Here is a 121896-nt window from a genome sequence, read left to right as displayed (position 1 = left end):
AGTCTCAGGTGGCAAGAATTAATTGGGGCTCTCATGGAGGTTAGCTGCCACGTAACCATGAGCAGAGAAAAGAATTCTATCACGTTATGGATTAAAATATTTTGGTGTACTTACAGTATGAATATTATGTTGCACTTAAAAAAAAAAAAACTGTTAGGATTTCTGGGTTAAGATAACGAATTGAACATACATAATTAACTTCACTGCTTCTTCTAGCCCCAGTAAAACTAAAAGGAATTTCTCCTTAAAAACAAACAAACAAACAAACAAAAAACCATAAAGATAGGAGAAGCAGAAGAGAGAACAACAAAAAGATTTTTATAAACTAGAAAGCAGATGAATGAGAAGCAACCATTCTGGTAAACAAGAAAAAGCCAAATTTAAGCCAGCGGTGAGATAGCAGAAAATCAACCTGATTTACACAGGACAATACCCAAAAGGCTCAGTGAGAGGGGACAGAGAAGATACACCTCATCTAGAATGGGAGACAGGCTGGCTAGAAGGAAGACTGAGTGAAATTTGAGTGGGAAAATCCTTCAATCCCCTCTTCCACATTGGCGTAATTCCAGAGGATATTTCCTGGAGAGAGAAAAAAAGAGTCTTTACATTGGACAATGACTTGCCCACCTGAAGGCATGGGAACTTTCATCAAAAAATAGGCCTGGGGGCACATGATCATACACATGTTGAATGATGAGTATTAAAACCTCATAGAGGCTGGCAGCTATACCTTTACCTTCCAGGCAAGAAAGTGGTCGATATTCTCTGGGAAATCTGATAAGCCCAAGAGAAGGTAACTCTAGAAACACCAACATTGGAAATTTCCTACAAACAGCCCAATGAGGTCACTCTTCAGTGATTTTCAGATTTGATAGGTGTGGCCAACATGGCAGAGTAGGAAGAACTTGAGCTCAGCTCCTCCCACAAACACACAAAAAACTAAGACTATTTACAAGCAACTATTGATGAGAACGATCTGAAGACTAGTGGAAAAGACCTTCCACCACTAAAAGTATAAAGACAGACCCACAATGAGACCTTGTAGAGGGGGCAGTGTTGCTTCAGTCAAGACCCACCTTCCTGGAGTAGGCAACAACACAAATGGAAGGATCATCACAACTGGAGAGGTTCTCCCCTAGGAGTGAGGGGTGCAAGCCCCATGCCGGGCTTCCCAGCCTGGAGGTCCTACACTGGAAGACAGGTACTCAGAACATCTGGCTACAAAGGCCAATGGGGCTTGCGTACAGGAGCCATAGGGCTGTGGGAAACACAGACCCTCCTTAAAGGGCACATGCAAGTTCTCACATGCTCCAAGTCCCAGCACACAGGTAATGATCTGAAAGGAGGCTTAGACATTCCTCCTGATCTTGGAGGACCAACTGGTACTCCACCTGAGAACACAGATACTGGCAGTAGCCATTCCGGGGAGCTCGTTTCTACCATGGGGGCACTGATTTGGAATCCTCCCTCTAGCCTACCAACACCAGGGGCTTAACCCACCCAGGAGTAGGTCAACACCAGTCCTAAGCAGTCAGCCCCACTGGGGCACAGCCCTACCCATCAACAGGCTGGCGGCCTTCATATGAGGCAGGACCTGATAGCCAGCTCGATTGGGTGCATAGCATACAGTTTTTGTCAATTATACCTGAAGAAACCTGGAAAAACATTTTTCTTTTAAGTTTGACAGAGCTTCCAATCAGCTTCAGTTCCCACTGCTAATCTTAAGACACCCAAAAATTAACAAGTATCTGAGGAAAGCAGCTAACACACGAGAGATAAAAACAGAAAATTAATTTTGAGGAAACAGAAACAAGGGGGAAAAAAGAAACTTTAAAAGACTATCACTAATATTCTCAGAGAGATACAGGAAGGCATTGCATCTGTGAAACAAGCAGCAGCTACTTAAATCCAATTAGAAAATGAGGGTAAACTCAGAGTAGAACAAAATAACAGATGCAAAATAAGAAAATTAAACATCATCAGTCGAGAACATCCAATATCCAAATAATGAGTCTTCCAGAAAGAGAAGAAAGAATATAGAAGGGAGAAAATCATGAGTGAAATAACTCAAGAAAATGCCCAGAACTGAAATTTCGTGTTTCCAGATTGAAAGCACTCACACAGGATGAAAACAGATGCATACTACAGAAATCTGTATGAGATTTAGAACACTGAAGGAAAAAAATGACATCTTACATTCTGGAAAGGGGTAGGGGTGAAGGGAAAATGCATATACAAAAGATCTGAAAGCAGAATGGCTTTGGAATTCTCAACAGCAACACTGCAAGGTTAAAGACAAGGAAGCAATGTCTTCAGAATTCTAGAGAAAATGATATCCAACATATGACCAATTAAATTATCAAGGATGAAGGCAAAATAAAGTCTCAAAAGTAAGTTTCTATGCAACATTGTGAAGAACTGTATATCTACCCAAATGAAGGAATAAATCAAGAAAGAGGAAAATGTGGGTTATAGAGAATAGGAAGCCAGGGGGAGAAGCAAAGGGAATCTTTAGGATCCTCTGTACAACAGGCAAATAAAGAACCAGTCCAGACCAGAGCAGTCTGACTCGAGAGGTGGACATCGTGAGAGCTGTTTTCAGGATACTTTCTGCCGTATCTTCTTTTTAACCAAGGAAACTACTGGAGAACATACTAGTCCAACACAAGGGAATAAATCAAGAAGGAAGAAAGCAAGAAACCCAGGATATAGGGAATGGATCCCAAGATAAAGGTACAGGCAATTCCAAAGTTCGGGGCAAATCCAGAGATACAACATGCTCAGAGAGCATCAGTTCAGAGAAAACCGAAATCCTCAGGAGAGCAAGCCCTAGGGAAAGCAATTGGAATGGTTGAATTACTTGATCCGAGTGGTCTTGTGGGAAATGTACTGTAGGAAGACATGGAAAAAACTGGCAATAGATTAAAAAAAAAAAAAAAAAGCACCAGCCAAATGAAAAAAAAAAAAAAAAAAAATCAAGGTATGTTCTACCTCAAGAAAAACAACAAAACACCCCAGTAAAGTCACTGAAGAAAAGGAAAGTCCAAGAAACCGTTACAACCAAGAGTAACAGAAGGAGACATGACAACTAAATGTAATGTGGTATCTTGCATGAAATCTTAGAAAAAGGACATTAGGCAAAAACAATGGCAATCTGAATAAACTATGGTCTCCAATTAACGGGCCTCTCAGGTGGCTCAGGGGTAAAGAATCTGCCTGCCAATGCAAGAGATGCAGGGGACGGGTTCTATCCCTGGGTTGGGAAGACTCCCTGGAGGAAATGTAACCCACTCCAGTATTCTTGTCTGAAAAATCAAATGGACTGAGGAGACTGGCGGCATACAGGCCATGGGGTCTCAGAGTTGGACATGACAGCATGCATACACGCTAGTTAATAGTAATATAACTATACTGGTTCATTAACTGTAACAGATGTACTACACTAACATGTTAATAATGAGAGAAGCAAGGTATACAGCATAGAACTCTAAGTGTACTACCCTCAGTTTTTATGTAATTCTAGTATTGTTCTAAAAAGTTTTTTTTTTAAGACAATCACAATTAAATATACCAAAACTTTCAGCAGTGAACAATATTTGTAAGGCGTTAAGAATGAAAATACTGAATACTGATTTAACCAAAAACTTTACACTGGAAGTGGGAGATGAGTGTTATAAAGCAGATGGATGGTAGCATAAAAGAAAAACTCTCATTTGCCATAAAAAAGATGTGGCTGATGTCTAAAAGTGATGATTCAAACGACAGCAGGATATGCAATCTACTTAGAAATGTGAAAGTATTTAAATGGCAGAAGAAACAGCATAGAACGAGGTTATCTTTGAGGAAAAGGACCAGGGAAATCGTGGTTTGTGGGGCAGGGAACCACTGTGTTTTATGTGTTTCCGATGCTAGTTTGGTTTTCAGACTATGTACATGGAGTGATTTGATGAGATAGACATTAACTTAAAAATAAAGACTAAAGTCAATTTTTATCTGCTGACATGCAAAAAGCTTTCAATACTTTAGCAAACCAAAAAGTAAATTTGAAGAACCCACAGAAATAACCTTTGCCGCACTATGAGCTCTATGCTTTGCAGTAAGAGCTCTATGCAGCTGTCATATTGAAGTTATCCTTTTAAAAAGGTGGCAATACACCACTTAATGTTGTTTCTTAAACGCAGGTTTCCTTTGACTGCTTTCTTGACTCGTTTCATCTTACCAAACTATTCTTTCACCTTATCATAGCTACATTCCCCAATCTGTGCCTGTCACCTCACTTACGTTCATCTTTTTGGTCTTTTAAATCATTCAAAATCCTCCCCCGCCCTTTGCTTTCTTACATACACCAACAATCCCTAATCTTGAATAAATCAGACTTTGTCTTGCTTTCTCATGGCTTAATAGATATTTTGTTTGACTCCATTTTAAATTCATGATTTCCAAACTTATTTGAAAGTGGGTACTCATCCATAGCTCTGACTCTTCTCGGTTTCTGTTTTCTAGCCACCTACCACTTTCCTGTGGGCCCCCACCCCCACCACAGCCCTTTTCTTTGGCTCTTCTGCTGGTATTCCCTGATGATGGTTTAATTTTCTATTTCACTGAGAAAATAAAAGCATTCAGGCATTATTTCCCAATAATGGAAATGCCTTCTTTCCCTTCCTTTTTGTTCAGAGGAAGAAACTCCCCCTTTTTTCTGAGGCTCTTTGCACTTACCTGACTTACTCACCTCCATTCTTCCCTTAGATGTTACTTGTATGTGATAATTTGTCCTCAGCAAAGGCATTCATTAATAATCATGGTTTTAAGGAACAGAGCATGTTCACATTCTAACTTGATGACACAACATCTAGCCCTGACTTATGTTTTCATATATTTTCATCTTGGATGCCCAAAGGTACATCAAAAACGTGGTGGGTGGGACAGGGATGGATTGGGAGCCTGAGGTTGGCAGATGCAAACTATTACATGCAGAATGGATACACACAGTCCTACTGCATGTACAGCACAGTGAACTCTATCACTATCCTGTGATAAACTACGATGGAAACAATATAACATGCCCAGAACTCTCCCATACTATCTCCGTTATTCAAAGCAGAAGTATCCTAAGTCATCAAAGCCAGAAATCAAGGCATCATTCTAGACAACCTTCTTGTTCTTCCCAGATAATCAATCCATTACTTCCGTGCCTGACACAGCAGAGACTGAACAAATACTACATGAGTGAATGAGTGATGCTGGCCCCTTACCATCCCCCTATCTCCCTTACGGCTACCACTGCAGTGTCATGCCCTCACCAGTTGTCTGTATGACTACCGTTCGAACAATTGCTGTCAAGATCTTTTTATTCTCCCCTTTTTTCTCCATTGATTACTACTTCCCTTAATCTACGACATATTCAAGTTTCTTCTATGTGTTTCTGTGTGGAAACAAACTCTCCCTAAGCAACTGCCCCACTTCTCTCTCACCCTTCATTTGTCCCCAAGCTGCTTTAGAAGTCTCTAGTTTTCTGACAAGATTCATTTAACTACAGCATCTTTGTAGTGGGAGTAGATCTAAGCTTTTGCTGGCTGAAAAAAGAAAAAAACGGATTTTGTCTGCAAGCCTTCTTCCCCTCCATCCCTGATCCTTAGCCTCAGGGCTCTAAGAGCAGATTTTAGGGACAGATTATTCCGAGAAGGACCCTGTTGGGTAAGCCCATTTAGATCCTAGTCAAGCGTACACCCATTGTTTTAAAGCAGCAGTAAAGACTGGTAAAATAGTCAAAATGCAGGTCATTTTGTTCAGACTGAGATTAAATATTCAGTAAACATTTATTGGATGCATAAGAGCTAATATTTATTAAGTGCATGCTATTGCTGAGAAAGTCACACAAATTATCTTAATCCCCTGAGGGAGCACCTGAACAGGTACTATTATTACTTTCCATTTTACAAATAAGGAAACTTTAAGTTTTAGAGAAAAATAACTTTCTCTAAGTCAATGATGTAGATTCTTGAACCAGGGTTCAAACAGGCAGACTGGATGCATAATTGTATTTTTCATCACCCCATTACACTCCCTTGATTGTACCATACTAGGTTCTAGAAGAAATAACAAGCACATAGTCGTTCTTCAAGAAGCACACAGGCTACTCAAAGTAGAAAGACTGCTATAATGCAAGGTAAACATCAGTAAACACAATCTGAAAGGTGCAGAATGTTACCAGAGTCCTACTAAGAGATCCAGAAGTTCTCTGCTTCCTTCTAGCTAGAAGACTAAAAAGGATATATGGAGGATGTGGACTTCATAAAACACTGAATAGGATTTAATGAGTTGCTGGTAAAGGGGAAAAAGTTAACTTAGACAAGGCAACATCAACAGCACTGACCCATAAAAGGATAGCGCGTTCTCACAAGACGATGCTTCTCACAATCATCATTTGATTAAAGCGAAAGGTGGGTGAAAGCACGGAGTAAGATCAAGACAGGAAGAGTGGTTTGAAACCAGGTTCTGGGTAATTTGGACTTTATCAAGGTCACAAGAGCTTGTGAGGAGAAAGAGAAGAAATGAGAAGGGAACAGATTTTAGAACTAGAATCAACTCAAACTGGTCTTAGCAAAAAAAATCTCTGCTATGTAAATGAAAACATAAGCATTTTGTGTCTCGGTTGCAAGAAGATAAGAAGCACTTTTAACTGAAATTTAGCAGCAAGTGTTGGTTAAAAAGCCTCCTGTCATGCACACACATGCACATTCATGCACACACACAAGTCCACACACACACACACATATACTGAGAAGCACCTGAAATAAAGATCTAGGAAATGAGTATAGGTTAAAATCAAGATAACTCAAGACTTGATTATGGAAGCAACAAGAAGGCAATTTATTGTTGTTTTGTTAGATTCTGTCTGACTTTAGTTTTATTAAACAGTTACATATATGAATTTAAAATAGTTTTTCCCTCAAAGCAGTCCCTTAAATCAGTTTAATCCCATTAACTGATGTTAATAAAAAAAAAAAAAATTCTGTGCATTAACAAGCGGGCAGCTTCACCTTGTCTTTAATTACAAAGTTTCCATTTGACTCAGTTTATTAAGAAAAATACTTAAAATTATTCAATTTCTTGAGAATTAAAGTATGTGACAAGAGGAAGGAAGATGAGCTTTTTAATTTCTTCATGTGCATTAAAAGATCAGATAGCAAGCCACAATCTTCCTGTTTTGTGCATTAAAAGATCAGATAGCAAGCCACAATCTTCCTGTTTTGTACCATCTTCTATTCTTAGCCACTTCTGAAGTAACAGTTTGAAGAAATAAATTCTCCGTCTACAAAAGGACTATCTAGAATTCTATGTTTATGATTAGAAGAATCGCTAATGTATCTCTTTCCATACATTTTCAAGGAAGAATGTTTACCTTCAATAGATTTAAGAAAAATCAGTTCAATATAATGATTTAGATTCTGGGTTTGCTTATCTGTAAAATAAGGAAGTTGTACTAGAGTCTCTAATTTTCCATCAGGAAATAAAGTGCTACCCTTGTTGAATGGTACGAGTGCTCACTACTTGCAAAGCACTGTGCCACAAAGTCTTATACCTGAATTGTATTTGCTTTTGAGAGCAACACCAACAAGTCCCTTTTATTTAGCTTTTAACACTTCACTGGATTTGGAGCGGTAAACAAAAAAATCGCTGTTGGACATAACTCTCCTTTTCCAATTCCATGCAATTATCTAAATCTGAACTGTCCACTAGCCACTAGCTACTAAACAGCCACTAGCCACATGTGACAACCGATGACTTAACATGTGGCTAGTCTGAATGCATATACAATCAAAGTGTGAAATACACAGGGGATATCGAACACTTAGCACAAAAAACAGAATGTAAAACATCATAGTAATTTTTAATATACTGGATTGCATGCTAAAATATTTCAGAGCTACTCAATTAAAAATTAACTTTACCTGTTTCATTTACTCTTTAAAATATGAGTAGAGAAAACTGAAAATTATGTATGTGGCTCACATTGTATTTCTATTGGTCTGTAACACTAAGGACCTCATCCACAGATCACCGTGACCTCTCCTCATGGCCTTGATTACAAAGGTGGAGTAATCAACAATTTTGATAACACTCCTGTTGTAATTTCTTCCCTCTTCTTGCTATTTCTTTGTCTGGCCAATCATTCATCTTCATTATTACTTGAAACCATATCCTTCACTGTGAGGATTAGAAATGAAACCTGTTTGATTCTGGATTTTATTCTTTTTTTCAATACTTTGAAACAGATTATATCACAGATATGATAACATATACACTTCCTGCTGGTGGATATGGAAATGTGTCCAAAGATCTCAAGTCAGTGACTGCACTTCCTTTTCACAGCTGTTGTCTTCCCTCCTACCAGTGACCCTCCTTCCTCTAAAACAGGATGACGTTTGCTCCTTCTATCTATAGTCCTGAGTCTTGTTAGTCACATGACTGCCCATGCAGGGAGCCATAACAAGAAAGTGAAGTAGACTCTTGGCTTCATTAACTAGTCTCATGCTATAGGACAGAAAAACGAAAATCTCTGTAACTTCCTTAGACATCAAGAAGTATTTTTTTTTAAAGGATTATAATCTTCTGTTTTTACTCATCTGATTTCCCTCCTTTAAAGAAACCTGATTTGTTAAGAGACTTATTTTATATTTAAAAGCCACTTATGAAACAATCTACACAAGAAACTGGTAAAACTTTGCTATATCTGAATAATAAAAAGGTTAAAGAGCAGCCAACAATGAAACAAGGGTATGAGATTAATATAAATATATATATGTATAAAAAAGATGGATAGTTGAAGTTATTCACCAAAAATACAATAAAAAACTTATGTTTTAGAAATTATATTTTTATACACATTTATTTTGCTTTAGCCTTGCTTTTACATTATTAATAGAAGGTGATTTTGATTAGAATTTGACTCTCTAATAGAATACTATTTATGCTAAAGCTTGGTAAACAACATATTTTAAAGTATAAAGGCACTTTAGGCATCAGTTTTATACCCTTGTTTTATAGATGGGTCACACAGCTACTGAGTGATGAAAGACTGAACACAAGTACGTTGACTCCAAGTTCGGTTTGTTCCGCTGTATTATGCTGCTTTAGTCCTTCTTTATCTTTTATCTGGTTAAAGAAGAAAAAAATTAAACTCATATGTTTATAACTAAAAGATTATATTAATGTTCTTGCTGTTCTATTTACTTGGAATCAAAGTATTTTAGTAAGAGGAATAAGAGATGTGAAGACTGATGGCTAAAGATGACTGTAGAGCTGAAGAAATTAAATCCTGTGTCAGAGGCTCACATAATTTATTTGAAATTTCCAATACTCTCTTTATGTTTTAATAAAAAGACTGTTAAGGGGAATGAAATCTGGAATGGATTCAGGTCTGTTACTCTCTTCAGCTTAAGTCTGAAAATATTTATTATTTTATTTGGTGGTCCTGAAGGTTGTTATAAATATATCACAGCAGAATTGAAGATTTCTGCTTGAATAACTAAGTTACTATCCTATGTGTAAACTGAATCTTTGGAAGTAACAAAACTATATACCTAATACTAAAACATCATTATAGTGGAACTGTTCCAAGTAAGCCTATATTTTGCTCAATATTAACAAGACAACAAGATAGGATCTGATATATATTAATATGAATTACTCATTTCTTAAAAGTTATCTAAGTCACCTCCAAGAGAAGCAACAACAGAAGACTGTACTATTTCCGATTCAGTTTCTCCTCATTCTTAAGACGGCAAACATTATTTTGCATTGTCCGGGACTTTTTTTTTTTTTCTGTTCAATTCATCAAGTCTTTATTATTAACCTATAAGTGTCAGGTATTCTTCTAGGTTCTAGGATTATAAATATGAACAATACCTACAAGAGGCTAAAAATGTCAACTAAAATAAGTGGAAGCAAACATTGCCTGAGGAGACTCTGCTACGTTAACTGTGTTCAGTAAGCTGTTAGAAAAGACTCAGTTACATATACATCTTGCCCTTCCAGAAGGGAGATACAACTGTTAAGCCTGAGAAGACAAGCATCTTTAAGAAAAGTCTGATGCTAGTCACAACTTAAATTTTCATCAAGGATTATATAACTGCCATGTAAACATGAATACAGAAATCGGTGAGATGGTTGCCAAAGACAAATTTCACTTTACTTCAAATTTGCTTTGTACCATCATTGGTTATTCATCAAATCACTGGGTGTTTTAGCACAGCACTTTTCTCTGTCAATGATGACCACAGATGATCTTTTAGCTTAAAACAACAAAAAAAAGCAAGGTAAGGAATAAATTAAATATATGCAAAGTCTTAGACTTTGAAGGTAATAGAAGATGAGCAAAATCCATAGGACCTGTAACAGAAACAGATAAATATTTTTTTACTTGTTAAACTGGGCACTTATAATAGGAAAGGATAAAAAACAAGACAACTATTTACTCCTTTACTCAAGACAAAAAGCATCCCCCAAAGATGAACCAAGAGATAAATGTTCTTTGGTTTATGATGATTTTGCAAAAACAAAACTTAATTAACCTTCATTTAGTGACTTAGTAATGAAAGAGTTCAGCTTTTTTGATCAATTAAAAAATTAATGATCATAGCATCACCTAAATACATCTAAAAGAAAAAGTTTCTTTGTATTAAAATGCTTTCAAAAGACCTCAAATATGTTTACATACCCAAATAATTTGTTACTAATACTTCACAAGGAATATAATTTTATTACTGTAATCACAAAATCATAATTTCTGTACAGGAATGTATAAGTGAACATTAATCAATGCATTGATAATTCACTTCATAAAGAGGGTGAACACACTACAGAACATACTGTAAAGAAAAAATATTGTAAAATTTTCTGGCCTCGCAGTGCACTTTTTAGTGCAAGTATTTAAGACACAATAGTGTTCAATTCAGCAAAGTATTGCAGAATGTCATGCCACAGTCCACTTAATTCAAAGAGGGTCAGGACATGCAGCTTGTAATAAAATGTCAGAATATATATTTATAAAAAACCACATGTAATTCATAAAATATATAGTGGTTTATTTAGACGGTTTTTAATGATTTCACTATGGAATTCTGCATAACTGGAACAAGCATCCAAGATCTTCTTAACATGAATAATCTTCTTGCTAGGCAATGGCTTTGGCCTCAGGTAGGAATGCCTCCCAGTATTTTATCAGCTGTGGATGATAATAAAAGATATTCTTATAACCTGTCATATATATAATATATTTCATGAAGCATTAAAAAAATCTAGCTAATAATAAATAACATTTACTAAAGTCTGATTCTTAAAGGGACCATCTAAATTCCCTTATACAGCTTGTCAATATAGTTTATAAATTACTTAAAAATATTAACTATTCATGGCTAATTTCAATTTTTGTAATAAAAAAAAATTTTAAAAATACCTAAAAAGTTACGATTAATTTATGCAAAACTGTATATATAAAAAGTTTTGCTAGTGTAAACTATATAAGATTACCTTAAATAATAAAACTGCAATGAGCTTTTCCAATATAAAGTGATAACATCTCCTAATTCAGAGAATATTCACATTTTATGTTATTGCCAGCCAAAAAGAGTGATAAAGAAGGAAGAAAAGAAAACATCCAAGCAAGAAAGGGAAAAAGACTGGGAAGAATTAGCTGTCGGTCTTCCCTGGATAGTCCAGAAAATAGTACAGATTGATATAAAAAGTAACATTAAGTTTAAAACAATTCTTTTAAAGACAAGCTTATATAACCTAATTTTTCCATTTAAAAAATATGATTTTATGAATTAAGTACTTAAAATATATAAAAAAAATTGAAGATACAATGTTATCACCTAATTTAAAAATTTAATCTATTATATAGTTTTAAAAGAACTGGGGGAAGAGATCCTTCTGTTCAAGATATTAAATAATCTGACATATTACTCAAAGTTACATTAAAATACGCAGGGGGAAACAAATCTCTATTATCTTGTTACAGACTTTTCTTTACTATAAGGAAAACCCATGGTTTTCTCTATTTAAGGAGACAAATGCCACTTGTGGTATACAATCAACATGAAACCCAAACTAAAGCAAAAACAATATTCTTTACAAAACCTTCAAAACTTAGTGTTTAGTTTAAGTTCTAGCTGGTATGAAAGAGAACTTACTATAAGAATGTATTTAAACATCTGTGATCAATACAGAAATAAAACTGGGAAGACAGAAAAAATGAAAAATAGTACAGCATGTTTCTCAAAAGTCTAAAATTGAGAAACCTCTCTCTCTCCTAGGGGTTAGGAGTAGAGGCAAAAAGAACTTCAAAGTGAAAGTGTTAAAAGTTGCTCAGTCATGTCCCACTCTCTGTGACCACATGGTCTGTCCATGGAACTCTCCAGGCAACAATACTGGAGTGGATTGCCATTTCCTTCTCCAGGGGATCTTCCTGACTCAGGAATCGAACCTGGATCTCCTGCATTGCAGACTGTTTAGCACCTGAGCTACCAGGGAAGCCCCAAGAAGGACTTGAGGATTTCCAGTTACTTTTACTATACCATTTTATTTTCCCTTTGCTAGCTTTGGTTTTTTCTACTCCATTTATTACTTCTCAAGTTTAAAAGCTCATTTCATTGGTTATCATCTTTAAAATAAAAAAGTATATCAAAAACAAGTTCTAGAAGTCTGTAAGTTATAAAAAAAAAATTACCTTACCTGTTGTTGTGTTTGTACTAATGATTCTAAGTACTTGATAATAACAGTTTTAAAATCTTTCACTCGTTCTTTCTGTTGAAATATAATAAATGGGGGAAAAAGCTCCATTAGTACAAAACTAAATTTGATTTTACCACAGTATCACAGCAAAATGTGACCATGTTTTTAAGAAAAGTGTAAAATTATTATACTTGCCTCAAATCTTCCCACTTCTTTTCGAATTGTTTTAGAGATCTGTTCAAAATCTCTTTCTCCTTGTTGTACTTTTGCCTCCCACTGACAAAAACAAAAGATAAGATTTTTAAATCTTGCCTGGGAAGAATCATTAGAACTAGCTGTCATGACCACTCATTTAATTTATGCCTAAAAATCCTGAAAGCTCACCACTGGCAAGACCCAGTTTGGTATCACTCAAACTTGTGTCTAACTTTCCAGTAGTGGAAGTGCATTATCAGCTTAATTTCCATTAATATTTTACTATCAGATATACTCAAGATCAGGATATTACAGTGCTTAATGAATTACAATCTCCACATCTTAATTTAGATGAAAAGATTTTGAATATAAAGTTCACCATCAAATAATTCAGCAGTGCTAAGAGTATAATCCTCTCATTTCTTTATACAACTTTAAATTATTTCAAAATGTATCAATAATATTTGCCTAATTTCAAGAATACATGTTCATCACAATTTATATGCCCATGGAAATAATTAGAAAAATTATATGACATACATTTAGAAAACATTTTTGTAATGGTGTAATGTCCAGATTAAAAAAAAAAAAATAATGCAATTATGGTCTACTGAAGAGCTATTAGTAAACATTAAACTCACTACAGAAACAATGAACGTTGTGATTAGTGACCAATGGAACAGCTAAAAATAAAATAAATAAAGATTTAAGCAATGGAATGATATTTTCCCACTATGTAACCGAAACATTGGTACATACTCTTCAAAGAGCAGGTACATTTACTTTAAGTAATATAAAGGTTGTCCTACCTCTTCAATTTCCTTATTGAAGCATGGCAAAAGAAGTGTATAAATTATAATAAACTTATACAAATTTACTAAAATACCATATATAATACATATATATGGGGGATAATATATAAGTAATTATCTGAAATCAAATTATCTCAAACGAAAGGTTAATTTAAATGTTTTCCTTGTATGCTTCTTTATCCATTCCATAATTATGTGAAAGTAACAAAGGCTGCTGGAGATTTTTATGATGATCAAAATGTTAAAGTAATTCTAAAACAGTTTACAAATTATGAAAAAAACTGCTGTTGAATGGTTCAGAAAAAAATTCATGAAAAATTATGCATATATGAATGACTTATGGAAAACTTGGGTAAAAGAGATAAGTAAAAGCATTTTGTATTAATCACCTCTCTTATTTCATTTTTAGCTTGTTGTATTTTATCTGGTTTGTTAGCAACCATCATTTTTGCTTCAGTTTCACGTTTTTTGAGCAAAGTAATTTGGGCATCTTCCCATTTCTGCCAGCATTTCACTCGATGGTCAAATACACCCTATAAGTGAATGACATAATAATTATTAACTGGGAGCTAACACTGAAATTCTTTCAAAATACCAGAAGTGCTACATACTGAAAACAATAAAACCAAGTATTTACATGCTATTCTTTATACTAAGATACTGAAAATAAACATGCTAATATCAAAAGAAGTAGATTTCCATACTCATTTACATAAAAATAAAAACCCACCCATAACTGGATGAAATATACAAAATCCATTTCACTAGCCTTTAGGGTTTAAAATCTGGCCTATAACAAGGTTTCTAACAGTTTTATGCTTTAAAGAAAGACTTTTTAGTAGGAAAATGCTGGTATCCATATCTACAATTGAAAGTTTTCCTACTAAAATATCAAAAGCAGATTTAAGTTTTGGAAATATGTCAGAAAATTGAAAATAGGAAACTGGAAAAGCTGTAAGATAACAAAGTAAAGTAAAAATGTGGTGGAAGAGATTATCAATAGCAAATAAAAGAAAAGCCAAACAATTTAGAGGTATAATACAATGGGGAATGGGGGAAAGAGAGAGTCTTATACAAGATGAAAAGGGCAAATGGATGTGCGTATCTAGTATGCAGAACCTAATGAAAAAATAGACAAAAAAAAAAAAAGAACAGAAAAATCCAACCAACTCCATGACTTCTTTCAAGGGGTTTGGCAGAGCAAGAATAAATTAATAGAAGTAAGACAGTAATTAGAAATTTCTTTAAAAAAAAAACAAAAAACTGATGGACAGGATCCCTTTTCTAACTTGATGTTGAGGATATATTCATATTTTTTTAGTATTTATTAATTGAATAAATGAATCAAGCATTAATAGGTGAAACAGTTATTTTCATTTATTCCAAGTAAAGTGTTCTGGATCAAGAAACAGTTAAATTAATAAATGTTCTTATAAGAACTTGATGAAGAAGAAAGCACCTAGATTGTGTATTTTCAAAATGTAGGCTTTGGAAAAAATCAAATTTGGATTCGAACACTAGTTTTGTCGCTTAAAACTTTGAGTAAATTCCCAAAATACTCAAAAAATTGGGTAAATTCATTTAATTTCTATAATTCACAGTTCTCTCACATATAAAAGAGGAAAATAAGATCTAGATTTATGCACTGGAAATAAAATGAAAAAAGTATATAGCATGCACAGTGACTTAACCTACCAGATGTTTAATAATTAGAAGATACTATTACAGCTTACATATAAGTAACATACACACATAAATGTAGTTGATTAACTAGATTTCTACTAGAAGTGTACATAATAATAATTTAGTAGGGAAAAAATAATTGGACTGTATTCAGAAAAATACTAGTTCTGTATTTGTATATTATAAAAATGTGGGCAATAATATTAAAAATTCCAAGTTAACAGATAGTTCTTAAAGACCATACACATTTTAATTAACCAGGACAAGAGACATCCTAGACAAGTAAGTTAAAAACACTCTATCTATAGGCTTTGAAATCCGTTTTACTAGATTTGTCATCTCATATCATTTCTCTTCTCTCAGTCGTGAGTCTTAGCGTCCTCTTTGCTTTTCCTGTTTAAAAGACCATATTCGCCTTAAAACATTTCTCATTATGAATTAATTTTGCTTCAGCCAAATTAAAGTGGGCCAAAATCACAAAAGTAACAAATCTAACACAAATACATTCCAAAAGTCACTATCCTTTAAAAGAAGCAATCCCTGTGCCTTACCATATACACAAATTTTAAACGTAATTTAAGATTTTTAGGCCTAGTTTTCCTTTAAACGGACAGAGACATATCAGCTCTTTATTTATAAATTCCTCTGTTCAATAACTAAATTTATTATTTAAAATATTTACCAATACAGAGCAGAAACGAACTAAAATGCCCTTTAATTTTAATATTTGCTTAAGTTCTTAACATGTATCAATGGGCCTTTTCAGTGACATACTACCTGAAACTAATTTGGTCTCTGCCCAGTTTATTTCATAATATTCCAGAACCATCATATGTATACTGTGGTACAGATACAGGAACCATGATAAAGGCAAAATGATTAAAGTCTGGTTGTGTTAGAAAAAAAAAAATTAATCTTAACTCCATAAAAATTAACTTTTTCTTCGTCTTTCTACCCTTGTAACATTAGAATATAAAGAGAAAATCAGAACCACACTTAATCTTCTAAAAATGTGATCTTAAAAATCAAATTATTGTTGAGGTTTGACAGAAACCAACAAAATTCTGTAAAGCAATTATCCTTCAATAAAAAAATATATTAAAAAAAATCAAATTATAATGTAATGTAAGCCTCTGCATGGCAAGATACTAATCTACTCTGGTATAAACAGTTTCATCTGTAAGAGGGAAACATTTAGACTGGTGATTCACTTTAGACTCCACACCCCTTGTGATTTTGTGGTACCTATCTGTATGCAAGCTAGTCTAAATTAGATAAGGTTGCAGTTGTAGAGCAGTTTTCCTAGCCAACCAGGAAATTTGAGGCTGTAATTTTAATTTTTTCCCATTGTAATTTAATTAATACCATATTCTAATTCAGTGAATCTGAAAGTATGTGGCCCAGATTCCTGGAGTCCTGAAAGAATGCTGATTATACAGAAAGACTGAAGATGCTAAACTCCTTGGGGAATCCATCTATTGATTTTTTTTTTAAATTACATTTTATATATTTTATACATTTACTTTCAGAGTAAGAATTCCTTATAAAGAATTCTAGTGCTGAAAACACTGAAAACTACTACCTCAATTCCTGACCCTACTCTAGAGGTTCACAGGAGGCCAACACATGAGAATGTTTGTAACGAGTTTACCATTTAATATACGTCAGTTAACAGTACTACCCAAAAATGTGGAGTCCCAGATGGCAGAGGCTGTACAAAAGAGGAAAACAGAAATTTTCTGGCTTCAAAGCCAGAACTGGGGAGTATCTTGAGCAGGTGAACTTTTATCTTTTTCTTTAAGACCCCAATTTCTCCTGTTCTCAGCACCCTTACTTTAAGCTAGTTCTTAAAGTACTTTAGCTTCAAAATTACCATCATTTTGAAAAATACTCTCCATATAGATAGAACAAAGGGCTAAATAGTATTAAACAGCTATTAGAAATCAGTAAGACAAAAAAATTAAAGAAAACTGGGCAAAGGACATAAACAGTTCATAGAAAAATGCAAAAGGCTTACCGTTTGTAAAAATGCTTACATTCACAATAACTAAAGAAATGAAAACTTATACCTCTTCAGAGAGTAACATGGCAGTGTTCATGGATAGTTAAAATTCATATATCCACTGGTCAAGTAATTCTACTTCTAGGGATTTTATGCCCAAAGAGTTATTATCAAAATACTTAATATTTAATATTAGACTGATCAAATAATTCAAGGTCTATCTATATGCTAAATGATAGAATATGATTAACCATTTAAAAGATTACAACATATCTTTACATAAACTGATAAACAGATCTCTTAGAAATGGAGTGGGTAAAAAAGCAGGCAAAGAACTGTGCATATAGTATGCTCCTTTTTGAAGAAGGAAGAGATGAATGGAGAGAAAAAGGTGGTTAAGAAAAAGAGAAAGAAAGAAGGAAAAAAAAGAAAATTAGTTTCATACACATGCATGGCTAATTCTGTAAAGACACCTCACAGTATCTGACTGAAGGAAGAGAGATTAGAGGTCTTAGGTAGAAAAGAAATTTACCTTTTAGGGCAGCTAGAATTATTCTATGCATGTATTACTTATTCAAATACAAACAGTTTAAATTTAAAAACAAAAAATAAAGACCATAAAAATTACTGAAAAAATTATGTCACTCATAATTTCTCAATTCCTTTATGAAATTGAGTTGGGCTAGGTTTCAGTAGAAAATCAATCTGAAACAGCTTAATGCATCTTAACGTATAACTTGACCACAGACCATACTGATTTAGTATTTCCCAAAGGGTGTTCCATATATGTGCAAGGACATTAAGTGGAAAAGAATTCCTGTTCATATGAATTTGGAAGCCTCCGGATTAAACAAAGTTAAATGTCTATTTCATTTTTTTTTTACTACTGGACAGTCCTGAGCTTTTTAAATGTACACTGAATCCACAAGACAGGGATCACAAACATTATCTCAAAGACTTAGTTGACTGTGGTGCATTTTTCAGTGTTGAGTGTTCTGTAAGAAACATTCTGGGATATGAATATAACTGTAACTTCATGAGATGCAAAAATACAGTAAGAAGGTAAAGGCAGTATGAGAAAAGCTGTTTTTGAAGGATGAGCATCCATCACACAGGAAGATTAACACTGAGAGGGAGTCTTCTCCCAGGTTAGCTCTTCTCAGCATGTACTACCTCTCACACAGTGCCAAGTGTCCCTTTTTGAACCCACAGGTTTTTTCTGGAGGTGTTATTCTTTTTAACAACAGCTCTCATGTTAGTAGGAGTTCTGGAATGAGGTGAGAGCAGGTGGCAGAGAAACAGGAACCATTATCTATAAACTGGACTTCTGTGTATCACTAGTTGCCTATTTAAAATGAAGTATAAGATCATGGCATCTGGTCCCATCACTTCATGGGAAATAGATGGGGAAACTGTGGAAACAGTGTCAGATTTTATGTTTTTGGGCTCCAAAATCACGGCAGGTGGTGACTGCAGCCATGAAATTAAAAGACGCTTACTCCTTGGTAGGAAAGTTATGACCAACCTAGATAGCATATTCAAAAGCAGAGACATTACTTTGCCAACAAAGGCCCGTCTAGTCAAGGCTATGGTTTTTCCTGTGGTCATGTATGGATGTGAGAGTTGGACTGTGAAGAAAGCTGAGTGCCAAAGAATTGATGCTTTTGAACTGTGATGTTGGAGAAGACTCTTGAGAGTCCATTGGACTGCAAGGAGATGCAACCAGTCCATTCTGAAGGAGATCAGCCCTGGGATTTCTTTGGAAGGAATGATGCTAAAGCTGAAACTCCAGTACTTTGGCCACCTCATGTGAAGAGCTGACTCATTGGAAAAGACTCTGATGCTGGGAGGGATTGAGGGCAGGAGAAGGGGACGAAAGAGGATGAGATGGCTGGATGGCATCACTGACTCAATGGATGTGAGTCTGAGTGAACTCCGCGAGTTGGTGATGGACAGGGAGGCCCGGTGTGCTGCGATTCATGGGGTTGCAAAGAGTTGGACACGACTGAGCAACTGAACTGAACTGAATACTCTAACAACTATCTATATTAACATCTTTAAATAGCTGAAAAGAAAAATTAACCACTAGGAATATAAAGAGTGACATCTAAGAGTAAATACAAACAAAATTGATAATTTAGCCTAAACTTAAGGAGCCTCTGGAGAAGGCAATGGCACCCCACTGCAGTACTCTTGCCTGGAGAATCCCATGGACGGAGGACCCTGGTGGACCGCAGTCCATGGGATCGCTAAGAGTTGGACACTACTGAGCGACTTCCCTTTCACTTTTCACTTTCATGCATTGGAGAAGGAAATGGCAACCCACTCCAGTGTTCTTGCCTGGAGAATCCCAGGGATGGGGCAGCCTGGTGGGCTGCCGTCTATGGGGTCACACAGAGTCGGACACGACTGATGCGACTTAGCAGCAGCAGCAGCAAGGAGCCTCTATGAAGTGCTAAGAACCCTCCAGCAATAAACTGTCACTAGCCTGAGAACAGAATCATCTAAAAGATGCAATGCATCAATGTTCTGATTACAGATGAATCAATTTGATCGGACTTAAGCTGAAAAAATTTTGTGTAAGAAAGCAAGGAACAAGGTTGCATTAACTTTCTAGATGTATGAATTCAAAGTAAACTTCCAGTTCCCTTATTCCATAAACTAATGTTCATAACAATACTTCAAAGACACAAGATCTTAAAAAGTATATTCCAAAACATGTAACAGACAAAATAACAGTTCAATTATCTGAATATTAGAGATATCTGTAAAAGACTAATTTTTATTAGTTAACAGGTTTACTTTATCAATTATTCAGAAACTTAAGACTGCTCATCCTCAACCATTACAACTTGAAAACACAGTTCTTTATCTAATCTAGTCCCATGTCATCTATAAATACATGATGACCACACAAAATGTTTTCTTATCTAAATTCAGGCTAAAGTCACCGTTAAATATATTCATGCAATAGTCAGTCAGTTCTGGTTTTGTCTGATTTATTATAACTTTACTAATGAGAACAGAGTCCAGTGGTAGTGTCAGCTCAGGCTAGAAAGAGTAAACTAATGCTATCAGTTAGTTGCAAACTTCTATATGCAAATATGTAAGTAAGTATGTATTGGTTTTACCGTATTTGGCATCCTTGGATCCCTTAAAAAAAAAATCAATTCTGTCTATGGTATTAAGTCATGGGGAAGAGAATATTAAGTTATGAATAATCATCTTGAAATCCTTTTATACATACTAGTATGTAATTTACATACTTAAATGCATGCCTAATAGGAAACCATATTCTTCTTATAAGCAAAACAGTGAAGTATGAAAAATTCAAGGAAGATTACAAAATAAGGCTTACTTTCACTGCAGCAATAAGACGAATGTAGTCACTAAGTAGTTCTGAAAACATATAAAAGTCAGCAAAAGCTTGTTCTTGATGTAACTGGTCTATCTTCTCCTCAACCTCTGCAAGCTGAGACAAAGCTCTAGATAGAGCAGTATGATCTTCAGAATTACCTAACATGGCAGCACTTTTAGCAAAGGCAGCTGTGTTGGCTGAAAGTTCTGAAATAGAAAAGCATTCATTTTTAGTGTTCACTAGTGAAGTTCTTAAATATTGCATTGATATTTTACATTCTCTTTAAATTTTATCTATTTACAAGCTGCTCAAATATTTTAAAATAACACTGTAAAACAATATGCTCCAATTAAAAAATAAAAAAATATTTAAAAATAATAACATGAAAAAAAGTCATTAAAATGCCTTGGGCATATAAATGTCAACTGTTCAGAGCTCTACTGAAAATTTAGAAGTACAATGCCTATATGCCTAGGGTATAAACTATGTTTAAAATTTGATATAATAATCTCCCTTCCCATTCTCCTCCTAAGTGCTTCTCTGTCTAGTCCTAAAAAAGACAAAAAATTAATATTTTTATATGAAAAGCACTGGGAACACTCACAATTGATTTGTATTACATTATCTGGCCTTTAAACATGTATTTATCATTGAAAATAACAATTTTTATGAGATTATTATTTAGCACACAGGAAGAAAACAAGACAAAACTGTATATATAATTCACATAAATCTTATTCTTTTTTTCTTTGTGTGCAACACCAAAGCTTAGTGAAATATTAAGAATTTTTGAATGTGATCATTTTAAACACATCAAACAGAAAAACAGATGTCAAGAACTAATGATTACTTTGCCTGGATTTGCTCTGTTGCTCTGCATTTCATAAAGTTCTCTTAAAGAACCATAAAATGTTCCCTAAGAGAGAATATAAATAGGAAAAACTGTTTTCAATAAGAAATATATTAGTAGGTTTTTGTAATTACTTTTTTTTGCAATGTATTACTGATAATGGCACTTACAAGTAATAAATTATTTACTAAGTGGTTTAGAAAGTGTTCTAGAAAGATAATTACTTACTAAGTGTTTCAGAAAGGTAGTTCTAGAAGTCATGTATTCTTTAAAAATAAAACCAAAAACACCTCACAATGGAATAAAAAATTAGAACTCAATTTTTTAATGAATTTTAAATACTCCCCTTTCTGGGTTTTTAAATACTGTGCTTGAAAAATGAAGCAAATGCTTCACAGTTCTTTAGGAAATATAGGCACAAAACTACATTTAAAGACAAATTTCAAGTATCAATTTTTGAATTTCATTCTTTAATTATTAAGAGTTACCAATAAGACATCTTCATTCATTCAGTATATGCTTAACAGAGTTAATTATCAAGCAGTTTTAATCTAAAATTCAAAATATACTTTTACAAACCTAAGATTTTTCTTCTAAACTAGAAGATTAAAATACAACAACAAATATTAAGTAACAAAGTTGAAACAGAAAACATCCTCTTAAAACTATTCATTTCACAACTTTAATATTATATTGCAAAATAAAATATCTGAATTAACTTACAGTGTTAAACATATAAATAACAAGACAAACAAACCTTTTCTATGACAGACCAAGGCTTCAACACTGGCATGAAGTTTCCTAAGTTGCTGATCCAGATTTTCAAATTGCTGCTGCTTTTCTTCAAACCACTAAGAGAAAAATGAAAAATGGAGCTAATTTAGCCACAACAAACCAGTGTAAATTAGGTTACCAATAGCAAGCTACATTCCTTGTTTTAAAGCAACGAATTAACCATGTATAACCATGGTGGTCAACTGATGTGCTGGGAACTACACTCAATAAGCAAATTAATATCCTATTTTCTACTTGTACAGCTTTAAAATGCAATTGTTGGGCTCATTAATTCATCTCATTATTCAAGTCGAAAAATCAGCTCTTACTGCATCCGATTCATTCATCTTGATTGTCATTTTGTTGACAGCGTCGGCAGCCTTGTTCACCATCCTCAATATTCCTGCTCCACTCAGAGCCTGTGTATTAACTGCTCTAGGCAGCTGGAATTGAATGACAAATAAGGGCAAACAAACCGGTTAAAAGCCTAGAGGCTTAACTGGCCACAAAAGGGACTGCCCCCACATAACACCCCCGAAAAAAAAAGAAAAGAAAAAAAGGAGGTTGTATTTTCTTCACTCTCATACATTTCAATAGTGAGATCTAATTTCTCAAATACACTACTTGTACATTCTCAAAGGAAAACTTAAAAAATAGACTTTCCATTTGTTTTTCTTCTGCACGTTTACATTTAGATAGAACAACACTCTGTTTGTCAAAATATATTAAGAAATTGCCAAGCACCTTAACACTGGCCACCTGTTTGCTAGCAGATATAAACTGTTTAAAAGGAAAAAAGGAGAAAGTCTTGAGAAAAATCTCCTTATACTTAGTCAGGGCTGTGAGATTTGGAATTTTTTTTTAAACAACTCTGGAGTTCAAGTAGATTAAAAAAAAAATCTCATATGGTAACAATTAGAGGATAAAATGTGCCAAATATAAAGATCAGCATGTTTATAATTAAAGTTCTTTCAAATCACACATTTCCATTTCAAAAACCTTAATAACACTATTAGAATGTAGACATACAAACTCACATTCAACTATCTCTAAAATGAGGTCTGAATAAACTTATTTCAACATAATGCCTAAGCAATGACTTAGGGTATTCAGAATTAGACTATTTGTAAGCTATTCTTTTAATTCTGGTTTTAATATATTTCAAGAAAGGGAATAATCATCCTACAATTATTGATATGAAGAAGATATTTTGCTATGAATTTAGTTAAGTAATTAAAGCTAATTAAAGCACTAAGCAAAAAAAAAAAAAAAACACACACAACACATTGTTTTATTCCATTTATTAATACAGCTGTTTACTGAACACCTATACTTATATAAATTACTACACTGATAATCATAAATGAGAACATTTACATATAAAAATTTAAAGGAGAAATAGTACCTCCGAACTTTCTAAGAACTGCCTTAAATCAGGATCCTGTAGTAAAGTTGGATGCTTTACTGTTCTTTGGAGATACCTAGATTTAAGAATAAAATGCTCCTTTATTTATCAGTAGCATCTTATTTTAAATCTTATTTCAACAAAAGAATATTTAAAAATTAAAAAAGATGCCTTCTGTTTGCTTCCTATCAGTTTGCTTTCACTCTAATTATGTAGAATTTTACAGTAATTTAATAATTAAAAAGCTTTTCATTCATCTTTTGAAAATTCATAATTACGTAAAAAAAAATTCATAATTATGTAAAAAGAGGCACGGTAGGGGGGTAGGGGTAGGAATGGAGAGAGGTTAAAGTACTTACCAAACTTCTCACTGCAAAATATTAGAGTTAGGGTACATATCTAAGTTTGTCAAACAACTCTATCTTTTGGCAGGTCAGTATGTCCCCAGTCATTATTATATATATTCTAGTAATATATATATTACTAACTAGTCCAAACTATTTTTTTTTTTAATTGCCATCAATACCAAAATGGAGAACAGCCTACCAATTTTTCCCCCCTTGGCAGTAGATTTAAATTATCAAATCAGTTTTGATCCTCATTTGACAAGGGCTAAATTTTTTTCAACATTTCTATTTCCAAGGTTTTGCTATTTTTGATGTTTTCCTTATAAGACATCACATAAAATAAAAAGTAAAGAGAAACATCACTATTAAATCACTATCAGCTTATTACTTTAGTAATTTTTCTTTATGAGAAAAGATCAAACCCTGACAGTCACAATAAATTACCAGTCCTTCGTTCATAAGAAAAAAAATTCCACTATTTGAATCACTGCTACTTATCTAATCCCATTTTTTAAAAATTTCTCTTTCCCCAGATTAATAATTACATGCAGTGATGTTTCTATTATAATAATTAATATGCTTTTATTCTATTTATACAGAACAGATTATAGAATATGCCTAAGAGTTTCTGGGGAAAAAAAAAAGCTCAAGCATTAACTTCTGTTTTTATATATTTAAATAAAATATTTACCGCATTAAACTTCATTTTAAGTCATCAGCTCACGTAAGAGGTCATTATAATAGAAGTGGTATTTAACAGATACGTACAATACAATCTACCCTGTGGTTTTAAAAATTATTTATTTGCTGCTTAGTTTATGAAACTAAAAAAAAGTACAGTAGGAACACTAATCCTGTAAGTTTGAGAAATGCTGATATTTTTCCACTGGAATTTTACTTAAACAATTTTAACACTAAAGTTCTCCAGTACTACTCTAGCTGAATTATTAAGTCCAGTACTCTTGCCTGGAAAATCACATGGACGGAGGAGCCTGGTAGGCTGCAATCCATGGGGTCGCTAAGAGTCGGGCACGACTGAGCGACTTCACTTTCACTTTTCACTTTCATGCACTGGAGAAGGAAATGGCAACCCACTCCAGTGTTCTTGCCTGGAGAATCCCAGGGACAGGGGAGCCTGGTGGGCTGCCGTCTATGGGGTCACACAGAGTCAGACACGACTGAAGCGACTTAGCAGCAGCAGCAGCAGCAGGACTGTGTACTGTTTAAGAGCAGTTTGCATAAGTTGTTCATCTGAGTGCACATAACAGCAGATAAATAGCAAGCACTTAAGACATTCATAAAATGAACAAGCAAGGAAGATAAAACATCTAGTACACAACCTTTAAGAAAAACTGCAGTACTTCAAACGTAAATGGAAATAGCTAATACTACTTATATTTTAAAATAACTTTTTAAAGTGAGTTCTAGTGAGAATTTTTGAGTGAGTTCTATTAAGTGAGAATACTAGTCTCATGCAATATTCCAAGAAAAAGAGTGTTTCTATGACCAAGAAAGTTTGAAATATATTACATACATATTCCTTTAAGATTCACAGTGAAGAGCAGCATATTAAATGCTGTGAGAAGTACTGCAGGAAAAAGATCTGGTTTAACTTTGTTAAAGCTTACAATAAACCTCAACTGAAAGTAGATTTCTTTTTTTCACCTTAAAACATACTAGCATTTTGAGGAATTAATGTTGAAAAATTATGTTCTAGAAAAAGACAATAAAACTTTCTTAAGAGTTACATGAAAATAAAGAGTAACCAACCACTTTAAAAAGGTATTAAACTTACATAATGTTAAAATTAAGAAAAGAAACATAAAACGGATTTTTAATGAACTATTTGTAACTATACACCAATTCAGAATTAAGGTCAGAGAAGGTTATAGATATGTAGAAGAAAGATAAAGAACAAAAACAAATGTAGGAAGAATACACTGAAAATACAATGGAAAGAGGTATTGGGGGGAAGAACAAACACTGAAGGAAGACATAAATGAAAGACGCTAGGAACTGATGAAAAGTATCAGACTCTGCAAGAAGTGGTCAGCAGTTAGTTCTTAAGATTTGTGCTAAGGAAAGGTTATCAGTATATTTACAATCACTAAGGGCTTTCAACTGCTTCCCTGGTGGCTGAGATGGTAAAGAATCTGCCTGCAATGCAGGAGACCTGGGTTTGATGCCTGGATCTGGGAGATCCCCTGGCAACCCACTCCAGCATTCTTGCCTGGAGCATTCCATGGACAGAGAAGCCTGGAGGGCTATATTCCATGGGGTCGCTTTCAAATTTCTACTTACTTACTAAAGCAAAATAAAGCAGGTTATACAAAATGCTTGAGAGAAACAGAGTTAGAGATATTTCTCTTGCTTTAGACTCAAAGATATGTGCTAACAAAGAGAGACCAAGAAGGCAAAAAGAACCTGGGTCTCTGATGACATTCATTTGATGATGATGAATATCTGATGATATTCAACGTATCTTGAGCATTTACTACACGTCAGTTACTGTTCTGAGTACTCAGAATGTATCAATGAACAAAAGAGAACAAGATTCCTTTCCTACTGAAGCTTATATTAGAAAAAGAAGACAGACAACAAATCATAAAAATTATGTAGTATGAGATAAGATGGCAAATGCTGTGGAGAAATGAAAGGACAAGTAGAGAAAGGACAAGTAAATGGGATCAGTGAAAGTGAAAGTCGCCCAGTCGTGTCCGACTCTTTGCAACCCCATAGACTATATGGTCCATGGAATTCTCCAGGCCAGAATACTGGAGTGGGTATCCTACCCCTTCTCCAGGGGATCTCCCCCACCCAGGAATCAAACTGGGGTCTCCTGCACTGCAGGCAGATTCTTTACCAACTGAGCTTACAAGGGAAGCCCAATGGGATCAGCGGTTGATGGCAATTTAAATAGAATAGGTCAGAAAAGGTGATACCTGAATGCCTGAATTTTAAACAGGTAATGGAATTAGCCATGCGGATACCCCAGGAGCAAAAGCTTTATAGGCAGTGCCACAGTGGGTAGGGGAGTGAAAACCCAGGTGAGAAAATGCCAGGGACCTTTGAGGAGCAGCAAAAAGGTGAGTGTGGCCTAGAGCAAAGTGATCAAGGAAGATATGATATCAAGTACGTAATAGAGTGAGCAGCGCATGTCATGGAAGATTTTATAGGTCATTATAAGGATTACGGCCTTTATTGAGTGAAATTAGATGCGTGTATGAGCGGGGATGATGCATAACCACCAGATGACACTGGCGGTTATATTAAAAAAAGAGTAGAGGTATGAGGATGGAAACAGGGAGATCAACGTGGAGTCTACTGGAGTTAATTCCGAGGTTTCAACTAGTAGTGAACGGATGAAACAACTGTTGTCCAGATATCAAAAGGAAACAACAGGATTTCCTGATGAACTTGATAACATTAAACATCTGCCTACCTCCAAACCTTCTGATATGAGTGGGTTAATCAATCTACACTAACTGTTGAGGCTTTGCCAGCTGGGTTTGCAGGTACTTATTATGATACACTTACATTTTTAGAGAAAAGGAACAATGAATTTAGGTTAAATAACTGGTCCAAGACCTCACAGGTAGTGGGCAGTGCATAATGGAGTGCAGGTTTCAACAGAGAAAGGATTCTAAAACCCTATACACTACTTCATGCTACTTTACATTTCTCAGTTTATATTTACAGAAGTGTATCCTTACTATAAAACAAACTCAATATGCTCGTAAGGTAACACATGAAGCACTCATAAGAAAATCAAGTGAGCTATCTTTAGGATACTTAGAAGATGTAGTTTCTGCTTATTGAGTGTGGCACAGGAGGAATGTTTGGGTTCTTAACCACCCCCTTTCTCTTCTCATATTTTAATACTAGATATTAATACTTTTGCTCAAGACAGTCATCTGGATTCTCAAAGTTCAACAAATAAATAACTATGTAAATGACTACTAGACCATATATGAAGAAATACATCCTTGACCTGCCAGATCCAATTAGGTCATGTATCCCACAGAAATGCCTAAATATTTAAATTTTAAGAAATGCCACAGAAAACTCACAATAAAAATCATTCCAGTTCCTCTGCTTCTGTACCTTTACACCTGTATTTTCTTTAGTTATCTTTTCTAATGTAGAATGAACTCATAATACGCTTTATCACACTGCAAATTCTGCTAAGGTACTGACACTATTTAACAAGTAATATTTACTAGTCAAGAAACTATCTTCACGAATATACTAGGTCAAGCTTCAATACTTCTGTAAAACTCTCCTCAGTGTTACATAGTGAATGAAGGTACGGTTTAAGTACTATGCAATGCATTCCAGTTAAAAGAAAAGGTGAGTGGAGAATCAAATATGTCCTTGGTACAATAAATCTTCATTATGTTTCTTATCAAAGATGTCATCCAAAATATTTCAAATTTACTCACAGAAAAACAGGACTGGAAAGGCTTCTCAAAAGGTCATGGTTATACTTTCAGGAAGAACTAAGTGAAATCAAGGCAGTACATTATCTATCTTTATTCTTAAACATACTCAGTCTATGACTTCTTTCACCACAGAATCAATTCTAATGCCTAAATTAAACTTCTATTGATGCAATTTAAATCTTTTTCCAGAGTGACTGCTAGTCTCACAGACATAATCTCATCTTTTAAGTCTTCTCTAACGTAAGATTTTAAGTTGCACACTAGCTTTTCTTATTATGAATTGTTCAAACCTGACTTTACTGTGGCATTTTTTAAAAACTGAAATAATTTATTACTAAAATCCAGAAATATGTTGTCTCAGAAAGAGTTTTAAAAACTAATTTATACCCAGTAGATATATATGCTATTTCCTAAAAACTGTCCTTATCTACTCTAACCACTAATTTTAAGCCAAAAGAGAAAATAAAACAAATAAGCAAATTTGATTAAAATTAAAAACAAAAAAAAATCTATGAAAGTAGCAAGTATTTTAAATCTAGGTAATTATCAACTATAAGGTGAACTTTAAGATAGTTTTGAACTTGTTTTCTCACATTTTCAGCACAGAAAGGAAGAAATGTTAAGATTCTGGGAGTAGATTCCTCCCATCCATTTCTCTTTGAGTTGGCCACAATGAACACGTCTTCAAAGCTATAGGAAATGTGTCAGGTCAAGAAGTATAAAAGAAGGTATAGCATATATATCTATCAGCCTTTATTTAACTATACAGTCAGTTCAAGCACTGACTAACCCTTTTGTACTCTCAAGTCACAATCAACTATAAAGAACTGAAGGAGGGAGCACAAACCTAATTTTTCATTGCATTTAATAATATTTCAATATCACTAACTATTCAAAAGAAAAATTAATGTAGATGAAAACAAGTATCACTTTGTTATGAGAACAGAAATGGAACAAGGATACAGTACCATATTTTTTAATGAACCAATTTTCTTTAAAAAAGCTTATAGCACTCTTAAGAGTAATCGAGTGGTACTTCAGAATTTTCATACTTAATAATATACTTGTGCTACTTAGTGGAATCAGACTTATATTCCTGAAATAAAAACATAAAAGTAATAAACATAGCTGATGAGAATTACCTTTCAAGAGCTGCTCTCCGTTTTTCTACAAATTCTGTGGATGATGAATCTTCTTTACCCACCTTGACCTTGGTCATGCCTTTGAAAAAATTGAATGAGATTCATGATTTTCTACTACTGAGAAACATTCTTTTAAAATAATTAATGCATAATTTGGCTTCCCTGGTGGCTCAGAGATGGTAAAGAATCTACCTGCAATGCAGGAGACCCAAGTTCAATCCCTAGGTTGGGAAGGTCCCCTGGAGAAGGGAATGGCTACCCATGCCAGTATTCTTGTCTGGAGAATTCCACAGACAGAGGAGTCTGGCAGGCTACACAGCTCATGGGGTCACAGAGTCAGACGCAACTGAGTAATTAACACTTTCACTTTCTGAATAATTTAAAATATATTTGAACGTGACAAAAAAGTGTCAAAAATTATAACTAGTATCCTATATTTAACAGATTAATATATATACTTGGCAAGTACTTTTAATGTAAACTATAAAAGAGTACAGCTAAAGCAGAAATTGAGCTATGTCTGTAGCTTTCCAGTTTGGAATCCTTATTTTACTTGATATATATTATACTCCTGGTAAATTAAAATGTGTTTGATTGCAATATGCATAATGGAGTTCAAATTCATGAGTTTAAGCTCACTTGATATTTTTACCTCTTATGAGCAAAAATTAAGTCTTTACTTTTGGTACTAGAAAAATAAGTGTAATCTGTGATTATGCTAAGTATTTCCTCTGCCACAGATTTTAAGAACATGTTCTTGTTTGTTTATCATATCTGGTTTTATAACAGCTGAAATAATGAGCTCTTTCACAGAACCTCTCTGAATTTAAAAAATAAAGTCATGTGCAAATTTTTTCTTAGTTAATGTATTCATTTTTAAAAACTGATGAACATGAAATTTTAAAAATGACTACTTCTCTACTTGATTTTCTGCCAAGAACTTCACAGAACAACTTGTTATCCACCTTTAATAATTGCTCCGACTTTATGCACACATTTAGAGGAAACTAACTTGACTTTATCTTTTATTTAACTACATTTATTTTTCCTGCTAATCTCTTTACTTATATCTTTTTTAAAGATATAAGTAAAGGCATTTTATATGGTTGCCTCAAATTCTTCCAATCTTTTCAATCCTTTTAATCTAATAATTGGTGGAAGGTTGAAGATTATTAGAGGGAAATATTAGTTTGAAACAATAAACTTGGCATGAAAATTGAGTTTTAAATTTTTTTTTCCTCCTGGCTCAATGTTTAAAGACTAGTGTATCTAGTCACCAAAATGAGAAAAATTATTTTGTTTTTCCTCTTTTGATATATTAAAAACAGTTGTACAACTTAAAGCTAAAGAAAAAAGGATATTAATAATTAATTTATGATAAATGAAACAAGTTCACTACACAAATAATGGGAGGCCAAAGGATACCACTGCAACAGTTTAGAGAAATAAAATTATTAACTAGACTAGCAGTTCACAAAGCATGGTTAGAATATCTGGAAGCATTCTGAGACCTTTCTGAGGAGTGGCAGGGGATGTGTACAAAATCTGTCTTCATAATACACCACACTGTAATTTTTCTATTTTTTACTCTCATTCTTTCATGAGAACTCAGTGGAGCTTTCCTAAAGTTATATGATGTGTTGTATTACAAAAGATACAGTGCAGAAGCAGATGTGAAAATAAAGCTATTTTCTATGAAGTCACAGATTAAAGATTTTGCAAAACTGTAAAAAACAAAAAAGGGAAGCCATTCTTATCATTATATTTTTGCCTTACAAAAATAATTTTTCACAAAAACCTTATTTGTTAATAACAGGTTATGAGTTTATTATTTTTGAGTCGATTAATAAATACAATTTAAAAATTCTCACATGTAAGTATCAAGAGGTATAGCTCCAAAAGCAAAAGCTCTTTAAGGCCCTTCAATATATCTGAATACACAAGGGGTCTTGAGACCAAAAAGCTGAAGAACTATACTAGATCTTTGAATTTTAAAAATGAGGAAGAATATAAAAATGCTTTTGAATATATCAAGGTTTCAAAATCATAAAAGATACAGATAAAACTGCTTTTCAAATCAAATGTTTAAAGAGGAAAAAACAGTAACTTAGAATAAAACTTATTTCAAATATATTTCAGAATAACAATCTTATATGTATAAAAAACTGATTAAATAAAAACCTATGACTGGGAAATTGGTTCAAGATGGTGGAGAAGGAGGATGTGCACTCAACTTCTCCTGAGAGAACACCAAAAATCTACGACTGAAAAGAAAGAGTGGAAAAAATACTACAAAATTTTAATGGTGGGACAATAGAGGTTTTCCTCTTTTGTAATAGTCTGCATATTCTTAACTAAGTAAGGCTTTATTACCTGTAAAAGTGAAATGTTTTTAAATGTTAAATTGAGGTATGTAATCAAATAAGATGAGTTTAAATAGCTCCTGTGTGAACAAGGCTAAATCAAATCTTTTTGTACGATGTATAGCTGAGCATGGAACATCTCCAAGTCCTCAGAAAAATGTTAATATGCTAATAATATTAAATATTCTCTAAATGTTACTCAGTGATACGGTTCTAATAACCGTAAAAGGGTTTTTAATTGCTTCCATCTTGCTAAATTCCAACTTAATATTTAACATCATCACATTGTATAAATCAAAATCCTTAGGTATTAGAAAATAGAATTTTTAGCTATACACTCTTCAGTTGATAAATGACTATCACAAATAGAATATTTAAATTCAGTATCTCTTAAGACATTGATATGTCATGAGAGTGAGTGATTATGGAATACACAAATCCATACAATTAAAATTGAACTAGTACCAGTAACAAAAATCCATTTTTAAAGATTCATACTTACCTACTATACTCTTTTCTGGAGCTGGTGGCACAATATAACCAACATGTAAATACTTGCTTGCTAATTTGCTATGCAAACCAAGAAAGTCACTAAATCTTCTTTTAACTGAAAATTCACTTTTGCTGAACATGGAAAGAGAAGTCTACAAGTGAAGAAGAGGTATTTCAAATTTTGAATACTGAACAATTATTTAAAAATTAATGTAATACATAATTGTGAATATGCATACACACACACACAGAGGTCTACACTGCAAAAAAAATAGCTAACTAATGTGAAACAAAGATTTCTAACTGAAAAAACCCCAAATCACAGCTGTTGCTGGTTTGTTTGTTTGTTTACAGAAAACACCTGCTTTATTCTACACTTAACTCATCTCACCAACTCTACCTGTATTTACGCTAATGATTCTTAACCTCTGATCTTTACCTCTAGCCTAGATCTCCACAGGGCTTCAGTCTGATGCATAGTCCAAGGGAAAACCTCCATTTAAATTGCACTGCCACCTCAATTTCACCGTATTTTCCCCTGCTGGAAAAGTGAAGGGAACTTCTCTGTATTGTTTACTATTCTAGCTTTTGGAAGACAGCCTGACTCCAAGGTACATAAATAAGTATCTGTTTAATGAATTAACAGATTTCACTCCATACTGTGTTCCTCTCTTTGTATTGCCTTTTCTCCAGGATCATTCCAACAACCACAGAGTTTCTCTAGACAAAGACTCAGGTTTCCCTCCTTCCTCACTTCTTACATCCAAGCTCTACTGATCACAGCTCCTATATAACTCAAGAAACCATTTTCTTCACTCATCCCCAGAACCAATTCCTTAGTATTAACTATCACTTCTCACAGTAGGACTGCTGCAGACCCCCTGTCTTTAAGATTTGAAGGTCTACAATCCCTTTAAGAATTGCAACTGCCTCACACTGCCTCAACTAGAGATCCTGACCTTTCTTTTTATTTTGGCCACACTGTGCAGCACGTGGTATCTTAGTTCCCTGACCAGGGACTGAACTCACACACTCCCCAGCAGTGGAAGCACAGAGTCTTAACTGGTGTTCCACCAGGGAAGTTCCCTGACACTTTTATCCTCCCAATCCAAACTGAGTCAGAGAGAGCTTTCTAGAACAAAAATCTCATTGTGCCACACTCTTGTTTGAACTTCAATGGTTTTCCATCATACAATTCCTAATGTGGCTGTTCATAATAAAGGCAGGCTTACTGCCAAACTATTTAATCTGGCACTACTTCCTGCAGGTCCTAGAAAGCACAAGGTTTTCTTATTTCTGGCTTTTACACAAGCAAATCCCTTTGCCCCCTCTCCCACCCGCAACACTTCTACTTTGCCTAGATTAGATCTTTTACTGCATAGCCTCCCAGAACTCTCTCTCTACCAAACCACTCACGACTCACTGTGACTATTTATATGCAACTTTTTTACTGGATGATAACCCTGTAAAGACAGTGATCACGTACACTTTAATCACTGTACTATCCTCATACTACACAGTGAGGGCTCATGATTTTTTTAGAGGAGCAAAAGGCTTACCTTTGTCGTTACTCTATAAGCCATGTAAGCATTCATGCCATCACCTATAAGAAAAGCCAAGCTATTAAAAATCATAAGCTTAACACACAAGGTAACTATGTGAGGTAATATATTAACTTGATTGTGGCAATCATTTCGTAAAATATTAAGCTATCACATTGTGATAATTGTGATGTGTGTAACATCCTAAATACACACAATTTTTTTTTGTCAATTATTTCTCAACAAAGCTGGGAGACAATACAAACCACCAAGCTGCCACAAGTTTAAAAATTAGAAGCACCAATTTTAATATTGTAACAATGCATGTAGTTAGGAAAAACAGCACATTAACAACCAAGTTAATTATCAAAAAGTAGCAAGCACAAAATATAATAAATGTTGACTCACCAACTTTCTCTGGATCTGATACACCAATTTCTATATCAAAAACATCTCCATTTGCTTCTTCTTCAATCTAGGAAAATTTTTTTGGTATTAAAGATTCCAATTTGTATTATCATCATAACAGTAATAAGTATAACTTTTACCATCTATCTTTTATTAGGATCACTGCCACATGAAACAATTTGAGAGTCACTCAGCACTCCATTTCTGAAAATCAATGAAAGCTTTTACATTTCCTGTCTATGTGAAAAATACACACACACAAAAAGACAATAGGAAAAGGATAACTGGGAGAAGCAACAGAAAATCTTGTGTTCCTCCGACTCCTCAGATGTAAAGAAAACTTCTGGAGGAATACTGTGGAATATTTTTGTTCAATCTTCAGATGCAGATTATGAAAATAATTCCTTAATTATTTTTAGTATTACTATTTTTAAAAGCTGTATCTCTCCTCTTTAAAAACCAGGAGTAGCCATTACTTTTGCCAGTAGAATCCTACATACTTGCAGAAATTATGATAAGCAACTTGAGCATCATGATTTCTCTAATTACCTAGTAAACACATGTTCTTCTTGAAGCCAATAAAAGCACTACAAAGCTCACTGAGGAAAGAAGCAGGAAAAATGATAAACCTATGAGACTCCACAGAAGCACTTCTTATGCCATTGTAAGTAAGCAATCCCTGTTAACAGTAGTTCTGAGGGAAAGGTTTGTTATTTTCAAGAAGAAAACACAGGAACTATTCAATCTTTCAAAATTTAAAAGCAACATTCATATTCTAAGACTTCAGAAAAGTATGTTTTTCTAAGGATAATTTTTTTCAAGTTGCCCTACTGCACAGATTTTTGAAAAGTAAGCCTTATCTGAACTGTAACATATATAAAGCATATAAATCCTAGGTATACAGCTCAATAACTTTAACAAAGTAAACACATCTCTGTAACCAGAACCGAGATCAAGAAAAAACACCATCATTACACCCTAGAAGGCCCTCATGCTTCCTCTGCACTCAGAACACATCCCCTGCTCTGCCAACACAGTGTCAGTCACTCAGTCCTGTCCGACTCTGCGACCACATGAACTGCAGCAGCCAGGTGCCTAAGCCCATGGGACTATTACTGTAAGATCACAAATGACAAACTGCCTGACTTGAGAAGGAAAGTGATGTATTCAAGTTATTGGATTAAAAAGTGTGGGGATAAATTTAGAAACCAAATCACCCAACCTCTTTAGTGTTCTTTTTGGAAATGTCTAAAAGGCTTTGATTACAAATGACGGACAGAAGAGAAACACTGGGTGAGGAACAAAAAAAAAGTTATTATTTACATATTAATTTAGAATATAAACATTTTTCCATACCTCGTCCCTGGATCTATCAAAGATAACAGGAGCAGACATACTCTTTGATTCAATTCTGGGAGCAATGAGTGTTGTGGGGGTCACAGGTGTGACTGCAGGAGAAGGTTCTGAGGAGAGTATAGGTTCCCTTTCTGGACTGTCCAGAGAAACTTCCTCTGTAGCTTCTAGATACAAATTAAACAAGTTAGTTGAGGATACTGGTAACAAGTAGAGCAGGCAATGAATTATGAAACATTTTTATATAACCCATAATATCAAAATATTATTTTAAAATAATTGTTATAAATAATTTATGAATCTATCCTTAGTGGTTTATTTAAAACTTTAAAACCAACAGTGATTTTGTTGATTTTAGGAAGAATTCCAGTAAGTCAACATAGTTATCTATACTAGTGGTATAAAGCTAGTAGGAAAGCAATGATGTGAATAATTCCACATTCGTGTTTGGATCTATAATATATCTAATACTTGTGGTAACTTACCTTCCAAAATCTTGTATTCAGGCTAACATTATGATTCTTTTATACACACAAACACAAACTTTATAGCAGAAAGCTGCTCAGAACTATCCCAACTGGGATTAAAAATCTGTTATGGGAAGTCCACAAAGTTAGTAATCTAAAGCAATTAACTGCTAAAGATTACTGGATATTAGCTGAATACACAAATATACACAAAGAAATAGGTGTTTAGGTTTGCATTTAAAGTGCTTGTTCACTTGAAAAATCTAAAACTAAATATATTTATAAACAAAACAAATCAATAAACTGAGTGTCTAAAAGCTATGTAACATTGTGCTAAATGCAATGAAGAAACACAAAAAGATGTAAAGTACCATGCCTGCCCTCAGGGAGTTTATAATCTAGTCAGGAAAATAAGACACAAACATGTGGAATGTTAAATAATAAAAAACAAATAACAGCCAAGAGAACAATATAAAGAGCATAACAAAATGTTTACCTGCCATATGAACTATAGAACAAACTATAATTTGAGTTGAGATGGGAGAGAATAAGCTAGGCTGGGGAAAATAGGGAATATTTTATGAAACTGAACTGAAAAGATCTGAATGGATTTAGAGAAAAAAATGAGGGAAGCATTCCACAAAAATGAAACACAGTTGACCCTTGAACAACATGGGGGTTAGGGCCACCAACCCTCTACACAGTCAAAACTCTGAGTATAACTTATATCTGGGCTTTCCATATACATGGCTCCTCTGTTTTAGAGGTTCCACATTCTTGGATTCAATCAACCTCCGATCAAGGTGTACTGTAGTATTTACTAATTTTTAAAAATGCGTATTAGTGGACCTGAGCATTTCAAATCCATATTGTTCAGGAATCAATCATAACTGAGTAAGTTAAAAGCAAAGCCAGAAAAGTAAAATTTATAATCAGTGGCCAAAATAATAACCACAGTTCTGCTGGTTTATAGAACTGATACCAAGAAAAGGCAAGCAGGACTGTAAATGAAACAGGACTAGATCAGTGATTTCTAACCTGAGGTTCTTAGATTCTACAAAGTTTGAGAAAGTAGTAACAACAGACAGTAAGCCATTTTAATACCTCAAAGAGTATATCAGTAATAACATGTTATTTACTTGAAGCAATAAGATACCTCTTGAATTTTTGAGGTATTAAAAATGTCTACTTTGAATTAAAGAGGTACAAACTACTATGCATAAAATAAATAATCTACAAGGATATATTGTACATCACAGGGATTTCAGCCAACATTTTAAAACTATAAGTGGAGTATAAACTTGAAAAACTGTAAATCACTATATTGTACACCTGAAACTTATGATACTGTGTATCAACTATACCTCAATAAAAAAATAAGTCAAAGTTTTTCTTTTTATACAGAAAAAAGTCCCATATATACTAAGTATAAAGATTAACATTTCCTTGAGAGAGACACTTTGAAGGTAAGTGTAAATTGATTATGTCAATGTCAGCTAAGTAACAGTTCACTCATACCACAGACACCAGAGAATTTTTCAAACAAAGGAATACTTGTTAAACTTTGGATTTGGTATAATCTGCTGAAAAGAGTAAGTGAAATACACTAACTACCCTGGCAGAACCAAGTTCTAAAAGTCTAGGACAATTTCAACACTGGCAACTTGTTCACCCTCACTTACTCCTCCAGGACAGTTTCCTACAATGTGTTCAGTGAACCTTAGTGGAGGATGGTACTGACGGTGGAAAGGGGCTCTCTAGTAACCCATGTTTGGTGAACATCCTGTAAGTAAGCTAGTAACAGTAACAAAGTCATGCCTGAACTTTTTCTGACGCCACTTCTGACATAATAATAGTATTTGAAGTGCTACCCAAAGTATATTGGCATACATACCAATTACAATCTAATCTCATAATGGTTTTAAAATCAGAATAGCTAAGTCACTAGACCAATACCTATAGTTTCTTCTCTTATACAGGCCTTAGGAAACCTAATGATGTCATTATGAAATATAGCTGAGTTTAAGATAAAAGATAAAGCATAAAAAGTGTCTGCAGATAACAAAAGAAACAGAAGAATATTTTTATTGCTTCATCTCTGTTTCTCCTTAAAAACAAAAACACTGACATTGACCACGGATCAATCACTATGTTTAGTATACTCTGCACTAGGTACACTAACACAAAAAAGATTTTTCTAGTTGAGCTTTGTGGGCAAATATCACTGCACAGCCCTGACGTGGCAAACTGTTTGATCAGCAGGGCACACTGTAAACAAGAAAACCATCTTCCTAGGCAGAGACACAGAGTTCTGCTTTAGAGCTTCAGCACACTCATTAACATAGAATTCTGAGACTTAGAGACTCTTTAATACAATGGATAATCCAAGTGTTCTATTTATGACCCTCTACTATTAGAGGAATAACCACAATTTTAGATTAGCAGCTACTTCTGTCATCTTTCAGATTAAAACATAAATGCCATGAAGAAACTTCTAAGGATCTCCTAGGAAAAAGTCAATGAAAGAAAAGAAAAAGGAGTATTACAATTTTGGTTAACTGTCATTATACTCTAAGTTGTTAGGTAGCTACAGAAAAGGGGAGGGGGTGGCTGGGCAAATGACTGTCTTCACATTTTAATTTTCTGACATGAATTCACAAAATACATGAATTCATCTGTAGTGAAAACTTTTCACACATTAAACAGGAAATTATTATGGACCTCTGTCATAGAGGACTGTATTCTTAAATATACTTATATTAAAAAAAATACAGGATGGTTTCAATATTCAACCACTATAAAAGCTGAGGGAGGATACATTATCAAGTTTTAACTCAAAGAAAGCCAGTTTAGGTAAACTAAGCTCTCAAACACACAAAGATTTACTATTGCAATTATTTGTGCCATTAATTCTAAGGAAGATGCTGCTTTTTAATAGCCAAACATTAATTTGTATTTAAATTTTAATCTTAAAGCAGGTAATTGTTTTGAAGAGGGTCCAATTTTTTAAAGGTAGAAAGAGACTACACCAAATCCTGCCCCCATATCAAAAATAAATTCCTGAAGCATCAATTTATTCACTTAAAATTGAATCAAAATGGAACTCATGGTAAATACTGAAACATTTTTAAAACAGATTTCAAATATATATAGAATATGAATAAAGTAATTCTTAAGTTCAGAGTTTAATTTTGCTTTGTGAAAAACTGTAAGTAAGAAAGAATATAATCATTGCTATTTCTCAAAGTCTGAATGCCACAACCATTAGTTTGTGTCCAAGTACTGCTCAAAACAATCAAATTATTCGTGTGACTTATTTCCAAACACTTAAAACTAGAAAGGATCACATTCGTGCTTCTCACAACAATTTTATTTTTCACAAAGCAAAGTAACTAAAATTTCCTATCCTCCTAAGTCGTTAACAAGAAAAGCCATCAATAGCACTTCACAGAAAATGTTAGTTTCAAGAGAATATTTTCTGATAGGATATATGCTACAATTGACAATTACTTAAAAAAAAAAAAAGCTATTTACAATTACCTGCAAAAAGATCTTCTCTGTCATCATCTAGCACAACTTCTGCAGGTTTTGGACCATTGGAGTTTGTACTAATATCTTCTGCAAGAAAGCTAGCTGGATCCGGAGATGATGGACTTGACTGTTAAAAAAAAAATTGATAATGGATTGCCATGTTTGTCTGTTATAATTATGTCTCCAGATATTACAGAAATAGAACATTCTCCTGATAAGCAGAGAAGAAAGAATAAGAACATCTATTTACAGTTCCTCCTCTGAGGGTAAGAAATAACCAAAAACACACTTTCACTCACCTTCTTTGTTAACAAGAAGTCACTTAAGATTTAAAACAGAAAATCTTTTCCAGTCACCCAGTTAGATATACTAATCTGTCAAGTTTAGTTATAATTAACAAAAACAAATTTTAATGTTTTATACAGTATATATCATATAATAGTAAAAATCAGACCTTGCAAATATGTTGAATAAGAAGTTCAAATTAATACTTTAAGAAAAAGGTTTAGCAGTAGTTGACTTAAGACTACAATTATTCTAAAATTTCTGTATTTTCAAACTAAAAAATTCCCGATTATTTACATGTCAACTAAGCTAAAGGAATATTTTTATATTTCTGAAAGTACAAAAATCAGCAAAATTGAATCAACACTGTAAAGCTTTTAGATTTATCACAGTTTTCTTATAATGTTAAAACCAGTACTTAAAAAAAATACATAACACAAAAAGGAAGTTGTATATACCGAAAGTGCACAGCTATATATTTTCAAAACCCAACACACCTGTGTAGTCAGCACCCAGATCAAGAAAGAGAACATTATCAAATCGAAAAGCTCCACTCATGCTCCCCACCATTCTTTACCCTCTCCCAACCTAGGCTTCCACCAACAAGGATTCGTTTTTCCTGTTTTTGCTCTTCACAGAACTAGAATCATCCAAAACACATTTTTTTTTCTGTTGTGTTTTTTGACCTTAATGCTATGTATACAAGACTCTTATATTGTTGCATGTAATAACAGAACACTCATCTTTGTTGATGTAAATATTCCACTGTGTAAATACACCACAACTGATCCATTTTGCTGTTGATGAGCACCTAGGTTTTCAAATTTCATTACCAGTTTTTTACCACTACCAACAGTGCTGTATGAACTGTCCAGCACATATATCTTTTAGCAAACAGTGAACAAATTTCTGTTTGTTATGTACCTAGGAGTGGAATACCTGAGTCACAGGATAGGTAAATGTTCTGCTTTAGAAGATATCACTAAAAATCTTCTAAAGCAGTTATATAATTTACACTCCCCCCAGTAATATAGGACTTCCCTGTAGCTCAACGGTAAAGGATCTGCCTGCAATGCAAGAGACCAGGGTTCGATCCCTGGGTCAGAAGATCCTCTGGAGAAGGGAATGGCAATGCACTCCAGTATTCCTGCCTGTAGAATCCAATGGACAGAGAAACCCGGAGGGCTACAGTCCGTGGGGTTAGAGTTGGACACGACTGTGTGAATCACACACACACACACCAGTAATATATAGAGCTTCCAGCTGCTTTATATCCTTGTCAACACTTAAATATATTTCATGTTTTCACTTAAGCTATTATGGAGAGTATAAAGTGCACATTACTGTGATGTATATTGGCATTTTCCTGATGAGTAATGATGGTGAGCAGTTTTTCATATATTTAACAGACATTTGGATATCTTCTTTTGTGAAGGGTCTCTTTAAGTATTTTCCCTATTTTTCTATTGTTGTTACTGATTTGTAGGAGTTCTTTGCATAGTATAGATAGAAGTTCTAGATATGTATCACGTATGTATGGAGAATAAAATTTTCTCCCAGTTTGTACTGTTGCCTTTCCACTTACTTAATGGTACATATTAATGAATAAAGTTATTAATTCAGTTCAGTTCAGTCACTCAGTCATGTCTGACTCTTTGAAATCCCATGAATCGCAGCATGCCAGGCCTCCCTGTCCATCACCAACTCCTGGAGTCCACCCAACCCATGTCCATTGAGTCAGTGATGCCATCCAGCCATCTCATCCTCTGTCGTCCCCTTCTCCGCCCGCCTTCAATCTTTTCCAGCATCAAGGTCTTTTCAAATGAGTCAGCTCTTCACATCAGGTGGCCAAAGCACTGGAGTTTCAGCTTCAACATCAGTCCTTCTGATGAACACCCAGGACTAATCTCCTTTAGGATGGACTGGTTGGATCTCCTTGCAGTCCAAGGGACTCTCAAGAGTCTTCTCCAACACCACAGTTCAAAAGCATCAATTCTTCGGTGCTCAGCTTTCTTTATAGTCCAACTCTCACATCCATACATGACCACTGGAAAAACCATAGCCTTGACTAGATGGACCTTTGTTGACAAAGTAATGTCTCTGCTTTTTAACATGCTATCTAGGTTGGTCGTAACTTTCCTTCCAAGGAGTAAGTGCCTTTTAATTTCATGGCTGCAATCACCACCTGCAGTGATTTTGGAGCCCAAAATGAAGTCTGCCACTGTTTCCACTGTTTCCCCATCTATTTGCCATGAAGTGATGGGACCAGATGCCATGATCTTAAGTTTTATGAATGTTGAGCTTTAAGCCAACTTTTTCACTCTCCTCTTTCACTTTCATCAAGAGGCTCTTTAGTTCTTTTTCACTTTCTGGCATAAGTTATTAAGTAGTAAGGGTAAATTATCAATTTTACTTTAAGGCCATTTCTAATTAATAACATTTGTCTGATCAGTTTTTTGAGTAACGATCCCCTATGGCATAAGGACATTTCTTTACAGCTTTCAAAACAGTTTAAATTCCTTATGGGAAAATTTTAAAAAGCAGTTTTCTTTTCTCTCAGGAGCTCATTACTACATCTCCAAATTCTCACAAAGGTAGGCGTCAACTCACCTTAGCATGTTTTTCTTGAAGGAACTTAAAAACAAATAAGCTTTTCCTATAAGCTTTTTCCAGAAGATGTTCCTGACAACCCTCTAATTGAATATGGTTAGGTGAGTGGTATATATGCTTCCAATGCATATCTGTTTCTTTTGTCATAATTTCTCTATTACCATTATTATCTATTTATAGACTAACAACTCTGTATGGAAAGAAGAATGTCTTATTTTATTTCTTTTTACCAGGTTCCTGGCAGTGAACACTCAATGACTATCTGTTAACTCAACTCTAAGAAAATAACTATGAATATGTGTAAGAAATGGCAGTAAGTCTGTCAACCAGACTGTCTACAATAAAGTTTGAAATACCGTTAAGTATATATACATAAAAATAGCAGAGTGGCTCCAACACCCATTCACGGAAGAGGAATTGCTGCAATTTGAGGAATAGCTAAAAAAAACATCTACCCCGAACATTACATTTAAAGAAAAACTAAGGGCTTTCTCACTAAGAGCAAGAACAAGGCAAGGATGCCTGCTGTCATTACTGCTTGTCAACATCACGCTGCAAGTCCAAGCTAATGCAGTAAAGGTAAAAAAGGAAATAAAATCCAGAAGAATTGACAAAGGCTTCCAGAACTAATAAACAATTATAGCAAGGTTGCAGTATACAACATTAACCTACAGAAGCTAATTACTTCTATATACCATCAACAAATAGAATTTGAAATTTAAAAAGAAAAAAATACCATTTATATCAGCACCCAAAACAACTAAACACTTAGGAAGAAATCTAACAAAATATGCACAAAATCCCTATGAGGAAAACTAAACAATTCTAATGAACAAAATTAAAGAACTAAATAAATGGAGAGATATTCCATATTCATGAATAGGAAGACTCAATACTGATGTCCATTCTTCCTGACTTTGAACCACAGGTTCAATGCAATACCAATCAAAATTCCAGCAAGCTATTTTGTGGGTATCGATAGAATGATGACAAAGTTTACACGGAGAAGCACAAAACCCAGAAGAGACAGTACATTACTGAACCAGAAGAACACAGTGGGAGGACTGCAGCTCCTGACCTCAAGACTCACCATGAGGCCACAGTAACTGACACAGCCTGGTACAGGTAAAAGACCAAACAGACTAGGGGGACAGATAGAGAGCCTAGAGATAGACTCACTCACTATCAGCAAGTCCTTCACGGATGGCAGTCTTGTGGCCAAGGGGCTTGTGGAACTCAATGAAGCCAGGAGGGAATGGCAAACCATTCCATTATTCCTGCCTTGAGAACTCTGTGGACATTATGAAAAGTCAAAAAGGTATGACACTGGAAGATGAGCCCTTCAGGTCAGAGGGTGTCATATCCTACTGGGGAAGAGTGGAAAAATAGCTCCAAAAAGAAGGAAGAGGCTGGGCCAAAGTGGAAACAACACTCAGTTGTGAGTGTATCTGGTGTTGAGAGGTAAGTCTGATGCTGTAAAGAAGAATAAAGTATAGGACCTGAAATGTTAGGTACATGAATTAAGGTGAACTAGACATGGTCAAGCACGAGATGGTAAAAGTAAACACTGACAAATTAGAAACCAGTGAACTAAAATGGATGGGAATGGCTGAATTTAATTCAGATGACCATCAGGTTTACTTCGGTGGGCAAGAATTCCTTAGAAGACATGGAGTAGCCCTCATTATCAACAAGAGTCTGAAACGCAGTTGGGTACAATCTCAACGACAGAATGATCTCAGTTTGTTTCCAAGGGAAACCACTGAACATCAAAGTAATTCAAGTCTATGTCCCAACCACTAATGCTGAAGAAGCTGAAGTTGAACAGTTCTATAAAGACCTACAAGACCTTTTAGAATTAACACCAAAAAGAGATACTTTTTTCATCATATGGGGATTGGAATGCAAAAGTAGGAAGTCAAGAGATACCTGGAGTTAAGAGGCAAGTTTGGCCTTGAAAATGAAGCTGGGCAAAGGCTAACAGAGTTTTGTCAAGAGAGCACACCTGTCATAGCAAACGCCCTCTTCCAAAAACAGAAGTGACAACTCTAGACAAGGACATCACCAGAGGGTCAATACTGAAATCAGTCTGATTATATTCTTTGCAGCTGAAGATGGAGACGCTCTCTACAGTCAGCAAAAACAAGACCTGGAGCTGACTGTGACTCAGATCATGAGCTCCATATTGCAAAATTCAGACTTATTAAGAAAGTAGGGAAAACCATTAAGCAGTTTAGGTATAATCTTAACCACTTCTGACTGTACAGTGGAGGTAACAAATAATTCAAGGGATTAGATATGATACACAGAGTGCCTGAAAAACTATGGATGGAGGTCAGTAACTACAGAGAAAGTGGTGACCAAAAACCAGCCTAAAGAAAAAGAAATGCAAGAAGGCAAAATGGTTGTCTAAGGAGACCTTACAAATAGCAAAGGAAAGAAGAAAAGTGAAAGAAAGGCAAGGGAGAAAGGGAAAGATAAAACCAACTGAATGCAGAGTTCCACAGAACAGCAAGGAGAGATAAGAAAGCCTTTTTAAGAGAACAATGCAAAGTAATAGAGGAAAACAACAGAATGGAATAGTTTAGAGATCTCTTCAAGAAAATTGGAGATATCAAGTGAACATTTCATGCAAGGATGGGTAGGATAAAGGACAGAAATGGTAAGGACCTAACAGAAGCAGAAGAGATTAAGAAGACATGGCAAGAATACACAGAAGAACTACACAAAAAAAGTCTTAATGACCCAGATAACCACAATGGTGTGGTCACTCACGGAGAGCCAGACCTCCTGGAGTATGAAGTCAAGTAGGCCTTAGGAAGCCTTCAGTTCAGTTCAGTTGCTTAGTCGTGTATGACTTTTTTGCATCCACATGGACTGCAGCACGTCAGGCTTCCTTATCTATTACCAACTCCCAGAGCTTACTTAAACTCATCTCCATTGAGTTGGTGATGCCATCCAACCATCTCATCCTCTGTCATTCCTTCTCCTCCTGCCATCAATCTTTCCCACCATCAGGGTCTTTTCAAATGAGTCAGCTCTTCACATCAGGTGGCCAAAGTATTGGAATTTCAGCTTCAGCATCAGTCCTTCCTATGAACATTCAGGACTGATTTCCTCTAGCATGAACTGGTTGGATCTCCTTGTAGTCCAAGGGACTCTCAAGAGTCTTCTCCAACACCACAATTCAAAAGCATCAATTCTTTGGTGCTCAGCTTTCTTCACAGTCCAACTCTCACATCCATACATGACTACTGGAAAAAACAGAGCTGACTAGATAGACCTTTGTTGGCAAAGGAATGTCTCTGTTTTTTAATATGCTATCTAGGTTGGTCATAACTGTTCTTCCAAGGAGCAAGCGTCTTTAATTTCATGGCTGCAATCACCATCTGCAGTGATTTTGGAGCCCCCCAAAATAAAGTCTGTCACTATTTCCATTATTTTCCCATCTATTTGCCATGAAGTGATGGGACCAGAGGTCATGATCTTAGTTTTCTGAATGTTGAGTTTTAAGCCAACTTTTTCACTCTCCTCTTTCACTTTCATCAAGAGGCTCTTTGGTTCTTTGCTTTCTGCCATACATGAGGCTATTGATATTTCTCCTGGCAATCTTTATTTCAGCTTGTGATTGAACCACCAGCATTTCTCATGATGTACTCTGCATATAAGTTGAATAAGCAGGGTAACAATATATAGCCTTGACGTACTCCTTTCCTCATTTGGAATCAGTCTGTTATTCCATGTCCAGTTCTAACTGTTGCTTCTTGACCTGCATACAGATTTCTCAGAAAGCAGGTCAGGTGGTCTGGTATTCCCATCTCTTCAAGAATTTTCAGTTTATTGTGATCCACACAGTCAAAGGCTTTGGCGAAGTCAATAAAGCAAAAATAGAAGTTTTTCTTCAACTCTCTTGCTTTTTCGATGATCCAACAGATGTTGGCAAGTTGATCTCTGGTTCCTCTGCCTTTTCTAAAACCAGCTTGAACATCTGAAGTTCACAGTTCACGTATTGTTGAAGCCTGGCTTGGAGAATTTTGAGCATTACTTTGCTAGTGTGTGAGATGAGTACAATTGTGTGGTAGTTTGAGCATTCTTTGGCACTGCCTTTCTTTGGGGTGGGAATGAAAACTGACTTTTTCCAGTCCTGTGGCCACTAGTGAGTTTTCCAGATTTGCTGGCATATTGAGTGCAGCACTTTCACAGCATCATCTTTTAGGATTTGAAATAGTTCAACTGGAATTCCATCACCTCCACTAGCTTTGTTCGTAGTGATGCTTCTTAAGGCCCACTTGACTTCACATTCCAGGATGTCTGGCTTAGGTGAGTGATCACACCATCATGGTTATCTGGGTCCTGAAGATCTTTTTTTGTACAGTTTTCCTGTGTATTCTTGCCACCTCTTCTTAATATCTTCTGCTTCTGTTAGGTCCATACCATTTCTGTCCTTTGTTGTGCCCATCTTTGCATGAAACGTTCCCTTCATATCTCTAATTTTCTTGAAGAGATCTCTAGTCTTTCCCATTCTGTTGTTTTCCTCTATTTCTTTGCACTGATCACCGAAGAAGGCTTTCTTATCTCTCCTTGATATTCTTTGGAACTCTACATTCAAATGGGAATATCTTTCCTTTCCTCCTTTGTCCTTAGCTTCTCTTCTTTTCTCAAGAAGAAAAGCTGTTGTCTGAAGCCCTCCTCAGACAACAATTTTGCCATTTTGCATTTCTTTTTCTTGGGGATGGTCTTGATCACTGCCTTCTGTACAATGTCACAAACCTCTGTCCATAGTTCTTCAGGCACTCTATCGATCAGATCTAAGCCCCAGAATCTGTTTGTCACCTCCACTGTATAATTGTAAGGGATTTGATTTAAGTCATACCTGAATGGTCTAGTGGTTTTCCCTACTTTCTTCAATTTCAGTCTGAATTTGGCAATAAGGAGTTCATGATATGAGCCACAGTCAGCTCCCAGTCTTGTTTTTTGCTGACTGTTTAGAGCTTTTCCATCTTTGGCTGCAAAGAATATAATCAATTTGATTCCAGTATCGACCATCTGTGATGTCCATGTGTGGAATCTTCTCTTGTGTTGTTGGAAGAGGGTGTTTGCTATGACCAGTGTGTTCTCTTGGCAAAATTATATTAGTCTTTGCCCTGCTTCATTCTGTACTCCAAGGCCAAATCTGCCTGTGACTCCAGGAACCTCTTGGCTTCCTACTTTTGCATTCCAGTCCCCTATAATGAAAAGGACATCTTTTTTGGGTGTTAGTTCTAGAAGGTCTTATAGGTCTTCATAGAACTGTTCAATTTTAGCTTCTTCAGCATACTGGTTGGGGCACAGATTTGGATTACTGTGATATTGAATGCAAGCATTACTACCAAAGTTAGTGGAGGTGATGGAATTCCAACTGAGCTACTTAAAATCCTGAAGGATAATGCCATTAAAGTGCTACACTCCATATGCCAGTAAATTTGGAAAAGAAAGCAGTGGCCACAGGACTGGAAAAAGTCAGTTTTCATTTCAATCTCAAAGAAGATCAATGTCAAAGAATGTTCAAATTATCACCCAATTGGGCTCATTTTTCACTTGCTAGCAAGGTAATGCTCATAATCCTTCAAGCTAGGCTTCAGCATTACGTGAACCAAGAAATTCCAGATGTACAAGCTGGATTTAGAAAGGCAGAGGAACCAGATATCAAATTACCAACATTCGCTGTATCATAGAGAAAGCATGGGAATTCCAGAAGAACATCTACTTCCACTTCATTGACTATGCCAAAGCGTTTGACTGTGTGGATCACAACAAACTGTGGAAAATTCTTCAAGAAACAGGAATACCAGACCACCCTAACTGTCACCTGAGAAGCCTGTATTCGAGTCAAGGAGCAACAGTTAGAACTAGACATGGGACAACATTGACACTGACACTGAAGCCGCTCAGTCATGTCCGACTCTCTGCAATCCCATGGGCTGTAGCCTACCAGGCTTCTCCGTCCAAGGAATTTTCCAGGCAAGAGTACTAGAATGGGTTGCCATTTCCTTCTCCAGGAGATCTTCCCGACCGAGGGATCGAACCAGGTCTCAGACGCTTTACTGTCTGAGCCACCGATTAGTTCAAAATTGGAAAAGGACTGCATCAAGACTGTATATTGTCACCCCGCTAATTTAACTTATATGCAGAGTACATTATGTGAAATGCTGGGCTGGGTGAATCACAAGCTGGAATCAAGATTGATAGGAGAAATATCAACAACCATCACTTTTGGCAGAGAGCGAAAAGAAGCTAAAGAGCCTCTGGAAGAGGGTTAAAGAGAAGAGTGAAACGGCTGGCTTAAAACTCAACATGTAAAAAACTAAGATCATGGTGTTTGGTCCCATCACTTCATGGCAAATAGAAAGGGAAAAAGTGGAAACAGTGACAGAGTTCACTTTCTCAGGCTCCAAAATCACGGCAGATGGTGACTGCAGCCAAGAAGTTAAAAGACACTTGCTCTGTGGAAGGAAAGCTATGACACATATAGACAGCATATTAAAAAGCAGAGACATCACTTTGCTGACAAAGGTCCTCATAGTCAACGCGATGGTTTTTCCAGTAGTAATGTACAGATGTGAGAGCTGGACAATAAATAATGCTGCGTGTCAAACAATTGATATTTCTGAGTTATGATGCTGAAGAAGACTCTTGAGAGTCCTTTGGATTGCAAGGAGATCAAATCAATCAATTCTAAAGGAAATCAACCCTGATCATATGCTGAAAGGACTAATGGTGATTCGACTCATTAGAAAAGACCCTGATGCTGGGAAAGACTGAGGGTAGGCGGAGAAGGGGGCAAGAGAGCATGAGATGGTTGGATGGCATCGCCAACTCAATGGACGGGAGTTTGAACAAACTCTGGAAGATAGTGAAGAACACAGAAGCGTGGCATGTTGCAGTCCATGGGACTGCAGAGTCAGGCATGACTTAGTGACTGAAAAACAACAGAACAGCCAAATGATTCTCAACAAATGAGCAAAGGCAACATAATGTGGAAAAATTAGTCTTTTCAACAAACTGCTGCAACAACTGAAAATCTACATGTAAGAAAAGCATCTAGAAATAGAACTTACAGCCTTCACAAAAATCAACTCAAAATGGATCATTGACCTAAAGATAGAGCACTAAAGTATAAAGTGTCTAGAAGATAACTCAAGAGGAAATCTAGATGTAACCTCATGTTTCATAGTAAGTTTTTAGATACAACAGAGGCACAGTCCATGAAAAAAACATTTCATAAGGCAGACTTCACTAAAATTAAAATAAAAACTACTCTGCAAAGGACAATGTCAAGAAAATGGAAAAACAAGCTGCAGACTGAGAGAAAATATTTTCAAGACACAGCTGATAAAGCTTTATTATGCAAAGTATACAAACAACTCTTAAAACTCAACAATTAGAAAATGAACAACCCAATTTAATAAAAGGCCAAAGACCGTAACAGATACTTCACCAAAGATAAACATATGGCAGATAACCGTATGAAAAGATGTCCCACATCATATGTTATCAGAGAAATGCAAACTGAAACAACAGTGAGACACACTACACCTCACAGTGGAGTCACTCCAGACGCCTATTAAAGTGATCAAAATTTCGAACACTGATACCACCAAATGCTGATGAGGATGTGAAGCAAGAGGAACTCTCATTCACTGCTGGTGGGAATGCAAAGTGGTACAACCACTATGGAAGACCATTTTGGCAGTACATTTATAAGATAAGCATACTCTTATGTGTTCCAGCAACTGTGATCTTTAGTAGTCATCCAGGGGAGCTGAAAACATACCCACACAAAAACATCCACATAATGCTAACAGTAGCTTTAATTATAATTGCTAAAATTTGGAAGCAATGAAGATGTTCTTCAGTAGGTGCCTGGCTAAGCAAACTACAGTACATCCAGACAATACAGTTTGCATTGTATTATTCAGACCAAAAGGAAATGAAGCAGCTAACCATGAAAAGACATAGAGGAAACTTAAATGTGAAAGAAGCCAGCCTGAAAGACCTACATATTATATATTTACAACTATACTGCGCTGTTGAAAAGGCAGAACTATGGAGACAGTAAAGACTAGTGGATTGGGGGAAGGGTGGGATGAACAAGCAGAGCAGAGAGGAATTTCAGGACAGTGAAACTACTCTGTAATATATTGTAACAGTACACATGTCATTATACATTTGCCCAAACCCAGAGAACATACAACACCAAGGGTGAACCCTAATGTAAACTACGGATCTTGGGTGATTGTGATTTGTCAGTGTAGTTTTACCAATTGTAGCAAAGGTACCACTATGGTGGAGGATATTGATAATGCAGAAAAATGCATGTGTAGGCACATTATATGGGAAACCTCTACACTTTCCACTCAATTTTGCTATGAACTTAAAACTGCTCTAAAAGGTAAAGTCTATTTTTCAAAAGACATAGCAGCAGAGTGGCATTTGGTTTCACAGAAAAATGCTTTGAATATGCCACTATATAAAAGAAATAGTTACCTATGAGTACGACCCAGTTTCCTGACACTACTCATTAAAAATAAATGCTGCTGGGCTTCCCTGGAGGCTCAGTGGTAAAGAATCTATCTGCCAATGCAGGAGACATGGGTTCAGTCCCCGATCCAGGAAGATTCCACATGCCACCAGCAACTAAACCTGTGCACCTGAACTATTGAGCCTATGCTCTAGAGCCTGGGAGCCACAGTTACTGAGCCCACGTGCCACAACCAATGAAGCCTGCATGCCCTACAGCCCATGCTCCCCAACAAGAGAGCCACCACGATGAGAAGCCTGTGTATCACAACCAAAGAGTAGTCCCTGCTTGCAACAATTAGAGAAAAGCCCTGCAGCAATGAATGCCCAGCGCAGTCATAAAAAAAATTATAAAAAAAAGAATTAATACATACTCTTTAAAAACCAACCAATCAATACACAAATAAGTATTGTTTTTTGCAGCTGGTCCTCTCTTTGTGGGGGTCCAACAGATTCAATCAACTGCAGACTGAAAATATTTTTTAAAATTCCAGAGAGATTCAATAAAGTGGATTTTGCCACACACCAGCTTGTGGCTCAGCTGGTCTTTACGTGCCTGCAATGTGGGAGACCTGGGTTTGATCCCTGGGTTGGGAAGATCCCCGGGAGAAGAGAAAGGCTACCCACTCCAGTATTCTGCCCTGGAGAATTCCATGGACTATATAGTCCATGGGGTCTCAAAGAGTCAGACATGACTGAGCGACCTTCAGGGCTTCCCTGATAGCTCAGTTGGTAAAGAATCTGCCTGCAATGCAGGAGACCCTGGTTTGTTCCATGGGTCGGGAAGATCTGCTGGAGAAGGGATAGGCTACCTACTCCAGTATTCTTGGGCTTCCCTGGTGGCTCAGCTGGTAAAGAATCTGCCTGCAACGGGGGAGACCTGAATTCGATCTCTGGGTTGGGAAAATCCCCTGGAGAAGAGAAGGGTTACCCACTCCAGTATTCTGGCCTTGAGAATTCCACGGACTGTATAGTCCATGGGGTCACAAAAAGTAGGACACTACTGAGCAACTTTCACTTTTACTTCAGCAACCAATTGCACAGCTGCTGCCACTAAGTCACATCAGTCATGTCCGACTCTGTGCGACCCCACAGACAGCAGCCCACCAGGCTCCCGTCCTGGGTTTCTCAAGGCAAGAACACTGGAGTGGGTTGCCATTTCCTTCTCCAGTGGATGAAAGTGAAAAGTGAAAGTGAAGTCACCCAGTCATGTCCATGACTCTTCACAACCCCATGGACTGTAGCTTACCAGGCTCCTCCGTCCATGGGATTTCCTAGACAAGAGTACTGGAGTGGGTTGCTGTTGCATTTACATTGTATTTACTATTTATAAGCATTTACACTGATGTAAGTATTATAAGAAAATCTGAGATGATTTTAAAGTACATGGGAGGATGTGTATAGGTTATATGGAACACTATGCCATTTTAAATAAGAGACTTCCCAAAAGGGATTCTGGTGTCTGTAGTGTGTCCTAAAACCAACGCCGTATGGATACTGAGGGAGATTATACTTGATTTGAGTAAGAAACAGGCATTAAGGGCCTATATAATAGACCTGGGTACTCAACTTGATTATTAATAAGAGATTTTTATTTTTAAAATGTCAAAATTTCCTGGGGATCAAAAGTTCTGGATTTTAGTTTTGCCTGCACACTAACTTGTCTATGGTTACATAAATTTCCTTGCTGTTGTTGTTCAGTCACTAAGTCGTGTCCAACTCTTTGCAACCCCACGAACTACAGCACACCAGGCTACCCTGTCTTTCACTATCTCCCAAAATTTGTTCAAACTTATAAGAAGTACATCAGAATTGCTATAATGGTGCTCCCCCCCCTTTTTTTGACTACCCATGTCACTATTTTACAATTTCTAAATCTAGAGTCATCTAACTTGATTTCTTTTTGCATTTCTTAACTTTGCTTGATAATAACTCTGAAAAACACCAAAATTTGTAAAAGTTACATGCAATCTTAAAAATAGTCAATCTCAACTCAAGGCTATTATTTAGTGCTTGTGTAATGAACCTGTGATCAAATCTCAAGAGAAAAAGACAATCAACAGATCCTAACCCCCAAACAGATACTGCAATATTAGCCAAGAAAACTTTTCCAAGGTTTTCGAACTATGCTCCATGAGATAACGGTAAATATATCTTAAGTGAATAAAAAAATGAATGTTTGCAGCAAATAAATAGAACCTACTAAAACAAACAAAACAGAGAGAGAAAAGAAAGAAAAAAGGAAAACTCCAGAACTAAAGTCAAAGTATCTAAAAAAGTTACAGACTGGGTTCAATAAAAGAATGAAGATGACACAGAAAAGTGTCAGTAAACTTGAAAATAAATCCATATGAAGTATCCAATATGAATAATCATGAAAAAAAGTTGAATAAAATGAACAAGACCTCAGAGATCTGTGGGATATTAGAAGGTCTAACATTTATGTCACTGAAGTCACTGGAGAGATGAAAAATTTCTGCAGAAATATATACAGAAAAAAACTGTTGAAAATTCTTGAAGCTGAAGGATATAAATGTATAGGAGCAAACTTCAAGGAAGATAAAACCAGAAAAAACTATGACTACAACATATTATCACATTGCTAAAAATAAAACTATTAGGGGAAAAAAATGAAAGCAATGAGAGAAAAAACCCACCATTTTCACAGGGACATATCAATTTTAACGACTGTAGATTTCCCATCAGAAATCATAAGACTAAAACAGTCTAAGAATAGTTTCTGAGTGATGGAAAAAAAAACTACCCAAAAATCTATAAACAGCAAAAATATCCTTCAGGAATAATGGTAAAATAGTTTTCAGATGAAGTACAAATAAGATAATTCATCATCAATAGACCTGGTCTTAAAAAAAAATGCTAAAAGAAATTCTTTAAGCTTAAGAAAAATTTATACAAAAGGAAACAATGAAAGAAGGAAACATAACAGGAATGCTAAATATCTGAATAACAAAAACTACTTTTTCCATCTTCAATTCGTTAAAATAGATACGACAATTCAAAGTAAAAACTGTAATACAGGATATAATTATAACACACGCAGACTATTAATAACCTAGGATGTATCCTTATCATAAATAAACGTTCACACTATGCTAATATATTGGATATTCATAGTTCTTTGACATCAAAGTCACAGAGAAAGAAAAACTAGAATGTTTATGTAACAGAAAGGACTCTTTCCTACCATTGGTTAGTGCCTGGGAGTGGAGAACAAGATGGGAATGGTGTGGACCGTGAACAACTCCAGTAATGGCTGGGTGGCAGCAGGCACCCCTCTGTGGGCAGACTATGAGGTGTGCACTTTGTATCAGTGCCCATCCATCAGCAACACAGTGCCCTGCTGCTCTGCTCACTGAGCAGTCACTTGGTAAACGCTCTCAGGACTCACTTGCCTCTGCCTCCACCTCCCCATGTCTCTTTCAGTTTCCAAGTGGGTGCAGGAAGAGCTGTTCTCAGCTGGACAGAAAGGAGTATGGAGAGAGTGGCCACTGAATGAGGAAGTGATGGTAGAAGAGTAGTGTAACAGCTTCTGGGTGATCAGAATTATCCAAGACAGGTTATTCAACACAGGTATTGAGGAAACATATTTAACCTCTTTCCCCCCAAAAGATTAGGTCTGTTTAATATCCAGTATAATAAAGACTAGACTTCCCTGGTGGCTCGATGGGAAAGAATCCATCTGCAATGCGGGAGATGCAGATTTGACCCCTTGGTTGGGAAGATCCCTCGGAGAAGGAAATGGCAACCCACTGCAGTATTCTTGCTTTGGAAACCTATGGACAAAGGAGCCTGGCAGGCTACAGTCCGTTGGGGTCATAGAAGAGTCAGACATGGTTTGGCAATTAAACAACAACAATAAAGATACTGTATTTTCTAGAGCAAAGAACAGGGAGACATTGTCCATTATAAATGATTTAGGTTCTGTAAACTCAAGTTTCTCAGCTATGACACAAACCAAAGGCTGGTGCAACGCTGGTCTGGGCCCCTCTGTCTTACCATGCTGGCAAGAGAGGGGCAAGGGAAAGAGTCACAAAGACACTTCTGCTATTTGCTATGCGCTGAGTATAAAATCCTTTATTATGTCAACTTCTAGCAACCATAAAAGAAATTAATCTGTCAGCTTACCAGGGAAGTAAAATTTACCCTTTACAGTTCTTAAAAGAAAAAGTCAGTGATCTTGAAGATAAGTCTTAGGAAATATTCAATCTGAGTAATAGAGAGGGAAAAAGAAATGAAGAAAATGAACAAAATCCTAAGGATCTGGGAAACAATATAAAATGTTCAACAATCACATTTACTGAAGCCCCCAAAAAGAGCAGCACAAAAAATTTTTTCAAGAAGTTATGGCTAATTCTCCAAATCTGGTGCAAGACATTACTTTACAGATCCAGCAACGTGAGAACTCCAAACAGGACTACTTCAGAGAAAACTAGATGCAGTCTCATCATTAAAAATGGCTGAAACCTAAACATTAAAACTAAAAACTTGAAGCAGCTAAGGAAAAACAAACAAAAATTACACTTAAAGAAACAGAAGAACTGAATATTTCTCATCAGAAATCAGAGACCAGAAACAGTAGCACAAAATCTTTAAAGTGCTGAAAGAAATGCCAATGCAGAATTCTATATCCAGCAAAAACACCCTTCAGGAATGACAGTGCAATAAAGTTATTCTCAGATTAAAGAAAACTATAGGAATCTGCCATCGCTAGATCAGCTTTTTTAATAAAAAAGTGCTAAGTTTTTTGGCCTGAAGATACATAATACAAAAAATGTAAATACACTAGTTATAATATAGAGGTGGCCAGATTGTGTATAAAAGTAACAATTCACAACAATACACTGCCTACAAAGCCCTACTTTAAAGATATAAGTTAAAACTGAAAGAATGGAAAAAACATGCTATGCTACCAAAGAAGAGCTGGAGTGTTACATTAACAGTAGATAAACTTAAGAATATCATCGGCAGTAAAGAGGGGTTTGTTGCTGTTGTTTAGTCGCTAAATTGTGTCTGACTCTGAGACACCATGGTCTATAGCCCGCCAGGCTCCTCTGTCCATGATATTTCCTGGAGCAAGAATACTAGAGTGGGTTGCCATTTCCTTCTCCAGGGGATCTTCCCAACCCAGTGACTGAATCAGTGTCTCCTGCTTGGCAGGTGTATTCTTTACCACTGAGCCACCTGGGAAGCCCAATAAAGGAGCAGTATCATATGATAAAAGGATCAATGTGCCAAAAAATTGCAATAATACTAAATTGTAGTAATTAATACAATAAATACAGATAATAAGAGAAGATAGAGAACACCAGGAAAATACTATCAGTCAACTTGACTTTTAGAGAATATTTCAACAATAACATCAGGGCTTCCCTGGTGGCTCAGACGGTAAAGCGTCTGTCGACAATGTGGGAGACCTGGGTTTGATCCCTGGGTCAGGAAGATTCCCTGGAGAAGGAAACGGCAACCCACTCCAGTACTCTTGCTTAGAAAATCCCATGGACAGAGGAGCTTGGTGCAGGCTACTGTCCATGGGGTCGCAACGAGTCAGGCACGACTGAGCGACTTCACTTCACTTCACTTCATACATGTTTTTCAAGTATGCACAGACTATTCACTATAAGAGGTCACATTCTAGGCCATCAGACAAACCTTAACAAATGTAAAAGAACTGAAATCATAAAACATTCTCTGACAATAATCAACAGCTATCAGTAACAGAAAGCTATCTAGAAAATCCTCAAATTTTGGAAATTAACACTTCTAAATAACCTGTAAGTTAAAAAGGATGTCACAAGGGAAACTAGAAAACAGTTCAAACTGAATGAAGACAAAAACAATATTAAAGCTTGTGAGAGACAGCTAAAGCAATGCTTCAGAGAAATACATAACTAAATACTGGTTCTCAAAAAAAGCCTTTTATCAATAATCAAAGCTTTTATTTGACAAAACAGAAAAGCAAACCAAAGAGCAAGCAGAAGAAATTAATAAAATTAAAAAGAAAATAAAAAACAGAAATCAAGAAACCAAAAACTTACTCTTTGAAAAAGAAAAAAATCCCAATAAAATGACAAAGCTTTTGCAAGATTAAAACAAAACAATAAAAAGCAAACAAAGAGATGACATAAATTACCAATATAAGGAATAGAAAGGAAGGGGCATCACCCATAGACTCCATGGATACAGTAGTAAGTATGGAGTATTATGAAAAACTTCTGCCCATAAATTTCACAACTTACACGGAAAGGACAAATTCCTTTAAAGTCATATACCACCAAAGTTCACCAAGAAGAAATACTTTCGTAACTATCAGAGACACTGAATTTGTAGTTAAAAATCTTCTAACAAAACAAACTACATGTTCAAATGATTTCACTAGCAAGTTCTGCCAACAATTAAGGCAAACATTAAGACTAATTTCACACAAACTCCTCAAGAATACAGAAGAGGAGAAAACACTCTCCAGTTCATTAATGAGGTAAGCATTTCTGATACCCAAAATCAGACATTACAAGTAAAATAAAACAACATCCAAGTATCTGTTACAAACACGGACACAACAGCAGCAAAACACTAGAAAACTGAGTGCAGCAAAACACTAGAAAACTGAGTGCAGCAATAAATAAAAAAAAGATAAACACATTATGACTGTGTGAGAATTCAAGGAATTCAAGGTTTACTCAACATTTGAATATTGATCAATACCTCTGTATCAATAAACTAGAGAATCACATGAATATATTAGATGCAGGAAAAGCATTTGCCAAAATCAATATCCATTCATAGATACAAAATTCAGAAAACTAGGAATAGAAGGGAAATTCTTTAACCCAATAAAAGCCATCTAAAACAATACTCTAGAAAGAAAGAAAAAATGAGCATTTTCCTCCTATGAGCATGAAGGGGGAAAAGATACCCACCATCACCACTTCTATTCAATATTACACTGGTGGATTCAGCTAGTGCATTAAGGCAAGAAAAAGACATAAAGATTAGAAAGAAATAAAACTCACATCACAGACAACATGACTGTCTACATAGAACATTTCAGACTCTAAAACTCTACTAGAACTAGTGTCTAGCAACAGTTGCAGAAAACAGAGAAAATGTGCTATTAATGAGTGAATGTAAAAGATATAAAAGCACCAAAAAGCCATAAAATAGGTATAAACTAATGAAATGTGCACTAGATCTGTATGCTGAAAAGTAGAAACACGAATGAAAAAAAACAAGTAAGACCTAAAAGAAAAAAAAGAGGGAGAGAGAGAAATAGTATACTTATGGCTTGAAGGCTCTCAATAGTATTAAGATGCTAAATCTCCCCCAAACTAATCAACAGGTTCATTGTTATCTCAATTAAAATCTCAGCAGGAATTTTTGATAGAAAGCAATAAATAGGTTCTAAAGTTATATGGGCAGGCAAAAGAACAAGAATAGTCAAAAAACAATTTTGAAAAGAACCAAGTCACCGGATTCACACTACTTGATTTCAAGACTCAGTTAATTAAGACAACATACAACTGGCAGAAAGACAGTCAAAAGACCAACTACACACAATCCAGAAATAGACCCACACATAAATGTTCTATGGATTTTTCGATAAACATTCAAAGAAAACCCAAGGAAGAATTTTTTTTTTAAGTTCGGCTTCTTTATCTTAATACAAATCTTAAATCTACTTATGTTGTTTCATGTACTGAAAAACACAGTCAACTAACTTAGGGTTTATAGAGCATTCTGCTCAATATCAAACTAAATATATTCTTTTCAAGTACACACATACTGTTTTACCACAAAAGACCATATTCTGAGCCATAAACCAAACTGTAACATGACTATCTTTCAATAATTGAAATGAGATTTTATATGCAAAAAAATGAACCTCAACTCAAATGAAAATTAACTCAAAATCAATCAAGTCTAAATATAAATAAGCTAAAACTTTAAAACTTATAGAAAAAAACATAGGAAAAACTTTTGTGACCTTGGGCAATGGTACCCGAGGATTTCATATGCAACATATAAGGCATTATCAATCAAAAATGGATAAAACAAGCCAGACTGGGAAAAAAATACCTACAAAACATACCTGATGAAGGATTTATATTCAGAATACATGAAAAAATTCTCAAACTCAATAAGGAAACCTATTTTAAATGGGAAAAAGATATGAAAGAACACTAAAGACAACTTTCAGATGGTGAATATGTAAGCAAAAAAGTACTCACTGTCATTAATTATTAGGGAATGTATACTGAAATCACAATGAGATAACACTACATATCTCTTAGAATAATTAAAAAGCAGTGGTATGCTGGTATATATTTAGCAATCAGGTCTTTGGGAAAGAAGACCCTGAATTTTACCTTTCGCTGATTTCTGTGGCATAAACAATTCCCTCCGTGGCCGATTACTCCTTACTGAAAATGGAGCTAGTAAGATATTTTACACCACACAGATACAATAGACACATTAATTCAGGAGCTCAAAAATTAGTAAAACACAGTAAAGAAGTAAACAAGTGACAAGTTGTAAATATTTACTGCCTTTTAAAATATAATTTATGTCTACGTAACTTTTAACAATGGCTGTTTACTAACCAGCTTACAAAACTCCTGAAAATTTAAAGATCAGTTGTTCAAGCCAGCATAAGTTAGATGTGTGGATCACAACAAACTGTGGAAAACTCTTAAAAAGATGGGAATACCAGACCACCTGACCTGCCTCCTGAGAAATCTGTATGCAAGTCAAGAGGCAACAGTAGAACTGGACATGGAAAAACAGACTGGTTCCAAATTGGGAAAGGAGTACATCAAGTCTGTATACTACCACCCTGCTTATTTAACTTACATGCAGAGTACATCATGTGAAATGCCGAGCTGGATGACTCATAAGCTGTAATCAAGATTGCTGGGAGAAATAGCAACAATCTCATATGCAGATGATACCATTTTAATAGCAGAAAGCGAAGAGGAACTAAAGAGCCTCTTGATGAAGGTGAAACAGGAGACTGAAAGAGCTGGCTTAAAACTCAACATTCAAAAAACAAAAATAATGGGATCAGTACCATCAGTTGATGGCAAATAGATGGGGAAAAAGTGGAAAACAGTGACAGAATTTATTTTCTTGGGCTCCAAAATCACTACAGATGGTGGCTACACCCATTAAATTAAAAGACGCCTGCATGTTCCTTGGAAGAAAAGCTATGACAAACCTAGACAGTATATTAAAAAGCAGAGACATCACTTTGCCAACAAAGGTCCATACAGTCAAAGCTATGGTTTTTCCAGTAGTCGTGTACAGATGTGACAGTTGGACCATAAAGAAGGCTGAGTGCCAAAGAACTGATACTTTCGAATTGTGCTGGAGAAGACTCTTGAGAGTCCCTTGGGCTGCAAGGAGATCAAACCAGTCAATACTAAAGGAAATAAATCAGTACTGAATATTCATTGGAAGGACGGATGCCGAAGCTAAAGCTCCAATACTTTGGCCACCTTATGTGAAGAACTGACTCACTGGAAAAGACTCTGATGTTGGGAAAGATTGAAGGCAGGAGGAGAAGAGGTGACAGGGGATGAGATGGTTGGATGGCATCAATGACTCAATGGACATGACTCTGGGCAAACTCTGTGAAATAGTGAAGGACAGGGAAGCCTGGTGTGCTGCAGTCCATGGGGTTTTAAAGAGTTGGACAAGACTTAGCGACTGAACAACAAAGCATGCCACTGCCTGAAACAGAACTGATACTAACAAATAGTGACAAGGATGTGGAACAACTGAATTCTCAGCCATTGAAGGGACTTCATTGAAGTCCACATTGAAGGTGGACCAGAGTGGCTAAGATTCAAGCTGCCAATGCAGGGGACCCATGTTTGATCCCCAATCCGGGAACCAGATACCATATGCTGCAACTAATGGTTCACATGTCATATTAAAGATCCCGCATGCTACAACAAAGATCGAAGAGCCCAAGCACCTCAACTGAGACCCACTGCAGTCAAATAAATAAATAAATAAATAAATAAATATATTTTTAATGGCTCAAAACACTATTGAAACCTGTCTCTTTTTCTTCTTTCTCAGAATGTTTTATAATGTTATTAGATTTCAGAGATAAAATGAAAACCTGAACAGATACTAAAACAGGCAAAACCAGCTGCACCTAAGGTTCCTTCAGGCAATCCTTCAGGATTCAAACACTCAATAAATATATACAAAGCTCTCTAAGTAGGAATAAGCTTTCAATATTAAGGCAACTTTTATGATGGGAGGAACATACCATAACATGCTTTTGTCTTGAAGAATCACGCTTTTGTTTATCAGTTTTTTAAAGAGTAATTTTATTTGTTTCTTTTTGGCTGGGTTGAGTCTTCCCTGCCATGCAGGCTCTTCTCCCGTTGCTATGCTTGTGCTTCTCACGTGGTGGCTTCGCTCATTGCAGGGCACAGGTTCTAGGGCACCTGCGCTTCAGCGGCTGGGGCATATGGGCTAAATACGGGATTCGTTGCTCCAGAGCATATCATGATTTTGTTTTAGTGAAACCATATATTATTAGTTCTCAGGCTTGGAGAACTCTGTCTTAATGGGCATGGTCTTGAGTTATATTGAGCTGGCCAAAAAGTTCACTCACTTTTTTCAAACGAACTTTTTGGCCAACCCAATATTATTACTACAGATACCTATTATAATTCGAGTTATATTATTAAAGAGCCATCAACCTGTAAGACTAAAAATAAATAACTTCATCTCCCTTTGCCTTATCCCCCCACCCCAAACCTTTCTAGCAGAAAGTTCGGCAGTTTCTTAGAAAGTTAAACACGTATTTACCACAAAACCAGCCATCCTACTTTTAAGTATTTTCCCAAAGGAGATGAAAACTGTATTCATACAAAAATCTGTACATATATGTTTATGTCATCTCTATTCATTAATGTCTCCAAACTGTAAACAACAGAAATGTTCAACAAAAAACTGTGATGCGTAATACAATGCAATACTAAATTCAGCAATAAAAATGAATGACTCTTGATACATGCAACATCCATAAATATCAGATACTTTAGGTTAAGTTAAAGAAGGCTTATTCAGAAAGTTTCACACAGTTTTGTTTGTACAAAATATAATTCCATTTATATGATTCTATTTATATGAAATTCTGGAAAAGACAAAACTACAGGCAAATACAGATCAGTGGGTGCCAGAGGCTGGGAATGGGTGGAATTAACTACATGAGAGAATTTTTAGAAGGTGATAGAAATGTCATGCATCTTCAATGAGGTGGTAGTGAACTTTACTGAGGTAAATTTTATTACAACTAAAAACTATCATCACAGGGAAAAAACACAAGAGTTCAATTTTATAGGAAAGTGCACATTCAAAAATCAACATTAAAGACAGATTTTAGGAGTTCCCTGGTCATCCAGTAGTTAGGACTCCATGTTTTCACGCCAAGGGCCTGGGTTCAATCCCTGGTTGGGAAATTAAGATCCTACAAGCCATGTAGCATGGCAAAGGAAAAAAAAGAAAAAAAAATTTATTCTACTTCAGGAAAAAAATGAAAAAAAGTGAGCACCTCTGCCTCAAGCAACTACAGAGTAACATTTTTATTTTATAGGCACTAGAAGTAGTTCAGTCCTTATATTTAATAGTTTCCAGGTCAAGTGGTCAACTGGTTATACCTTGTCATAAATCTCTTTCTAGTATTTCCCATGCAGTGGTCTTTAAATACCTGGTCACAAAATGTCTCTCCTCTGAAACAGGTAATTCATAATGAAATTAAAAAAAAAAAACTTTTTAAAGATGGATGCTAACCTAAAGATTAGAAGACAGAATTAGGAAAACAAGATATATGCTTTTACTACCTGTTGTGTTGAAACAATAAATACTAAACTTCAGTTCTTTATCAAAAGACTCTTTAGTTTTTCTCTACTTGCTCTCTGTTGATGCCATCTACTTTTCAAGGTTTCAAAGATCACTTCTACACAATTAAGTCACTCCAGGTTTCTATACTATTTCTGCTGCTGTTGTTTGCTATGCCGTGTCTTACTCTTTGTGACCCCATGGACTGAAGGACGCCAGTGACAGTCCTTCACTATCTTCTGGAGTTTGCTCAAATTCATGTGCACAGAGTCAGTACTGCTATCCAATCATCTCATCCTCACAGTACCTGGTACTGTTTGTGTGCCACGCACATATTTCAGTTACACACATTATCACCTGGTATTGCAGGTGTTTTTTCACAAAGCTGTGTTTATCATGCTGACTCCTGTTGACTCATATACTCCATGAGGACAAGGACTAGATTTCCACAGTTCAATTTAGTGTCACCAGTCAATAAATTGTATTGAATCTGTATCTCTACTCCATCTGGGATTTCTAGCTGTCTGATAGTCTCTTCATTGATGTAACTTATTCCCAAATGAAATAAATTTATAACTCCTTCCCCGAGACATTCAAAGCGTTAAGATTGGCCATCTTTTAATCTTGTTATTGTATCAACTTCCTTCTCTCCTTTATTAATCGCGCTATTCCTCTTGAGGTCTTTAACCTTAGACTTAAAATAACCTCCAGCTCATCAACCTACCAATGATACCTCCTACAAATTTATCCCCCAAACTGCCAGAACATTAAGCTTCCAAAGCGATCATATTAGTGCCCTGAAGGTCTTGTAGGGCTCTAATGCACCTATGTAACAAATTTCAAAGCTCTGCACAGTCTCACCACATAAACCTGTAACATCCTATATAGAGCCACTCAAAATTATTTATGGTTCCTTACAATACGGACTGAACCATAAGTGACATTTGCTATTTTCCCACATTGAAAATTTCATTCCACCCTTTAAAGTCTCTCTTAAATATTACCATCTCAGTGGCTGTTCCTAGCCAGTAGAAACATTTATGTTCATCTACCATGTGTCAGGAACGCTGATAGGAGTTAGCAATCTCCCCCAGTCCACCAGGACTTTCAGTGAAAATAGGTGTGTTTTCAGAACATAGTCACAATCTCTTTGGATCTGAGTTTTCTGTACTTCTCTTTCTTCTTCACCAGAGATTTTCTTTCCTCAAAGATCTGCTGATATCTAGTTGATCTTTGTACTCCCACTATCATCTAAAAAATACAGCAGAGAGTAAATAGTCAAGTATTTACTGAAATCAACCAAGTACAGCATCTACGGAGCAGGCTTGGGGTTACATGGTGGGGAAGGAATTCTAAGACCTGTGAACCTCCCATCTGGAAATTTCATTTGAAATATTCTATAAACTCTATCATGCGACAGTGTTAGGGAAACTGTGGTACTCAGCTTAACTTCAGTTGACCTTAAGATGAGAGGCTAGTACAAGAACCAACTGTAAACATCTATAGTCAACCAATTTTCAGAAAGAGTGTCAAGATCATTCAATGGACAGTTTTTCAACAAATGATGCTGTGACAGCTGGATTTCCACAAGCAAAAAAAAAAAAGAGTTTATCTCATATCATATACAAATACTCAAAACAAATCAAGCCGAAACTATAAAACTCTTAGAGGAAACCTTCATGATCTTGGATTGGGCAGGAGATTCTTATATATGATGCTGAAAGCATGAGCAACAAAATAAAAAGTAGATGAACTGAACTTCATCAAATTTTTAAAAAACTTTGTGCTTCAGAGGACACCATTAAGAAATGAAAAGACAATTCATGGAATGGGAGAACATTTGCAAATCATGTATCTGACAAGGAACTTGCATCTAGAATACACAAAAAAATTCTTATAAATAACAAGACAACCCAACTGAAAAGTGAGCAAAGGCTCTGAATAGACATTTCTTCATAATGTACAAATGGCCAACAAGAACATGAAAAGAAAATATAATCTTTAAGAACATCTAATATAGTCTTAGGTCTTAAGAAAGACTTAATTTAGTCTTTAAGAAAATATAATCAATCTTACTGTTGATATATGTATGTTCTGGTATACAGATGTCATTTTTGTTATCACAGCACTACAGTGAAATACACAAATAAAAACTTAAATTCATAAAAAAAGAAAATATAATCAAAACCACACTAAGATACCATTTCTCAAGCATTATGATGGATAGAATAAAAAAGTCAAACTACAACAAATATTGGTGAGGAGGTGGAAAAATTGGTTCCCTCATACATGGCTGGTGGGTATGTAAAATGGTGTGGCCATTCTGAGAAACTACTCCAGCAATTCCTCAATAGATTAAAAGCAGAGTCATCATATGTTCTAGCAATAATAATGATACGCAAAATGTGGAAACAATGCAAATGTCCAACAAATGACAAAATGGATAAACCAAATAAGGTATAGCCACACAATGGAATGTTATTCAGGGATAGAAAGGAATACATACACAGATTCTGAAAACATCAGGTTAAGTGAAAAAAGTCAGTCACAAAAGACCACATATTACATGATTTTATTCATATGAGGTCCAGAATAGGGAATATATAGATAGAAAGTGAATTAGTAGTTGCCTAAGGTTGAGGGCAGAGGGGTTTAGGGAATGGGGATGGGGGTGATAGTTAAAGGGTACAGGGTTTCTTTCTGAGGTGATAAAAATGTTGCAATATCTGTGAATATACCAAAGCCCACAAAATTGTACATATTACATGGGTGAACTGCATGGTCTATGAACTAAAAAATGAACAACATTGCAAATCAACTATTAATTTACTCCAACAAAAATTAAAAAAAAAAAGGAACAGGGCTTCCCTGGTGGCTCAGTGGATACGAATCACCTGCCAATGCAGGAGACATGGGTTCAATCCCTGATCCAGGAAGATTCCACGTGCTGCGGAGCAACTAAGCCTGTGTGCCATAACCACTAGACCTGTGCTTTAGAGCCTGGGAGCCGCAAATACTGAAGCCCGCATCTAGAGATTACTACCTGGAGAGGAGCCCCCGCTCCTCACAACTAGGGAATGCCCTCGCATAGCAACAAAGACCCAGGGCAACCGAAAATAAAGAAAAGAACAGGCATGTAATACATTAATTTCCTGTCTTACTACTTCATGCTACTTTAGGGCAAGCACCTATTAACCTTAGAGCTATATCATCTTTTCTTTTCTTTTTTTTTTTTTTTTAAGGCAGCATTGCAAAACCATCTAAAGCCTCTCAGTTACCAACCAAACAAACAAGCTTTTGCCAGATTTTTTTCCCTTCTCATTTCTTTCCATGTCCCCTATGCCAGCCCATCACCACTTTGTTTCACAGTCACAACAGAAACACACTAGATGTTTCAAATATGCTTTAACGACTGAACATGGCTTTATGTGACTGTTCTTCATTTTGAAAAGAAAGGATTTTAATACTTGGATTAAAATATACTCACAGCATACATATACACTAAGTTGTACAATCATTACAAGGTTAACAATTATGATATTGAAGCTGTGTATAATTTAATTTTTACTTATATGGATTTCAATTGACTTTTTTACTCCCAATGCCCTCAAAGGAGAAAGTTCCTACATGAACATTTTTAAAACTCTTTTTTTAAAATAGAAAGATGTTAATTTTTATGTCTATTATACTTTATAGCTTAGGTAATAACTATTCAAAGCAGATGACCTGCATCAGAATCACCTGGAGCTTTGCAACTCATCCCTGTCTATGGACTAGGAACAATGTCACAATGAGAGTTTGTTAAAAATGCAGAACACTGGCTTATCTCAGCCCTACAGAATCAAAATTTGCACTTTAACAAGATCTCCAGGTAACTGACATATGAAGTTTGAAAAGCAATGATAGAGAACACTCAGGAAACATGCAGATTCTAGTGAGGCAAAGGTATCTGCATTTTAAACAAGAATCCTATAGTTTCTCCTTCACACTGAAGTTTGAGAAGCACTATTCTATTCAAAAGAAAAGTGACATACTGAAAAAATATTCCTTTAGAGCAGCTTTGGTATACTAATAAGTACTGCTATGTACCCTTCCCAAAAATAGCTTGAAAAGCAAAAAATAATTCTGAATTTATAAGCTTCACAGTTATACTACTTGAAAATATCTGGAGTTTCATGAAATAAAGGGTTTAGATGACTAATCAAAACCAACTTTTTAAAAAGCTTTCATAATGCACTAACCACAATACATTTATTCATACTCAGAACTCTACAGACTTTAACTGGGGGGAAAACACACACACACACACAACCTTATTAAACAGTCCCATCCAAATGGGAAATAGAAACTGTAGTTCCTTTTACTCAACTTTAAAAAGATCTCAATTAAACACAATGCTTAGTGTTCACAATATTCTAGTTTACACTATGTTAAGTTTATTCTGATCCTTGTTGGTGGAAAATCTTTGTAGCCCCACAGGGAATCCAGGTCTTACAATCCTGCATAGACATTACCTTTCAAAACATGTTAAGTAGCTGTAAAGTATAAAGGACTACAAGGATACTACCCCCAAAAGGTAGTTTGCCGTGCACGACAATTTTTATTAAATCTTAGGAGATGCTGGTTTTGACAATTCATTCAACAAATATTTGCAAAATGCAAATGTTCGAGATTTTGTGAGGAACACAAAGATGATAAAGGTACTACCCCTAGCCCCAAAAAGCCTATAATCTTGAGGAGAGGTGAGGTTTGGCCAGGAACACGCATATACAATTAGCAGAATATGGTCAGTACTGAAAACGGTCAGGGAAGTTACCAGTTCCACGTAACTGAAAGCTAAATAAAGGATATGCTACAATAATTTTCAATTAATTTGGTGCAGAGTGGATCAAGCTAAGGAAGCTTATTAAAAAAGCACTTTATAAGGAAGTACAGTCTAAGGTCAGACGGTTAAGCGTCTGTCTACAATGTGGGAGACCCGGGTTCGATCCCTGGGTCGGGAAGATCCCCTGGAGAAGGAAATGGCAATCCACTCCAGTACTACTGCCTGGAAAATCCCATGGACAGAGGAGGCTGGTAGGCTACAGTCCATGGGGTCGCAGAGTCGGACACGACTGAGCGACTTCACTTTCACAATCTAAGGTAAACAACTCTTTGGGAAATTTGCTTGTATTTTAATACACATACACACACTTAAAGTTCAGCTATCAGGTGTGTGTGCTCTCATCAAAGGCAAAGCAACTGAAACATGAACTAGATTCAGGAGGCCCAATACAGTTAAGTTCATAGAGGGCGTTTCCTTTGACAAAAACAGGAACACGTAGCTTCAGAGATCGCTGATCATGAGAGAAAAGAGGAAAAAGGAGTGAGGATCTGTTATTTCTCCCCTGGTAACTTAAAAAAACTTCCCCCACTGCCTAGCAGTTTCCTGGACTACTCCCTGCCTTCAACTTTGTATTTTATCAACACTATGATCGTTAAAAGGCTTAGAAACTAAAGACAAGCAAAACCGGCCAAATTTATTTCCCTATTTAACAGTCTAAAACAGAAGTACCTCCCTCAAGGGGAACTAGCAGTCCTTGAAGGTCCAGGACCGGGAAAAGTGCATCCACACGGTCCCTCCAGCGCCCCGGCCACTCAGCGCGCTCTCTGCACTGCTCTCCCTGTTCAGAGGCACACCCTCCCTTGGGAAGGGAAAAGCAATCACCTCTTGAAAGAGGCTGCGGGGGTTGCCCGGCAGCGCCAGGAGGTGTGCTGAGACCTAAGGCAAGACCTTCAGAGCTCTGGAAGGAGAGGCGCAAGTGACACCGCGGAGGGCCAGCTGAGCGGGGAAAGGACACTCGATGCTCTGTCCGGTCCTGGCCCTCAGGGGATCAGGTCGGCCCCCGGCCCCGCAGTTCCCTCTCCTAAGCAGGCCTGGCCGCCCAGGCCAACTCCAGCCCAATGACAGGTACGCGAGGTGGGGCCCGCGTCACAGGTGTCGCCCCAACCAGGTCCTTGCAAACCTGGGGGTTGGGGGGTGACGCGGAGGGTCGAGGCAGGGCAAGCACCAAAAGGTGAGACGCGCGGCAGCAACGGAGCGAAGCACCCACGGCGACGCGGTCTCACCTCCAGGGTGGAGACAGTGCTGGTGAACAGGTCCTCTCCGTCCTCCAGCTCTTCAAAGTCGGTGGGTTTCCCGTCCCCTAGCGGAGGAGGCTCCCTCTCGGCCGCCATCTTCGCTCGCCCAGACGACTGCGCGAGCGGGACCTCGCGGACCTGTCACGTGAGCACGCACGGCTAGGCTAGCGCGCCGGCCGCCGGGCTCCCCCTCCTCCCTGGCCCGCCGCGCGCGGCCCCGCCCAGCAGCGCGCGGCCCCGCCCCCGGCCTCGTGCAGGCGTCAGTCCGAGCGCGCGGCGCTCATCCCCGCCCCTTTGCCTCTTCTTCCACCCCCACGTCTGGTCCCGGCTACTTTTTTACCGCCCACTTGCCCTACTGACTGTTGTGGAAGAATCCTGGCGTTCTATTACCGTGTCCCCTTCTTAGCGGGACTAGGCCAAACGACTTTTGTTGTCGTTACCAGTTTTAAATCTTCTTTAGGAAGTGGAAGAGCTTGGGGACCAGTCTTTGGGTTTGGGTTATGCACAGACTGAGGCCAAGATTGAGGATTGGCAGGAGAGAGAGACATCTCTCTTAGATCTGTGGGCTATCCTAGAACTTTCTGACGTGATGGTAATGTTCTGTCTCACCAGGACTTCCCTCGTGGCTCAGCGGTAAAAGAATCCTCTTGCAATGCAGTTGTAGGTTCCATCCCTGGGTTGAGAAGATTCCCTGGAGAAAAACGGCAACCCATTCCGATATTCTTGCCTGGGAAATCCCATGGACGAAGGAGCCTGGCGGGCTACTGTCCATGTGGTTGCGAGAGATGGACACAACTTAGCGACTAAACCACTACCACCACTGTCCACTAGAGTAACCGATGGGCTTTGCAGATAGCAACCTGAGGTTAGTGTTTTGCTGGAGAAGAAACCTTCACAGGGATTCTTTACAAATTAAGTATATAGAAGCCTTCAGCCCTCAATGGCCGGGGAGTTAGAAGTCCTGGGTTTTACTGGCTATGTACAAGACTTAACTTAGCATCACTGTAATTATTATTGTCTTTTGAAGTGCATTGAGCAGAATGTTTTCCTAGTCGCTAGGATTTCTTCCACCCCTATTTCTTAATTTTTATGATCATTGTCAAGAAGCATCAACCCAAACCACAACTAATTTAAATAAGTATATCAAGGTCCAAATGTTGCTTGGGTGAGCTGGATGCATGGGCCAGTTGTCACTATCAGGCCACATCACCATCACCACTGCCGCCGGCCTGTCTGGAATAATCAGCTGTTGAGGCACATTTCCCCGCCTGCATTCCACCACTTATAGACAGTCTGTGGTCTGTCACTGATCAGAAACTTTAATCTCTTTTGAAAGTTCACAGTCTGGCTTGAAGTGATTTTTCTCTGTATCCTGTGTATCTGTGCCTCTGTTTATTGCTTACTACTTTCTGTCTTATGCTATGGTCATTTATATTCCCAGCATATCTCTTTTTACTGGACATCTGAATTGGTTGAAAGGTAGGTCCAGTCACTTGTAACAGAGAACCACGTTAAAAGAGGCTTTTTAAAAACTGTAGTTTAATTATTCCTCATGTAGGATGACAAAGGATCCATGACATCATCCAGGGATTACAGACTCCTCCTGTTGTTCTGCCCTCCCTAGGAATAGAATGTCTTCCTTATGGTTCAAGTTGGCTCACCACCACAACCATATTCGAGCAGACAGAAAAGGAATAAAGGGAAATGGAATGACATCCCATTCCCTTTAAGAACATGGTCCAGAAATGGCACACACCACTTCTGTCCATATCCCTTTGATCAGCTTATTAGTTGCATAGCTATTCCTAGCTGCAGGAGACTAGTAAATACTATCATTATGTGCTTCCCCCACCCCTAAAAACGAGGGGTTCTCTTACTCTGGAAGAAATGAACACTACTGTAGGAAACCAGAGGTCTCTGCTATAAAGCATCCATTCACTCTTCTCATGGTAGCAAACCTGAATTTCCTTCCACATAATTATTCTTTCCCATTCTCAGCTAGAAGTCTCCTCCAACTCAGGACTGGAGTATATGACCTAGGCTTAAGTCAAACCTAGCATTGACTCCCTTGGCCCTAGTGATTGGTAGGAGGTCAGATTTGGTGACATTTCCCCAAACTCTTGGCAGCTTTGATTGTCTTACTTTCTCTATCCAATCTAAATTCCACTGGGACTATAAGAATTGTCTTGCTCTTTTTCTTCCTCAGTCCTTTGCTTTTCTGTTTTATCTTCTCTGAGATCCCAAATCCAATCATCAACTTCTGTAATCTTACATACATATTGCCAAGAACATTTTAAAAAAGTAAACCCCAGTCTCAACTGGAGATTCTGCAAGTCCATGATTCTTAACCCAACTGCCTAGATATCATCATTGGCTTCTTTTCTAAATCTTTCAACTATTCTTTCCAGTAGAGGTTCTAAAAATTCATTTTCTCATCAAGTATCCCATCACCATTTCTCCTCATTTTGATCAAATGACAACCTGCTCATTCAATGACAAAAATAAAATCTGCCAGTTAAAACCTTCAATCTTCAAGTAGGATGGAAATTCTCTTCTCTCTATGCTCCCATCACTCACTGTGTATGTTTCTATAACACCTATTTTACTGTAGTGTGATCATGGCCACTTTTCTATCACCCTTGATAATCTACAGGATTGTTGCATGTCAGGGCTCTTTCTTATTTGACTTTGAATCCTGGGTAGTCCTCTTGTTGAGTCACTCAGTTGTGTCTGACTCTGGAACCCCATGGACTGTAGCACATGAGGCTTCCCTGTCTTTCACCATCTCCTGGAAAACTCCATGTACATTGAGTCAGTGATACCATCCAGTCATCTCATCCTCTATTGTCTCCTTCTCCTTCTGCCTTCAGTCTTTCCCAGCATCAGGGTCTTTTCCAGTGAGTCAGCTCTTCATGTCATGTAGCCAAAGTATTGGAGCTTCAGCTTCAGTCCTTCCAATGAATATTCCTTTCCTTAGGGTTGATTTCCTTGGGGTTGATTTCCTTTAGGATTGACTGGTTTGATCTCCCTGCTGTCCAAGGGATTCTCAGGAGTCTTCTCCAGCACCAAAGTTCAAAAGCATCAATTTTTTGGCACTCAGCCTTCTTTATTGTCCAACTCTCACATCCATACATGCCTACTGAAAATACCATAGCTTTGACTAGACAGACCTTTGTTGGCAAAGTAATGTCTCTGCTTTTTAATATGCTGTCTAGGTCTGTCATTACTTTTCTTCCAAGGAGCAAGTGTCTTTTAATTTCATGGGGGCAGTCACCATCCACAGTAATTCAGAGGCCAACAGTCTATCACTGTTTCCAATGTTTCCCCATCTATTTGCCATGAAGTAATGACTGGATACCATGATTGTCGCTTTTTGAATGTTGAGTTTTAAGCCACCTTTTTTCACTCTCCTCTTTCACCTTCATCAAGAGCACTTTAGTTCCTCTTTGCTTTCTGCCATTAGGATGGTGTCATCTGCATATCTGAGGTTACTGATATTTCTCCTGGCAATCTTGATTCCAGCTTTTGCTTCGTCTAGCATTGCATTTCTCGTGATGTACTCTGCATATAAGTAAAATAAGCAGGTTGACCCTGACCTAGAGGACAGGGTAGTCCTCTACTAGTCATCAATCACTGTAAACCAAATTATACCAAACTTAGCAGCCTAAAATCACAAATATTTATTTTCTCATAATTTCTGTGGGTCAAAAATCCAGGTGCAACTTAGCTGAGTGCCTCTGACTCAGGGTCTCTCACAGGACTGCAGTAAAGGTATCTAGCAGAGTGGAAATCAATTCAAGCAAGACTCAACTGGGAGAGGACCTGCTTCCAGGCTCACTCATGTGACTGGTGGCAGGTCTCAGGTCCCTGCTGGCTGTTGTCTAGAGACTGAGTTCCTTTGCATACAAGCCTCTACGTAAAGCTTTTGTTTTGTTTTTATTTATTTTTAATTGGAGGATAATTGTTTTACAATATTATGTTGGTTTCTGCCATACATCAACATGAATCAGCCATAGGTATACATACGTCCCCTCCCTCTTGAACGTCCCTCCCACTTTCCACCCCATCCCACCTCTCTGGGTTGTCACAGAGCACCAGATTTGAGCTCCCTGCCTCATACAACAAATTCCCACTGACTATCTATAAACCATAAGGTTTTTCAAACAGCATGTCAGCTTGCTTCCCCTACATGAGGGCTCTAAGAAAGACAGAGTGAGCCAGGAAAGGACAGGAGAGGTGAACAAGACAGAAGCCAGAGTCTTTTGGTAACCTAATCTCAGAAGTGGCATCTCATCACTTTTGCTGTGTTCTGTTCTTTAGAAGCTCACATTACAGGGAAGGGATTAAATGGGGGATATGATTAACAGGAGGCAGGGATCTTGGGGGTCATTTTAGAGGTTGTCACACACCCCAATAGTGTTTAAGTACTCAATAAAATATATAGCATGATGTTAATACCTTCAGTGAATAAATGAATGAATATATGAAACTCAGAAGAGAGGGCTAAATGGAAGATATAAATTTGGTAGTTAATACCACTAGTATATGATATGACCCAGGTAGTCTGGGAAGCACAGCCCTCAGGATCATGAAAGAAGCAGGTAAAGGAAGAGCAGCATAAAGAAAACTAAAGAGCAGCAAATAGATAGAAAGCAAGGTAGGAAGGAGGCAAAAGGAAGTAAAGGAACAAAAGAAAAGAGAGTGTTTGGCAGTATCCATTGCCTTGGGTACATTAATAAGGTGTTAACTGAAAAGGCGAATGATTAATGAGTACAAAAAATGAAGACAGCAAGTTATAATGGCTAATTTTATGTGTTCCTTTGGCTGGACCATGGTGCCCAAATATTTGGTGAAGTATTACACGGATGTTTTGTGAAAGTGTTTTTGGGATGAGATGAACATGTAAATCAGTGGCCTTTTAGTAACAGATTACTCACCGTTATGTGGCTGGGCCTCATCCAATCAGGTAAAGGCCTTAATAGGCCAAAGACTGACCTCCCCCCAAGCAAGAAGCAATTTTGCCAACACACCTCTGCCTTTGGGGTTGAACTGCAACTCTTCACTGAGTCTCCAGCCCACTGACCTACCTTATCAGATTTTAGACTCACTAAAGGCTTTCCTTAGTGATGAGATGGCTAGAGGACATCACTGATGCAGTGAACATGAGCTTGGGCAAACTCCAGGAGATGGTGAGGGACAGGAAGGCCTGGCGTGCTGCAGTCCATGGGGTCACAAAGAGTTCGCGTGACTGGGCAACTGAACAACATCAAAGGGCTTCCCAGGTGGCGCTAGTAGTAAAGAACCCACCTGCCAGTGCAGGAGACATAAGAGACCTGGGTTCCATCCTTGTGTTGGAAAGATTCCCTGGAGGAGGGCGTGGCAACCCACTGTAGTTTTCTTGCCTGGAGAATCCCAAAGACAGGAGACTGGCAGGCCACAGTTCATGGGTTGCAAAGAGTCAGACATGACTGAAGCAACTTAGCATGCCTGTATGCCAGCCTCTATAATTGCGTAAGTCAGTTCCTTAAAATAAATCTCTCTCTATATGTAACACATCCTGTTGGTTCTGTTTCTATGGCAAATCCAGACAAATGCACATGTATAGACTATTCTTTTAAAATATATAAATGGAAGCAATAATAGAATAGGTCAGTAACTTGCTGAAGACACAGACTTACTTTTTTGTGTGTATGTTTTAATTTAATTAGATTTAAACATGTTTATATATTATGGAAAGAGGTGAAAAGACAACAATAAGATGAGAATATAAGAATAGAGAAATAATTGGAATGGTTGAGATCTGAAAGCATACAGGCAGGAATAGGATAAAAGCAAGTAGAAGACTGTGCCTTAAGAAAGAGAAGGTTTACTTCATCCTTTTGTATGGAGAAAGAGACATTTAGAGCCTGCATTAGCTTTTGTGCATAACAAATCATTCCAAATCTTAGTCACTGAAAACAACAATCATTTCTTATTTCTCATGAGTCTGCAGGTCCACAACTTAGCTCTGCTGGATCAGATGTGGCGAATCTTATCATAAGGTTTGTTCGTTTATCTGTGGTCAGCTGAGGGATAAGTCTAGGGGCTGGCTGACAAGGCTGCTTTGGGATAGGACAGTTTAGCTCTGCTCTCTGTGCTCTCATACTCTTAGACTGGGCTTCTTTTCTCTTTTATTTCTCTCACTCAGTCTCTCTCTCTCTCTCTTTTTTTTTTTTTTTGTTTTGTATTTTTAGTCTGGGCTTCTTTGCAAGGCTATGATAGGATTTCAAAAAAGAAGGTAGAGACATACAGGTACTTTGCAATCCTTCACAATAGAAAGTCACATAGCCAAGCCTAGGATCAGAATGAGAAGTGACTACAAAATTATAGGGCAAAGGGTGTGGAAAAAGGAAGTCATTAATTTGGTTCATTAATGCAATCAGTTTACCACAGGGTGGATGCAGTTACAGACTTGTTAATAAATAGAGGGGCTGCTGCTGCTGCTGCTAAGTCACTTCAGTCGTGTTCGACTCTGTGCGACCCCATAGACGGCAGCCCACCAGGCTCCCCCGCCCCTGGGATTCTCCAGGCAAGAACACTGGAGTGGGGTGCCATTTCCTTCTCCAATGCATGAAAGTGAAAAGTGAAAGTGAAGTCGCTCAGTTGTGTCCTACTCTTAGTGACCCCATGGACTGCAGCCTACCAGGCTCCTCTGTCCATGGGATTTTCCAGGCAAGAGTACTGGAGTGGGATGCCATTGCCTTCTCCAAAACAGAGGGGCAGGAAATGAAAAAGTCCACACCCAGCTTTATTTATAAGACTAGAGATCTCTTCAAGAAAATTAGAGATACCAAGGGAACTTTTCATGCAAAGATGGGTACAATAAAGGACAGAAAGGGTATGGATCTAACAGAGGCAGAAAATATTAAGAAGAGGTGGCAAAAATACACAGAAGAACTATACAGAAAAGATCTTCATGACCCAGCTAACCATGATAGTGTGATCACTCACCTGGAGCCAGACATCCTGGAATGTGAAGTCAAGTGGGCCTTAGGAAGCATCACTATCAACAAAGCTAGTGGAGTTGGTGGAATTCCAGTTGAGCTATTTAAAATTCTAAAAGATGATGCTGTGAAAGTGCTGCACTCAATATGCCAGCAAATTTGCAAAACTCATCAGTGGCCACAGGACTGGAAAAGGTCGGTTTTAATTCCAATCCCAAAGAAAGGCAATGCTAAGGAATGTTCAAACTATTGCACAGTTACACTCATCTCACATGCTAGCAAAGTAATGATCAAAATTCTCCAAGCCAGGCTTCAGCAGTATGTGAACCATGAACTTCCAGATGTTTAAACTGATTTAGAAAAGGCAGAGGGACCACAGATCAAATTGCCAGCATCTGTTGAATCATCGAAAAAGCAAGAGAGTTCCACAAAAATATTGACTTCTGCTTTATTGACTATGCCAAAGCCTTTTACTGTGTGGATCACAACAAACTGTGGAAAATTCTGAAAGAGATGGGAATACAAGATCACCTGACCTGTTTCCTGAGAAATCTGTATGCAGGTCAAGAAGCAACAGTTAGAACTGGACATGGAACAACAGACTGGTTCCAAATAGGAAAAGGAGTACGTCAAGGCTGTATATTGTCACCCTGCTTATTTAACTTATATGCAGAGTACATTATGAGAAATGCTGGGCTGGAAGAAGCACAAGCTGGAATCAAGATTGCCGGGAGAAATATCAATAACCTCAGATATGCAGATGACACCATCCTTATAGCAGAAAGCGAAGCACTAAAGAGCCCCTTGATGAAAGTGAAAGAGGAGAGTGAAAAAGTTGGCTTAAAACCCACATTCAGAAATCTAAGATCATGGCATCTGGTCCCATCACTTCATGGCAAATAGATGGGGAAACAGTGGAAATAGTGACTGACTTTCTTTCGGGGGGCTCCAAAATCACTGGAGTTGGTGACTGCAACCATGAAATTAAAAGACACTTGCTCCTTGGAAGAAAAGCTATGGCCAACCTAGACAGCATATTAAAAAGCAGAGACATTACTTTGGTAATGAGGGACAAAGGTCCGTGTAGTCAAAGCTATGGTTTTTCCAATAGTATTCTTGCCTGGAGAATCCCATGGACGGAGGAGCCTGGTAGGCTACAGTCCACGGGGTCGCAAAGAGTCGGACACGACTGAGCGACTTCACTTCACTTCACTTCACGTATGGATGTGAGAGTCAGACTATAAACAAAACTGAGTGTCGAAGAATTGATGCTTTTGAACTGTGGTGTTGGAGGAGACTTCTTGAGAGTCCCTTGGACAGCAAGGAGATCCAACCAGTCCATCCTAAAGGAAATCAGTCCTGAATATTCATTGGAAGGACTGATGCTGAAGCTGAAACTCCAATACTTTGGCCACCTGATGCGAAGAACTGACTCATTTGAAAAGACCCTGATGCTGGGAAAGACTGAAGGCAGGAGGAGAAGGGGACAACAGAGGATGAGATGGTTGGATGCATCACCAACTCGATGAACATGAGTTTGAGTAAGGTCTTGGAGTTGGTGATAGACAGGGAGGCCTGGCGTGCTGCAGTCCATGGGGTCACAAAGAGTTGGACACGACGGAGCGACTGAACTGAACTGATGAAAGTTAAAGTTGCTCAATCGTGTCTTACTTTTTGTAACTCCATGGACTGTATAGTTCTCCAGACCAGAATACTGGAGTGGGTAACCTTTTCCTTCTCTAGGTTATCTTTCCAAACCAGGGATTGAACCCAGGTCTCCTGCATTGCAGGCAGATTCTTTACCAGCTGAGCCACAAGGGAAGCCCAAGAATACTGGAGTGGGTAGTCTATCCCTTCTCCAGCAATTCTTTCTGACCCAGGAATCGAACTGAGATCTCCTGCATTGCAGGTGGATTCTTTACCAACTGAGCTATGAGGGAAGCCCACGTATAAAATATATTTATTTATTGGGATAGGAAAGGTTAATATATAAGCAAAAAGAAGTCAGTACCAGCATAGATGGCAATTCCAAATATTTTCAGTAGATCTTGTGAAGATTTGATGAGAACATTCACCAGGGACATACGGGGAAGTGGCGAATACTACTGGAAGCCTATTGAGGTGGAGGCTGTATGTTTCTGGCAGCAATAATCCTGACACTTATGTGAATTTCTCCTATAGTCTGGCCCTGGAGGTGAAGGAGTGAGGTGGATGATAAGGCTGATTCAAGGTTAGATATTTTGGGGATGAGCTTGGTGGGGAGAAAAGGCAGCTAAGGATTTTGAGGTTCCCTCAACAGGGAGGAGTGACCAGAATCAGATGGTTTCCAGTGACAAGGAGGGATAGCAAGTTGCATGAATCTCCAAGAAGAAGAGACTTTTTCCAGAGGGGATTAAAAATTGATAGTATTAAAGTGATATTTAGGTCTTCACTTGTGGTTCAGCAGTAAACAATCTGCCTGCAATGCAGGAGCCACAGGAGATCTGGGTTCAATCCCTGCAATGGGAAGATCCCCTGCAGAAGGGCATGGCAACCCACTCCAGTATTCCTGCATGGAGAATCCCGTGGACAGAGGAGCCTAGCGGGCTACAGTCCTCAGGGTCGCAAAGAGTCGGACACGACACGACTGAAGTGACTTAGCACATACATAAAGTGATATTTCAGAGAAGGCAATGGCACCCCACTCCAGTACTCCTGCCTGGAAAATCCCATGGGCGGAGGAGCCTGGTAGGCTGCAATCCATGGGGTTGCTAACAGTTGGACACGACTGAGCGACTTCACTTTCACTTTTCACTTTCATGCATTGGAGAAGGAAATGGCACCCCACTCCAGTGTTCTTGCCTGAAGAATCCCAGGGATGGAGCCTCATGAGCTGCCGTCTATGGGGTCGCACAGAATCGGACACGACTGAAGCGACTTAGCAGTAGCAGTAAAGTCATATTTAGAACCTATATGAACTATATTTTTGGTGAAAAGTGACATATTACTCCAGGCAAGGAGGCTGAAGGAACTTTCTGGGCAGAGATTGATGATGTAAGAGCATTTGGATGGGAATTGGGGTTCTGGAGGCATAGAGAAAAGAGTGAAGATGGTAGGCAGCCACAGACAGACAAGTGTGTAGGAGGTAATGGGGAACAAGTTGAGAAGACCTAAGCAGACCTTGTCCTTGAACATAGCTTCTGGTGAGTGAAGTGGCATACAGGGTAGCAGTTATGAAGAAACAAGATTCATTATGATCTTCTTTCCAATTGTATCGGGAAAGTAATCATTTGGTTGCTTAACTTTAATGATAATTAAGTGAAAATATTTAAGCTTCTTACTGGAAGATAATGAAAGACTTCACATTTGTTAAAGGAAGGAAGGAAGTCAGTGAAGCATCATGTTTTCTTTATCACAGGTCATCAATGCCAACAAACTGCCATGACTCTGAAAATTTCAGCAATCCCCTAAATAGTGAGATTGCTGCTGCTGCTGCTGCTAAGTCGCTTCAGTCGTATCCAACTCTGTGTGACCCCATAGACGGCAGCCCACCAGGCTCCCCCATCCCTGGGATTCTCCAGGCAAGAACACTGGAGTGGGTTGCCATTTCCCTCTCCAATGCATGAAAGTGAAAAGTGAAGGGGAAGTCGCTCAGTCGTGTCCGACTCTTTGCGACCCCATGGACTGCAGCCCACCAGGCTTCTCCATCCATGGGATTTTCCAGGCAAGAGCGCCGGAGTGGGTTGCCATTGCCTTCTCCGAGTGAGATTGCTACTAACTCTAAAATGATATATAGTTATGACCCCCATCTCTCTCACTCCCTGAATGGCACAGACTCTTACAGAATAAAACAACCTTTCAAAATAACTGTGTCTTCATTTCCATTTCTTCTTTTTTAAAATAGTTAATTTAAAATTTTAATTCAGGTATAGTTGATTTATAATGTTTTAGGTATGCAGCAAAGTTACACATATATACATGTATATGCATTTTTTTCAGATTCTTTCCCATTATAGGCTATTATAAGATATTAAATATATTTCCCTGTGCTATATGGTAGGTTCTTATTATTTTTTTATGTACAGTCCCTGTACATACATGTCAGCATAGACAGCATATTAAAAAAGCAGAGACTACTTTTCCAACAAAGGTCCATCTAGTCAAAGCTATGGTTTTTCCAGTAGGCATGTATGGATGTGAGAGTTGGACAATAAAGAAAGCTGAGCACCGAAGAATTGATGCTTTTGGATTGTGGTGTTGGAGGAGACTCCTGAGAGTCCCTTGGACTGCAAGGCGATCAAACCAGTCAATCCTAAAGGAAATCAGTCCTGAATATTCATTGGAAGGACTGATGCTGAAGCTGAAACTCCAAAACTTTGGCCACCTGATGCAAAGAACTGACTCACTGGAAAAGACCCTGATGCTGGAAAGGATTGAAGGTGGGAGGAGAAGGGGACGAGAGAGAATGAGATGGTTGGATGGCATCACCGACTCAATGGACATGAGTTTGAGTAAACTCTGGGAGTTGGTGATAGACAGGGAGGCCTGGTGTGCTTCAGTCCATGGGGTCACAAAGAGTTGGACACAGCTGAGTGACTGAACTGAACTGAATTGATGTACATGTCAATCCCAAATTCCAGATTTATCCCTCCCCTTCTTTCCCCTTTGGTGACCATAAATTTTTCTCTGTCTGTGAGTCTATTTCTGTTCTGTAAATAAGTTCATTTGTATCATTATTTTCAATTTCACGTGTAAGTGATACAATGATATTTGTCTTTCTCTGTCTCACTTAGCTTCACTTAGTATGATTATCTCTAGGTCAATCCTCTTCACTTGTATTTTCTTTTTCCTTTTTTTTTTTTTTTCAGTTCTATTTCTTGAACACCCTAAAGGGAGACATGAAGACTATAACACTCCAAACAAGAAGTCTTTAACCTTTCCATTCCCTCCCTTTGCTCATACTATAAACGCCCTCTGTACTTCTCTTGCCCCAATATGCCCCTGAAAAAAATACCTCATCCCATGTCTCTGGGCCATGTTTTCCTGCTACCAGCCTTCCAGCAAACTTTTCTGGCTCCAAGCGTCCACAGGTCCACAACCACAGTCCTGGCCAACTTCATGGCCCTGAGAGCTTTGTAGCCAACGTAGCACCCTGCACTCAGAAGCACCTCCTGCTTAGTTTAATGCTTTGACATCAATGTCTTGAAATTCTTTACAAGTCTAAACTCTGGTCTCTGCAAATTATATAGCAGGTCCTGACTCCAGTCTGCCAGTTATGACAGCATCAGAGGACAGTGGGAGGATTGGGCATCCTGGGTCTTCCAGGGCAGGTCAAGAGAACTGCCTGAGTGGTACTGGTGGCTTTATCCATGTCTCTCACCCACTGGGAGGAGCAGTAGCGAATGTTGTAGACACTTACATATTAATCATATTAATAAGTTTTGTCATATCATACATTCTTCTGAGGATAAAAAGTTCAGATATAAATTATATCATACAGGTGTATATGGTTAAACTTACAAGGATGAGAGCATGTAAAGAAAGGCTTAAAGCAATTTTTCAGTAGAATAGAATACTGGCAACAAAATAAGGAAGAGAATATTTGATATTTCTAAGAGATGCATTTATAAATACATACTTTGAGGGACGGAATTATTTGCTTGGTTGAACTGAAGTGGGAATGGAAACTATTAAACTGGGGAAAAGATCAAAGGAAATAAGATACGGTGTTGGGGGTCAGGTAAAGAAACTGGGTCAAAGCCAAAAGGAAATAAAACTAAAAATGAGTTACTGCAACCTCTTGTTTAAAAAATTCTAGTCATGAACCCTGTCTCCTACATCAGAGACTGCCTTGTTCCAATGAAAGATTACATCTTTTTGTCTTTCACTGGCCTTAACATGGTACCATACACCTTGTACTCCTCAGTCAATATGTTGTTTAATTGAAAATAAAGCTAAAAAAGAAACAAAACCAGTTCTTTTAGATCAAAGGAAGCAAACTGTCAGTCTGAGACCTTGGCACAGATGGGTTTTATTTGGCCCACACCATTTTTAAAAAATATTTTAATCAACTGGTAATTAAAAATCAAGAAATTTCACATAAAAATCCCGTGTCCTGGCTTCTCTTTAAAAAAATTAAAAGATCTGGCTACATTCGGCCCAGACCCTTATGGACGTATGCTATCCTTTCCTTCATAGTCCTGAGTTCACCCTGCTGTCCTCTCAGCATGGATGAACCACCCCCCGCCCCGGACCCCCTCTGATCAGAGACTGTGTGCTGATCCCCTAAATCCAAATCTAATCATACCCTATTCTTCCTTCATAATAAGCATCAGGCTTCAGCAAGCATCATGGTCATTCAGAATAAAGAGAACTTTTCCTCCTCCCTTACAGGCAGGGGTACCCATGTAACTAAGTTCTGGCCATCCTATATAACGTAAGACTTCCCTGGTGGCTCAGATGGTAAAGCGTCTGCCTACAATGCGGGAGAACCATATAATGTAAACAGTTTTATGTACAACTTCTTTATTTTAAAAAAATTAAAAAAAGGAGATATGCCCTTCCCCCACCCACTATTTCTGCAGGCTGTAGAAGTTGTATGTAATCACATATAATCGCTGGCACTCCAACAGCCATTTGGGACCATAAGTAAACTTGGGACCAGTAGAGCAATCAAGTAGAGGGGGCCTGAGTCCCTGATTCAGAATCTGCTGTATCAGCTCCAGGCTTTTACATCACACAGAAACGAACTCCTGTTCTGTTTAAGCCATCATTGTTTGGGAATTTTTGTCACACACAGCCAAACCTAATCCTAAATAATACAACTACAAAATCATCTCAGCAGGATTTTTCTTCTTTATCATGACTACTATTACTGTAAGGCAAATATTATGAAAAATCATAGTCTTTGGAAAGAAGGATCTGTGCAGTAGATTCCATAATTTGGGAGCGATACTTGTACATTTCATGAATACAAACTGGTTGAGGCGCCTCTGTCTCTGCTAATATTGTGTGGTAGTGAAGCATGCAGGCTTTGGAGTTTCTGAGTAAAACTAGGAACTTCCTTAATGGCTTTTTACGAAGATCAGATGAGATAAAGCCCTTAGTGTGTAGTGTTAGTCGCTCAGTCATGTCCGACTCTTTGCGACCCCATGGACTGTAGCCCGCCAGGCTCCTCTGTCCATGGAATTCGCCAGGCAAGAATACTGGAGTGGGTAGCCATTCCCTTCTGAAGGGGATCTTCCCAACCCAGGGATTGAACTTGTGTCTCCAGCATTACAGGCAGATTCTTTACCATCTGAGCCATTACTTAATGACTTTTTGGAATGATTAGATGAGATAAAGCACATAATCAAATGGAAAAGTCTCATTCCTTAAATTCTAGGCAGATGAGACAGAATGATGGCCTGGGGGTGGCAGGGCATATGGGGCTAAAGAGAGGCACATTTTACTTCCTGTTCACTCTACTCTTCTGACATTAAGAAGTATTAAAGATGGTGGGATCTTGGGACTCATAGTGAAAAGTTTTCATCTGACCATGAAAGAGCTCAGTGTATTGTTACTTCAAGCCAGCATATATATGATCTATTTAAAGTTAAGACTAATGAGGAAATCTCAGATACTAATATTGTTATATCACACTTAAATCATCTCTAACAGTGGGGAATCTGATGATATTTGAGTGGGAATTATATTTTCTTAATCAAAGCACCATTATTAGACAAGTATTAATAAACTCTTAAAAGAGTCCTGAGGTTACCAAGAAACTTAATTCCTGCTGTTGGAGTGAGCTGCTGGCCAGAATACTTCTCATGAACTCAGAACAACGTACATACAGAACACAAAGACAACTCTCCTTCTATCAACAGAGCTATTTCTATATATTTGCATAATATCTATGTATTTTTGGAAACCAAACCAGTAAACTAGAATCAGAAGAAATTCCATCCATTTGGGAGTTTTTATTAAGTTAAATTTTTTCTTATTTTAATATCTAACTCTCTTCTTAAACAATATCCAGTGAAGGCTGAGACTTCAAAAATATCTTTAGTTAAAAGTAAACATACAGCTTAGAAGAAAAAAAGAAGGTGGTGCCATTTTTAAAGAAGTAATTTAAAAGTGGTTTTATCTTGGCACATAGAGTATAAATGGAAAATATTTGCATAGATAGAAAAAGAATACTATTCATAGAGTCAATATGTTATTTACACAGAGTTGGACTATGACATTTTTATTCATTACTCATAAAAGTGTCCACAGTGAAAACATCTTATTCTTCAGTGTATTTTATATTAAAGTTGTCATTTTTACCAGTGAAGAAGCAGTCCTCTATGTTTAAAGGTATATTCTAATTTAAAAATCCTAAATCTTCTTTGTATTTAATTGTGATATAATGATTAATGAATTAGTTATACAAGATGGCCCTAAAAAGGATCTGAGAAACCATATTGTAACTGGGAGAGATTATACTAATAATTTTTTCCAATGATTTTTAAAACCTCTATGAAGATGCAATTGTGGGGACATTTAAAAAAAATTATAGTTGTCAGTTGGATTTTGTGAGAATTCCCTAGGATAATCCTTTAGGATGGGGCCAAGGACCCTCCAGGTCAGCACCAATTATAATGAGGCTTTCTATCTTTGATGTCAGATTCTCAAAATATTTGAAGCCTTTAGATTAATCTTTAGATTTAAATCTAAAGTTAAATCTTAAGATTTAAATCTAGATAGTCTTTAGATTTAAAATAGACTGATGTAATACAATTAAATATAGCAGTTTAAGTTGAGGTACCAAAGTTCTATCTGAATTTTAGTGTGTAATTGGCTTTGGAATATATGTTTTCAAAGGCTTGGAGTGTCCCTTTCGCCTGGCAGCCCCATCCCTAGATGCCTGGCTTCCCTTGATGTAACTGAACCATCCTGTCCCTGTTTCTGTCAATAAGAGGACACATCCAGCCAGCCCAGTGGGAGGGAGGGAATGATAACATCTCTCTGGACAGTATAATGCAACAGAGCACACACCCATATCATGCTGCCAGTGTTACGGCTACTTGCTAATTTAACTTGACCTTGTTTACTGGGGCAAAGTCAGACTCAATTTCCTTGAAGACTTGTTGGCTATCTCAATGCCTCCATCCACCCATCTCCTCCACCTGCCTAAATGGCTAGAGAAACTAACTCTTGGCTACAAACCACGAAAGCTCATTTCCTTTCTCCCCCATCTGGTCATGAGACCATGGTGAGATGACAATCTGTTTATGCTTTTTTCACACTCTGTGGGACTATGCCCTTCTGTTAAAGTTGACTTATAGAAAGCAGTGATTCTCAAGTTCTAGTGTGCCTCAGAATCCTCTGGAAGGCTTGAGAAAACAGATTTCTGGGCTTCCCCCTAAGCATCTCTGAATCAAAGGGTCTGAGGTGGGACCAAGAATTTGCTTTTCTAAACAGTACTCCATAAAGCTAATGCTGCTGCTGCTGTTGTTGCTGCTAAGTCACTTCAGTTGTGTCCGACTCTGTGCGACTCCATAGATGGCAGCCCACCAGGCTCCCCTACCCCCGGGATTCTCCAGGCAAGAACACTGGAGTGGATTGCCATTTCCTTCTCCAATGCATGAAAGTGAAAAGTGAAAGTGAAGTCGCTCAGTCGTGTCCGACTCTTAGTGACCGCATGGACTGCAGCCTACCAGGCTCCTCTGTCCATGGGATTTTCCAGGCAAGAGTACTGGAGTGGGGTACCATTGGTTGGAATATCAGACTTTGAGAATCACTGATCTAGAGGATAAAACCCTGTGGTTCTGGCTCTGGAACAAGAAAGTTAGTTCTTTAATCAACTGATATGTAGCTTTATGTCTATCAGATCTCTCAGTATTTAAGTGTGTTGTCATATACATCCTGCGTACATGCTAAGTCACTTCAGTCGTGTCTGATTTTTTTGTAACCCCATGGACTGTAGCCTGCCAGGCTCCTCTGTCCATGGGATTCTCCAGGCAAGAATACTGGAGTGGGTTACCATGCCCTCCTCCAGGGGATTTTCCTGACCCAGGGATCGAATCCTCATCTCCTACGTCTCCTGCATTTGCAGGCAGGTTCTTTACATATACATCTTAGGGGTTCTTATTGTGTTATTCAAATAAGTGGTCTTTGATGATGTTCAAAACCTAAGGCTGTGGATAGAAACCCAAGTTTACATAGAGGGGGAGCAAACAGCCTTCTTCATGATTTGCCTCCTTTTTCACTTGGTTCTCATTTGGTTCTTCAGCCAATGTGACCTGAAATTTCTACAGTCACTTTCTAGTTTTAATAATGAATGTCAGAACACTGTCTCTGGAATGATATGGTTAAAAAGAAAGGAAGCTAGAAAAAAGAAAAGGACGGATGACAGGAGGAAAGCAAAGAAGGAAGGAGGGGGCAAGGGAGGCAAGAAAGGAAGAAAGAAAGCTTCAATTTTTTTTGTTTCTTGGTTTTTTTTTACTTACTTTTTAAAAAAATTTATTTTAATTGGAGGCTAATTAGTTTATAATATTGTGGTGGTTTTTGCCATACATTCACATGAATCAGCCATGGGTGTACATGTGTTAAAACAGGTTTTTAAGATGATACATTTAGAGAATGTGTGGAAGGAACTATATTGACTTAATAATAATTAAAATAATAATGGCAACTACAATTTGTATCCAGTGCGTACTCATGACAGGTAACTACTAACTACTTTATACGTTGTATCATTTCATAAATGGGTTGAATGCCCCAACCAAAAGAAAAAGACTGGCTGAATGGATACAAAAACAAGACCCCTACATATGTTGTCTACAAGAGACCCACCTCAAAACAGGGGACACATACAGACTGAAAGTGAAGGGCTGGAAAAAGATTTTCCATGCAAATAGGGACCAAAAGAAAGCAGGAGTAGCAATACTCATATCAGATAAAATAGACTTTAAAACAAAGGCTGTGAAAAGAGACAAAGAAGGTCACTACATAATGATCAAAGGATCAATCCAAGAAGAAGATATAACAATTATAAATATATATGCACCCAACACGGGAGCACTGCAGTATGTAAGACAAATGCTAACAAGTATGAAAGGAGAAATTAACAATAACACAATAATAGTGGGAGACTTTAATACCCCACTCACACCTATGGATAGATCAACTAAACAGAAAATTAACAAGGAAACACAAACTTTAAATGATACAATAGACCAGTCAGACCTAATTGATATCTATAGGACATTTCATCCCAAACAATGAATTTCACCTTTTTCTCAAGCGCACATGGAACCTTCTCCAGGATAGATCACATCCTGGGCCATAAAGCTAGCCTTGGTAAATTCAAAAAAATAGAAATCATTCCAAGCATCTTTTCTGACCACAATGCAGTAAGATTAGATCTCAATTACAGGAGAAAAACTATTAAAATTCCAACATATGGAGGCTGAACAACACGCTGCTGAATAACCAACAAATCACAGAAGAAATCAAAAAAGAAATCAAAATTTGCATAGAAACGAATGAAAATGAAAACACAACAACCCAAAACCTGTGGGACACGGTAAAAGCAGTCCTAAGGGGAAAGTTCATAGCAATACAGGCACACCTCAAGAAACAAGAAAAAAAAGTCAAATAAATAACCTAACTCTACACCTAAAGCAACTAGAAAAGGAAGAAATGAAGAACCCCAGGGTTAGTAGAAGGAAAGAAATCTTAAAAATTAGAGCAGAAATAAATGCAAAAGAAACAAAAGAGACCATAGCAAAAATCAACAAAGACAAAAGCTGGTTCTTTGAAAGGATAAATAAAATTGACAAACCATTAGCCAGACTCATCAAGAAACAAAGGGAGAAAAATCAAATCAATAAAATTAGAAATGAAAATGGAGAGATCACAACAGACAACACAGAAATACAAAGGATCATAAGAGACTACTATCAACAATTATATGCCAATAAAATGGACAACGTGGAAGAAATGGACAAATTCTTAGAAAAGTACAACTTTCCAAAACTGGACCAGGAAGAAATAGAAAATCTTAACAGACCCATCACAAGCACAGAAATTGAAACCGTAATCAAAAATCTTCCAGCAAACAAAAGCCCAGGTCCAGACGGCTTCACAGCTGAATTCTACCAAAAATTTAGAGAAGAGCTAACACCTATCCTGCTCAAACTCTTCCAGAAAATTGCAGAGGATGGTAAACTTCCAAACTCATTCTATGAGGCCACCATCACCCTAATACCAAAACCTGACAAAGATGCCACGAAAAAAGAAAACTACAGGCCAATATCACTGATGAACATAGATGCAAAAATCCTTAACAAAATTCTAGCAATCAGAATCCAACAACACATTAAAAAGATCATACACCAGGACCAAGTGGGCTTTATCCCAGGGATGCAAGGATTCTTCAATATCCACAAATCAATCAATGTAATACACCACATTAACAAATTGAAAACTAAAAACCATATGATTATCTCAATAGATGCAGAGAAAGCCTTTGACAAAATTCAACATCCATTTATGACAAAAAACTCTCCAGAAAGCAGGAATAGAAGGAACATACCTCAACATAATAAAAGCTATATATGACAAACCCACAGCAAACATTATCCTCAATGGTGAAAAACTGAAAGCATTTCCTCTAAAGTCAGGAACAATACAAGGGTGCCCACTTTCACCATTACTATTCAACATAGTTTTGGAAGTTTTGGCCACAGCAATCAGAGCAGAAAAAGAAATAAAAGGAATCCAAATTGGAAAAGAAGAAGTAAAACTCTCACTGTTTGCAGATGACATGATCCTCTACATAGAAAACCCTAAAGACTTCACCAGAAAATTACTAGAACTAATCAATGACTATAGTAAAGTTGCAGGATATAAAATCAACACACAGAAATCCCTTGCATTCCTATACACTAATAATGAGAAAACAGAAAGAGAAATTAAGGAAACAATTCCATTCACCATTGCAACGGAAAGAATAAAATACTTAGGAATATATCTACCTAAAGAAACTAAAGACCTATATATAGAAAACTATAAAACACTGGTGAAAGAAATCAAAGAGGACACTAATAGATGGAGAAATATACCACATTCATGGATCGGAAGAATCAATATAGTGAAAATGAGTATACTACCCAAAGCAATTTATAGATTCAATGCAATCCCTATCAAGCTACCAACAGTATTCTTCACAGAGCTAGAACAAATAATTTCACAATTTGTATGGAAATACAAAAAACCTCGAATAGCCAAAGCGATCTTGAGAAAGAAGAATGGAACTGGAGGAATCAACTTACCTGACTTCAGGCTCTACTACAAAGCCACAGTTATCAAGACAGTATGGTACTGGCACAAAGACAGAAATATAGATCAATGGAACAAAATAGAAAGCCCAGAGATAAATCCACGCACATATGGACACCTTATCTTTGACAAAGGAGGCAAGAATATACAATGGATTAAAGACAATCTCTTTAACAAGTGGTGCTGGGAAATCTGGTCAACCACTTGTAAAAGAATAAACTAGAACACTTTGTAACACCATACACAAAAATAAACTCAAAATGGATTAAAGATCTCAACGTAAGACCAGAAACTATAAAACTCCTAGAGGAGAACATAGGCAAAACACTCTCTGACATATATCACAGCAGGATCCTCTATGACCCACCTCCCAGAATATTGGAAATAAAAGCAAAAATAAACAAATGGGACCTAATTAACCTTAAAAGCTTCTGCACATCAAAGGAAACTATTAGCAAGATGAAAAGACAGCCTTCAGAATGGGAGAAAATAATAGCAAATGAAGCAACTGACAAACAACTAATCTCAAAAATATACAAGCAACTCCTACAGCTCAACTCCAGAAAACTAAATGACCCAATCAAAAAATGGGCCAAAGAACTAAATAGACATTTCTCCAAAGAAGACATACAGATGGCTAAGAAACACATGAAAAGATGCTCAACATCACTCATTATCAGAGAAATGCAAATCAAAACCACTATGAGGTACCATTTCACACCAGTCAGAATGGCTGCGATCCAAAAGTCTACAAGCAATAAATGCTGAAGAGGGTGTGGAGAAAAGGGAACCCTCTTACACTGTTGGTGGTAATGCAAACTAGTACAGCCACTATGGAGAACAGTGTGGAGATTCCTTAAAAAACTGGAAATAGAACTGCCTTATGATCCAGCAATCCCACTGCTGGGCATACACACTGAGGAAACCAGAAGGGAAAGAGACACGTGTACCCCAATGCTCATCGCAGCACTGATTATAATAGCCAGGACATGGAAGCAACCTAGATGTCCATCAGCAGATGAATGGATAAGAAAGCTGTGGTACATATACACAATGGAGTATTACTCAGCCATTAAAAAGAATACATTTTAATCAGTTCTAATGAGGTGGATGAAACTGGAGCCGATTATACAGAGTGAAGTAAGCCAGAAAGAAAAACACCATTACTGTATACTAACACATATATATGGAATTTAGAAAGATGGTAACAATAACCCTGTGTACAAGACAGCAAAAGAAACACTGATGTATAGAACAGTCTTATGGACTCTGTGGGAGAGGGAGAGGGTGGGAAGATTTGGGAGAATAGCATTGAAACATGTAAAATATCATGTATGAAACGAGTTGCCAGTCCAGGTTTGATGCACGATACTGGATGCTTGGGGCTGGTGCACTGGGACGACCCAGAGGGATGGAATGGGGAGGGAGGAGGGAGGAGGGTTCAGGATGGGGAACACATGTATACCTGTGGCGGATTCATTTTGATATTTGGCAAAACTAATACAATATTGTAAAGTTTAAAAAAAAAAAAAAAGTCCCATGAAGGCTGCTATCTCCATTGAAAATGTTTTAAGTGATGTTGAATCACATTTAGAACCAGATTTTAATGAAAAAAAATTTAATGCATTAAATCACAGGGTAAAGAATGTTTACATTTCATATAAGCTGAATACCCAGAACCATAACACTAAACAAATAGCTTGTTTCCTGGTCTTGCTTTTCTCTTGCAGTGTTTCCACTCCTGCTTTGAACACCTTTTCCATTCCTTTCCCCCAGAGCTGAAATTCTGCCCACTCTCCTGGTCAAATTCAAGCGACACCTCCTCTGTGTTCTCTGTTCTCACTTCATTTTCTTTTGAACAAACACATATAATGAAGAGGTGAATGTGTTTGGATATGAAATAGCAGGTGTTCACTTTTATTTTTGCCACATATTGGCTTTGGAATTTTGGGCAATTAATATCTCTGTTTCTCTGCTTGAAAAGTGGGATGAATAATATGATAGTATGTTGTTGTTGTTGTCCAGTCACTAAGCCATGTCCAGCTCTTTGTGACCTCATGGACTACAGCACACCAGGCTCCCCTGTCCTTCACAATCTCCTGGAGTTTGCTCAAATTCATGTCTGTTGAGTCGATAATGCTAGCTAACCATCTCATCCTCTATCGCCCTCTTTTCCTTGACCTTCAGTCTTTCGCAACATCAGGGTCTTTTCCAATGAGTTGGCTTTAGCATCAGGTGGTCACAATATTGGAGCTTCAGCCTCAGCATCAGTCCTTCCTATGAGTATTCAGAGTTGATTTCCTTTAGGGTTGACTCTCAAGAGTCTTCTCCAGCACCACTATTCTAGTATATGCACCCCAATATTAGTATACTGGCCTGTTTTTATCTTATGAATTTATGAATCAGTAATTAATTGAGTGTTCTCTGTATTGTCTTCTAGAAAGCTCAGGGATTAATTGGCAAGCCCTCTCTAGGAAATGTACTGGATCTCATTAGTAGTAGTACAGAGACTGGCATTTTGTCTCTGTACTACTACTTTGTACCATTTTCCTTTAGACTTTCCTGAAAATAATAACTTAAAAACTAATTTACAAAGGTAATTCAACTCTGTGCATACAAATTAGAAGATATAGCATCTCCACCTCCACTCATTGAGGAATAATAACTTCTAATATACAGTTTCATTCATATCCATCTATCATCTGCCTATCTGTACCAGTTTAAAATGGTATTCTACTATGCATAAAATGTGAATACTATGCATAGAATGCAAAGAACTGACTCATTGGAATAGACTCTAATGCTGGGAAAGATTGAGGACGGGAGGAAAAGGGTTAATAGGGGATGAGATGGCTGGATGGCATCATCGACTCAATGGACATGAGTTTGAGCAAACTCTGGGGGATAGTAAAGATCAGGTAAGTCAGGTATGCTGCAGTCCATGGGGTCACAAAGAGTCAGACATGACTGAGTGACATGCATATTGTTGTATAGACTGATTTTTTAGTTTTAGGAATATATTGTGAACATTTTCCCACCTCAGTGGGAAATGTAAATATTCACATGAATATTTATTACTTATGGAGTTTTCCACCCTAGGCCTCCACCATGATTACTTAAAATTTGAGCAGGTGAAAGGAGATGGAACCCAACACAGAGAAGGACTGACTTTAGGTAGAGGAAGAAACATTCCTCCCATTTTAATGGGAAGAAAGGGCATATGCAGATAAAGGTAGATTATATAAATATATAATTTATATTATGTGGGCTTCCCTTGTGACCCACATGGTAAAGAATCTGCCTGCAATGGGGGAGACCTGAATTTGATCCTGGGGTCAGAAAGATCCCCTGGAGAAGGGAACAGCAACCCACTCCAGTATTCTTGTCTGGAGACTCCCATGGACAGAGGAGCCTGAAAATATACAGTATATAATATATATAAATAGGTCTGTCTAGTCAACGCTATGGTTTTTCCAGTATTCATGTATGGATGTGTGAGAGTTGGACTATAAAGAAAGCTGCATGCTGAAGAATTGATGCTTTTGAACTCTGGTGTTGGAGAAGACTCTTAAAGTCTCTTGGACTGCAAGGCGATCAAACCAGTCCATCCTAAAGGAAATCAGCCCTGAATAATCTTTGGAAGGACTGATGCTGAAGCTGAAACTCCAATACTTTGGCCACCTGATGTGAAGAACTGACTTATTGGAAAAGACCCTGATGGCTGGGAAGGCTTGAAGGTGGGAGGAGAAGGGGACGACAGATGATGAGATAGTTGGATGGCATCACTGACTCAATGGACATGAGTTTGAGTAAGCTCTGGGAGTTGGTGATGGACAGGGAGGCCTGGTGTGCTGCAGTCCACAGGGTTACAAAGAGTCGGACACGACTGAGTGACTGATCTTAATTTTATATATATATATAGTTTTCCCCCTTAGACCATATAGTAAGAAGAAGCATGGGTATGGTGAACTGAAAGCAGAAGGCAATAAAATCTCTACTGCCAGAGTTCAAAGAAAAAAAATGGCAGCAACTTGAACAGAATTTTGTGGCAAGAGAACTGCTTGGCCTCCTTATGCCCAGATCTTCAGGGCTCATGTTTTGTCCCTTACTATTCCCCACAGGGGAAATTCATCTTAAACACCTGCTACCCAGCTTTCTGTGTTATTCTTGTCATCCATTTCCTGGGAACTGGGCCCTGATCTACCTGTTTCACATGGTGTATTTTTTTTTCTTTCTTTTTTTTTTTTTTAAATTTTATTTTATTTTTAAACTTTACATAATTGTATTAGTTTTGCCAAATATCAAAATGAATCTGCCACAGGTATACATGTGTTCCCCATCCTGAACCCTCCTCCCTCCTCCCTCCCCATTCCATCCCTCTGGGTTGTCCCAGTGCACCAGCCCCAAGCATCCAGTATCGTGCATCGAACCAGGACTGGCAACTCGTTTCATACATGATATTTTACATGTTTCAATGCCATTCTCCCAAATCTTCCCACCCTCTCCCTCTCCCACAGAGTCCATAAGACTGTTCTATACATCAGTGTCTCTTTTGCTGTCTCGTACACAGGGTTATTGTTACCATCTTTCTAAATTCCATATATATGCGTTAGTATACTGTATTGGTGTTTTTCTTTCTGGCTTACTTCACTCTGTATAATAGGCTCCAGTTTCATCCACCTCATTAGAACTGATTCAAATGTATTCTTTTTAATGGCTGAGTAATACTCCATTGTGTATATGTACCCACATGGTGTATTTTTGCACTGACTTCTCTGGCTCTCTGTGACCTTCCAGTATCCTTACTGCAAACCCTTGAAGGCATGCCTCTTATCTAATCCTAGATCAGACCCTTTGCTCCCTACCTTTTCATTAGCTTCCCAATTATCTGCCTACCTTGAGGTCTCTCCAGCCACTCCCAAACCACTACAGGACATTTTCCTGAAAGATCATGAGACTCTGTCTAACTTGCTAGCAAAAATGGTTGTTGTTGTTTAGTTGCTAAGTTGTGTCCCCCTCTTTGTGACCCCATGCACTGCATCATGCCGGGACCCTTCACTATCTCCTGGAGTCTGCTCAAATTCATGTCCATTGAGTCAGTGATGCTATCTAACCTGTTCATGGATCACAGCCTTGTCATGGCCAAGGGGCTTGCATAACTCAGTGAAGCCAGGAGCCATGCTGTAAGGGGCCACCCAAGACAGACAGGTCATACATGGTGAAGAGTTCTGACAAAATGTGGTCCACTGGAGAAGGAAATGGCAACCCACTCCAGTATTCTTGCCTGGCAAACCCCATGAGCAGTATGAAAAGGCAAAAAGATAGAATGCCAGAAGATGAGCCCCCTAAGTCGGAAGGTGTCCAATACGCTACTAGGAAGGAGTGGAGGGTAATTACTCATAGCTCCAATAAGAATGAAGTAGCTGGGCTGGCACAAATATGAAGTAGGAAATAATCCCTGGAGCATAAACCTAGAAACTCATCAGTACAAAGAAGAAAACATGATACATATCAGATTAGTGAAGTTCACACGACAAACAGAAACCACTATGATTACTTTTCACCAGGAAATCTATTCGGAAGCACTGAACACAGTGCAGTGATGTATGAAACACAATGTTGTTGAGTCAATTCAGAGATGAAGATGAAACTGTTTACATTTATGCAAAATACAGTTTATTCAGGTTAATATTTAAACAACAAAAAAATTTCTAGCTGAGTGACTGAAATCTACAATAAAAAAATGTAGTCACCTTCTGTTTCTGTAACAGCCTGTGCTCTGGGTAAATTCTTTCTGCAGATAACATCTACATTATTTGCTTATTTGAGTTTACAATTACCAGCTCTCAAGTGTAAACATGTGAGATAAACAGTCACATGGTTAAGATATCTGAACAATTTAATCCTCTAATGCCAATAGGTTTGTTAAATGTTACAATAAAAAAAAATCAAAATCAACTAACAGATAGATATTGATGCAAAAAGTCAATGTTTCTATGTTTATATGTGCCAGTCCTTAACTAAATGAGTTTATTTCCTTACAAAAGGTTTATTTTTGATATGTAGAAATGTGTAGAAAGCTCATCAGCTTAATGAGATAAAGGCTTGTCCAGGAAGGTTTGGGGAGAAAAAATGATAGGAGAGGGATGGGGGAAGGAGTCAGCAAAAGCCTTAAGGGCGACAGAGGGAAAAATGATATTCATAAACTCACATTAGCAGTAAGGACACTAGCTAAGTAGGCAAAAGCAAGTTAATATGTATTTATCTGAGTCACAAGACCTGAGTCACAAGACCCAGGGGTTGGGTTTATATCTAAGTGAGAATGAGAATTTTAAAAGAGCCCAAAGGTCAAGTGGCAAGACCAAAGAAGGATCACAGCTCTTCTGTGGTATTCTCTAGTATCCAGAAAACACGTCACATTTCTCTGAATGTCACTACTTCATTAAGTTCAATAACCAAGTCAATGTTGGCAGTATGACTATGACTGATAAGACTGTTCAAGGAAAATTTTATAATGATTGTATTGATGGTGTGATTTTGGACTTAAAAAAGGAAGCACAAATTTCACTTAGTACCCATTGTCCCATACCATTTCTAACGAGAAACAGTGGGCAAAAGGCAAGTGGACAACGTAGCCATCAATATGTGTACCGTGTGGTTCTCAGTGGGCCTCTTATAGGCAATGAATGAAGAAAAGGGGAGCAAATTCTTCCTGGATGTTCTCAGGTAAGGAATAATTTCACCTCCCACTCATTTCTTACTGTGAGACCTTGATAGATCAAACTGGGAATCTGACCCTAAGTCATGTTTTTCCTGTTCCTCCAGAATGCGCAGAGGAGGTTGGAACTGTGCACCCTGTTATCTTAATACAAGGCAATTTTCCCTCCTTGTGTCTTTTCCGATTCCCTTTGATGGTCAGGGTCAGGGAGAAGTACCTTATATGTGAATGTGTGCTCAGTTGTTTAGTCGTGTCCGACTCTTTGTGACCCCATGGACTGTGGCCCGCCAGGTTCCTCTGTCCTTGGGGGTTCTCCAGGCAAGAATGCTGGAGTGGGTTGCCATGCCCTCCTCCAGGGGATCTTCCCAACCCAGGGATCGAACCCAGGTCTCCTGCATTGCAGGTGGATTCTTTACTATTTGAGCCACCAGGGATGCCCACAGCACAGCATAAGGGACTAAAATCAACTACATGCATGCATAGACAGTGCAATTATAAATAATGAGATACAAACAGGCTACAAAGCAAATGCCATTCTTGAGGTGGATAGAGGGTACTGCGCATGATCTTTGCACACAGCACCACCGAGGGGGTGGAGAAACCACTGAAGCCACCACCTCCCCCCAACCTCACTCCATTTAAGGAACCAGCCTGCCCTTCTTAGAGAGTGAGCAAGAGCATCTCTGTCTTGTTTTTGATCTCGTGGTGCAGCAATAAAATACCAATAAAGCCTTGCTTAAACTCCTTGTCTGGTCTTTTATCACTTTCTACTGATTAAAGAGTCCAAGGATCTGAGTTGGTAACAGCATAGTAGCAATATACTTCATTTCCACTGGTCACATTCCATTGGTCAGAACTAATTACATGTCCCAAGTTACACGTGAGATGAGGTCCTTGGTTGAAATGAAGTCTCTGACTCCTTCCTCTCAGACCCTGGGAGCATCCTGGGTAATCGCTCCGTAAGATTCCATTAGATTGGGCTTCCCCGGTGGCTCAGTGGTAAAGAACCCACCTGCCAATGCAGGAGATGCATGTTCGATCCGTGATCCAGGAAGATTCCCACATGCCTCCGAGCAAGTAAGTCTCTGTGCTACAGTGTTGAGCCTGGGCTCTAGAGCCTGGGCGCCACAACTACTGAGCCCACACACTGCAACTACTTAAGCCCGCATGCCATAGAGCCCATGCTCCGTAACAAGAGAAGCCTCCACAATGAGAAGCACACGCACAGCAACTTAAGAGTAGCCCCTGCTCACCGCAACTAGAGAAGAGCCCGTGCAGCAATGGAGACCCAGCACAGCCAGATATAAATAAACTTAAAAAAAAAAGTTTTCATTAAAAAAAAAAAATTCATCAGGTTGTTGGCTGAACTGGGCCTCACACAAATTTTATGTGGCCCATATAGCATTGGTTAGGAAAATATAGGGCCAGAGGAGGTGACTCAGATGGTAAAGAATCTGCCTGCAGTGCAGGAGACCCAGGTTGGATCCCTGAGTTGGGAAGATCACCTGGAGAAGGGAAGGCAACCCATTCAGTATCCTTGCCTGGAGAATTCCATGGACAGAGGAGCCTGGCAGGCTATAGTCCGTGGGGTCGCAGAGAGTCAGACACAACTGAGTAACATTTTCACTTTCAGGACTATACAGAGACCTTTTCAGTTAGTTATCAATATTTAAAAATAGGAAGATTTCTATATTAAAAAGTCTACATCTTGGGCTTCTCTTTAAAGAGTCAGATTCTCTGGCGAAGCTAGGCCTACAGTTATGCATGGTAACATGACTAGAGCTAGATCCTGTCTGCTTTCCAGTTTGCTTCCATCCCCTTTAACAATTCCATTTAGCCCTTCCAGGTAGTTTCACTTCTTTGGATTACTTGCCTTGGCACTGCTGGCATTTGAACTTGTGTTTCTGGAGCAGAAACGCAAATTATGTTGTGGTTTGGCCGGAGGTGGAGGAGAGCGTCTTGTTTTGCTATATGTAGTAGTTTGCTAGCACGATTGTAGCAAAGCACCAAAAACTGGATGACTTAAACAACAGAGATTCAATATCTCAGTTCCGGAGGCTGGAGGTTTCATATCAAGGCGTTGGCAGGGTGGCTATGGGGGAAAATACTGTTCTAGGCCTATGTCCCTGGCTTGTAGATGGCCATCTTCATTTTCACGTGGCACTTTCTCTGTACGTGGATCCCTGGGTCCAAATTTCCTCTTCTTATGAGGACATCAATCATATGGGATTAGGGCCTGCCTACCTTAATGAGCTCACTTTAACTTGATCACCTCTGCAAGGATCCTGTCTTCACACAAGGTCACATTCTGAGGAACTGGGAGTACGCACTTCAACATATGAGTTTGGACAGCACACACTTCAACTCGTAATACTGTATTCACTCACCTGGCTTCATGTGCATTTCACGATTACATAAAGAAAGGAAAGGGACTTCTTCCCTGGTGGCCCAGTGATTAAGAATCCACCTTGAAATCAGGGGACACAGGTTCGAGGCCTGGTGGGGGAACTAAGATCCCACTGCCGAGGAGCAACTAAGCCTGAGTGCTGCAACTGCTGGGCCTGCGCATCACAACTAGAGAGTCTGTGCTCCTCGGTGATAGGTCCTGCGCGACACGCAGATTCCACACGCTGCAACCAAGACCCAGACCTGATGCAGCCAAATGAATTCACTCTTTTAAAAAAGACAGAGGAAAAGAATTCTCAAAATAATCTCACCTAGAAAACTGATCATGTTATACAGCTGTGTTGAAAAAAAAAAGGGCATATTTTACAGAAGAGTTGAGATGCAATATCAAAAGTAATCTCTATTCTTTGCCAAGAATATCACATATTTGGTTTTCACTGTGCAGCTGACATGGTCTGTTCTGAAGCTCAGAAGAATCCTTCCATCCCATGGGGAAATCGGCTTTTTCTCATGGGAAGGGGCAGTGAAAAGGCTGCTATTGTGAATTAAAAAAAGGTTGCCGGCCATTTCAGTAAACAAAAGATGTTGCAGCCACTAAGCCAGCAGCCCTGGAAGCCACCCCCCACCATGCACTGGGGATTCAGGGTGAGAAAAGCAGAATACTGACCCTAGACCATTAAGATGCATATTAAAGGAATGACTTCAGTGAGCCCTGATTCTTGCATCTCCCCATATACAGAAAACCACTAAAACACATTAACTTGAGATGTCTGGTTTTCTTTAATTAATAGTAATCTTTTGATGGGGCTTTCCAGGTGGCACTAGTGGTAAAGAACCCTCCTGTCAATGCAGGAGGGTTCATAAGAGACGCAGATTCGATCCCTGGGTTGGGAAGATCCCCTGGAGAAGGGAATGGCAACCCACTCCAGTATTCTTGCTTGGAAAATCCTATGGACAGAGGAGCCTGGTAGACTGGATTGCAGAGTTGGACACAACTGAAGCAACTTCAGTACAATCTTTTGATGTTCTGACTACCTGGTTTTGTTGCAAAAACTCCCTTACCTCTTCAGAGAAATCCCTCAGAGCTATCTGAGAGGCTGCCTTCTGGGCTTGAATCCTCAGAAAGTCTGCCAAGTAAAACATAATTCTTAACTTTTAGGTTGTGCATTTTTTTTTCAGTTGACACCATGTTCCTTGACAAAAGAATAGCTCTGCTCAATCTTGCATGAACTTTTCTTCTCTCCCAGGCAGAAAAATATGTTCCTTTTCATGTAGTTCTCCACCCACATCTGCGATCTGCAAAGCAGTTGTGAAGTTACCACACAGATCCAGCGGGCTGACAAGTCTTTCAGTAACAGAAAGCCCCCCACAGAGCAAGCTATGAAATGTCACCGAAGTTCAGCTGTGGTAAATCAAACTGTTTACTGAGGTGCAGAGGAAGAGTTCCTAACTGCCACTCGCATTCTTTCAACTTCTTTCACCGAAGCATTCAGTGACTTCTCTGAGGGGGTGTGGGGGCCTTTGTGGGGGAGGTAGCTGCCTGGGATAGCCAGGACAGGCCATGGTGGCTTGAAGGAAAAAACTCCCAGCAGCTGAGTGCCACAGCACAAAGCACAGCACCCTTTGCTAATAAAACACAGTGAATGGAAGTATGTTGTTGTTCGGTCACTAAGTAGGATCTGACTCTCTGTGACCCCATGAACTGCAGCATGCCTGGTTTCCTTGTCCACCACCATCTCCCAGAGTTTGCTCAAGTTCGTGGCCATCGAGTCGGTGATGCCATACAGCCATCTCATCCTCTGCCACCCTCTTCTCCTTTTACCTTCAATCTTTCCCAGAAAGGAAGTATAGTAGGCTCTGAGTTCTCAAAACTCTGTTGGTGATACACTTGGGAAGTCAAAGAGCCAAACCCAAGTGAACTGATATAAAGGGCTACTGAATCATCATTAAAAGTGGGGAAAATGCCCAATGTTTGAGTTTTCAAGAAGGCAAGTAGTCTGCTTAACTGTGTGTGTGTTTGAATATTTGTTTTTATGTTAGCCAATGACTTGACTCACTTCAAACAGATCAGCTGTTTGGAGACACATAAGCACTGCTGCTGCTACTGCTGCTGCTAAGTCGCTTCAGTCGTGTCCGACTCTGTGTGACCCCATAGACAGCAGCCCACCAGGCTCCCCTGTCCCTGGGATTCTCCAGGCAAGAACACTGGAGTGGGTTGCCATTTCCTTCTCCAATGCATGAAAGTGAAAAATGAAAGGGAAGTCGTTCAGTCGTGTCTGACTCTTAGCAACCCCGTGGACTGCAGCCTACCAGGCTCCTCCATCCATGGGATTTTCCAGGCAAGAGTAGTGGAGTGGGGTGCCATTGCCTTCTCCACACATAAGCACAGTCCCACACAAAAGACTATTTAAAAACCTTTAGGGATAGTTAGGGAGTTTGGGATGGACATGCACACACTGCTACATTTAAAATGGATAATCAACAAGGACCTACTTTAGAGCACATGGAACTCTGTTTAATGTTACATAGCAACCTGAATGGGATGAGAGTTTGGGGTAGAGTGGGTATGTGTTTACGTATGGCTGTGTTGCCTTGCTGTCCACCTGAAACTATCACAACTTTGCTAATCAGCTTATACTCAATATAATAATAAAAAGTTAAAAAAATAAAATTTTTAATGTCAAATCAGAGGGTTATGAAGATAAACAACCCCAAAGAAAATATTAGCAAAATATTCTCCTTACTTAGAAAAATCAAGATTCAGAATTCTTGGAGTTACTGAGACAGTTCAAGAACACTTGGTGCCATAGCACTCATGATTCACTTCCTTCCTCATGATATGAGAATATGAGAGGCTGACATTTTCTTCCATTAGCATTGGCTGAAAAAGAGGATCGGGGAAGTCCTCTCTGGCTGCAGAGGTGCTGAGTAGCTGAATGTAAATGTAGAATTCTGTAACTCTGCACAAATGAGATAGTCTATGATTTGATCCTAGGAACAATGACAGGAAATAACTCATCATCTCTTCTCTGAAGAAGAGTTTTCCTTAAAAAACCATGTGACTACATCCTTCTTCAACCTAAGCCTCCGCTGCCTGGTAATTCCCTAACCTTCAGTCCTTCTGAATTCACCCTTTTCTTTAATAATCAAATAACATGCCCAAGCCTCCATCTCACTCCCTGTAGCCTGGTGTCCTAAAGATGCTCTAATACACCCTCCTGAAGAGAGGAATGCCCAGGCTACTTCTGCATTCACTACCGCTGCTGTCTCTCCCTACAGAGCCAACTGCATCCTTACATTACTCTTGGCTATTTGCTGTCATATGTATATGTTTCAAATATAAGACAATTAGACTTCTGCTGAAGCTGGGAGGCCACAGAGGGTAATTGCAACTCAGGGTATTAGACATTCCTGTCCTAAAATTTGTCAGCTGCTTTTCCTACATAAAATGTCTTCTCTAATAACTTTCTCTCCCACCTCTGCCTGCCACCATACAGCTTGGGTCCCTCTCTCTTTCAGGTTATCCCAACCTTCCTTTCTTCAGCTGCTACTAAGATACCAATACCCAAGTCTCTTGATACAGGGTCTATAAAAGTAGGCTTAGCTTGTTGCTCAAGGTTATGAGAAAAGTTTTGAGTGTCTCTTATTCTAGCTCTCAAACCCTGGCCAGAATCTTTTGTTGATATGCGACTTCACCTAGCAGAAAAAAATACTTCCCCAAACTTGCTCTACAAGAGCAAATCACAAATTATATTACAATTTCTGTTTAGTGGGCAGATGTATTTCTAGCTCTGAAAAAAATTGGAATTAAATATGCAAGTGATGAAGTAGATAATCCATATTATTAGTATATTTTTCTTAAGGAATATCTTCAGATATTTATATTTTAGACAATTTGGCCTGTTAGAAGGGTTCCATAATTCCAATTTAAAGTGAGTAATTGAATAATTGTTTTACATTTGTGATATTAAGTTAAAATCTAAGTTTATAACAAAGAAACACATGAAAAGATGTTCAATATCATCATTATTAGAGAAATGCAAATCAAAACTACAATGAGGTATTACTTGACATTTGGTCAGAATGGACATCATCAAACAATAAATGCTGGAGAGGGTGTGGAAAAAAGGGAGCCCTCTTGCATTGTTAGTGGAAATGTAGATTGATACAGCCACTAGGGAGAACAGTATGGAGATTACTTAAAAAACGATGACTAAAACCACCATGTGCTGTGCTGTGCTGTGCTGAGTCGCTTCAGTCATGCCTGACTCTTTGCGACCCCATGGACTGTAGACTGCCAGGCTCCTCCATCCATGGGATTCTCCAGGCAAGAATACTGGAGTGGGTTGCCATGCCCTTCTGCAGGGGATCTTCCTGTCCCAGGTATCAAACGCTTGTCTCCTGCATTACAGGCGTATTCTTTACCACTGAGCCACCAAGGAAGCCCCTGAAACTACCATATGACCCAGCAATCCTATTAGTGGCCACATTCCCTAAGAAAACCATAATTCAAAAAGACATACATACCCCAGTGTTCACTGCAGCACTATTTACAATAATCAGAACATGGAAGCAACCTAAATGTCCATCGACAGTTGAAGGGATAAAGATGTGATACGTAGATACAATGCAATACTCTCAGTCATAAAAAGAACAAAATTGGGTCATTTGTAGTCATGTATATGAACCTAGAGCCTGTCAAATAGAGTGAAGTAAATCAGAAAGAGAAAAACAAATATTGTATATTAACGCATATATATGGAATCTAGAAAAATCGTACTGATGAACCTATTTGCAGGGCAGGAATAGAGATGCAGGTGACTCTTTGCGGCCCCATGGACTGTAGCCCACCAGGCTCCTCTGCCCATGGAATTTCCCAAGCAAGAATACTGGAGGGGGTTGCCATTTCCTTCAGGGGATCTTTCTGACCTAGGGATCAATACTGCATCTCTTGCATCTCCTGCACTGGCAGGTGGGTTCTTTACCACTAGGCTTTCCTAGAGGTAAGACTGGCTCAGACAGTAAAGAATCTGCTTGCAGTATGGGATACCTGGTTCAATCCTTGGGTCAGGAAGATACCCTGGAGAAGGGAATGGCAATCCACTCCGTATTCTTGCCAGGAAAATCCCATGGACAGAGAGCCTGGTGGGCTGCAGTCCAAGGGTCACAAAGAGTCAGACACAACTGAAGCGACTGAGCCCACCCTCATTCCCATGTGTAAAATAGATAGCAAGTGGGAAGCTGCTGTATCGCACTGGGAGCTCAGCTTGGTGCTCTGTGATGACCTACAAGGGTGGGATGGTGGGTGGGAGAGAGGTTCAAGAGGGAGGGAAATATATGTATACCTATAGTCAATTTGAATTGATGTATAGCAGAAACAGAAAAAACACTGTAAAACAATATACTCCAATTAAAAAATATGTTTATAAACCATATGATTAGAACAATTAAGAGAATTTACGATTCATCTTATCTATAAGTTTAACTGATTTATAAGAATCGCTAGATTAAGGAGGTTTCTTTATGGCGTGCTGGAAATAGTCTAAGGTTGATGATGATGGTGGTTGTACAGCTCTGTGGATACACTGAACTATACACTTTAAATTGTACATTTCTTGTACTCTTTAAATAGGTGAACTGTATGGCATATGACATATCTAGTAAAGCTGTTAAGAAAAGAGTCATTTGACTTCTTGAGAACGTGTATCCATTGTAATACTGAAAAAATACAGTACACTTATAAATTCAGTATCAGAATTTTTTTTCCCAGTTTATACATCAGAGTATCTAAAAGCATTAGATTAAATTATAAAAGCTTCCTTAGGGCTTCCCTGGTGGCTCAGTAGTAAGGAATCCACCTGCCAAACCAAGAAACATGGGTTCAATCCTTGGATTGGGAAGGATAAGGATATGGCAACCCACTCCAGTATTCTTGCCTGGGAAATCCCATGGAACAAGGAGCCTGCTGCTGCAGCTAAGTTGCTTCAGTCGTGTCCGACTCTGTGCGACCCCATAGATGGCAGCCCACCAGGCTCCCCCATCCCTGGGATTCTCCAGGCAAGAACACTGGAGTGGGGTGCCATTTCCTTCTCCATTGCATGAAAGTGAAAAGTGAAAGTGAAGTCGCTCAGTTGTGTCCGACTCTTAGCGACCCCATGGACTGCAGCCTACCAGGCTCCTCTGTCCATAGGATTTTCCAGGCAAGAGTAGTGGAGTGGGGTGCCATTGCCTTCTCTGATATATATTTCTCTGATAATGGGTGATGTTGAGCATCTTTTCATGTGTTTGTTAGCCATCTGTATGTCTTCTTTGGAGAAATGTCTATTTAGTTCTTTGGCCCATTTTTTGATTGGGTCATTTAGTTTTCTGGAGTTGAGCTGTAGGAGTTGCTTGTATATTTTTGAGATTAGTTGTTTGTCAGTTGCTTCATTTGCTATTATCTTCTCCCATTCTGAAGGCTGCCTTTCACCTTGCTAATAGTATCCTTTGTTGTGCAGAAGCTTTTAAGTTTAATTAGGTCCCATTTGTTTATTTTTGCTTTTATTTCCAATATTCTGGGAGGTGGGTCATAGAGGATCCTGCTGTGATGTATGTCGGAGAGTGTTTTGCCTATGTTCTCCTCTAGGAGTTTTATAGTTTCTGGTATTACATTGAGATCTTTAATCCATTTTGAGTTTATTTTTGTGTACGGTGTTAGAAAGTGTTCTAGTTTCATTCTTTTACAAGTGGTTGACCAGATTTCCCAGCACCACTTGTTAAAGAGATTGCCTTTAATACATTGTATATTCTTACCTCCTTTGTCAAAGATATATAAAAGAGTTGCAAAAGAGTTGGACATGACTTAGTGACTGAACAGCAACAAAAGCTTCCTTAAAATTGCTTGTGAAAATTTGCCAAATAATAAGAGGATTTATAAATTATAATTAAAGTTTAAGGCAAAAGTAGGTTTTAAAAATTTAATCTTAATAAATTGAATACTGATAAAAATAGAATATATTATGCATACTTAGGACTTCCTTATGGAGCAAAGGGGATGAGAGTTATACAATATATTTAGTCATTACAATATAAATTAGCAGTCTTGAGATCCGTGAATGATGGAGTAACAAAAATTCCTATGAAATTGAGCTTGAAAAACCTAGTTATTCTGAAATTAGAGTTAACAGCTTTAACTGGTACCAGCTCTGGATGGTTATATTTTACAGAATGGAAGTTGATGAATAGACAGCTTTATCTGTTTTCTTCACTGTGAAACAGAGAAAGAAAACTACCTACCTCCTATGACTGTTGTGAACATTAAATAAAGTAGTCCATGTAAATGGCTGAGTCATTGGCACAGAGAAGGTGCTGCCTGTCTTACCTGCTGTTATTAGCTGGTCAGTATCAGAACATTCTAGGTAAATGCACAGAGCAGACATCTGATGCTCTGTTGTTATTTTTGGCCAGCTAGTGTCCATTCTCCCTTTCCAAGTCTTGATTTCCTTTTTGAGAAGTTATCCATTTCTAAATGTGCGGTATCCCTGGTGGAACTACCTAGGCACTTGTCTTCTTGGGCTGGCAGGTAATCCAGGTTAGACTGACTGGAGCTCCAGGCTCAGCATCTGGGGAATTTGATTCTTGAGTGAAGTGGTGCAAGAAGGGAAAACGTCTTCACGGTGTAGTTCCCAGTCACGCAGTGCGTGGCGAGCCTGGGGCCATGCTTGGTCAGCAAGGCCGACAGACATGAGCAGGACTCAGCACAGAGGACAGTGAGGATGAGCTAGGGCCTGCCGCGCGCCTCTGCATCTGTCCATGACTGCATCTGACAAGCTCCCTAGAGGTTCTTCTTTGCTCAGCTTTAACTTGGAACAGTACAGAGAAGGGGATTCTGAGAAAGAGAGCTCCTAATAAATCAAGTTGACAACTCTATGTTCCAGCGTAGTTCTTAAGGAAATAAATGGAGATGAGTTACATGAACATGTCAGTGCAGGGCCTGGCCCACAGTTGGTGTTTACTAAAAGCTCATTTGTTTGTCATTGTGTTGGTGAATCAAGTGACCTGTGCTAATATTATTGAGACTTGATGTCATTGTTTATGACCATTTTAAACATGTGAAAAGCTGGCACCCCTGATGTTAGAGTGAATAGTATTGCTGGTACCCTGTATCTCTTCATATGAACATATTTGCAAACTGTTTATATGAATGCAATGACCAAATTTGGTTAAATGCCAAAAACAGTAAATACAAGTTGTGTATTTCCTGTGATCAGATTTATTTTCCTACCCTTGTATCTTTAGTTTTAAGAATAATGATCTTTTTCTCATTTTCCTATCAAATGTGTGATTTGTATTTGTTAGAGTAAGACCTTTTTATTATGCTATGCTTCCTTCATCCTAATTTTTTTCTTTCAGCTTTCCAGCATAGACTTCATTATTTATTAAACTATTCCAATTTACTGCCTGTGTTCTTCTTGCCTGAACTTTTCTTACAAAGAGAGATAGCTAATTAGCTCTTAGATAAGAATCTCCATAAGTGTGATTGTATCTGAAGGGTTCTATTAGGAAACAGAAAGCATGCTTAGCCAGGATTTAGGAGAGAATTTATTGAAGGAGCCATTTACAGAGGTGAAGGTAGGGCTACAGGAATGAAAGAGAAATGTCGAAGCACCCAGGAACCAGCCATGACTGAGAGCTACTATGACTGCTCTGAAGGGATCGGGAAAAGAAATGGCCTGGCAGATGCTGGCACCAAGCCAGAGAAGTTGGCCAACAGGAGCTTAGGGATGAAGCGTCCTCCGGAACTTTCTACTGAAGCAAAGCAGGAGTGCAGGAAGAAATGTCCAGCTTTTCTCCTGTTCACTGATCTCCCGCCAGTGCCCTCCCATTAGCTAAGCCCCATTAGCAGTAAGGGGACAATGGCGTGTAGGTGGTGCAGCCCACAGAGGGTGGCTCCCTTTGGGGGCAGAGGACTCACACATGTGCAACTATGTGTGTGTAAGCACTAAGTGGATTCTATGGACACCCCCGGGACAGTGTCTCAGAAACCCCAGAATAGGGAGCAAGAGGTACTTGGACAGGCTGAGGTGAGGTGCTGTCCCCAACAGGCTGAACAGGAAGCTGGTGGAACTGTCACTGTATCTTAGCCAGGATATTTAACCTCCTTCAAACCCTTTTAAAGCCTGAGGAGGAAATAGCAATGCCTGACTTAGAGTCGTTGGAAGGATGAAGTGACAGTACAATGTAGAGTTCTGAGTGTACTGGCTGGCATGTGTGAGGCACTTCATAAATGGTTGATGCTTTTACAATGAGACCTGAAAGTCAGCATTGATAACTTTAATTTCCCTCCTTTTATTTATCAAGTCAGAGTATGTTCAAAAATGAAGACCTGACCTAGGACCTGTAACACACCCTATACTTGTCAGCATCCCCATCCTTTTGAAACTGCAGAAGCAGAATACAAGACTGTTACTGCCTTGAAAATTATCACATTCTGCTGCCTGATTATATAACCTTTCCTTACTCACCAGGGAGAAGTGCTTCCCCTTTGCCTGGCAAAGTAATAAAGCCACTCTTTCTTTCTTCTCCATTAAAAAAAGAAAAGAAAACCTGGAGAATAGAAGGGGGAAAATCTTCCTCTAAATCATACCACCCAGAGAAAATTACTGTGAACACTTTGGTATTATTTGTATTCGTGTGTATCAAAACACTATTATAGTTTCTATATTGCCACGTGGCCTACTTTTTCATTTTGTGTTCTGTCATGAACATTTTTACAAATAAATATTATTTCACACAATTATGTTTACTGGCTGCATACTATTCTAAGTAATAAACAGCATAATTATTTTAAATGATTACTTATATAGACATACAATAATTCCCTCCTAACTAGTTCTCTGATTTTGGACTTTTAGGTTATCTCCAATTTTCTTATTTTATAGACTATTCTGAGCTCAGTAGTTCACATAATAAATGTACCCATGTTTGACTTTTTTCAGGATAAATTTTGAGAAACTGGGTTGTTCTGTCAGAGAGTATAAAAAAAACAACAATGTTAATTTACTTTGAAATAGTTACCTAATGTTAAAATGCCTCTCATATGCAGTGTATCTCACTAGTAGCAGCTTATAAGCTCTTGAAAGACAAGGATTTGGGTCTGTAGTGTTCATAATTGTATCCTAGGTGCGTTGCTGCTGCTGCTGCTAAGTTGCTTCAGTCGTGTCCGACTCTGTGCGATCCCATAGACAGCAGCCCACCAGGCCCCGCCGTCCCTGGGATTCTCCAGGCAAGAACACTGGAGTGGGTTGCCATTTCCTCCTCCAATGCATGAAAGTGAAAAGTGAAAGTGAAGTCGCTCAGTCGTGTCTGACTCTTAGCGACCCCATGGACTGCAGCCCACCAGGCTCCTCCATCCATGGCATTTTCCAGGCAAGAGTACTGGAGTGGGGTGCCATCGCCTTCTCCAATCCTAGGTGCATAGAGCAGTGTGAATGAAAAAATTCCTTTTCAGTGAAGGAAAAAAACCAATACTGTGAGTACATACTAGTATGAACCAAGGTCAGTGAGATGATTTTAAAGATTTCTACTAACAATACAAAAATCTATTGAGAAAAAAAAAAGAACAAGTGTTATTTATTTTTTAAAGGAGACTACAATATCTTAACTATTCCAGAAGAAGGCATCTGGATGAAATGAGGATTTTTTTTATAAAGATGGAAAAAATGGAGTGGCTGCTGGGTAGGCAGCCAACAATGATGTCTGCTGCACAGCTGAAAACATAGCTTTTCTAAGTCTTGAATTATAATGAACATGTTAAGTTTGTAGCAATGTTCTTGATTGCTGTATTAGAATGTAGCAGGAAAATTATTTTTGAAAAAATTAAGATTTGTAGTCTTCTAAACACTCACACACACACACACACACATACACACATACTTCTGGCCCATGAAATTTGTGGAGAGTCCAGCTGGGTGTTTAAGGGGTAGATTCTGGGAAACTTTTGATCCTAAAAAGAGATTCAGGGAAAAACGGTCTTTCCTTTTCTCTTCTTTTATGTCTCTAATACTGTATTCATTTCTGAAATGACCCATGGAGGGACTTAGTCTGATGATGAGGCTAATGTGCTGAGAAGGCAAAACAGAAGGATGGAAGGAGTTAGGGTCCTTGGACATGACTTTAGGCTGCTAACTTTACCAGTATTGAATTCATCCTATCTCAAGGCTTCCTACACATGAGAATCAGTTTTCCTATTGTTTCAGACCATTAAGACAAAGCTTTCTGTTCCCAGAAATGGAAAGCATTCTAATTATAAAATATATCCCGGGTATCATTCCAAATATTTTGGAGTAAGCCATGTGTGTAGTACATTTACAGTCATTTGAAAATTCTTAGAGCATGAGTTTTAATGACAGTAGAGGTATATAGCTATATATTTAGCATATATGGTATACAATTGGTTATAACATTTATAAAATACTGATAATATGGCAGGCATTAGCCTCAGCTTTGGGAATCCAAGGGAAAGTAAAACAACGCCCTTTCCCTCTGGGAGGAAAACATGATTATTTCCTAATAATTTTTATTTTTAGCATATGTTTCTAGGAATGAAAAAATGAGCTTTGTTTAATATAGTTTACCTCTTTTAAAAAGATCTTTAATGTGATCATAAAGAAATTATGCTATTTTAAAACCCTAAAAGAGAACTAAGAACATATGTGTAAGGCTCAAAGACAAATTCTTATTTATGAGCTTTGCTATATATGTGTGTGTGCGTTTTCTGAAGTTCTGTACACAAATCCTACTTTTGAAAAGTCCAAAGGAAGCATATTGTTTTGGATTCATAGCACATCCCACTAGAGAGGTAAATCTGTATATTAATGTCCTTATAAATTTTTAGCACATATTTTATGAGAAAGGTGAAATATTATAATATTTTTGACAGCTAATCAATAAGGTAGGCATTTAGTTTTACTACTTTCTGGGTTATTAGGCTGCTAAGTGAAAGCACTATAGCTAGTTAAGGGAGGTATCCATTTCATAAAAGGCATGGAGAATATTAATTGGTCTTTAAGATATATGCCATGTCCCTAACTGCCTTCTCTGATTTCCTTAGCTTGACATTTAAAAAAATTAAGTTCCAAAGTTCCCAGGTACCTTTCTCCTTCCCTTATTGATCTTCCTTTATATCTGTCACTGACTAAGATTTAAACATAACACATAAATCATAAAGTTATAAGGCTAAAAGAGTAATATAACAAAGAATAAGATAAACCTGTAAGACCCTGGTTAAAAACCTTTTTATGTGAGGGAGTTGTTTTCCAGCGACTGGTGCTGTATTAGAAGTCTAGTCCATGAATTCACACCCCCTTGCATTAGGCCATGAAGCATGCTATCACAAGAACTGAGTCTTTATTTCATTGCAGCATTTCCATGCCTCCCACCTAGTGGGAAATATTGGCAACTCCAGGTCACCAATCCAACTAACCGACCAATAATATTTTACAAGGTCTTTCAGGGCCTTGGGGCTTCCCCAGCGGTAAAGAATCTGCCTGCAATCCAGGAGCTTACTCTTTCTGTTTCTGATCATGTCACAAATGACTCTAAGTGGAAGATTCTTGCCTTTCAGGTTGTTTCTGATATGTCTGAGATAATCACAGGACTCAACTTCAGTCATTCCAGTTAAACTACGATCACTTCTACAGATATGGAAGTTCTCTTCAACTGTTCTGAGATAGGTTAGTGGACCCTGCCGGGATCTACTGCGTGCATACAATGTAGAGATCAAGTAGTTTGTGAAAGATAGTTTAGGGGATAAAGAGAGAAGCCAGAGAGCCAGTTCCTGCTCTTGCTGGGTGACGTGAAAGCTTCACCTACCATTCTGGGTTCATTCCATATGCTTTCCAACCTGCTGTCTGCCCCAGGAAGCTGACTGGCAAGAATTCCATCCTGTGGTTCCTGGCTCCTGGATGGGGTCAGCTACTGGCCTGTCCTGATAAGAAATTAGACAAAGGGAGGAGAAAGAGGTCAGGGTATGTGTGGCCCTCGTGACCTCCCTATGAAGACACCTTAAGTTGGCTGCTACAGAAAGTCTCAGCTCCCTGTTTACAACTCTCTCTCCTTCTGGTATCCACTTCCTCTCTGTTGTTATGGCAGGGACAACACCCCTTAGCTAGCCTGGATTCCTAGACAATCTTGTGGCTTCTCTATATAGTTGCCTGATCCATATAACAAGTTCACTGCAAATTATTCCAGTGTGTGTGTCTGACATCAGTGTAGTGTTGGGATCCTGTTATCGTAGGCTTGTGAGATATATACATATAGAAATTCATAAAGAGATCAATTGTATAAATGAACCAATGTAATAAGATTCTATAAAAAGGAGCAATTCAAGCTACCATTGGGTGACGGAGGAGTTTTCCTCAAAGAGGGGGCTTTGTACGAGGGGCGGAGGAAAATGAAGCATTGATTTGTTTCTCATGATCATGTTTGAGCACAGGTCTCCACCAGCTGTGTACATTTTGAGAAAAGAGAGGAAGGTAAGGCAAGATGTTAAAGATAGTTATCAGTAGCAGCCAGGTACATTTATCAAGTGCCTACTTTAATGTGAGAAATCTGGTGATAAGCATTCCCTTTTTACATGAACAAACTCTTATCTTCACCATTCCATATATTACCTGAAAGATGCTAAAAAACACCTTTTTGCTCCTTCACTATTTTCTATAAATTTGCTCTCTGTTCCGAGGGGATAGAGAATGGAAATTAGTTATAGCCCATTAGTTCTTAAGCAGTCTCACTACTATGCAGGTGGTGAATTTATCATCTATGCCTCTAATGCTCATTTGCTACAGTTAGAAAATCCGTCTGTGGTTGTCCCATAGACCAGTAAAATGATCACAGCTCTATTCAGATATTCATCAGAATGTTTACATAATTCATTTAGTCAGCAAATAGGTACTCAGGGCCTACTATGTGCCAGGTACTCTCCTGGGCTGCAGGCAGAGAAGAGTGAACAAACAAAACCCTTGCCAACATGAAGCTCACATTTAGGTGGAGCAAGCCTGACAGTAAGCAAAACAAAAAGTCAAACGTATAGAATGTTAGTGCTTGGAGAAAAATGTTACAGAGGGGAAGGATAGTATGTGTTGGAGGCTGTACTGGGTGATTTTGGACTGAGTAATCACGGAAAAGGTGGTGGATTTGTAATGTGACTCAGCTAGGACTTTTCCTTTCCCTGTATGTTTCTTGTTAATATTCAGAGGGGAGAAATGAAGCAGCTCCCATGTTGTTTTTTATGCTTGCAAGGTCCATAAGATGTTATTGTTTTGCTTGAAGTATTGAATAAATGTGTGGCAAAATAGAAAAAAAGTCAGATAGCAAATCTAGACAATGCTCTTGAGGAGTTTTCCTTTCATTAATATTGATTTGTAACCACAGTCAAGGTATACTTAAAACACAACCAATCATTTGAATCTTACAGACACTTTCATTAAACGATCAATGATATTTTCTTTACTTTTTGTTCATATGTATGCCTCTCCTCCTAGCCAACTAGCTCCCAGAGAGAGGAATCTGTTTTTCTTATCTTCTTTTTCTTACCAAGCATGATGAAAGAAAGAAAAGTTTATTGAATAATAACTATCTTTCATTAAATGTTTCTTTGAGTTAAATGGTTTGTCTATTTCTGTAGAGTTCTTGGGAATATTTAAGAGTTCAAGTAGGCATGGTTTTCATATGATCATAGCAGTCACAGAATATATCAGTATCTAGAGATTAGGTGAAAAGTCTGTCTATTTAAAAAATAAATGTTGCTAGTCACAGATGGATAGTAACTCTTTTAAAAGTATTTTATGATTTTTTTAGATCAGAATAAGGGAGCAAAAGCATAGTCAGAGATGAATTCAAAAATTAAAGGAAGAATTCTACTTTGTATATTCTTTAGGAAAGTAAAATTTTAGAATGACTTATTTATATCTTTAAACTATTTTTATCTTGATATAGGATGAAGAAGTGAAGTTGTTCAGTTATGTCCAACTCTTTGCAACCCCATGGACTGTAGCCTAATGGGATCCTCCATCCATGGGATTTTCCAGGCAAGAGTACTGGAGTGGATTGCCATTTCTTTCTCCAGGGGATCTTCCAGACTCAGGGATCGAACCCGGGCCTCGCGCATTGTAGGCAGACGCTTTACTGTCTAAGTCACCAGGGAAGTCCTGATATAGGATAGGAAATGTGTGTAAGTATTACTTGTAACTTACTTGTGTAAGTATTACTGACATCTTATTTCCTTAACCCAAGAAAATTTTAAGAAGTATAAACATAGCTAAATTGTATTATTAAAAGCCATGTCCTCCTCCAGGGGATCTTCCCGACCCAGGGATGAGCCTGTGTCTCTATGTCTCCTACATTGGAAGGCGGGTTCTTTACCACTAGCACCACCTGGGAAGCCAATGTTTATTATGAGTACTGCAATGCCATGTATTGTATTGAGATTGCTATGGCCTGAACTATGTCTGGGAGAAGGCAATGGCACCCCACTCCAGTACTCTTGCCTGGTAAATCCCATGGATGGGGGAGCCTGGTGGGCTGCAGTCCATGGGATCGCTGAGAGTCAGACATGACTGAGTGACTTCACTTTCACTTTTCACTTTCATGCATGGGAGAAGGAAATGGCAACCCACTCCAGTGTTCTTGCCTGGAGAATCCCAGGGACGGGGGAGCCTGGTAGGCTGCCGTCCATGGGGTCATACAGAGTCGGACACAACTGAAGTGACTTAGCAGCAGCAGCAGTAGAGCTATGTCTCCCCAAAATTTGTCTGTTGAAACCCTAAGTCTTAAAGAGACCGTATTTGGAGACAGGAGCCTTTAACAGATAATTAAGGTTAAATGAGATCAGAAGGGGGCATTCCTTATCTGATGGGATTGTTATTCTTATAAAAGAAGAAGATATACTGGAGAGCTCTCTACCATGTGAGGATATGTGAAAAGCTGGCTGTCTCCAAGTCAAGAAGAGAGTCCTCACCAGAAACTGAATCCTGCTGGAACCTTCATCTTAGACTTCCAGCCTCTAGAACTGTGAGAATATAATATTCTATTGTTTAAGCCACCCAGAATCAGTACATTTTTATGGCAGCCCAAGCAGACTAAGACAGGGATGGTGGCTTAGTCACGAAGTCGTGTCTGATTTTTTGTGACCCCATGTTCTGTACCCCACCAGCCTCCTCTGTCCATGGGTTTTCCCAGGCAGGAATACTGGAGTGGGTTGTCATTCCCTTCGCCACAGGATCTTCCTGACCCAAGAATCGAACCTGGGTCTCCTGAGTTGCAGGCAGATTCTTTATCAAGTGAGTCACCAGGGAAGCCCGGGGACAATAGTTAAAAATGGAAAAGATACAGTACTACTTTTATTAATATATGGAAAAATCCCAGAGCCCTTATGATGGAATACATACATAATGCCAGGTACATTTAGTTTCATTTAATCTTCAAATGAATTCTTTGAGAAAGGGATTGTGATTCCCGTATTAGTACAGCTAGTAAGTGGAGGAGTCAAGCTGCATACTTCCTTCATTTGGTATCAAAAGACAGGTTCTTAGCCATTCACTTTATTCATTCTCCAAAAAGTACTTGAGTTTTTACTATGCGGCAGGAACTAAAGTGAATGTAGACACGATTCTGGACCTGTTCCCTGCCCTAGGGGGACTTACAGTTTGAGGAGCTAGAGTCTACACCAGGATGCTATCTGTATTTGATATTCTAAAAGCCTAGACAGACATAGAGAGGAAAAATCTCTGAGACTGAGACAGACATATCTTGTGGTAAGATTTGAAGTGAAAGGTGAGAATAGAAATTAGAAGCATTCTCATGAATTCTAGAGCAGTGCTTCTCAAAATATACCATTCCTATCAATCACCTAGGGATCCTGTCAAAACAGTTTCTGACTCAGTAGGTATTGGGTGGGGCCTGAAAGTCAGCCTATGTGACAAGCTGCCAGCCAATACAGAACATTCTGTGGGCCACATTGGAAGTATCAAGAGAGAGGTGCATTACTGACTGCAGCCCAGAAAGAACCCAGCCACTGTTCTTGCTTGAACACACACATTTAGCTCACTAATGGATTAGGAAACAGGGCCACTTTGGTAAGAAAACATGTACTGTTTTACTTAATTATTCCTTATTGAACACTGTATTTTAATTAAATCAGGATATATGGTGCTACATAACCCCAAGTGATCAGTTTGACAGAATTTTAAATTTCAAAACTAACATATTTTTTACTTTTCATTAGAGGCCTGGGTTTTGACTTCTTTATTTGAAATCACTGTGACATCCCTACGTAGAGGGTATAGAAAGAAATTAAACAAATTCCCTAAACAAAAGCATTATATATATATACACACACACACAATGAAGTGTTTTTATATGTTCTAAACAGTTGGCCATGTAATTAACTTTATTTTAGTTATGGAAACTGAGGCTTGCTACCTTTGTTCTTTCTTTCTTTCTCTCTCCCAGGTGTATTGAGATATAATTGACTACTTCTCCTTTTTTTTAACTACCACTTCCAAAGACATATCATGTTTGAACTGACCATCAAAAAGACTCTTTTTCTGATCCATAAATAGCTATGGAATTCTATACTATTTTAGGATAAAATACCACCTTTTACTAGCAAGGTTTTCATAAGACCATTTCTGTGATGATTTGAGTCTGAGGCTTCCATTCTCCTGTACAATATTCTTTTTTTCATGAATTTAGAGTTTTCTAATTGCTAATGTTTCCATTCAGGAAAAGTCTGGAAAGATATAAACATTTTAAATAACCTTCTAAAATCAGCCCTGAGCCCTTTCATTTAAGTTAAATACAGATATGTTAAAAATATGTGGATTAAAAATAGTGATAAGAAATAAAAGTCTTTCTTAGTCTTTTTTTGTGACACCCAATTAATCACTTGATATTTATATAGTGGCTTTCTCCAAGTTTCTGAATATGATCAAACACAGAAATAGTGTCACGATATTCCTATGAGAAATTTAGATTGAAAAGAAGAACAAAATCAACTATTACCTTCTCACCCTGAGAGCAAATCTTAAACTGTAAACAGAACAAAACCTTTTGTAGAGGTTAGGGAAATTTGAGTTGAAATGATAAGAAATTTATCATTTCAGGGAGGGGAATTACACAGGAAACAGTGGTGATTAGACAGGAAGCAAGTGCAGATTATCCTAGGATGTGGCCACCCACGAGTGCAGGATTTTTCCTTCCTTTCTGGTCTTACTGTCACTCCCCTAGAAGTAATGGTTAGCACCATTACATGCATACTTTTGCACTGACTCTGAAATGACTGCCTACCTCTTCCACCCTGCCCTTACCTCCTAGTCCATCTCTTCTCATGCCACAGACTTCAAGATAGATCACAGAAGGGGAGAACCACAACTGTAGACTCACCCCATCTTCTAATGCAGCTGCTAAGTCGCTTCAGTCGTGTCCGACTCTGTGCGACCCCATAGACGGCAGCCCACCAGTCTTCCCCGTCCCTGGGATTCTCCAGGAAAGAACACTGGAGTGGGTTGCCATTTCCTTCTCCAATGCATGAAAGTGAAAAGTGAAAGTGAAGTCGCTCAGTCGTGTCTGACTCTAGCAACCCCATGGACTGCAGCCTTCCAGGCTCCTCCATCCATGGGATTTTCTAGGCAAAAGTACTGGAGTGGGGTGCCATTGCCTTCTCCATCTACTGCAGCTAAAATCCTCTTTGGCTATCCTTTAAGTAATGCCATTTGCTGTAATTAACCCCAAATTTCCAGTAGCTTAAAACTATACAGATTTTTCAAACATACTCAGAACTACAGAAAGTAGTAAAATGAGCTTCCATAACTATATAAGTTAGTGTTCAGAAATTTTCTTTTTTTTTTGCCAGTCTTGTTTTAATCTATCCCCACAACTCTTGGTTACTTTTGTTATATTATTTATACACACTTTTATATTTATAATGGATAAGCAACAAGGATCTAATGTATAGCACAGGAAGCTCTGATCAATATTCTGTGATAACCTAAATGGGAAAAGAATTTGAAAAAGAATAGGTATGTGGATATGTATTTTTGCCAACAAAGATCCATATAGTTATGTTTGGATGTGAGAGGTGGATTATGAAGAAAGCTGAGTGCCGAAGAACTGGTAACTTTGAATTGTGGTATTGGAGAAAACTCTTGAGAGTTCCTTGGACAGCAAGGAGATGAAATCAGTCAATCCAAAAGGAAATCAGTCCTGAATATTCATTGGAGGACTGGTGCTGAAGCCAAAACTCCAATAATTTGGCCAACGGATATGAAGGGCCAACTCACTGGAAAGGACCCTGATGCTGGGAAGATAGAAGTCAAAAGGAGAAGAGGGTGGCAGAGGATGAGATGATTGGATGGCATTCCCGACTCAATGGACATGAATCTGAGCAAACTTGGGGAGATAGTGAAGGACAGGGAAGCCTGGCATGCTGTAGTTCATGGGGTTGCAAAGAGTCAAACATGACTTAGAACTGAGCAGCAGCAACAACAACAACAACTGAACCACTTAGTTGTACACTTGAAACTAACACAATATTATAAATCAACTATAGTTCAATATAGTCCATCCTAAAGGAAATCAGTCCTGAATATTCATAGGAAGGACTGATGCTGAAGCTAAAACTCCAGTACTTTGGCCACCTGATGTGAAGAACTGACTCAATTGAAAAGACCCTGATGCTGGGAAAGGTTTAAGGTGGGAGGAGAAGGGGACGACAGAGGATGAGATAGTTGGATGGCATCACCAACTCAATGGACATGAATTTGAGTAAGCTCCAGGAGTTGGTAATGGACAGGGAGGCCTGATATGCTGCAGTCTATGGGGTTGCAAAGAGTCAGACACAACTGAGCGACTGAACTAAACTGAACTGAATAGTTCAATTTAAAAAGTTAAAAAAAAAAGATACCATAGCATTTCAATTGTAAATACTTTAGCATATAACTAGAAGAAATAAGGGCATATATATACCCACCCACAATACCATTGTCCTACGGAATATGCCTAACAATAATTCTTTAATATCACCTAAACACTGAGTCCTTGATATTTCACAACTATGAAAAAAATTTTTTTGTAATTGATACATCAAAATCATTATCATTTAGTCCTTAATATCTCTTGGTGGTGGTTTAGTCACTAAGTTGTGTCCAACTGCTGCGACCCCATGGGCTATAGCCTGCCCCGCTCCTCTGTCCATGGGATTTTCCAGGCAAGAAAACTGGAGTGGGTTGCTGTTTCCTTCTCCAGGGGATCTTCCCAACCCAGGAATCAAACCCCAGTCTCCTGCATTGCAGGCAGATTCTTTACTGACTGAGCTAACATCTCTTAAATCTCTTTTAATCTGTAACTGTCTCCTTACATTATATATTAACTGAAGAAATCAAATCTTGTTCTTTAGATTGTCCCACATTCTAGAATTGACTAATTGTTTCCTTCTTGTGTTGTTTAATGTGTTCCTCTACCCATTCCTTGGAGAAGGGCATGGCAACCCACTCCAGTATTCTTGCCTGGAGAAGCCCATGGACAGAAGAGCCTGGTGGGCTACAATCCATGGGGTTGCAAAGAGTCGGACATGACTGAAGTGACTTAGCATGCATGCACCCATTCCTTTGGTTCAATTCAGTTCAGTCTTTCACTTGTGTCCGACTCTTTGTGACCCCATGGACTGCAGCATGCCAGGCTTTCCTGTCCATCACCAACTCCTGGAGTTTACTCAAACTCATGTCCATCGAGTTGGTGATGCCATCCAACCATCTCATCTTCTGTCATCCGCTTCTCCTCTCGCCTTCAATCTTTTCCACATCAGGGTCTTTTCCAACTAGTCAGTTCTTCACATCAGGTGGCCAAAGTACTGGACTTTCAGCTTCAGCATCAGTCCTTCTAATGAATATTCAGGTCTGATTTCCTTTAGGATGGACTGGGAGGATCTCCTTGCAGTCCAAGGGATTCTCAAGAGTCTTCTCCAACACCACAGTTCAAAAGCATCAATTCTTCAGTGCTCAGCTTTCTTTATAGTCCAACTCTCATATTCATACATGACTACTGGAAAAGCCATAGCTTTGACTAGACAGACCTTTGTTGGCAAAGCAACATCTCTGCTTTTTAATAAGCTGTCTAGGTTGGTCATAACTTTCCTTCCAAGGAGCAAGCGTCTTTTAATTTCATGGCTGCAGTCACCATCTGCAGTGATTTTGGAGCCCAAAAAAAGAAAGTCTGTCACTGTTTCCACTGTTTCCCCATTTATTTGCCCTGAAGGGATGGGACCAGATGCCATGATCTTCGTTTTCTGAATGTTGAGCTTTAAGCCAACTTTTTCACTCTCCACTTTCACTTTCATCAAGAGGCTCTTTGGTTCTTCGCTTTCTGCCATAAGGGTGGTGTCATCTGCATATCTGAGGTTATTGATATTTCTCCAGGCAACCTTGATTCCAGCTTGTGCTTCATCCAGCCCAGCATTTCTCATGATGTATTCTGCATAGAAGTTAAATAAGCAGGGTGACAGTATACAGCCTTGATGAACTCCTTTTCCTATTTGGAACCAGTCTGTTGTTCCATGTCCAGTTCTAACTGTTGCTTCCTGACTTGCATACAGGTTTCTCAAGAGGCAGGTCGGGTGGTCTGGTATTCCCATCTCTTTCAGAATTTTCCACAGTTTATTGTGGTCCACACAGTCAAAGGCTTTGGCATAGTCAATGAAACAGAAGTAGATGCTTTTCTGAAACTCTCTCACTTTTTCGTTGATCCAGTGGATGTTGGCAATTTGGTCTCTGGTTCCTCTGCCTTTTCTAAATCCAGCTTGAACATCTGAAAATTCATGGTTCATGTACTGTTGATGCCTAGCTTGGAGAATTTTGAGCATTATTTTACTATCATGTAAGATAAGTGCAGTTGTATGGTAGTTTGAGCATTCTTTGGCATTGCCTTTCTTTGGGGTTGGAATGAAAACTGACCTTTTCCAGTCCTGTGGCCACTGCTGACCTCTTCCTAATTTTTTATATATTAGTAGTTAGATCTGTTTTTTATATATTAGTAGTTAGACGTGTTTGATTCAATTCTGGATTGGTTTTACAGGAGAAGAGGCAAGAGCACTTTAGAAGATTGCTTCCTGTTTGTGGTAGCTGACCACCAAGTTGGCCCCTGTTGCCCCTCACTTTTTTGTATTCATGTCCTTGTATAGTCAGTTCTCTCCCAAACTGAATAGAACTGACTTGTAAACCAATGGTACATACAGAAATATTACTATGTGACATAAAAGGCTTTGTAGATTTTTCCTCTCTTTCTCTTGAATCACTCAATCTGGGGGCAGCCAGATGTTCTGGCAGATGCACACACTCAGTGGCCCTAGGGGAGGCCACATGATGGATTGAGGCCTCCTGCCAATAGTCATGTGAGTGAACCATTATGGAGGTGGACCCTCCAGCTTCAGACAGGAACTCAAATGGTTGTTACCTTAGCTGATGTCTTGACTGCAACCTCAAGATTCCTTGAGCTAGAACTGCCCAGCTAAACCACTGTTGAATTTGTGAGCAGAGAAACCATGTGAAAGTATAAGTATTTGTTTTAGGCCACTAAGCTTTGGAGTGATATGTTACACAGTAAAAGAAGAAAAAAATCACTAGTGTATCACAAACTGTTTTCTGGAAATACTTCTAATGATGCTAAGATTGATCAATGGTTTCAGGTGTTGTCAACCTGACCTATCCATTATAGAGTTTTCCATGAACATTTCACCTAATGTTGTTAATAGCCATTGATGTTTACTGACTACATTTATTATTTTATTGGGGATTGTATATAATTTCTTCTATTTTTATTAATTGAGATTCTTAAAAACTTGGAAGTTTTATGTAAGCTAAATTAAGAGACATTTTAAAAGTTTTATGTTGGTTTTATGTCTCCTTCATTGATTGGCCTAAATGAATTAAAAATTAGTGTTTTCAAACTAGAACACTGAAAATTAAAATGACAATGTGGTTAAGGTGAGGGGATCTTTATGATGCTAAATAAACTAAATGATGTTAAATAACTAATCTGTTCTGTTTTTCAAGGATGCAACTGGCTGCTTTGATATTAAGTGGTAAATGAGATATGAGATTCAGAGAAAACATTGCT

The 121896-nt window shown here is 38.0% G+C and overlaps 1 protein-coding gene across 2 annotated transcripts; it reads right to left on the bottom strand.

Annotated features, from left to right (window-relative positions):
• Window positions 1–10742: 10742 nt before the first annotated feature.
• Window positions 10743–69500, bottom strand: SNX2 (sorting nexin 2). Of its 2 annotated transcripts, XM_006059503.3 has the most exons (16): window positions 69340–69500; window positions 39910–40027; window positions 35906–36069; window positions 34550–34616; window positions 34160–34203; window positions 32611–32752; window positions 29746–29824; window positions 23815–23890; window positions 22739–22852; window positions 22393–22486; window positions 20786–20991; window positions 14132–14275; window positions 13740–13751; window positions 12931–13011; window positions 12736–12807; window positions 10743–11227 (listed from the first exon to the last, which is right to left on the bottom strand). In XM_006059503.3, the coding sequence occupies exons 1-16, from the start codon at window positions 69445–69447 to the stop codon at window positions 11177–11179; spliced, it is 1572 nt and encodes a 523-aa protein (XP_006059565.1). In that variant the 5' UTR covers window positions 69448–69500; the 3' UTR covers window positions 10743–11176. The 2 variants fall into 2 exon arrangements, with proteins under 2 accessions (XP_006059565.1, XP_006059566.1); XM_006059504.3 differs by lacking the exon at window positions 13740–13751 and having other exon boundaries at window positions 69340–69497.
• Between the last annotated feature and the right edge of the window lie 52396 nt (window positions 69501–121896).

Source organism: Bubalus bubalis, chromosome 9 (assembly GCF_019923935.1).
Source record: "Bubalus bubalis isolate 160015118507 breed Murrah chromosome 9, NDDB_SH_1, whole genome shotgun sequence".
Classification (NCBI taxonomy): Eukaryota; Metazoa; Chordata; class Mammalia; order Artiodactyla; family Bovidae; genus Bubalus; species Bubalus bubalis.
The sequence above is the reverse complement of the archived record's forward strand: the minus strand, read 5'-3'. Positions and strand labels throughout refer to the sequence as shown.

What these genes read in the sequence shown, in the direction of transcription:
- SNX2 (XM_006059503.3), bottom strand. Translation starts at nt 69,447, where the DNA reads ATGGCGGCCGAGAGGGAGCCTCCTCCGCTAGGGGACGGGAAACCCACC. An exon ending in CTTGGTCTGTCATAGAAAAG is followed by an intron (nt 20,992 to 22,392) that starts GTTTGTTTGTCT and finishes TTTCTATTTCAG; the next exon opens with AACTTTCAGCCAACACAGCT. An exon ending in GTCTTATTGCTGCAGTGAAA is followed by an intron (nt 14,276 to 20,785) that starts GTAAGCCTTATT and finishes ATTCACTTATAG; the next exon opens with GGTGTATTTGACCATCGAGT.